The sequence below is a fragment of the Mesoplodon bidens genome (genome assembly GCF_964165515.1).
Source record: "Mesoplodon bidens genome assembly, chromosome: 4".
Lineage (NCBI taxonomy): Eukaryota > Metazoa > Chordata > Mammalia > Artiodactyla > Ziphiidae > Mesoplodon > Mesoplodon bidens.
The window spans coordinates 43,540,391-43,684,569 of NC_138160.1; the positions used below are offsets into that span (position 1 = coordinate 43,540,391).

General features: G+C 39.6%; 4 protein-coding genes across 6 annotated transcripts; 3 read left to right on the plus strand and 1 right to left on the minus strand.

The window, feature by feature from the left end:
• Positions 1-17,240: 17,240 nt before the first annotated feature.
• Positions 17,241-26,599, plus strand: LOC308615991 (granzyme A; the record flags this gene model as incomplete). The annotated part of the gene is made up of 5 exons (XM_081231950.1): positions 17,241-17,301; positions 19,024-19,171; positions 20,966-21,107; positions 24,817-25,089; positions 26,401-26,599. 5 exons carry the CDS (start codon positions 17,241-17,243, stop codon positions 26,551-26,553), a joined length of 777 nt encoding a protein of 258 aa, XP_081088076.1. The 3' UTR covers positions 26,554-26,599.
• Positions 26,600-36,606: 10,007 nt separating this feature from the next.
• On the plus strand, positions 36,607-44,294 carry LOC308616550 (granzyme A-like). Its single transcript, XM_081232862.1, has 5 exons — positions 36,607-36,740; positions 39,331-39,469; positions 40,916-41,057; positions 41,305-41,574; positions 43,417-44,294. Exons 1-5 carry the CDS (start codon positions 36,671-36,673, stop codon positions 43,576-43,578), a joined length of 783 nt encoding a protein of 260 aa, XP_081088988.1. The 5' UTR covers positions 36,607-36,670; the 3' UTR covers positions 43,579-44,294.
• Positions 44,295-48,539: 4,245 nt separating this feature from the next.
• CDC20B (cell division cycle 20B) lies at positions 48,540-109,997 on the minus strand (the record flags this gene model as incomplete). The annotated part of the gene is made up of 12 exons (XM_081232395.1): positions 48,540-48,640; positions 54,319-54,436; positions 54,943-55,068; positions 63,412-63,637; positions 65,881-65,975; positions 67,057-67,253; positions 70,976-71,092; positions 77,710-77,803; positions 80,581-80,711; positions 84,920-85,139; positions 109,590-109,652; positions 109,935-109,997. The coding sequence occupies 12 exons, from the start codon at positions 109,995-109,997 to the stop codon at positions 48,540-48,542; spliced, it is 1,551 nt and encodes a 516-aa protein (XP_081088521.1).
• Positions 98,395-103,106, plus strand: GPX8 (glutathione peroxidase 8 (putative)). 3 transcript variants are annotated; one of them, XM_081232396.1, is made up of 3 exons: positions 98,395-98,619; positions 99,216-99,477; positions 102,497-103,106. In XM_081232396.1, the coding sequence occupies exons 1-3, from the start codon at positions 98,416-98,418 to the stop codon at positions 102,658-102,660; spliced, it is 630 nt and encodes a 209-aa protein (XP_081088522.1). In that variant the 5' UTR covers positions 98,395-98,415; the 3' UTR covers positions 102,661-103,106. The 3 variants fall into 3 exon arrangements, with proteins under 3 accessions (XP_081088522.1, XP_081088523.1, XP_081088524.1); XM_081232397.1 differs by having other exon boundaries at positions 98,395-98,466; XM_081232398.1 differs by lacking the exon at positions 99,216-99,477.
• Positions 109,998-144,179: the final 34,182 nt, after the last annotated feature.

Below are 144,179 nucleotides of genomic sequence, written 5' to 3' on the forward strand. Positions count from 1 at the left end.
ACTTCTGGGTATATACCCAAAACAATTGAAAGCAGGGACTCAAACAGATATTTATACACCCATGTTCACAACAGCCCAAGTGTCCATCAATGGATGAATAGGGAAACAAAATGTGGTATATACATATATAAAGGAATATTATCCAGCCTTATAAAGGAAGGAAATTCTGACACAAGCTACACCATGGATAAACCTTGAAAACATTATGTGAAGTGAAATAAGCAAGTCACAAAAGAATAAATTCTGTGTGGTTCAACTTATATGGGGAACCTAGAGTAGTCACACTCATAGAGACAGAAAGTAGACCAGTGGTTCCCAGAGACCGGGGGAGGGAGGAATGGGGAGTTACTATTTAATGGGTACAGGGTTTCAGTCTGGGAAGATGGAGAAAGTTCTGAAGATGGATGTTACTGAAGTTTGCAGAACAATGTGAATATACTTAATACCACTGAACTGAACACTTAAAAATGGTTATAATGGTAAATGTTATTTTATGTATATTTTACCACAATTTTTTTAAATCCTGCAAAATTTTTTAATTTTTTTTAAAATAAAAAAGTGAACTACTATTCTATGCAGCAATATGGATGAATTTTTCAAATATGTTCATTAATTTTCTCAACATCTTCCAAGCTGTATATACTTAGTTTCTGGAAATTAACATCTAGAGCCTGTGAAAATATTTTAGCAAAAGCCACTCCAGGGCCCTCTGATGTTTTTCCCATCCTTATTCTAAATGTGTACACACCAAAGGTCTTCCTCATGCCAGAATAAAGGCAGTGCTAGATCCAAAAAATGGAATGTTTTCACTTCAGCTCTTTCTCCAAGATACAGTTCACTTACAGTTGTGTGTTTCTAGGGTTTGTGCAAAGGAGCCAACTCACGAAACCAGGAGCTTTCAATACTCAAGAAGAGTTGGCAGAGGGAACTACCAGCGGTGTCTGTGTAGAGAGCTGATTGGCCCGCCCCCTTTAGAATGGTTGTCAGAATCTGCTTAGGAAGCCATCAAGGAAGGCAGTTTTCAAGTTAGTCTTTCGGCAGGCTTCTCTCCTCGGCAGGATCCTAAAGACTCCAGGATGGAGGTAGCTTTTGTCCCTAACTCCTTTCTCTTTAGCACTAATTGAGGCAAGATTTGGGCCTGATACTGTCTTCCATATGATAGCTTGTTCTCAAAGGTGTAGGGGGTGGATGAGACAAAAGCCTCCAAATCGCTTTAAGTAACCTCATGCTCCCACCAAACTGAATTGCTTGCTGGGCCCCAAACACTTTCCCACATCCCTGCATGTGTGCACGAGCCTCCCTTCAGAGGAAAGAGACACTTCTGCCCTCTCTCCCCAACCTCTGTACATCCAAATCCAATCCTCTCCTCCACGATCCCTTGCCCAATGGCTAATTAGAGGTAATTTCTTCCTCTTCCAGAATTCCATAATGCTTTAGCAGTTCTCAGGTTTTTGCATTTGGCATTTTCTACCTTGTATTTTAGATATTGATATTTCTATCTTATCTCCCTTACTAGACTCTAACTTCCTTTAAGACAAGGTCCCTATCTGACTTACCTCAGTACCCATTCCACACAGAATGTTACTTCAGCATGTTTCCCATAATAGGAAGTCAGTGAATATCTCACAAATGAATGAGTAAACCAATGGATGAATGCAAGCATGAAATCCTACAAGAAAAGCCCAACACATCTGGGAAAAGCTGTGCCACTAACCATTTGTTTTTCAAATACCCATGTTTCTGGCCATGCCCTGCCCCTCCACACCTCTGCAAGAAATACAGGCTATAATGGGAAGACATGTCATCATCTTCAAACCTCTGTCTCTACCCCTTGAGCCTCTGAAGCACCAGACAAACAATAATTCCCATGGCCCTCTCTGCACACCCCCATCCCCATGCCTTACAGTCACTTCAAATCAGAGAGCCCAGATTCCTCCATTTAAGGAGCCTGAGTATAGACCACACTTTTCCAACTCTTCCCTGGAGCCCTATAGTTCCGAGGAGGAGACTGGGATGGCAAGGCCTTGGGACCCACACACATACACATTTACTCACATTGTGCTTCAGCAAGAGCAGCTCTGGTTTTCATCTATATTATATTTTAGTTTTCCACAGAAGAGTTCATGGAGAATAGAAGCTTCCCTGCTAAAAAAATAAGATATCTGAAAAACACTGGTGTAGCCCATGTACTTGGACTATGATCTCTAGGAGGGCAAAAGGTCAGAATTGTACCATTCATTACCCCCTCATACCTGGCACAGTGCCATAAAATTAATTAGTAAGCATCTTGGTGGCACCAGGCAAGAAGTGCCAATAACCCGAGTCCTGGTCCCAGCTCTAGTATGAACCAGTTGGGTAAGCCCCTTCTCTGAGCTTCAGTTTCCTCATTTTCAAAACAAGGGGAGGGCACAAAGAGAGGACACTCAAACTTACAGGAAAGGCACAGGATATGCAGGACACTAAGTAACAGAGACTGCAGGATCCCCGACATATCCCAAAGAAATTTCAACCTTGGCTTTAAGGGCTGAGGCCTGAGTCGCTGCAGTGCCTCACCCACTGGCAGCCCGGCGATGCCGGCTCCTAGTTAAAAGGGCCGATGCCGTGGGGTCAGGTGGCCCAATTTATGCGCAAGTGCGGGCTCCGGCTCGGCAGCCTGACTCCAAAGTGCCACGCGCAGGCACGGCGGCGGCTCGAGGCTGCACGTTAGAAAAAATATATTTCTTTTTATATTAAGACATTGAGTTGTACTTTGAAGTGTTTGAGAAAAGAAGAATTTACCTGTACTTTTATATACATCTATTTTTATTTCATTATTAAAATTTTCAACTGTTTTAGCCAGCTTAGGCTAAGTCATGCTGCAGTAACAAATGATCTCAAACCTTGTTGATGACACAATAAAAGTTTATTTCTTGCTCAAAAACAAAACAAAACAAAAACCAAGGGATTTGTCCAGAAGATTCTAGAACACCACTGTCCAATAGAACTTTCTAAGAGGATGGAATGTTCTATACCTGTGCTACCCAATATGGTAACCACCAACCATATGTGAATAGTGAACATCTAAAATGTGGCTATTGAGACCAAGAAACTGGATTTTAAACTTTAATCAATTTAATTTAAATTTAAACAGCTATATGTGGTAATGGTTGCCATATTGGACAGCACAGCTCTAGAACATGATCTCCAAGAGCTCTTTCAGCTCTGACATTCTAGAACTCTCTAAATAACCCTGCCTCCACCTCACTACTCCCACCACCAGGCATTGTGATTACAAATCCCTCCCACTACCAAACACACACACACACACACACACACACACACACACACACACACACACACACACACACGACATTGGATTCAAAGGACTAAAGCTAGCTGTCTTCCTCAAAATGAACAGTAGGTGTCTCCCTTACCCTGAAACATCCACTGCTGCAATTACCTCAGAAGCTTTGGTGATTAAAGCAGCCATAAGACGTAGGGATCTTAGTGAGAGGTAGATGGGCAAACTGGCCAGAGCACCATAAGACAGAAGGAGAAAGGAAAACCAGATTGGAGGGACTCCATGATTCTTCTCCAACCGTGTGGCTGACAGGGTCTTGGTGCTCCAGCCGGCTGTCAGGCCTGAGCTCCTGAGGCGGGGAGAGCCGAGTTAAGGACATTGGACCACCAGAGACCTCCTGACCCCACGTAATATCAATCAGCAAGAGTTCTCCCAGAGATCTCCATTTCAACGCTAAGACCCAGCTCCACACAATGACCAGCAAGCTCCAGTGCTGGACACCCCATGCCAAACAACTAGCAAGACAGGAACACAACCCCACGCATTAGCAGAGAGGCTGCCTGAAATCATAATAAGTTCACAGACACCCCAGAACACACCACAAGACGCAGTCCTGCCCACCAGAAAGACAAGATCCAGCCTCATCCACCAAGACACAGGCACCAGTCCCCTCCACCAGGAAGCCGACACAACCCACTGAACCAAGCTTACTCACTGGGGGAGGACACCAAAAACAATGGGTAGCTGCAGGTTTGTAGCCTGGGGGCTGCAGGTTATGAACCTGCAGCCTGTGAAAAGGAGGCCCCAAACACGGGAAGTTAAGCAAAATTAGAAGACAGAGAAATATGCAGCAGATGAAAGAGCAAGGTAAAAACCCACCAGACCAAATAAATGAAGAGGAAATAGGCAGTCTGCCTGAAAAAGAATTCAGAGGAATGATAGTAAAGATGATCCAAAATCTTGGAAACAGAATGAAGAAAATACAAGAAACATTTAACAAAGACCTAGAAGAACTAAAATGCAAACAAACAATGATGAACAACACAATAAATGAAATTTAAAATTCTCTGGAAGGAATCAATAGCAGAATAACTGAGGCAGAAGAACAGATAAGTGACCTGGAAGATAAAATAGTGGAAATAACTACCACACAGCAGAATAAAGAAAAAAGAATGAAAAGAATTGAGGACAGTCTCAGAGACCTCTGTGACAACATTAAATGCACCAACATTCAAATTTTAGGGGTCCCAGAAGAAGAAGAGAAAAAGAAACGGGCTGAGAAAATATTTGAAGAGATTATAGTTGAAAACTTCCCTAATATGGGAAAGGAAATAGTCAATCAAGTCCAGGAAGCGCAGAGAGTCCCATACAGAATAAATCCAAGGAGAAACATGCCAAGACACATATTAATCAAACTATCAAAAATTAAATACAAAGAAAAAATATAAAAAGCAGCAAGGAAAAGCAACAAATAACATACAATGGAATCCCCATAAGGTTAACAGCTGATCTTTCAGCAGAAACTCTGCTAGCCAGAAGGGAGTGGCAGGACATACTTAAAGTGATGAAAGGGAGAAACCTACAACCAAGATTACTCTACCCAGTAAGGATCTCATTCAGATATGACGGAGAAATTAAAACTTTTACAGACAAGCAAAAGCTAAGAGAATTCAGCACCACAAAACCAGCTCAACAACAAATGCTAAAGGAACTTCTCTAGGCAGGAAAAAAAGAAGGAAAAGACCTACAATAATAAACCCAAAACAATTAAGAAAATGGAAATAGGAACATACATATCAATAATTACCTTAAATGTAAATGGATTAAATACTCCAACTAAAAGACATAGACTGGCTGAATGCATACAAAAACAAGACCCGTATATATGCTGTCTACAAGAGACCCACTTCAGACCTATGGACACATACAGACTGAAAGTGAGGAGACAGAAAAAGATATTCCATGCAAATGGAAATCAAAAGAAAGCTGGAGTAGCAATTCTCACATCAGACAAAACAGACCTTAAGATAAAGACTATTACAAGACACAAAGAAGGACACTACATAATGATCAAGGGATCAATCCAAGAAGAAGATATAACAATTGTAAATATTTATGCACCCAACATAGGAGCACCACAATACATAAGGCAAATGCTAACCATTTAAGCAATAAAAGGGGAAATCAAGAGAAGAACAATCATAGTAGGGTACTTTAACACCCCATTTTCACCAATAGACAGATCATCCAAAATGAAAATAAATAAGGAAACACAAGCTTTAAATGATACATTTAACACGATGGACTTAATTGATATTTATAGGACATTCCATCCAAAAACAACAGAATACACTTTCTTCTCAAGTGCTCATGGAACATTCTCCAGGATAGATCATATCTTGGGTCATAAATCAAGCCTTGATAAATTTAAGAAAATTGAAATTGTATCAAGTATCTTTTCTGACCATAACACTATAAGACTAGATATCAATTACAGGAAAAAAATCTGTAAAAAATACAAACACATGGAGGCTAAGCAATACACTACTAAATAACCAAGAGATCACTGAAGAAATCATAGAGGAAATCAAAAAATACCTAGAAACAAATGACAATGAAAACACAATGAACCAAAACCTATGGGATGCAGCAAAAGCAGTTCTAAGAGGGAAGTTTATAGCAACACAATCCTACCTCAAGAAACAAGAAACATCTCAAATAAACAACCTAACCTTACATTAAAGCAATTAAAGAAAGAGGAACAAAAAATACCCAAAGTTAGCAGAAGGAAAGGAATCATAAAGATCAGATCAGAAATAAATGAAAAAGGAATGAAGGAAACAGTAGCAAAGATCAATAAAATAGAAGCTTGTGTTTTGAGAAGATAAACAAAACTGATAAACCATTAGACAGACTCATCAATAATAAAAGGGAGAAGACTCAAATCAACAGAATTAGAAATGAAAAAGGAGAAGTAACAACTGACACAGCAGAAAGACAAAGGATCATGAAAGACGAAAGACGAAAAGACAACCCTCAGAATGGGAGAAAATATTTGCAAATGAAGCAACTGACAAAGGATTAATCTCCAAAATTTACAAGCAGCTCATGCAGCTCAATATCAAAATAACACACAACCCAATCCAAAAACGGGCAGAAGACCTAAATAGACATTTCTCCATAGAAGATATACAGATTGCCAACAAACACATGAAAGGATGATCAACATCACTAATCATTAGACAAATGCAAATCAAAACTACAATGAGGTATCACCTCACACCAGTCAGAATGGCCATCATCAAAAAATCTACAAACAATAAATGCTGGAGAGGGTGTGGAGAAAAGGGAACCCTCTTGCACTGTTGGTGGGAATGTAAATTGATACAGCCACTGTGCAGAACAATATGGAGGTTCCTTAGAAAACTAAAAATAGAACTACCATACGATCCAGCAATCCCACTACTGGGCATATACCTTGAGAAAACCATAATTCAAAAAGAGTCATGTACCACAATGTTCATTGCAGCTCTATTTACAATAGCCAGGACATGGAAGCAACCTAAGTGTCCATCGACAGATGAATGGATAAAGAAGATATGGCACATATATACAATGGAATATTACTCAGCCATAAAAAGAAATGAAATTGAGCTATTTGTACTGAGGTGGGTGGACCTAGAGTCTGTCATACAGAGTGAAATATGTCAGAAAGAGAAAAACAAATACCGTATGCTAACACATATATATGGAATCTAAAAAAAAAAAAGAAAAAATTGTTCTGAAGAACCTAGGGGCAAGACAGGAGTAAAGACGCAGATGTAGAGAATGGATTTGAGGACATGTGGGAAGTGTAAGCTGAGACGAAGTGAGAGAGTGGCACGGACATATATACACTACCAAATGTAAAATAGGTAGCTAGTGGGAAGCAGCTGCATAGCACAGGGAGATCAGCTCAGTGATTTTTGACCACCTAGAGGGGTGGGATAGGGAGGGTGGGAGGGAGATGCAAGAGGCAGGGGGTATGGAGATATATGTATATGTATAGCTGATTAACTTTGTTATACAGCAGCAACTAACACAACAATGTAAAGCAATTATCCTGCAATAAAGATGTTAAAAAATAAATAAATAAAACAGCTGTTTTCCTCCCCAGTGTGTTGTCACTCAGCTATAACTAGGCCCAGGAATCAAGTCGCTCTATGGAAACTCTCCTATATGCCAAACTGTTGGGGAGTTACCCCAAGAAGCAGAAAGTCAGGCTACTCACTGGCCCCCGGGCAGCTGTCCAGCCATTCACCACCAGAGGTTCTCCCTGCTCCCCGGAGCCCCAAGGTCCCCTCCACACTTCCTCATAGATTCCCACACTTTGTGGAAAATGGTGACAAAGGAATTGTAGATTGGTATGTATTTGTCCAAGATGACATTCTGCAAACAAATTTTGCAAGTCATTCACCTAGTCTCTGAGGCAGTGCCAGGACTTCATGTCTAACTATCCTCCCATGAAAGAGACAGAAACTGTAGCTGCCAAGTAAATAAATGGATTAGAGTGGGGGCAATCCACAGGGCACTGAGAGAGTCAGGGCAAAGATCCAGATTTTCTGCAGCTTTCCACCCTTTGTAAACCCAGGCTGACTTGGGTTGACCAGCTCCCTCATTTTAAGGAGATAGTTTCAGACATCACTGTTACACAGACATTGCTATTGCACAGTGATTAACAGAATGGGCTCTGGAGACAGCCTGGATTTGCATTCTAGGTGCACAGTGAGTGAGCTGTGTTACTTAACCTCCCTACTCATCAGTTTCCCCATGTATAAAGTGTATAGTTGAGAAAACTGCAAGAGATAATCACAGTGGCTGTCTTCTACTTGTATGTTAGTTATTATTAAAGAAGATAAGTTCTTTCTTGTAGCTCAACTATATGATAACTGCTGTTCCATCTTACTCTTTAAAAATGTTGCCACCAAATTAGAGATGAAGCTGGCCTTCCTTCTGGGGAGAGCATCTGGCCTGAAGAGAGTCTGTGACTAAATCCTCCAGGAGTCACTGCAGTCTGGGGTGGATCTGCAGAGCCTGGAGCCTCCCCTTCCACCCATGTTCTTCGTACGGTTTGAGAAAAGTGGAAGACTGGGGGAGTCACCTTGCTCCAGGTCAGCTGGACAAGTCCTGCCAGTACATAGGCAGGAAATTTAGCTCATACATGAGTGGTCTTCTGGAGGACACAGGCTAGCAAAGGGGCCAAAAGCTCCTCTCATTTGGAGGTTTCAAAAACAGTAAGATCCTTCACAAAAGGGATATAGATGGACAAAAGGCACAGTATTAGGAACAGAACCTTAGATGGGCAAGTGTCTTATCAAGTCTCTGATCCAATGACTCACCAAACTTTAAGGGCATTGGTCAGTTTTTGGGTCAGGCAGTACTGGGCTCAAATTCTGATTTATCAGCTATTAGTGGTGCAACTTTGGTCAAGTTATTTACCCTCCTGAACTTCAGTTTCCTCACCTGTAGATTAAGAATAAACAATCCCTCTTTCACAACAACAAACGGTGCCACTCTGGAGATATTCCTATTTAACATCTTAGTAAAACTACCTCTTTCATTATTTTCTCAGCTTAGTTGAAATTCTTCATTTCAACTAAACACATCTTAATGAAGCCTTTGTTTTCATAACTGGTCAGCTTACAGCACACACATACATATACACACACTTTCACTCCACACCATCCCCCTACACCTCACTCCACATCCCACTGCCCCAGGGCACCCTGGGACCCCAATCCCATCCCTTTCCAGATGTCAATTAAGAAGATGTGGCACATATATACAATGGAATATTACTCAGCCATAAAAAGAAATGAAACTGAGCTATTTGTAATGAGGTGGATAGACCTAGAGTCTGTCATACAGAGTGAAGTAAGTCAGAAAGAGAAAAACAAATACTGTATGCTAACACATATATATGGAATCTTAAAAAAATGTCATGAAGAACTTAGGGGTAAAACAGGAATAGAGACAGAGACCTACTGGGGGTGGGCTTGGGGATATGGGGGGCGCTGTGACGGGGCAGGGGAGAGGCATGGACGTGTATACACTGCCGGGTGTGGGGTGGATGGATGGTGGGGGGTGGCCGCGTGGTGTGGGGGGATCGGCTCGGTGCTTTGTGGCCGCCTGGAGGGGTGGGATGGGGAGGGTGGGAGGGAGGGAGACGCAGGAGGGAGGGGATGTGGGAACAGATGTATATGTATGACTGATTCACTTTGTTGTAAAGCAGAGACTAATAAAAAAAAATTGCACAACTCCAGAAAAAAAAAAGAAAAAAAAAGAAGATAAAGAGATCTCATTCTCCATTTACCCTCAAACACCTTCTTGAGAGATAATTTAATCTGATCTAATACAGTGGTCTGGTGGACAAAGCAAAAACAATAACTCAAATTACTTAGTGCCCACAGAAGCGCCCCAATAACTAGCTCTATTCTCCTCCAACATCAATGTGGTTTTCATCCTCTGAACATTTACTCTAGTAGGATGGGGTGTGTCTAACTCAAACAGCTAGGAAGCTACCACTCCCTGCCCAATAGCTGTGCTTTCAAGTTGCGGTTCAGTTTCTGGCCACAAAACTGTGTCTATATTGCTCTCTATGAAGCTATAAAAAGTCAAATATACTATACAACTCTTCAAATTCACCCAGACCAAAAATAAAAGATCAGCTATCTCACAGACTATCAATAAAAAACTCAAAAAATCCAAATAAAAACAGAATAAACATTTAAAATATACTAAAAAGGAGTTTAAAGTTTTTTACATTATGACTCATAATTAGCCAAATTCTTCTGGACGGATGATACGGGATATTTGGTAAACTGGCCAAGTTCAACAATACCTCTCCCTATGAATGGCAAGAATATACTAAAAGGTCACTCTTCTGTCAAATGTACAAATAATACAGAAAGCACAGGAAAGCCAGCATGGACTTTATTTTGTAATGTCCAAAAGTATAAAGAATAATATACATGAATCCCTATATATCTATCACCCAGTCCCCATCACCAGTTAATTATCAAATTTTGCCAATTCAAAGACTTTTGAGAGGGAGATTTTTTTTTTTAAAGATTAGATTTTTTTTTCTTTTTTTTTTGGCTATGTTGGGTCTTCATTGCTGCACTCGGGTTTTCTCTAGTTGCGGCGAGCAGAGTCTACTCTTCATTGCGGTGCACGGGCATCTCACTGCAGTGGTTTCTCTTGTTGCAGAGCACGTCTCTAGGCACGCTAGCTCCAGTAGTTGTGGCTCAACGGGCTCTAGAGCTCAGGCTCAGTAGTTGTGGTGCACGGGTTTAGTTGCTCCACAGCAGGTGGGATCTTCCCGGACCAGGGTTCAAACCCAGGTCCCATGCATTGGCAGGCAGATTCTTAATGAAAGGTAGATTTATACCATCATCTAAAGTATGTGTTTTCACAAAAAATAAAACAGGCACCTGGTTGTTTTAAGGGAGAGGAAAGACTGGATTAAATTTCGGAGAAACAAGAGGAAGGCGCTACCTATGCTCTGGCCGAGAGTAAACTGTAGAAGTGTGTTGCCTTGAACTAAAGTCCTTGGTCTCTAGGTGCTGAGAGAGGCTGGGGAGGAGGGATTATAAAGTTCTAACCCCCTATGTTCCTGGGAAACAAGTCTCAGGCAGCTACAGCCCAGTCAGTCTCTGACTCACTGGCAGCAGAATTTCTTCCTTCTGACTCCATCCATTCCCCACCCCAGTCACAATAAAGAACAAATCAGCCTTGCCCTCTGGGCTGCAACTGGCCAGGAATGTGAACTGCAGGTGATTCCAGGTTAGTCCAGGAGGTGCACCAACATTGCTGAGTGCCGTTTATGTGCCAGGTAACACTTTACACCAGCATTTCTCCACGCTGAATACTGCTTTATAATCACCTGGGAAACTTTGGGAGAAATGCCTGGGATCACCCCAGACTAAGTATCTCAGAGCGAGAACCATTACTTTACAGCAGTCCTTTCAACAGCCCAATAAGCTAGGTACCATTGTGCTCAGAAAGGATGTGGATATTAAATGACAGGGCCAGGATTTAGAGGCAGGGCTCTCTCATTTCCAAAATCCTGCTCTTCTCACTGACCACAGCACCGGACATTGGTATTTCTAAGTCTCTATTTAGGCCATAAGATCCATTCAGACAGTAACTACCAGATCTAGCTCGTGGTAGGTACTTTATATGTATCTTAAATTGAATGAATAAGTGAATGGATATTTCAGGGTTAAGTGGGTCCACATAGTCCAGATCAGTGAAACAAAGAATCAGATTGCAAATGTAGGCTCAGACCAACAAAGAAAAGTGCAAAGACTTTCATGCCTTCACCAGGGTTAAGTCTTATCCTATTAATTACCTCTTCCAAGTATTTCTTCTGCCGCTTTGCCTCTCTTCTTATTTGGATTCCAATTTCATGACTGTTAGTTTGATATTGTCCCACAGGTCTTGCATGGCCTGCTCTGGGTTAATTTGTTTCTTTTTTTCATTTTTCTCTTTGTGCTTCAGTTTAGACAATTTTGATTGACTTATCTTTAAGTTCCCTATTTTCTCAGCTGAGTAAAGTCTCCTAATGAGCCCATCAAAGTGATTAGTCTTTCATCATATTTTTCATTTCCAGCATTTCTATTTGGTCCCTTCTTAGTTTCCATCTCTCTGCTGAGAGCCTTCCTATGGTCATACAGTTGTCCATTTTTTCCACTAGGGACTTTAACATAATAATTATAATTATTTCAATTCTCTTTCTGATAATGCTAACCTCCAAGTCATATCTGAGTCTGATTCTGTTGATTGCTTTGTCTCTTGACTGTGTGCTATTTTCTTTGCTTCTTTGTGGGTCTCATAATTTGCAGTGTTTACTAACACTGAGGTAAACAGGTTCATGTCTGGATATGTGAATAACTTCTTTTTCTAGGCCTCTACTGTGAGGAATTGAGTCAATCTAGTGAAGAGTTGATCTGGGTTTGCATTTATTGTTGCTACATGTACCCTAAGGACACCTCAGGCTAGAAATGCCTCTGGCATTACCTCGTACTTCTGGCTGGGTTTGGGTTTCCAGAGAGCATTTCTCAATGTTCTGTTCCACTTCAGCCTTAGGCTTTGCCTATGTCCCTAAACCTCAAAGATATTTTCTCCTCACATTTTTGCCTCCACCTAGTAGTAGACTATTGTTATTTGTTACTCAGTTCTCGCTATCCTTGGGGTGGGAAGTGGGGAGACATTTTCTGTTGTCCATATTCAGGCCCAGTCCTAGGCAGGCATTGTGTACCTTAGTCTCAGGTGTGGGACCATCTCAGTGATCCTATCTCTGCCCTAGTGACAGAGGCTCTTTTCCTGCCTCTCCCTCAGAAACAGAGGGTTGGTTTTTTTCTCTTCCCTTCTTCTAGCTACAATGTGTCTTCACCTCGACCCTGAGGGTGAGAGTATTTGCTGCCCTTTCCTCAGAAACTTAGGGCTTTTGCTCTGTGAAGAAGGTAGGGGTAAAGCATCCTGGCAGAGCTTTGTGCCCTGCGTGCAGAGGTGGCTGCTCTTGTCCCCTGCACCAAAGGGGAGGCTCATTCCAGTCACTGCCTTGCCCCCAGCTTTCTCCTGGTGAGGTCCATGGAGAAAAGCCTGCCAGCTAGCGTCAATTCTCCTTATGTCTGTAGCTACCAGGGGCACTATATTTTTATGCTAAGCCACACTCAGCCCTGAGGGATTCATTTTAAAACTTATCTGAACTCTTCCGATCAGCTTCTATGACGTCCAGCACCTCTTCTGATCATGCCTTTCTCCAGGTACGTAGGTCCTCCCTGGAGGTACATGTCTTCCCTTAGGTTTCAGCCTATTTGTTTGACCCGCAGCCTCAAGTCTGAGAAGTTAAAGAAAAATTATGATTTTTTAGATTATCCAGATTTTTCTTTGTTATAAATGTGGAATTAGCACTCTTTCCAACTTTCTACATCCTAAACAGAAACCAGAAGTCTGCAGCTAGAGTGCTGCAAGGATCAACTACTTGTATATTGAAAGTCCCAAGAATTAAGACATAAGTAGGAGTAGAGAAAGTAACAGGAAGCTAGGATCTAAAGTTGTCAAATAAAGGGATTCCTCAAAAAGCTTAACATAGTTTATCATATGACCGAGCAGTTCTATTCCTAGGTATATAACCAAAAAGCAGGGATTCAAACAGATATTTTTATGCCAATGTTCATTGCAGCATTATGCACAATAGCCAAAAGATGGAGACAACCCAAAAGTCAATCAGCCAATGAATGGGTAAACAAAATGTGGCATATAAGTACAATGAAATATTATTGAGCCATAGCAAGGAATGAAATTCTGATACTTGCTACAACTGAAATAACCTTGAAGACATTAGGCTAAGTGAAATAACACAAGCAAAAGGACAAATATTATAAGACTTCACTTACATGAAATATTGAGAGTAGACAATTTCATAGAGACAGATAGTAGATTAGAAGCTGCTGGAGGCTGGAAGGAGAGGGAAATGGGGAGTTATTGCTTAATGATTACAAAGTTTCTGTTTAAGATGGCTAAAAAGTTTTGAAAATAGACAGTGGTAATAGGTGCATAACATTGTGAATATAATTAATGCCACTGAATTGTATAGTTTAAATGGTTAAATGGCAAATTTTATGATATATATATATATATAAAACCACAATTTTAAAAATTAATAGCTACATATCAAGAACCATTGAATTGTACATTTTAAATGGGTGAATTGCATGATATATAAATTATATCTCAATAAAGTGGTTTAAAAAAATGAAACAAAGGGGACTGTCCCAGTGGTCGCAGTAGATGCAGCAATAGTGAGGTGGTGAGTGATCTAGTGGGGTGAGATGAGACGCAAAGCTGGGGGTTGGAGAATGGGGGAGGAAAATAGTTTGTCGCTTCACTACCTAGAAAACTCACCACATAGAAACCTCTGACCCTAGACCACATCTAAATGACCCAACTATAACCAGAAAGATTTGGTGGGAACCTCATAAAGGTCTCTTCTCACTCTAAGAGTTCACTCAAAGTTCACTCTAAGTCCAAAGCTCAGAAAATCAAAAAAGTTACAATTACCTCTTTCCCACCTGCCCTACTTCAGGGAAATCCCATTCCCACACGTGTCCATCTTCACTGGGAGGCAGGGGACAGGACTGCCCAGATCCCACATCACAGGGTAGGAGAAGCAAAAAAGCCCACTGCCCCTCCACTCTTGCCACTTACCACCACCAATGGAGTCCCCAGTGTTTCAGTTCAGTGAGTCATTCAACTCCAAATCCTACTTTGTGGGTCTAATTTACAAGGTCACTCCCAACTCCTAGTGCCACTCCCAACTGTCAGCCTGAGCTCCCGGAGGGGAGAAGTTATGTTCTACCACTGTCCTAGAGATCAAAATACTTGAGAAGGGGGCAGCAGGTGGTGTGAAGGGAGAAAAGAGGAGTATTGAGGAGAAGCACAATACAAAGGTGCATGGCTGAACAGGAAACCTCCTGGCGTCAGGCACAACTAATTACTCAGACTATCTTCCAAGAACTCTAAGAATTAGTGCTTCAAAGAATAGCTTATTTATCAACTAGATTCCATCTCCTACTAATCAATAGATTTCCCCAAAAGGCTTGAATTCCCCTACATTTCTGCATCATACCCTAGATCTCAGCAGCAGCAGTGGAGTCCAGTGGTGGGAGGCAAAAGCTGTATCATGCAGGCATGAGGCAAGGTGCTGTCAGGTGGTGCTCAAGATGGTACAAGGCCATGCAGAATTGATCTCCACAGAGTAGGTGGAGAAGAACGAGTGGCCAAGGTCCATGGATTTTTAAAATATTTATTTATTTATCTATTTATTTATTTATTTGGCTGCACCAGGTCTTAGTTGTGTCACTCAGGATCTTCAGTTGCGGCATGCAGGATCTTTAGTTGCAGCATGCATGAGGGATCTAGTTCCCTGACCAGGGATCAAACCTGGGCCCCCTGCATTGGGAGCATGGAGTCTTAGCCACTGGACCACCAGGGAAGTCCCAAGGTCCATGGATTACATGAGGCCAAGGGGGTCTGTGGTGACACACAAGAGGTGTCTGATACAGCAATATTTTTGTGATCACTTTCCATGCTATTTAATGGTTGCACAGAATGGTTGTACAAATTAATCATAATTTACTTACTATGATATGCAGAATAATGTTCCCACCCACCCAAAGCTGCCCACATCTTAATCTCTAGAGTCTATGAATCTTAGTTTACTTGGCAAAGAGGAAATGAGGTTGTAGATGAAACTAATGTTGCTAATCAGCTCACATTAAAATAGGGAGATTATCAGAGTGAGCCCAATGTAATCACAGGAGTCCTTAAATGTGGAAGTAGTAGGCAGAAGGAAAGTCAGTGTCAGAATGAGAAAGACTCCACCAGCCATTGATGTCTTTGAAGTTGGAAGGGGGCCAAAAGCCAAGGAATGCTGGCAGCCTTTAGAAGCTGGAAAAGGCAAGGAAATGGATTTTCCCTTAGAACCTCCAGAAAGGAATGCAGCCCTGCTAATACCTTGGTTTTAGCCCAGGGAGACCCACATCAGACTTCTGACCTACAGAACTGTAAAATAATAAATTTGTATTGTTCCAAGCCACTAAGTTTGCAGTAATTTGTTACAGCAGCAATGGGAAACTAATATGCTTACCTAATTCCTTACTTGCGGGCATTTAGATTATTTTCAACTTTTTCTCATTAGGAACAATAATGCAATGGAACTCCTTATTGCTAAATTTCACAATTTTTAAAATTATGAATCATAAACATGACTTGAGTCAACAAAGATCATGCAAAATTTAACAACCCTTTCATATGTATTGCCTTCTAAAAAGATAGCAGCAGTTTGAAATACCATCAACACATGAGAATTTCCAACAACAGAGAGTATTTTTTGTGTTTTTTAATTTTTAGTAATTTGACAGGCAAAAATGTACCTAAATGTTTTAAATTGCATTTTTATTACAGATAACTTGTGCTATGTGATTATGCATTCCTCCATAGGTTAGGAATATAGGAGCCATTTTTATTTCTTCTTTTGTAAATTACTTGTTCAAATTCTCTGATCATTTTTCTTTTCAGGTGTTCATCTTTTCTTATTGCTTTATAAAAATATCCATTTGTGTCACATAGATTGAAAATGTTTGCAATTTGGCTTTGTGTTTGCTGTGTTAAGGTGCAGAAACTTCAATTTTTCATCATTGAATCTACCAATCTTTTACAAATTCTGCCTTTGATGTCATATCTCAAAGTCTCTTTCTCATTTCTACATGTGTGTGAATATCTGTATCTTCATTTAGTGCTTTTATAGTTGAATGGTGTGCTTTAAGAATCTAACTTCAGTTTTCCCTTGATGATTACCCAGCAATCTCAACAATGAATGCATCAAATATCTGTCCTTTCCCCCACTAGAATAGGTTTAAAGATGTTATTTCAAAATAATTTCTTATATAGACTTGAATTCTCAGATTTTTAAAATAAACTCATATTTGAAAGCGAAAAAGTTGCCAAAGAAGAGCAATTTTCTATTTAGTGTTCTTAATTTAAAATAGTCCCCATGGCTGATTTGCTTTGTTGTGCAACAGAAACTAACATGTTATTGTGAGGCAATTATGCTCCAATAAAGATGTATTAAAATAATAATAATAATAATAATAAATAAAAATAAAAGAGTCCCCATGACTTCACATTTACCCTTTAAGGTAGGAAAGGTCTAACCCTGAAGGAAATGTGAAACAAATAAGTAACCACACCATCTCTAAAATAAAGCTATGTTTTCCAGTAATAAAATACCAAACTCTTTAGCCACATAGCAGAGAAAGATAAAAAGAAAAAACCCACATCCTTTGTGTTTCATTATATATTACTAAGTCAGTACCTGAAACCAAATAGTCTCCATATGTGAGTAACAGAAGCCATGAAAATTCCTTTCCTTTTCTCTTTTCCCACTGGCATGTGTCTCCTTCTAATTCCTGGAGGTAAGACATATTTCCATATGCTTTTTAGTTTTGCTTATAAGAAAATCGAATTTTATATTGCTTTAATTTTTGTTTAATATTATGTAAAAGGGAAAAAGAAATCACAACTTAATTTCCAATAATTTTTCATGTTACCTTTTTTCTTTGCTATCTAAATGGTATATTGGCTTTTTAAGATGAAAACATACTCTATTGTGCCTACAGCAAAAATATGAAAGCATTAACTATATCTGGAGGTTATCATAAATTCAGGCCAGATCTACAGAGCTCAACCTTCAAGTGAAAAACCAACAAAGCCATTAAATTGGTGATGGATAGATGACATTAACTGGAGGGCTCGGTCATACAGATACAACTGAGTAGTCATAGCTCTCAGATAAATCTTAAAACTTTGGTTTTCAGAAGGTATTTGTGAGTGCCTATTTCCAGCAGTGGGGGTGGTGAAGAAAGCAATAACATCAATGTAAAATAATCTAATGAACTGTGTGTGTGTGTGTGTGTGCACGCGCCAACACTGCATAAAACTTACAATGAAGTATAGCAGTATTCTATGTGGTTTACTTATACTCTTCTTAAGTATCATTGTTATCAGCGCATTTTATATATGATGAAACCAAGGCACAGAGAGGTTAAGTCCATTTACTAAAGTCATCAACTAGTAAGTAGTAGGGCTGGGATTTGAACCCAGAGTTCACGTTCTTAACCACACACTATGATATCTTATAGCTCAATGATACCTTCAGAGCTGGGATTCTTAATGTGGTATCCATGAGCTCCTTCAAGGCCATGGATGGGCATCAAGAAGTCTGTGACTCTCCCAAAACTGTATGCAAATATTTACATGCATCTGTGTGTCGGTTCTATATCAGATTCTCAAATGGCTCTATATTTCAAAACTAACAAAGGTACAGAGCCACTACTTTAGGCAAACGGTACCTCACAGTGGAAAGAGTATGATTTTTCATGATGCGGAACTGTATTAGAAGACTGCTTTGCTATTTATTAGTTGTGTGAACTTGGGCGAGGTAACTGCCCTGTCTAAACTTCATGTTCCTTATCTCTACATGGGAATAATAACACCCACCTTGCATTGTAGCAAACATCAGAACCAGTGTCTGAAACTAACCAGTGCCTGGTAAATCATAGATGCTTTCATTATTATTGCTACTATAGTTGTTGATTTTTTTTCTTTGAATTTAATATAACTTACTAAACCATCATTCCAAATAATAATCTCACCATGGAACACTGTGAGATTTTTAAGGTCAATAACACAGTGTCCAACCAAAGACTGAGACAATGCAGCCTGTAATGGGAAGTGAACAGATTAATAATGGCAGAAACAGGAGAATGGGGTTTCTCCCCAATCTGCTCTTACTGTGTGATGTTAAGTCTTCAATCTTTTTGCTTTTTGAGCTTTAAGAAAAGAGACTCTATTGCCTGACATTTTCTACCTCCCAGGGATAGGAAGGAGACAGACATTATGTTAAAGGTGTTTTGCATTCTTGAGGAAGAGAAGATCGTTTAAGTTCAAGATGCTATTATACAGAGCTGCCATGGAAAATTTTAAAAACTCTGTGCCACCTGGACTGATTTGATCTTCTCTCCCTGACACAGAGTGCACATCTATGTACTCGATCTGGATCTATTCATTATATCAGAGCTTTTCAGAGGGAAGCACGACTTGGTAAGATAGGATTTCACTCTGGATCACTCTTTTAGTTTTTCCAGTATCCTGTGAGGGAATTATAGGAGGAAAAGAAGTGCCACCTCACACAAGACGCTACATGGCTCTAATCAAAGGGCTGAAAGTCTGTGCAGGGGCTTTGATCAAAGAAAACTGGGTGTTGACAGCTGCTCACTGTAACCTGTAAGTAATTCTGAGCTCCTCTCATTCTCAGGCAGTTTGGGGGGTGGGGTGGGGGGGACAGGGGCTGTGAAAATGAAGTCCAAAACCAAAATTAGGTAGGGATGGAGAAGAAAGTATGCAAGCACATTCACTGATATGTACTATTATTATGTTTATCTCTATAAGCAAAGGCCAGATCCTATAGAATAAAATTGAAATGCATGACCATTTTCTCATATTATTTAAAAATTTTTTTCACTATAAATACCAATCTTATCAACATTTTGAAAAACAAAATGGTGAGAAATAGCACTCATAATCTTATCAACTTTACACAATCATTGTTAATATTTTGCTATATTTTGTTGCAGGCTTTTTCCTTAAGTATATTTTACACAGTTGAGCAAATTAAGTGTTCTCTATGATTACAAGTGATTTACTTACTGTTATAATTAGTTTTGTCCCATGGTGCTACATATTAGATTGAACCATAGAAATTACTGATATTTAACTGTTTGACTTTACAAAATAACCATTTCCTATGGTTCAAACTAATGTTTTTCCTAATTGTGATTTGAAAGTCAAAATAACGTTTATCACAAGGATATGCTGCTGTTTTCTTTATCAGTACCTGTTGTTGGTACCTACTATTTCCCTGCTCACTTTTGCATAAGTTGCATGAATAAAAGAAGAGACTTAAAAACTAGCTTCCCACAAAGAAGATCAAAAGAGATCTGCATTATGTTGTTGTATCAAATGAGAATTTATCAAGTAGGAAATTCAGCACAATGTACACTGTGAAGATCACCACTGGCACTCTTGATTCACAGACCCACTTGGTGCAAAGTCTGTTGGGCAAATCAAGAAATGCTTGTGCCCACCTCTCCCAGATTAGCTATCATTAGGTTCACCAACTAGACTTGGCGGCTAGCAGTTTATTTGCTCCTATGTGTGTGTGTGTGTGTGTGTGTGTTTAGATTCAGCTTTAAAATTTCACTATAAAATCGATTCATTTCTTCAGTCTTACCTATTAAAAGCCTGACTCTTTTCCATCTTTGTCATCTTTGAAGACTTAAGCAAGGTACACTGTCTCCCTGAAACACAGAAAAGCAAACCCACTACCTCTGCTCTCACTCTTAGGTTTAGTCTCTGGTTTTTGGGTTGAGTCTCTTCCATTAGGTGTTGATTCCACAAATCCAAGGCAGATGGAGAATCTGGCAGCTCCTCTTCCTGTGGCAGTCCTCTTTGGTCAGCACCCAAGCATAGCTTGCCAATCTATGTGACACAAACCATAGGCCTTGCCAACCAATGCTCTTGCCTCTGCCAGAAGACCTGGGATTTCTCTCCTGTTGCTTCTTCTTTGAAAAGATGTGAAGCTGAAGCACCTAAGATAACACATGTCTTGGGAGTTTTAGGTAAAAATAACTAAAACAGGGCTTCCCTGGTGGCGCAGTGGTTGAGAATCCGCCTGCTGATGCAGGGGACACGGGTTCGTGCCCTGGTCCGGGAAGATCCCACATGCCACGGAGCGGCTGGGCCCGTGAGCCATGGCCGCTGAGCCTGCACGTCCGGAGCCTGTGCTCCACAACGGGAGAGGCCACAACAGTGAGAGGCCCGCGTACCGCAAAAAAATAAAAAATAAAAATAACTAAAACACCAAAAGAAAAAAACCTCATAAATTCCCCCCTGCCTTGCTGTGCTTGTTTATAAATAGGAAACCATCTGAAATAACTGGTCAGATTTAATACATTAAGTTCATGCTTAATTTCATCTATTCTCTCACATAAATGATACATCGTCCTTGTTTTTTTCCAGGAAAGGCAATCCTCGAGTTATTCTTGGGGCCCACTCTACCTCCCATAAAGAGAAATATGACCAAGTATTTTCCATTAAAAAGGCAATTCCCCATCCATGCTTCAATCCACAGACATTTGAAGGGGATCTTCAACTCCTTCAGGTAAATATGGGTTTTTTTTTTCAATAACTATTTTGAAATTGCAAAATTTTGAAATTTGGTCAGTTTAACCTGAAACTAGTTTTTACACACTGACCTCATAGCCAGTGGTTGGCTAATGCCAGGATGTAGGGGTAAGAACTACAGCTGGGACCCAGCGCAATTGTCCAGATGTTCACCCTCTTGGAATTCAGTTCAATTTAACAGATATTGACAGAAGTCCTACTGTGGTAAGACCTGTCCATCCAAAGTGGTAATGCCACCAGCAACTCAACTGCAGACAAACCAAGTTGCATTTATTGATTCTTGCTCAGCAAGGGAGACTGTACACCCTAAGGAACCATAGGGTGGCTCAGTAAGAGAGTGTTAGATGGGGCTTATCCTAGGATCTGTCAGATGAGGGGGAGGGTTCTAGGAAGTAGGAGTTTGCTCTGAACTGACTGTTGTCAGGAAGTGGGGTAATTCTATAACTGAGTATCTCAGTGAAGCTTACTTATCTAGGAGGCTAAATCTGTGATTGATAAGAAGCAGCAATCACTCATTTTAGCCGATAGGGGGCGTTTGATCGTTTTTGTAGTGGGCACAATGACCTTGCTTTTGCCTGTACTCAAACGTGACTGCAGAGCGGCCTGGGTTTTGCTCCCTTCTTGAGGCTCACCCTGTCTGATATTGGTGCTCTATGACAAGTGTTCGTGATCAACAGGAAGAATCGTGGCCCAGCTGTGAGTGCCAGTAAGCTTTTCCCTTCCTCAGGAGATAAATAGGTTCTGTTCTCAAAGTGTTCACAGTCTAGTGGGAGAGACAGACAAATATATCAACAGCTCTGATCTGGTGGTATGTGACTCATCAGTGATGGAGATGACTAAGAAGGGGACTCTACGGGAGCACATGGTGTGTCCAGGCGGTCAGGGAAGCTTTCTTAGAGAAGGTGCAGGAGTTAGGAGGAAAGAAGGAGGAAAGGGCCTTTCAGGCAGGAAGAGCTGTGTGTATAAGAGGAGTCTTTCTGGAAAATGCATTTGGAAGAAGAAGGGAAGAAAGGGAAGTTATCATGAGATTTGAGAAAGAGGGGACTCAGATATTGTGGACCATGGGAAGAAGTTTGAACTTTATGGGGAAGGAAATGCGAAAGTGTGTTAAGCTGGGCAGTGACGTGATCAGACTTGTTTCTAGAAGGATTATCTGGCTGCTGTGCAGAAAGTATAATAGAAAAGGCAGAACTGGAAGGCAGAGTGTGAGCTGAGGTTCACACTTGTCCAAAGGGGCTTGATGAGGAACTTCCCTAGCAGGAGTCAAGAGGATGCTCAGGGGATCCATACACTCTCATCAGTAGGAGTAAAGAGAGGGTCCTAGAGTGCCATGTGTTTCTGGCAAACTCCCCACATTCCCTGCTCCCCAATACTTATCAGTGACCCCCGTACTATCTGCCTTGAGACTCTCAGGCTGGGCCTCCCTCTCAGGTCACCCCTCCTCACCCATACTCTAATTCCCTCCAGTCCCCCTCCCTGGGCAGGGAAAGGCAATTCCCTCCCGTGCCCAGTAGAGGGCACTCCTTGGCCTACGTCCCTCCTGCGGTTTTTCTCCACAGCACGCACTTCTTTTTTTTTTTTTTTAACATCTTTATTGGAGTATAATTGCTTTACAATGGTGTGTTAGTTTCTGCTTTATAACAAAGTGAATCAGTTATACATATACATATGTGCCCATATCTCTTCCCTCTTGCATCTCCCTCCCTCCCACCCTCCCTATCCCACCCCCCTAGGTGGTCACAAAGCACCGAGCTGATCTCCCTGTGCTATGCGGCTGCTTCCCACTAGCTATCTACCTTACGTTTGGTAGTGTATATATGTCCATGCCTCTCTCTAGCTTTGTCACAGCTTACCCATCCCTCTCCCCATATCCTCAAGTCCATTCTCTAGTAGGTCTGTGTCTTTATTCCTGTCTTACCCCTAGGTTCTTCATGACATTTTTTTTTCTTAGATTCCATATATATGTGTTAGCATACGGTATTTGTCTTTCTCTTTCTGACTTATTTCACTCTGTATGACAGACTCTAGGTCCATCCACCTCACTACAAATAACTCAATTTCATTTCTTTTTATGGCTGAGTAATATTCCATTGTATATATGTGCCACACCTTCTTTATCCATTCATCCGATGATGGACAGCACGCACTTCTGATGTACCTTCGTTTGTTTGTCTGCTCCCCTCGCTGGGATGTAAGCTTCAAAGAACAGATACTTTTTGTCTTTTTATTTGTATGCCCTGTACCAGGTAGTATAGTTCCTAGTACATAGTAGGCCCTCCATAAATATTTCCTGAATAATTTTGGATAAGGGATGGAATTAAGCCAGACAGTGGCAAAGGTCATCAAGAGAAGAGGTTCTGCGCTCAGGTTTCAAGAAAGTGGTAGCTGTTGTCAAGTCCCCTTCAGGAACTAAAAATCTTACCTTTACAATAGTGTGGGGTGAGTAGGGGGTGTGAGGGGATCTTGGTCTTGAAGCAAAGTCAGGAAACTTCCTCTCACCTCTGACACTGTGGCCAGTGGGCTGATGTTGCTAGAGAACTCGTGAAGAGGGCATCAGGACCTCCCTGCGGTCAACCTTCCACGGTTAAAACCTACCGATGTGCTCATCACTGCTGTGTGTGCCTGACCCCAGGAGAGCTACTTACAAACATATGCATCCCGACTCCAATTCTGATCCATTCATTCAGACCTGAAGTCCTTTCTGGGGGTTCTCCTGTCTCCTTGTCCATCCAACCAGATAAAAAGCATGAAGGCTGTGAGAAAGCATGAGTAGGAGAGGAGAGACGTTGCATGTAGGCATTTGAAGTCATGCTCTATGGAGAGATTTTAGACTATGGCCATCTCACTTTCTAAACGCTAGCAGGGTAAGGGTTGGGCACACCAACTCAGAGTGGGCACTGAGGAAGTGGGGACTGTCTAATGTCAGGAAGTGGGGCCTGAAAGCCATGCAACGATAGGAATGTGACAGTAACCTTTGCTGCTGTGCTCCTATGTTTTCAGAAGGTCTGTAATACCAGGACTCCCTACAGCTTGAGGCAAGAAGAAAAGAAAGAAGCAGAATTACCTTCCTCTACCCTCTACTCAACCTTGATCACACTCCCTGCTCTCCTTGCCTTGACTTTTCAGAAAGAGAGAAAGCAAGGTGGTGAGCCAAGAAGAGAGCTTAGCGAATCAAAGAAAAGGGCAGAGTGTGGGTGAGCCCCCAAAGGCAGTTAGGCTGGTTAGCGCTTGCTCAGAAGCGGGGAAGCCACATTTCCACATGGAAAATGAGGACACTGGCCCCTTTCCCACCCCGCCCCACTGCACCTGGAGCACTGGCTTCCTTCCATTGGTCTTAGTACCAGTCAGTTCACAAACCTAAGACCACCTGAATAAAATAATGATTGCACTCTCCAATACAGCTTTTCAACCACAGAACTGTCAGCCAACACCAACATAATTTCATCACTGACAGGTCAACTGGACTGCAGTTCATCTAGACTAGCCTAGCAAAACATGCATGAAAAGGTGTGCTGTGACTTTTAAAAAATCAGTAACTGATGGTCAGTTAGGTTGGAACAGGACTTTGGCCATGTCCTTCGTAAGAACATGCTAAATAAGCAAGATGTCTATTTCAGTCAGAGCTGTTTTCTGGGTTTGGTTACTGTTATCCTTCCCTAAAACTGCATCTCCTGTCTCTTTTCTAGCTGGATGGTAAAGCAACTATGACCAAAGCTGTAGGAATACTTCAGCTACCAAAAACAGGAGACGATGTCAAACCCCACACCAAGTGTCACGTGGCAGGATGGGGAAGAAACAAAAAAGCTGTGTGCAAAATTTCACGTGTCTTGAGAGAAGCCAACATTACTGTGATAGATAGGAAAATATGCAATGATGCCCAGCACTATAATTTTAATCCAGTTATTGATCTCAGTATGATCTGTGCTGGTGGTAGAAAAGGTGAAGATGATTCATGTGAAGTAAGTAAATTAAAACTTTTAACCGTTTGGGGGCTATAGGAAATCAGGTTAAATAGAGTGCCTAGGAACAAGAGGGCAGACTATCATTATTACTTTTTATGTGTGAGGCCTGCAAGAACGTCAGCTTGACACTGAGCTGGTGTGTGCTCCTTTGTCTCAAGGGAAACATTCCGCCCAGGGAAACTTCTCTCATTCCTAACAATCAGGATTCCATTTAACCACCGCTTGTGGATGTTGTTCAGCCCTCTCAAAACTGATCACATCGGGCTTCCCTGGTGGCGCAGTGGTTGAGAGTCTGCCTGCCGATACAGGGGACACGGGTTCGTGCCCCGGTCTGGGAAGATCCCACATGCCGCAGAGTGGCTGGGCCCGTGAGCCATGGCCGCTGAGCCTGCGCATCCAGAGCCTGTGCTCCTCAGCGGGAGAGGCCACAAGAGAGGCCCACGTACCCTTCCCCACCCCAAAAAAGAAAAACAGATCACATCAGCTGGCATTTATCAGATGGCAGGAACTATATCAAGTTCTATACTCTATGCCACTTGATCCTCAAATAGCCCCATGGGATAGACACTATTATTACCAACTCTATTTTACAGATAGGGAAATTAAGGCTTAGAAAGTTACTTCCCCAAGTTAGATAACTTGGCTCTCAGTGGGGTGGACCTGGATTTAGACTGGGGCCATCTGATTCCCAACTCCTGCGTTGTTCTGCCTTTCCATGTGCTTGACTACGGTTTGGTCCTATTTGGAACTCATGATCCGGAAGTGGTTTGCAAGGTCAGAGAGAACATGAAATGAGGGCTGATGAAAACTGGAAAAGATCCCTAAAACTTGTTTGAACTATCACAAGTACTCCTTGGTCTGAGACGGCTTAACCCGTGTCCACCTTCAGAGCAGGGAGTGACTCAGATCCCATCTCATGCCTTCAGGCAGCCCCTACATTCATTTTTTTCCCCTAACATCTACTGACCAAGAAAAGGGGATACAGGTCAAGTGAAGGAGACAATTATTTTTCACAATTATTTTAAAGGCTTCCTTTGTTATTCTTTCTTTGTTTTACTGATGAAAATGGGTTTGTACATCTTCTCCAGAATTGCCTTTTTCAAAATGAAAATGATCGGAAAATATAAACAAATCTGTGTTAATTGATGCTGAGGGCAGACAATTAATAAAAAGAGATATAAAATTAGCCTTTAAAAAGGAAAGAGAGAAACAATGTGTGAGCGAATGAGTGAATAAATGAATGACTAAAAAGGTAAGTAAATATCTTTGGAAACATTCCTGTTTAAAACATATGACTTTCTTTTCCAGGGGGATTCTGGAAGTCCTCTGATATGTGATAATGTTTTCAGAGGTGTCACTTCCTTTGGGAAGTGTGGTAACCCCCAGAAGCCTGGCGTCTACATTCTCCTTACCAGACAATACCTCAACTGGATAAAGAAAACCATTGCAGGAGCCATATAACATTTCTTCTTCAAAGTAGAAAATTGAGGTAACCAAGTAAAGGGGGTTTTAACTTGACCTATCTGAAGAAACACCTCACAACCCTCTTAACCTTGTGTATGACAGCCTGTCTGAAATAAAATCAGCAATGAAAGAGATAACCTCCTGCCTTCACTCTTCCATGATTAGTGAAGACTGATTCATCACATGTTCTCTATCCATGGCAAGAGATTTCCCTTGAGAAAAAGTTCCCCAGTTCAGTGATTCTCTGTTTTATTCAGAATTTGAGGACTGTCACTTTTGTGTTCATCCTTAAAAGGAAGTCAATCTCAGGGAAATTTAGAATATTCGTCTTTCTTCCAAATGAAACTCCAAAATATTTGTGGCCTTAGGAATTTAGAGCCTGATATTCTATTCCATGTTGGAATAAGGACAGAGATAAAGAGGGATTTTTCACTTCTTATTCTATGCTTCTGTGTAGTTTAACTTTTTACAAAAATTCTAATTATAAATACAGTGGGAAAGATGCAATGTGTGTTTTAGATAGTTGGAAAATTTGGAATTTGAGGTTAGAGATAGTTCAGAGCAGTTGCATCATTTATTAATTACAAGTAGACTAAAATTTCATAGACCAATAGGCCACAGTCCAGCCAGTATCTTGATATGTATTTTGCCTTAGCTAATCAATTTATACATGCAAGCACTAAGCTTCATTCTATGTTATTCTCTTTTGGGGGGAGTATAATTGCTTTACAATGTTGTGTTAGTTTCTGCTGTACAACAAAGTGAATCAGCTGTATGTATACATATATCCCCTCCTTCTTGAGCCTCCCTCCCCCCACCCACATCCCACCCCTCTCGGTCATCACAGAGTGCCAAGCTGAGCCCCCTGTGCAATGCGGCTGCTTCCCACTAGCTATCTATTTTACACATGGCAGTGTATATCTGTCCATGCCACTCTCTCAATTCGTCCCAGCCTCCCCATCCCCACTATGTCCACATGTCCATTCTCTACGTCTGCATCTAGTTCTATGTTATTCTTAATAGATTGTGATATGTAATAAGGAAAGTGGCTTTTTATCACCTACCATTTGTATCTCATCTTTTTGTTGTGTTTTTCTCCAAAGAGTTGATTTATAATAAACTCATTCCCTAATAATCCTGGGTGATTTATCCAATTTAATTCCTCAAACATTTCCTGAGGGCCCACCATGTACCAGACATTACGTCCAGATTTATAAATACTAAGACATGACCACTGCCCTCAAAATATTTGAAGTCTAGTAGAAAACAGGACATAAATAAGAGGACATCTGCTTCAGGTTCTGAAGAACACATAACAGAGTAAGGCTCTCTACTGTGTTGGGAAGGTGATGGGGGAAAAGATAAATAATATTTCACTCCCAGACCTCACAATTAGCCCTCAGAGCCTTCCTGCTGAGATCTTCCCTGTTTTTAGACAGACCAATAAAAATTTCAGATTCCTGACTAGAATGCCGCAGACATCACAACAGCCTGGTGGAAAGAATCACTGGTCCACAAGTCAGACACCAATTCCATCACTGGACAGTATAAGACCTTGAGCAGGGAATTAGTCTGCGCCTCCATTTTCACATCTGTAAACAGTAACATAAAAGGACCTAATGGGAGGTGCCCCCCAAAATCTGAAGTTGAGTGGTCCCATCCTCCTAGCTCACACCTCCTAGGATGGCTGTCATCAAAAAACAGACAATAACAAGTGTTGCCGAGGATGTAGAGAAACCGTCATACAACACTGATGGGAATGTGAAACGGCACAGACACTGTGGAAAAGTTTGGCTGTTCCTCAAAAGGTTAGACATAGTGTTAACATATGACCCAGCAATCCCACTCCTGGGCACATGCAAAAATCCATGTCCTCACAAAAGCTTGTATATGAATGTTTATAGCAACATCGTTCATAATAACCAAAAAATAGAAACAACCCAAAGTCTAAAACTAATGAACAGATAAACAAAATGTGGTATGTCTATACAATGGAATATTATTCAGCCATAAAAGGAAATGAAGAACTGATACATGGTATCATGTATGAACATGGCTGAACACAGCTAAAGCTTGAAAACACTATTCTAAGTGAAAGAAGTCAGATAGAAAAGGCCACATGTATGATTCCATTTATAGGAAACGTCCAGAATAAGCAAATGTATTGACAGAAAGTAAATGGGTATTTGCCAAGGAGTAGAAGGAAGTGGGGGATGGGGAGTGGCTGCTAATGGTTGTGGGGTTTCCTTTTTTGGAGTGGTGAAAATCTTTGGGAATTAGATTATGGTTATGGGTGCACAACCCTGTGCATACACTAAAAACCATTGAATTGTACACTTTAAAATGGCCAGGTTTATACTATGTGAATTATATCTCAATTTTTTTAAAAAAAGAGCTGTCTGTCTTCTAAGAATGAAACTAGAAGCAGCAACTTTCAACGGGTGCACAGGGGTTAACCAAGCGTCCCACCCAAAGGGAGGAGTTGTCAAGAACCCACTAAATAGACTTGAGAAGAACAAATCATACAGTATCTCCAAAGGGCATCCTAGAGATTGAGAAATAGCTGAAGAAAGCTATTCTGTAATCTAACCCTCCTGTTATCACCAGTATGTCTAAGGAAAAGAGACAGGAGGGACAGACCGCTTTCTGAAAAAGGAGAGATAACGAAGAGTCATTTGTCAGTGCTCATTGTTGCAGAAATACGGTATGCTGATTCTGGAGGCCTGATGTCAGCTCCTTTGAGAGAGACAGCACTAGATCAGCAAGGCGAAAGTCTTACTGGAAGGAAATGTGATTTCAGATTCGGGGTAGGAGTTAGGGGAGTTTTAAAATCCTATCTAACCAAGCAAGCTTCTGCCTTCAAGCTGATGTGTCTTGCGAGGAGAGAAGAGGTGCCTAGAGCAAGTGAAAAATGCCACTATGTCGCACAATAGTGTGCTAAATCTGCTCTCCATTTTAAACATTACTCTCCTCCAAGTTTGGGTACGTGGGTTAGGCCTCCAGAGCTTCAGCCGAGAGCAAACTGCAACATGGATTTTCAGGAGTGCCTCTCACCAACTCAAAGACATCAGCTCCAGCAATTCTGCATCCCTCCCCCGCCCACCACCTCATCCCCCATTTTTTCTATTCCCATAAGCACATAAACATGCTTCTACCCTCCCCAGCTTAAAAAAAGAAAACAAAACTCCTTCTCCAGGCATTTCCCCCATTTCTCTGTTTTGCTCTATGTCAAAACTCCTCAAATGAGATGTCTATACTCCAATTTCTCTCCTTCCATTCTCTCTGAAACTGCAGTATGGCTTTTGCTCCACACTCTACAGAAACGGCTCGTCAAGGGCTTCATTTTGTTAAACCCAATGGTCAGTTTTCAGTCCCCTTTTACTTGCCTTGCCAGCAGTATTTGACACAGTGGAGCTCCTCCTCCTCTTTGAAGCCCTCTCTTCACTTGGTTTCCAGCACGCCGTCCTCTCCTGGCCCTCCTCCTACTTCACAGGTCCCTCCTTCTCAGCCCCCATTGCTGGACCTCCTCTTCTCTTCTACCTCTTCATGCTGGGGTGACCCGCAGCTAAATCCCAGGACTTTTCTTCTCCATCCTCACTCCCTCTCCCACGGCATTTAGGCTCTATGACTCTGGAGACGGTGCGCCATCTACACGCTGATAATTCCCAATCTGTCTTGAGCACAGACATCTCCCTAACTCCAGGCTGCTAGAGCCAGCCGCCTTACTCTAAAGCTCCACTTGGGTGTCTAGCAGACATCTGAAGCGCAACCTGTCTGGAGCAGACCTCATATCTTCCCTTCCAAACCTGCGTCAACTCTAGACTTCCCCGTTATTTCATGGCAGCTCCATCTTCCATCCTCCCCGTTGCTCAGACCAAAAATTCTGGAGTCTTTTTGACTCCTCTTTTTCTTTCACTGCACATCCATTCTGCAAGGGAATATTACCTGCCCTACCTTCAAAATATATCCAGAATCAGACTATATCTTATGACCTCTGCTGCTGCCTGCTGGGTCCAGCCCACCATCCTCTCCGTCCTAAATCACTGCAATCAGCTCCTAACCTCCCCGCTTCCTCCCTTGCCCCCATTCAGTCTGCTCCCTGCACGGCAGCCAAAGTGATCCTGTTCAGACACTTCAGCTCATGTCTGTCCCCTGCTCAAAGCCCAACAATGGTTCCTGTTTCTCTTGGGGTCAAGGTCCCATGAGGCCCTCACAGTTTTGTCTCCAGCATTCCCCTGACTTCATTTCCTTCTGTGCTCCCCTCGCTCTCTTCTCTCGAGCCATGCTGGCCTTCCTGCTCTTCCTCATACTCACCAGGAACCAACTTAGGGCTTTTCCCCTATTCCTGGAAAGTTCCCCCCGATATCTTCATGGCTAGCACCCTACCATCCTCCAAATTTTTGCTAAAGTGTCACCTTCTCAACACACCTTCCTAAATTTCCCTGCTTAAAATCGCATTGCACACACATCCAATTCATGCTCCCTCCCCCTTACCCTGACCTTTATATAGTTGACCCTTGAACAACAGCAGGAGTTAGGGGCACTGACCCTCTGGACAGCCGAAAATCCATGTATAACTTTATAGTTGGCCCTCCATATCCACGGTTCTGAATCTGCGCATTGAACCAACCTAGGATCAAGTAGCACCGTAGTGTTTATTTAGTGGGAAAAAAAATCTACGTATAAGTGGACGCTCAAAATTTAAACCCATGTTGTTCAAAGTACAGTGCCTGGCAGGCACACCCAGCAACCTCCACTCACTAAAACCCAGCATGCATAAAGCCCATGCTGAAAAAACCCCAAGTGATCAAAACAGTGGTTTCAGAAACCCACACCCTGGCCTCGTATATTCACTGACTGTTAAGCTTAGGAGGGCCCCAAAGAGCACTTAGTCCAACTCTCTCCCTCACTATGTAGAGAAGGATGCTGAAGCCTGAAGCAGTTCAGAAGCCTTACTTATAAGAAAATACTCTCTGAAATGTCCGTTTTCCTGCTCCTTCCCTCTCCAAGTCTAAATTATCTCTTCTTTAAAATATGTAGAAATAGACATTTCTGTGTATCCAGTGAGACAATTCCAAATATTAAATGCTTGTTACCTACAAGGCACTCAGCCCTGAGCAATCTCCCCCACTGAGAACACTGAGACAACTTGTGCAAAAAGAACTGTACTTTCTCTAAGCAGAAACCCAGCTACAGAAGTGATTCGTCTGCAGCCCTGACTGGCAGAGGAAGAAGAGCAGTGAACCTGGGACAGAGGTCCTGATCGCCACTCTGCCTCTGACGCACCCCAGGACTCGGAAGAAACCATTCAAGCTCTCTGGGCCTTGGTTTCCTCAACCTGTCATGAGCAGAGTGGACAAGAACATCACCCTGTTCCAAAAGTGTGTAAATAAAATGTCCTCTAACAGAGGCCTTTTCACAGACATTGAGAGCAGATCTGAACTTCCCACGGTGTACAAGGCCCTGCTCGAGCTGGAGTCTCTGCCTCACTCACTCCACTCTGACTGTGCCAATATTCTTCTCTCAGTTCCACACACACACACACACACACACACACACACACACGCACCAGGCTTTGTGACCACCCACCTGCCCTCACACATACATTCTCACATACGTCCCCATCCCCACAGGCACTCACATTCACACTTGCACACACACACACTCCCCACAAACTAGGTTTTCTCAGGTTGGCACCCTTTCATCTGGCAGGTCTGGGCTTTAACGTCAGCTGCTCATCTTCCCTGAGACAGACCGTCCCTTAGTATTCTCCATTTCGGCACCCAATGTTTTACCTTTATGTTACATACAACAATTTAAAATCATTTCACATGTTTATAAATTTCTTCCTTAGTAGACTCTATGCTCCATAATGGCAAAGATTAAATCTGTTTTATTCACCTTTGCTTCTTTCTGTTTTATTCACCTTTGCTTCTTATCCCCAGCATTTAGCACTGTGTCTGGCACCTGAGAGGCATTCAATAAATATTTATGTAATGTATCAATCAATATGATTCCAGGCCTTTCCCTCAATAGCTGATTCACTCCTCTATGACCATGGAAAGAGGACAGCAAATTCAAATACAAATCCATGTAACAGCATGCAATACTCTCTTGAAAAATATCGATTCATTGAGTTATGTAGATTTTCCAAATGTTGACACATTCATTGCACAGTATTTTTTAAAATACATTTGTTAATATCACTACCATCTCATTGGGAAAGTCCTTAAGTGTTTGGAAGATGTCAAGCTCGTGATAGCAGACACGAGTGTTCCCAAAATTCTAATTTTCACTTGAAAGCTCTAATTTTATCATTAGCAACACATTGCCAATTGTTTTCTCTAAAGTGACAGGCTCACTTCATTCATGTTTGAGAAAATGTCTGTCAAATACCCAAGTCTGAATAATCATTTTTCGTCTGTTAGCATTCTTTCAAATAAAAATAGTATTCCATCAAAGAGATAGATAAGTTCACAACTCAACCAATTGCACCAGTGCTTTTCCCCAAAGCAACCATTGTACTTTAATGTGTAGCCAACGTGCTTCATGCATATTTTGCACAGTTCCCACATCACAGAGAATATTAGAGACATTTACTACAGGGTAAAGATGTGTTAAATTTTTTTTAAATTTTCTTGTTTCTACTGTCTCGTCAAAGACATTCTTTTTTTTAAAATTTTTATTGCAGTATGGTAGCTTTACAATGTTGTGTTAGCCTCCACTGCACAACAAAATGAATCAGCCATACACATGCAGATATCCCCTCCCTTTTGGACTTCCCCCCCATTTAGGTTACCACAGTGCATTAGGTAGCCTTCCCTATGCTATACAGTATGTTCCCATCAGTTGTCAAAGAAATTCTTAGTTGAAACTGGTTTTCTCTTCTGAGAGTGTCTGACAATGAAGAATACAGTGACGACTAGTACAGTTTGGTGCTACTGCACTGATTTGTGCTAAGGCACCAGCAGTTTTATCCGTCCTTCCCTTTGTGACATCAGTGAAAATGTCAACACAGATGAAAAAGCAACACCTTAGTATTATTATGAAAATAATTTTAATCTCGCAGACCCCTGAAAAGGTTTCAGGAACCCCTAGGGGCTCACCAACCACATTTTGAGAACTACTGGCTTCCAATATTGCAATGGCTCATTCACAGCTGGAATAAATTAAAATTTTTCCCAAGAATGTAAATAAACAGCCTTAATACACAATTTTTAGAATTTATACTTTATAGTCAAAACATCTTGAAAAAGATTGTTAGAATGAACAAAGTTAGTGGGAAAGTTAGTGGACACAAAACTTTCAATTTCAAAACTTTCTACAAAGCCTCAGTAATCAAGATAGTGTGACACTGGCATAAGGACATATGCCAATACGGTACTGACATAAGGACAGATAATGTTATAAATTGAGAGTCCAGAAATAAACTCTAACGTTTATGGCAACCTGATTTTTGAAAAAGAGATCAAGACAATTCCTTGGGAAAGAATATTCTTTTTAAGAAATAATTCTGGGACAAATGAATATCCACATGCAAGAGAATGAAGTTGGACCCCTACCTCAAACCACACACAAAAATTAATTTGAACCAGACAAAATTTTAATTAAAAAGGCAACCTAAATGTAAGAACTAAAACTGTAATACTCTTAGAAGAAAATCTAAGAATAAATCTCTGTGATCTTGGATTAGTCAGTGGTTTTTCAGATGTGAAACTAAAGGCACAAGTGATAAAAGAGATGGATAAGTTGGACTTCATCAAAATTTAAAACTTTGGTGCTTCCAAAAGACACCATCAAGAGAAATAAAAGACAACCCACAGACTGGGAGAAAATATTGGGAAATCATTTATTTTATAAGGGACTCATATCCAGAACATATAAAGAACACTTACAACTCAATAATAAAAAGACAAATAAGTCAGTCAAAAAACAAGCAACATTTTTGAATAGCCATTTCTCCAAATAAGATATACAAATAGCTAGGAAGCACATGAAAAGAAACTCAACATTAGTCATTAGTCATTATAGAAATGCAAATCAAAACCACAATAAGAAACTGCTTCACACCCACTAGAATAGCAATTATAAAAAATAATACTAATAGCAAACACTGGCAATAATTTAGAAACCTGGAACCTTCATTGTTGATGGGAATGTAAAATGATGCAGCCACTTTGGAAAATAGTTTAGAAGTTCCTCAAGATGTTAAACATAGCTACAATATGACCCAGTAATCCTGCTCCTAGGTTTATGCCCACACCCCAAATGAAAACGTGTGTCCGCCCAAAAATTCGTACATAAATGTTCATAGCAGCTTTATTCATAATAGGTAAAAAGTAGAAACAACCTAAATGTATATTACCTGCTGAAATGGTAAATAAAATGTGATATTTCCATATGATGGAATATTATTTGGCAATAAAAAGGAATAAAATGCTAATACATGCTACAATATGGATGAACCTCAAAAGCATTATGCTAAGTGAAAGAAGTCAGTCACAAAAGACCACATATTATACGATTCCATTTATATGAAATGTCCAAAATAGGCAAGTCTAAGGAGACAGAAAGTAGATTAGAGGTTGTCTAGGGCAGGAGAGTGGGGGAAGGAGGGTAATGCAGAGTGACTGCTAATGATTATGAGGCTTCTTCAGGGAATGATAAAAATGTACTAGAATCAGATTATGGTGATGGTTACAGAACTCTAGAAATACACTAAAAGCCATTGAATTATACACTTCAAACGAGTGAACTTGATGGTATGTAAATTATATCTCGGAAATCTGTTAAAAGTCAACATGAGTCTAGGAAAGGTAACCATAGTCTCATAAAAAGAAACAGAATTATCAATGTTTCCTTTAGGAAATTTTCAGTAGCTGTAGTCAATTAAAATTTGATTTTTTTATAAGTCTGCACTAAAATTATTCACCAAAAACAGAAGCAGGGTATCCCACTGCTTTACTGAAAATGATTCATCTTTGATGCCCTAGTAATATCTGGGAAAAGGAAACACAGGTGTCTCAGTAGGGCTTTCTTCCAAGGTCATGTGATTTCTGAAAGTGCAACTTCTGAGTCTGAGGTCATCGGGGTGTTAATTCTGGGGATGGCTGGTTAACACCAAACACCCTGATCGAACATATGACCATATACATGTCATATAATAAAGACCACATCCTCAGCTCAGAAAAAGAGCTAAAGACATTTCTAATAGAAAGCATACTGAATACTGTTCCTTCAGGGACTGAGGATGATCCTTCTTAGAGTGAGATATTTTCCTTACTGGAATAAAGTAGCCATGTCTGACTCCCATTTTCCTTTCTTAGCTAAATCCAGAAAGAAGGAAGGAAGGAAGAAAGGAAGGATAGGAGGGAGAGACAGGAAGGGAGGAAGGAAGGAGCAACTCAGAGATACTTCCATATGTCTAAAGTTGTACAATCAAATGATCAGGGGAAGCACAATCAGGGCGCTGGAAAGAGCCAACCCTCCCTACCCCACCAGCCTCTGTCCCCACCTGCCAAACTCCAGACAGGGGCACAATAAGTTACCCTCCACAAAGTGGGGAAGGAAAATCCAGGCAGGAGCTTATGAATAAATAAGCTTCCATCCTATATCTCCACGTGCCCTTGGCTGATTAATCCTTACAAAATCCAAGGAGATGACTAGAAAGACACTTCGTTGGTGACCAACTTTTAGGTGACCAATTTTAACTCTCTGATTTAAGTCTTTAAAGAGCTTTCATTTGTGGATAGAAAAGCTAAGTTTGCTTCTGATGAAAACTAGAATCCTCGAAATCTCAGCTGAAACATTTGGAGTCTCTTCTTGTATACTATGTTCTGATGGCAACGAGGGCCCATTGTCCCCACCCGCTCTGTAGAATTACAACCCTCTCCCCTCAGCAATCCTAGCCAAGGAAAGCATGCCTGCAGATGAGTGATTACTCACTGTTCTCACTTGTGGTTTGTTGGGTTTTTTTTCCTAATACTCAACTTTGAAATTGGAAAGAAAGAAAAGAAAGGAAACCACATCCTTTGTGCTCTCGATATATAAATAAGAGCCAGTCAAGAACTGAAAACAGATTTTCACATTGATTGACGTGGGGACACCAGCCACAATGAGGAAGTCCTCTACCTTTCTGGCAGCCACTCTCTCAATGGTCATTTTTCTCCTTCTAATTCCTGAAGGTAAGACTGATTCTTGTCATTTCCATTATAGCAATTAAGCAAAATGGAGCAGACTCTTTGGCAGTATTAGCTAAGTGTTACTAAGAGGAGATTTTTTTCTCACAAGCCTTAACATTCTTTCTTGGATTCTACAGATATCTTTATTTTAGAAAGAAAAACATCCTACAATTCCTTTACAAAAGATAATAGAACCACCAGTGCTGCCAACTAGTGGCTTGAAAACTGCCAAAAAGGACACTGTAAAAACAAGTAAACAAACGAACAAAAAGTTCTTAAGTTAGGAAAACAAATAGGACCTTTCAGGGAAGGAATAGTGATGTCTCAGCCTTTCTTGCTGAAGAAAATGCATAGATAGCTTTAATGACAAAATGGACTATATGTCAATAATAAATAAATAAATAAACAATTTTTTTTAAACCTGACCTAGACACACCCCAAGAATCAGGAATGATTCGAATATTTATCATTATTTCTCTAGGTTAGTGTGTCCTTGGGAATACATTAGGACATTGGGAGCATCCCCGCATTGACTCTTTGGAAGTGCTATAGTATTTTGTATGAAGCTTATTCTTTGATGTACTAAGTAGTAACCAACTTGCCTGGTTTTGTGTGAGTTGCACATGCATCAGTTTGAAATGCTGTAGAAGTCATGGGATTATCACTAGAAGGGTAATAGCCCCTGGGTAGCTCTAGGTGTTTCTTAAAAACTTTCTGGGCAGTGAAAACCACTCTGGGGCTAGGCTGAACTGTGCTGACAAGTGTGGAGCAGCCATGGGTTTTCCGCACATTCTGGCAGCTTTTGGAGATGGAAGCGCTGGGCAGGGGCTGATGCAACAACCTATCTTACCAAAAATTCCCAAGGAAGTTCTCTGGTTTATCTTGCACCTAAAAGTTTTAGAAATAATAAGGTTGCAGGGCATTAGGAACAAAAGGGTGGGCAAAGTACAATAAGTATGGCATAGCACAACTATGTTCAGGCATGTTAAATCCTCCACAACAGTGAAAACAGAGCAGATTTTAAAAATCCAGTCTTATCTTTTCTTCAAAGGAAACAACAAAAGCAACTTACTCTTTGTTTCCTGTGGTCAGAGAGAGCAATGTGGGTCCCTAAAAGGAACAGCCACAGCAAAGCAAGACTTGATGCTCTGGACGGGAGGTCTCAATCCTTCTACACGTTAGAATCCTCTGGAGGGTTTGAAACAAAGCTGATATCCCAGCCCCAGTGATTTTAATTTATTGTGATTCTGGGTGGGAACCAAGAATTGCTAGTTTTAAAAGCTTCTCACCTGCTCTAAATATTATTCCCGAATCCTAGGTTGTGGGATATGGGGACTTTTTCTGAGGTGGTATATGTGCTTACCAAACACAAGACTCTGCAGAACGAAGTATTATACTGAGTTTATGATTTCTGCAGCCCAGACGGTCCAAAGATGCATCTTTGAAATCCATCTATTTGTGATACACCCCAGGAAAATTGAGATGTAGGTGAAGTTCTCTGGGTTTCTCTAAGTTCCTTATCCTTTTACTTCTAGAGTCTAGGACTTCCCCTGCCCAACTCCCTTCTGGAAACGAGAGCCCTTCTGGACACCCACTTCCCCTTCCCCCACTCTCATCATTTACACCTCATTGTAAATCTGGCAATGAGTTAGCTTTAATAATGGAGTAACAGGCACTGTGCCCTATTGAAGGAAACCTGAGTCCCAGCCAATGGTCAGGAGAAATGTTTGGGCAGAATCCAAGAACATCTGGTGTAGGAAGCTGAGAGTATATCACACGGGCACAAGATCCTCTCAACCAACAAGTATGGTTTGCTTCGTGCTTTGGTCTCACTGTTCGGTAATAGTGAATCTCTACTCTTGTTCTATCACCGAAGAAATTTGACTAAGGCAGAATTCTCTCCCTATAGCATCTTCTCTCCTCTCTTCATTGGAAAAGGGCTTAGATTAAACCATGTGGTTCAGTCTGGAGATTGAAGGGGAGCTTCAGGTGCAAAAGATATTATTCTCTCAATTTATGAATGAGAAGAGTGCAAATTTCAATAAGCAAAAGTCTCACAATGACCAAAGAACTCAAGGGTAGGGTCACAGCTAAAAGGTACTAATATCAGTCTGTAAGCTGTGGGGTTTTGCAAGGGCTTGGGGCGAAAAGGGTGGTTTTCAAGCTTCTAAAAGCCACTCTGCTTCCCCAAATTAATACTTAGCCAGAAAGGGAGAGGTGTGGGAGAGCACTCAAGGTTGTCATCATCACCAGCGGCTCCTGTGCACCTGTTACTGGTATAAACCCATGCACAGTTGTCTGCCTTTGCAAGCCCTGAGGCCTGAGGTCAGCAGTTGTGACAGATTTCCAGCCTGATAATCCCTGGAACGGCCAACGGCATGGTTTCTGTGGATGAAAGAGCAGGACCTTCTCAGAAAGTCCAACAGGAATGGGATTTACATTCAGATATCTGAAATCCACATGAAGATGGGGAGGATGCTCTCATCTCCCCTCCTGTCTAAGTGGGAAATGCATGTCTAGTCTTAGAAACATGGCTTTAGGTAGAACTCTTTGGAGGGGTCACTGATATGACTTGTCTTTTTCTTTTTAACAGATCTCTGTGTAAAAATTATTGGAGGAAATCAAGTGACTCCTCATTCGAGACCCTACATGGTGCTACTTCAAGGGAAAAGTATCTGTGCCGGGGCTTTGATTGCAAAAGACTGGGTATTGACTGCAGCTCACTGTAACCTGTAAGTGCTTGGGTTTAAAAAACATTTTGGAGATATTCTAACTTGGGGGAATATTAATGAAGAGAGTGAATACCACTAAAGCCACAAGATCTTTACATCACTTACATCTTTGACAACTTGCTTTACCCCAAAAGGGAGTTGAGCCCAGACTCAGCCCCAAAGAATCAGACCAGTGAGGAAGCAGCATCCAGAGCTCTTTCGGAAGATCTCCCCTAGAGCCACCCGGCTCAGGTGCTGCAAGTCTTTGCTTCTGATCTTGACTTCATCATGGTGCAGAACGGTGAAAATTTCAGTGTCCCCTCAGGGGCCTGAGCACCACTGTCAAGTAGAGAAAGCTTCTTTTGAATGCCTTCCTGTTTTTCTTATGAACTTCTCAGGCCCTCAGCCATCTCTTAACCACCGTCAACCACTGCCTTCAAACCTCTTCCACGGCTGGTCTTTTCTCCGCTCCCTAAATCAAGCCTCTAAACCTGGGCTGTCTATTATGATAGCCACTATCATGTTGGCTATGTAAATTACCTATGGCTATATATATTTACATTTACATTAATTAAAGTTAAATCAAATTACAAATTTAGGTCCTCGGTCTCACTGGCCACATTTCGAGTCCTCAGTAGCCTACACGGGGCTCCATATTGGACAGTGCAGATTTATAGAACATTTCATCATCAAAGTATAGTCTACTGAAAGCACTGTTCTAATGTCTTAAGTGAGACTAATATCAGCTGTGTAATGGAAAAACAGCAATGTGAATATATGGTTGGTGTAGTTTATACACTAAGCTGTGAGTGGTAATGACCTTCATCATTAATGCATCAGAGAGTCTGTTGATTTTATTAACCAAAATGAACCTTTAGCATGGAGTAATAAAAGGAAAGAATGCTGGGACCCTCCTGCAGACCACCATCCCCTCAAACACACACTCAATGCCATGCAAATAGGGTCTTCCACTAAGCAATCTATCTCTGAAAGTTTTCTCATTTAAGTCTGCTGTTCTCTTACAAAGATTTCTTCAGTGCATCAGTCTACAACTGTCGAGTGTCTTTTGCTTTTGTCTCTAGACTACTGAGACCTCTGCTTTCCAGTCATCTGCAACCTGATTCTCTAGTACAACTAAGGGAAGGTTGAGGGGACAGCAGCAAACCCCCAACGGAAATCCCAAGACTTGGCTTAGCTGCCATGGAATTCTCTTATCCTTAGTTTTTCAATGAAACTAGTTTAGCTTGTTATAAATAAGCTGCAGGTGATCATGATGATCATGATAATGATAAATTCATAAACAATTCACTTTTTATTCTTCAAAGTACACATTTTTTCTGAGCCACAAGCAAGTATTTCCACAGCAAGCATATTTACAAATGGGACAATGAAACTGATCAGCACATAATATGCTCAGCTTCTGATTTAAAGAGTAAACCAAATTAACGGTGTTGTGTCTGTTTTCAGGAACAGAAGATCCCAGATCGTTCTTGGGGCTCACTCAATAACCAAGAAAGAGCCTGAAAAACAGATCATGTTCGTTAAGAAAGAGTTTCCCTATCCATGCTATGACCAGGACACGCATGAGGGTGATCTTAAACTTCTAAAGGTACGGACCTTTGATTATACTTTTGATTGACTTAACAGTCATAGAAGCTCCTACAGTCTGGCCACCTATATGGAAACCTTTCTCAGTGCCCCAATAACTACAGACTGTAGCTGCGTAAGGGGGTGGGGGGGTCCCTGAGGGTTGGGCTAGAATTTAAATAAAAATGTGAAATTTTTTAAAATTCATTTTTATTGGATGAAATTCTTAATTATCTCATTCTGTTCACTTTTTGCTTGTCTTCCAACAGCTGAACAAAAAAGCAATAATTAATAAACACGTGGCTATTCTTCCTCTCCCTAAATTGGGGGATGATGTGAAACCAGAAACTATGTGTCGAGTTGCAGGGTGGGGTATGTTTCACAATAATTCACCTCAGTCTGATATTTTGAGAGAGGTCAATGTCACCGTCATAGACAGAAAAATCTGCAACGATCAAAGGCACTATAATTATAACCCTGTGATTGGACTGAATATGATTTGTGCCGGAAGCCTCCAAGGTGGAAGAGACTCTTGCAGTGTAAGTAAAATAAGATCCCAAACTCTAGCTGTTGGGTTAAGTCATGCAGATGTAGAGAACGTGAAGTCACTCTTTGCCTTGTCATGACATTGGATTCTACAGCGTCCTAGTGCTTTTAAAAAGAAGTTTGATAAAGCTCCAGTAAAATTAATTTATGTTCTCAGCTCAGGTGAGTTGTTCATCATAAACCATGCTAGTGCCTGTGTTGAACTACTACATCTTCTTGATTTTATATCAAAAACCACTAAGAAGCTATTTTTTCTCATTTTTCATATTAACATATATAGATCTAAGCTGAAAATATATATAACACTGAGGAGAGCTGAAGTCAGGGTTCTTCTAGGGCCTTCAGTACGTTTTCCCCATCTGAGCACCCCCCAAAAATTCCTCTGCCATTTAACCAGGTAAGTCTGAAATGCCTGCATTCCCAAGACAGACTGAAGATCTCCGGGGTAAACCCCATAGCTTCCTAGCACTGAGCTCAGACCCCGGAAACAACTTCCAAGCATGATCCATTCCAAAGTACACACAAGCCTCCCTACCATATACCCTGAGAAGGGCTGGGACTGGGCCCTGCTTAAAGATAGGAGTAGAAGAAACCTTGACATAGATTTAAGCTCTGAGCACTGGTTTGTCACTTCTCACTTCACTGGGATGGAGCTGAGCCCTCAGAGCCTTGCATTTGCAGAACTCTGTGTACAAGCCTCAATAGCCCTTCATCCGGCACCACCCATCCTCCCTAAAGCCGGAAACAGCCAATCTGGTCTCTAGACCTTAAATACATTTAAATACGCTGATTCTAAAGTTCCTTGAGAGAATACAAGGTCACATATTGGGTGGCTCAGGCACAAGAATAAAGCATGATTTACAACTAACTGCAGCCTCCCTCCTAGTGGAACCAGGCAGTTCCAAAGTGTTATCACTGACTTCCGGGAGCATCCATCTAGCATCAGATGCTCAAAGGAGACTCGGGAGGAAAAGCAAAGAATAATGTAAATTCCACGAGAGCCGTACTTTTTGTCTATTTTGTTCACTGATTTAATCCTAGTGTCTAGAAGACTACATGGCACATGGTAGATGCTCCATAAATGTTGACTAAATGAACGATGTTTGCTAGAGAAGAATGGTGTTTGTGGGAGTTTGAAGGAATTGACCTCCAAGGTCTAATTTTAATGTTCATTGATACTATATAGGGTGATAGACTGGCAGATTAATAACACAAGTTTTAAAATGTAATTTTCTGTTCAATGATTACTGTATGGATGAGTTGAATTTTATTTTGAGTCTTTCACATTCCATACGCTCTTTAGAGATACTGTTGTATAACTTATTTCAATAAATGTTTCTTTCTCATTAAAAAAACAATGGAGACTTGAGGTAGCAATTTCTGTCTATTTGAGAAGGGGAAGGACAATGTTGCTTCGGTTTCGTTCCTTTGGGAAGACAATTATCTGCTGGGGGAACTAGAAAACATGGCTTTTATTGGCCTCAGTGGCCAATCTGCATTTGACTATTTTATCCCTTGAGTTATTAAACATTTTGAAAAAATGACAAACAGGAGAGTTTCTAAAGCAGAGAATTTTTCTCAAAGTTAGTGGATTACACAAACAATAACACAAGTTTCATTTCAATTTTCACTGCTTCATAAACAAATCGAGAAAACCAATTTAAACATATTATTGAATATTCCCAAACATTTTGGGTTTTTAAGCACTAATTGTCAAGTAAGTCAAGGTTGGTCTTAACTTCACCTTAAGTGCTCCACATTAAATGGAATTTCTTCCATTCTGCTAGTGGTCATATTTGATGCTGGTCTTCATCATTCCTCTTGTTTTCCCCCAGGGAGATTCTGGAAGCCCTTTGATATGTGAAGGCATTTTCAGAGGCATCACTTCCTTTGGCCTTCCTGGGAAATGCGGAGACCCTCGAGGACCTGGTATCTACACTCTTCTCTCAAAGAAACACCTCAGCTGGATAGCTAACACTATGAAACATGCAGTTTAGATAACCGTATTTCATTTCATTTGCTGTTACTTCTTTTTTAAAAATTTTTATTAGAGTATAGTTGATTTACAATGATGTATTAGTTTCAGGTATACAGCAAAGTGAATCAGTTATTCATATACATATATTCACTCCTTTTTTTTAAGATTCTTTTCCCATATAGGCCATTACAGAGTATTGAGTAGAGTTCCCTGTACTATACAGCAGATTCTTATTAGTTATCTGTTTTATATATAGTAGTGTGTGTACGTCAGTCCCAATCTCCCAATTTATCCCTCCCGCCCCTTATCCCCTGGTAACCATAAATTTGTTTTCTACATCCATGACTCTACTTCTGTTTTGTAAATAGGTTCATTTGTACCCTTTTTTTTTAAGATTCCACATATAAGCGATATCATATGATATTTGTCTTTCTGTGTCTGACTTACTTCACTCAGTACAACAATCTCTAGGTCCATCCATGTTGCTGCAAATAGCATTATTTTGTTCCTTTTTATGGCTGAGTAATATTCCATTCTATATATGTACCACATCTTCTTTATCCATTCCTCTGTTGATGGACATTTAGGTTGCTTCCATGTCCTGGCTATTGTAAGCAGTGCTGCAATGAACATTGAGGTGCATGTATCTTTCTGATTTATGGTTTTCTCCGGGTATATGCCCACTGTTGTCATGTCTTAATTTTATCATAAATAAAATCAATTTGTATCACTGTACTTGTTGCTCTCCTATAACTTTAGCAGGCAAATCTCCACCAACAAAGTGAACCAGGGTAATATAGAGACCTTGTGAATAATGCAAAGGAGAGATCAGGGACCAGTGTCACCTGTGTCATCCATGTGACAAGTGACATGAAAACTTGGCTTGAATTATTCACTTCACTGATTCAGTGGGGCCCAGCAGGAAGGACACTAAGGTCAGTCTGTCTAGTAACAAGTACAGTGAAGGGCTCAGCAATTCTGCAAGAAACAGAAACAGCCAGTCTGGAGCATTTGGATTAAAAGGAAATGTTTGCCCTTCAAAGGCCATTGTTCCACATCAACACCTGCTATTCAGATTTATAAGTAAGAACCTGAGTCGATGGGAGAAGTAGAAACAGAAAATGCTTTACAGTATTTTCCAAAGGCAGGTGAGAAACAGAAATTAAAATTCTAGGGGATATTAATGAGGCACTTAGCTAGCCAAAAAAAGGGTACAAGGAAAGTCAGCCTCCTTTCTCAGTAGTTTGAATTTAAGCCTTGGATTATTTAGGTGATTTCTTGGTTCCCCTTGTCCTTGAGTCTGGGTAGGTCTAATCAACATGGTGGTTACAGTGACTGCCATCTCATACTAGGGAGTGAGTGTTGAACTGTGGCCTGAAATTTTCCTTTGGGAAAAAACTCAAGATATTTATTCAGCGTATTGAACTTAGTGGATAGTCATCAGCCCAGTAGCCACTTCAAGATGAGATTATGTGAACAGATTCCTTTGATTTTCATCAGTTCCTTTTGGAATATAAATCTTATATTTGTGTGCATGTATACATACATAAACATATACATACACACACACACACAGTATATCCGAACTAAGAACATACAGCAACACTGAGAGCAGCTTCTTAAAAAAATGAGGAAAATAGCCTGAAGACTGACCAAAATACTGGTTCTTTGGTTTTCAACCATGGCTGCCCATTAGACTTACCAGGCTCTTTAAAATGACCAATGCTCAGGTCTCACCCTTAGAAATTTTTATTTAATTTGATGAGAACCAAGACAAAGTATTCTTTTTATAAGCTCCCCAATGATTTTAATATGCAGCTGGGGATGAGAACCCCTATATTAGAAAGTGAAGTCTCATGCTGATATCTAAAAGAGATGCTCTAAGAGGATATTTTAGATGTCTGCTATAATCCCTAATTAGGATTTTAATAGCAATAAGAGGATGGATGGAGTATTCCCTACTGGCAACGTTTATTACAGATTTTGAAGTCCACTTAAAAAGAGTTGTATGAAACCCTTGTTCATTGCTGGTAGAAGTGTAAATTGGTAGAGCTTCTTAGGAAAAGTGGCAGTGTCTATTAAAACTGAATGAACACATATGCTATGTCTTAACAATTCTACTCCTGGGTATATACCAAACAGAAATGAGGGCTTTTTTTCCACCAAATACGTGTTTGAGGATGTCCGTAGCCACTTTATTCTTTTTTGTGTGTGTGTGTGTGATACTCAGGCCTCTCACTGTTGTGGCCTCTCCCGCTGCAGAGCACAGGCTCTGGACGCGCAGGCTCAGCGGCCATGGCTCACAGTCACAATCGCTCCGCGGCACATGGGATCCTCCCGGACCAGGGCACGAACCTGTGTCCCCTGCATCAGCAGGCGGACTCTCAACCACTGCGCCACCAGGGAAGCCTGCAGCTTTATTCTTAAAAGTCAAAATTGAAAATAACTCAAATATCCATTCATAATAAAATGGATAAACAATTGTTGTATATACAATGGAATATTACACAGCAGTGAAAAACTACATGCCTGTGTCATGCATGAATGCAACAATATGAATTACTCTTACAAATATAAGGTTGAGTAAAAGAAACCAGACCAAAAAAAAAAGAAAGAAAGAATATTTATGGTATGATTACATTTATCTGAAGGTTGGCATAAGGCAAAACTAATTCATGGTGACCAAGGTCAGAATAATGGAGGGGCATTGACTGAGTGGACACAAAGTAGTCTTTGGGGGTGAAAGAAATGTTCACGTCTTGATCTGGATGATTTATTCATATGATCTTGATCTTATTCATAAATTAAACACTCACTGAGCTGTACACTTAAGATTTATGTGCTTTATATGACTTATTAGTCAATAAAATTTTTATATTACAGAATTTTTGTAGCAGAGGCTTCTGTTTTGTGTATTATCTGTAAGTTCATTTTTTTCTTTACTGAAACCATATTCCAGACTTCCACCAAAACTAACAGTAGTAAAAGATATATTGCTATTTTTCTTAAATGAGTTAACACACCAGTATTAATTGAGAGAAGTGATCTTTGGTCATGTCATAGTGCCGTGAGATTGTTAAGATAGAAGTAACCACATCAGAATGGTGGGGGACACTGGAAGTGGCCTCACCATTTTGCTCCTTTCCCTGTTAAACTTTTTCTTATAGTTTATACCTGGCTAAATGAGAAGAAGATCAAATGAAACCAATTATCTTAAAGAAGAAGAGTGTGTATTGCAGGAATGTAGCATATTTGCAGCTTTTGGTGACCTAAAATTTTATAAGGTAAAAATTACAAGCACTACCAAGCAGATTTTCTGAGTTTAAAAACAGGGAAAAGAACAGAATGTATGGCAACTTGTCAGGAGAGTCCTAACACCCCTTGTATTTACTATTCCACTTTTCAATTATCAAGGCTTTTATTTGGTTTTTTTTTTTTTTTGAGGAGGGGTATTAAGGGAGTGTGTATGTATTGGTAAAAACCATTTATGACAAAGCAAATAAATTAATCAACGTATGTTAGCTGACACATGCAAAACATTCCAAAGGACACTAAAAAATATAACATTCTGACACTAAAAAGCACGTCATCTTGTTTGAGCCTCATGACAACACCATGGAGAAGGCAAGGCCAATATCCCTCAACTCCTCAATCGAATTGTCCGGAAGAAATAAGCATGTTAAAACTTAAATAAACAAAGATTCACATAGTAATAAAAGATTTTTTTAAAACAACTAGAATAGTTATATTAACACAAAGTAGGTGATACAGACTGATGCCAAGAGTTAAAGCCAGGTAACATCATTTCAAAACACTTCCTGGAGAGGTCAGGACTCATGTGAAGGTGCAAAGCTAAAGAAGAGAGAAGCAGGAATTCCAGGCTAGAAAGAAGAGGTGTAACAAAAGCATAAGGCAGGAAATCACAAGACTTAGTCCAGGGTTAACACAGGAGGGAGTGAGGATTAATGTTAAAAATATAGAACAGTGGCCTGATCAAGCTTGAAGAAGCCTTAGCAGTTATCAAATCCAAATTCCTATTCTTGCAAATGTTATGACATACCCAAGGTCACCCAGTAAGTTTATGGCAGAGCCATAACTGGTACAGGTCCCCACCTTCATGTTCTGGGCTCAGGACTCCGAGATGGAGGCCTAGGGGGTTAGGTAATGGGAGTCATTGAGAGTTTATGAGTAGGGGACGGGAGGACCAGCACGATGATTTTAGAAATGTAACCTAGCAGTAACGTGGAGACCCATGAAGAATAAAGACAGGAAGCCAGTTAGCAGGCAATTAACACAAACTGGTCATCAGGTATGCAGGACATTACTAGGGTAAGACAAAAAACAGAGAACAAGGGGTAAACTGAATAAACAGGAGGCTCCCTGAGTAATGGGAGGACCAGGATAAGGATGACACCATGATAAGAGAAAAGGGAGTCCCACAGAAGTCCTCTTTTTGAGAAGAAATAATATGCATGCTTAACCTAGAATAGCACTTTAATCAATGTTTTTCAAGTGAATAAGTTGTGTTTTTAATGTATTGAGTTTGAGCTAAAGACAAAAACATATCTCAGAAAAGAAATATCCAGAGACAGACAGAAGTATGAGGCTGGAGCTTGGGAGAAAAGTCGAGTGACAAAGAAGTGTTTAAAAATCTTTGCTGTAGATATTCTTGTGATTATAGCAGTGAAAATGCACCTCTAACGAGGAAAAGACAGAGAGAGAAGAAGAAGAAGAGGGGAGGAGGAGGAGGAGGAAATCAGAGAGAGAAGCATAGAGTCAAAGACAGTGTCTGGGAAATGCAATGGAATGAAGCAGGGCAAATAAAGTAACCTGAGAAGGACGGTCAGGAGAACAGGCATTCACCTCAGGAAAAGCACGTCATCTTGTCTGAGCCTCTTGACAACACCATGGAGAAGGCAAGGCCAACATCATTATTCTCACATAGAAACGAGGAAGCTGAAGCTGAGAGGGGCTGGGTGACTAGCAGCAATTCCATACACAGGCTGTGCCATCAGCTGCGGCAGAAAAAACCTGGGTCTGGTCTGGACTCAAAGCCAGGTGCAGCACTCTGCCTCGGTGGCCTGTGGGAAGAAGGACAGACTGCTCATGTTCCACGTGTCAAGGGCTGTTGCTGAGGACTGGGAAGCAACCTAAGCTGGGGCCAGTTATCCCATACAGGATAAAGGGCTCCTCCAAACCCCTGCCTCGTTCAGAGCTGGCGCTCCCACTGTACATTTGCCATGGAAAACACCAGTCAGGGAGGACTCTGGGTAACACCTTAAAGTGGCTAAGGTTTTGCTTTACTGTTGCCCTTCAGGGCTCTTCCTCCTTGTTTTGGTTCCCTAAGGCTGCTGTAATAAATTACCACAAACTGCACGGCTAAAGACAACGGAAATTTATACTCTCACAGACCAGAAGTCCAAAATCAAGGATTTGGCAAGCAGGGGAGATTCTGTTTCCTGCCTCTTCTAGTTTCTGGCAGTTGTTGATCATCCCCAAATTGTAGCCACATCACTCTAATCGCTGCTTCTGTGGGCACATCATCTCTGATTCTGTGGTCACACCATCTCTGATTCTGTATGTCTGTTCTCCTATGTGTGCCTCTTATAAGGACACTTGCCATTACATTTAGGGCCCATCTGGATAATCCAGAATGATCTCATCTCAAAATCTTCAACTTAATTACATCTGCAAAGACCCTTTCACCAAATAAAGTCACACTCACAGGTTTCTGGGATTTCACGTGGATAGCTTTGAGGGGACCAGTTTTTAGCTCACCACACCCCTCATGCCTTATACCATTATTAGTTCTATCTTCCCTAACCCACCAATACCCAGGAATTATCATGGCTGTGCTCCTACCACACACTCCATCCCACTTCTTATCCTTCCCTGAAAGTCATCCTTTTGGGATCTTGGTTTCAAGAAACGAATCAAATAAACTGATGCAGCTTAATGGAAAAGGACCCAAAAATCTGTCTCACAAAACATACATGAGTCTTTCATATGGAATTCTGAAGACAATACCCTCTTTCTATTATCTATCTGATCATTTCTCAAAGAACACTCTGTGGAACAATAGTTTTATACGAGGTTGATAGGTATTAAAAATGAAAAGAGTCTTTAATGTTCACATTAATTTGGAAGCTCCAAGTTAAGAAAATTATACAAGATTCCTTATTTCAAAACTGCTATATGGGGCCTCCCTGGTGGCGCAGTGGTTGAGAGTCCGCCTGCCGATGCAGGGGATACGGGTTCGTGCCCCGGTCTGGGAGGATCCCATATGCCGCGGAGCGGCTGGGCCCGTGAGCCATGGCCGCTGGGCCTGCGCGTCCGGAGCCTGTGCTCCGCAACGGGAGAGGCCACAACAGTGAGAGGCCCGCATACCGCAAAAAAAAAAAAAAAAAAAAAACTGCTATATGCATTAGAAATATTTGGTAGAAGAGGCTATAATAGGCAGCATTTCTGAAACTTATTTCACCAGAATCCTTTTGACTTGAACATCTCAAGCTACTAGGGTTCCTTGGAAAATACTTTGCAAAACCTATCCTAATCCAACAGTAACTTTCACGATCAAAAACTTTAGGCCAAAATCCACAAAGCTGACTCCATGAAAGAAAGCTGGGACTGGGAAAATGAGAGGAAAAAAGAGGTTGGATATGTTTTTGAGTGGGTAGGTATTTGGGGGCACAACTAAAATCAAATGAGGTGGGTGGCCACCCCCTCATAGGAGGAGTACTGCTTACAACTCAATTGAGAGCTGGAATTTCAGAAATAATCTTGTTCTCTGACACAAGATTCTCAACAGCAAGGAGTGCAGATACACTATTCCACTCCCAAAGGAGACATTTCTTAGATACTTGGGGCTTTTTCCATCTAAACACATAACTCCCAATGCTCTCCTTCATGCATACACACACGCACACGCACATACACATACACACGTGCACAGACACACCACCAAGGAGACATGGGATTGGCCCTAGGCATGTTGGTGCATTAAAAATGTTTAAATTTATAGATATAATGCCATCTTCTTATTTTACAGATGAAGAAAAAAATTAAGAATATCGAACAATTTGTTCAAGGTCACACAGCTGATTAATGGCAGAGCCAGAACTAGAATCCAATTCAATGCTTTAACTGTTTACCACACTCCAAATCCAACGCAAAGAAGAATCTCTTTTTCTAATGAAGGCCAGTATCCATTAGTTTTTAAAAATTAAAAATTTTTTAATTTGAGCCATATAAATGAAAAGCAACTTAATTTAGTTAGGAAAATATAGATCATTATACCAATGCTTTAAAATTAAACCTAAAAAAGAAAAATCTATTCAATAAATATAATCAGTGATAAATATTCTTTCATCCTTTATTATGGTGTGTTAAGATGAAGAGGAAGGAAGAAGAGAAAGTGGAAAAAGGAATAACAGGGAAAAAATCCCAAATGTTTTATAGAGCAGGCTTTGAAAAATATCTTGACTTAAAAAGTGGATAGCTGCTTCTAGAACTTGTTAGGAATATGGCATTTGGATGGAAACAAAAACATTCTTGAAATACATTTTTCACATTAGTGACAATCTTAGTTTACTAGATAGTGGGAAATGCCACCTTATCTCAGATGAAAGTCCTCTTTTAGGATTTACATCCCCACATGCCAAGAGTACTGTCACTGAAAGCATTCAAAGTTTGGTTTTCTTTATGCAGCTACATCCATAAATGAAACCACATACTGACATATGTGCAATGGACTGATGAAACCCAGTCAAAGGCCAGATCTTACTTATAGACTAGAAAGTTACCTACCACTGTTTCAAACCTTGGAAATTACAACTCTCGGGGGGTGGATAGGAGGGGGAATTATAAGGTATCTTTCTTCTGTAGTCAGGTGGGTGAGACCTCTTTAACTAAAATTTTCCCCCAGAGAATTATGGCTGTGGGTAACAGGGTGAGACTTACTAAGGGCATGACCACAATCTAGAACAGCATTTTTCCAGCTTTATGACCACAACTCATTGTCAAAACTACATTTTATGCAGTGACCCCATACATAGACAATGCAAATGTACTGATAACTATGACAAAAGTTATTCACAAAATAATACCTACTTTTCCATTTTTCCATTCTATACCATTCTATTTCTTTTTTTTTTTCAGTGCTGATCTTGACCCACAATGGAAACATTGACAGACAGTAAAAACGCATAGAAGCTGAAGACCTCAGCAGCCCCATGCCATGTGGCAGTGCCCCCTGAAGCATGTTCACCGAGCAAGAACCTCAAGATTCTCCCATACAAAGATTTCCCAGATGAATTTGGGAAACCGAGAATGCTGTAACTCCTCTTGGAGATTCCCAATACACATAATGTATCAAAGGCTTTGAGACATTCTTAGGAAAGAAAAACTGTTCTTGTTTAACCCAGAATTTCCAAATTTATCTGACCACATGATGTGTGTTTGTAAAACAATCTTCCTGCTAAACACTTTAGGGAAATCTTGTACACAGCAGAAACTACTGAGTTAGAGATGAAAATTAGTGTCTAAAAGTTCAAAATTAACTGCATCTTCTCCAGCCAAAAGCATTTTAAAGGAAGGAGAAAAGGTTAAATGTACCTTTGGAGAGCTATCTAATATCAATGAAAAAAATTCACAAGTCATTAAAACTAGAAAAGTATAACTTATTAAGGACAGAGAAACAAAAACACACTAAGTACATTCCTTATTCTAAGCATCAGCAAATGCTTCAAGTATCTATCAGTACTCCCACCTAGCTGCCTGAAGGACCTATCTAGCTGCTGGAATTATAATTTTGTAAAGAACTGGGTTTTGAGGCTTGATTTTAAGTGTTTCTCTAAACTAAAAAGGTCTGGTGAATTGTGATAAAATATTTGCAAAGGACCAGCTCATGCTTCTCCTACATTCGTGCTGGTACTGAAGTGGCTCTGTCAAGAGCTGCCTGTATTTTTTTTTTAACGTTTTTATTGGAGTATAATTGCTTTACAATGACATGTTAGTTTCTGCTTTATAACAAAGTGAATCAGCTATACATACACATGTATCCCCATATCTCTTCCCTCTTGCATCTCCCTCCCTCCCACACTCCCTATCCCACCCCTCTAGGTGGTCACAAAGCACCGAGCTGATCTCCCTGTGCTATGCGGCTGTTTCCCACTAGCTAACAATTTTACATTTGGTAGTGTTTTTATGTCCATGCCATTCTCTCACTTTTTCCCAGCTTACCCTTCCCCCTCCCCGTGTCCTCAAGTCCATTCTCTAGTAGGTCTGCGTCTTTATTCCTGACCTGCCCCTAGATTCTTCATAACCATCTTTTTTTTTTAAAGATTCCATATATATGTGTTAGCATACGGTATTTGTTTTACTCTTTCTGACTTACTTCACTCTGTATGACAGTCTCTAGGTCCATCCACCTCATTACAAATAACTCAGTTTCATTTCTTTTTATGGCTGAGTAATACTCCATTGTATATATGTGCCACATCTTCTTTATCCATTCAACTGTCAATGGACACTTAAGTTGCTTCCATGTCCTGGCTATTGTAAATAGAGCTGCAATGAACATTGTGGTACATAATTCTTTTTGGATTATGGTTTTCTCAGGGTATATGTCCAGTAGTGGGATTGCTGGGTTGTATGGTAGTTCTATTTTTAGTTTTTTAAGGAACCTACATACTGTTCTCCATAGTGGCTGTACCATGCCTGTATTTTTATTCACCAAGTCACACAGTATAACAGCTGAAGGATATATAGTCATTTTGAGGCTAACCTGAGCTCCAGCCAGCCTGACCAGCAGAATCAGGAAGTCTTTCTGTTAAGGGTATTTTGTTGTGGCCAATAACATTCTCAGACTCTCCAAAGAGAGTCATGGTATTATCACTACCTAATATTGTATATATTTGGTTTTTGTCTGTCTGCTCCCACAAAAGTGTGAGCTCCATGAGGGCAAGGATATTGTCTGTCTGTTTCACCTGTGTATTCCCAGTGCCACAAAAAGTGCCTGGCACATAGTAGATGCTAAATAAGTAAATGTTGAATAAATAACTTTCAGGGATGACCAGAAGACAAGTTGAGAGGCAAGAGGAAGAAGATAGAATATGTAATCAGAGGTCTACAAGAGACTGGACGCCAGTGCTCTTCCTTCATCAGCCAACACTTCTGTCTCCCTATTTCCCTCAGCCCCCTTTAACATTTCAGACTGCACTAAAGAGCACTTAAGGCTCTTGAGGACAAGGCCCGGCTCTTGTTCTCCATCATGGGGTCTTGTTCTCAAGAAGTAACCAGTAAACATTTACAGAACTACACCGAGAAAGAACAGCAGTCTGCCTTGAAAGGGCAGAGGCTCCCCAGAGTCTCACAGTCTGGAGTGGTCTCCCCACATAGAACAATGTCTCACCCTTTTCATACTTCCTTACCTCCCACACATTTCAGCTCTGCTGGTTCTTCTGCAAAATAGGGTAAGATGAGTTATAATGCTAACTCCAGAGTTCGGAAACACATTTTGAAAACTGTCCACAATCATCACTGCATACACGAATGCAAGAAGACATGATAGTTATAAGTGACGCACAGTCAAATTCAGAAACACGCACACCAGAGGTGTGGTGGGTGTAGGGCTTTTTCCTCTGATAAAATATATACTTCAAAGAACCAGATGGAGAAAATCTTCCATTCATAGATTTTTCCACCAGTAGCAGCTCACTTTGCAATAGATACGTGGAATTTTACTTACCTATTTACTTACCAAAAAACCCACTTGACCTGGCCAGAGCAGGACAGGACCACACAGTCACATCATTCTTAGGAGACCCTTGGCCAGTTGCGATCTCCTTTGTCTTAGGTAGCCAGATTAGGGAACAAATCTGTAATAATGACCCCCAAAATATAGAATTATGGCATTTTCTGATTCATTGAATGCATTTTAAACTGATTCTAGTCAGTATGCTCTGTCCACATCTATCCTCCAGTCCATACATGGGGTTAGGGTATTAGAGGAATTATGTTAGTTCTAGGAAAGTTTATCCCAAGGCAACAAAAGACTAAATACACAAATAGGCTTAGGCACAATGAACCTATGAATTGAAGTGGACTATGATCATTGTCCAGGAATAGTCAGACTACTCTCAAGTTTCTCAGTCAAAGCAGTGCTGAGAAAGAAGGGAAATGAAAAAAAAAAGGATACACAAGTTAAATTAACTTTCAACTGACAGATGAAGAAGGTTTTACAAAAAGAAACTCTTAAGAACTGAAATTCCTGTAGACTTAGCAGGTAAAGAGAGGTGTGTTTGGGTCCTATGCTCTATCATAAGTTATTTTCACAAGATTCTAGAAGATCAGAATGAAGGTAAACTCCCTGAAAGACGTTTACCTGTGAGTTTGTGCTTGGGGTCTGGATGCTCTGCCCAGTATTTATGTCCAGGATATGTAAGTGTCCATCCTTCATTCCTCCTCCAACAGCGAGGATTTCAGACTGCCAGGGACACCAATCCATGGCCTTTAAAGTTCCAAATAATCACACAGGCAGGTCAGCTTTGGAGAAGGTGAACTCATGAATGAGCTGCACGCATATAAGCAGAAGTTCCAGAGCTCTGTCCCCGTGGCAGATCTCCAGGACCTCTGATCCAAAGGCAAGAGCTACTTTACTCTCCAGAGATTACTTCTCAGGGAATAGAAATCACATATTGGTGCCTTTTTCAAATTTAGATAACAATTGCAAATATTTTAAACATAGAAAAACCACACAATAATATGTTTGAAAAGCTTCATTCAACACATCCTCTGGGGCAAAAATGTGCTGCTGGAAGAGTTGACATGTGCCCCTAGCATCTGGTTATAAATTACAGTCTTCCTCTGGTTTGTCTACCTGCGTCCTTAGGTTCTAGGTCAGAGAGGGACTAGAAAAGAATGGAGAGCTATACATGCTTGCTCACAACACAAGAAAATCTCATGTATTTCAAATCTTAGTACATTTTAGAAAATAAAATTGCCTTTTCTTTAGTTATAAATTGTTATTGTTAATTCTGAGAAACAGAATTTAATATTATAAATTTATATTGATAACTAAAATGATTAGTAACAGTAACTTTAAAAAACATTTTAACAAATATTTCAGTTATATTTACCTGTATATCCTTATCAATCATCCTGGCAACTATTCTCATTTTTACATATTACCTTCTATATGTAAAAGTATTTTATAAAGTACTAAGCATGATGTATTGATGTATATACTATTTTATTTTTCTGTTGTTTTCACGTATTATACGGCTTTCCAAGTTTAACGTATTTTTCATAGTTATCATTTTTAGTAATCCCACAATATTCCATCATGTTATTATACTCTAATTAACGTTTGTTCTAATGCTGGACTCAGGTTGATTTTTTATCTTATTTTGGTTTGGTCTGCATTGGCTTGGGTTGAGTTTTTTGGAAAGAAGTGGATTTGGGGGTACTGTGTTTTTGTTGTTTGTTTTTATAAAGAATACTTTAATAGGATTCAAGATGGTGGAGTAGAAGGATGTGCACTCACTCCCTCTTGCGAGAGCACTGGAATCACAACTAACTGATGAACAATCATTGATAGGAAGACACTGGAACTCACCAAAAATATACCCCACATCCAAAGACAAAGAAGAAACCACAATGAGATGGTACAAGGGGCACAATCACAGTAAAATCAAATCCCATAGCTGCTGGGGGGGCGGTGACTCACAAACTGCAGAACACCTATACCACAGAAGTCAACCCACTGGAGTGAAGGTTCTGAGCCCCACGCCAGGCTTCTGAACCTGCGAGTCTGGCAACGGGAGGAGGAATTCCTGGAGAATCAGACTTTGAAGGCTAGTGGGATTTGATTGCAGGACTTTGACAGGACTGGGGACACAGAGACTCCACTCTTGGAGGGCACACACTAAGTAGTGTACACATCAGGACCCAGCGGAAGGAGCAGGGACCCCATAGGAGATTGAACCAGACCTACCTACGAGTGTTAGAGGTTCTCTTGTAGAGGCAGGGGGTGGCTGTGGCTCACCATGGGGACAGGGACACTGGCAGCAGTTCTGGGAAGTACTCCTTGGCATGAGCCCTCCCAGAGTCTGCCATTAGCCCCACCAAAGAGCCAGGTAGGCTCCAGTGTTGGGTTGCCTCAGGCCAAACAACCATCAGGGAGGGAACCCAGCCCCACCCATCAGCAGACAAGCGGATTAAAGTTTTACTGAGCTCTGCCCACCAGAGCAACACCCAGCTCTACCCACCACCAGTCCCTCCCATCAGGAAGCTTGCACAAGCCACTTAGATAGGCTCATCCACCAGAAGGCAGACAGCAGAAGCAAGAAAAACTACAATTATGCAGCTCGTGGAACAAAACCACATTCACAGAAAGACAGCCAAAATGAAAAGGCAGAGGATTATGTACCAGATGAAGGAACAAGATAAAACCCCAGAAAAACAACTAAATGAAGTGGAGATAGGCAACCAGAAAAAAATTTTCAGAATAATGATAGTGAAGATGATCCAGGACCTCGGAAAAAGAATGGAGGCAAAGATCGAGAAGATTCAAGAAATGTTTAACAAAGACCCAGAAGAATTAAAGAACACCTATAAGAATTAAAGAACAAACAAACAGAGATGAACAATACAATAACTGAAATGAAAAATACACTACAATGAATCAATAGCAGAATAACTGAGACAGAAGAACCTATAAGTGACCTGGAAGACAGAATGGTGGTATTCACTGCTGTGGAACAGAATACAGAGAAAAGAATGAAAAGAAATGAAGACAGCCTAAGAGATCTCTGGGACAACATTAAATGCAACAACATTCGCATTATAGGGGTCACAGAAAGAGAAGAGAGAGAGAAAGACCCAAGAAAATATTTGAAGAGATTATAGTCGAAAATTCCCTAACATGGGAAAGGAAATAGCCACCCAAGTCCAGGAAGCACAGAGAGTCCCGTACAGGATAAATCCAAGGAGAAACATGCTGAGACACATAGTAATCAAACTGGCAAAACTTAAAGACAAAGAAAAATTATTGAAAGCAGCAAGGGAAAAATGACAAATAATATACAAGGGAACTCCCATAAGGTTAACAGCTGATTTCTCAGTAGAAACTCTACAAGTCAGAAGGGAGTGGCACATGGCATGATACATTTAAAGTGTTGAAAGTGAATAACCTACAACCAAGATTACTCTACCCATCAAGGAACTCATTCATATTCGACAGAGAAATCAAAAGCTTTACGAACAAGCAGAAGCTAAGAGAATTCAGCACCACCAAACCAGCTCTACAACAAATGCTAAAGGAACTTCTCTAAGTGGGAAACACAAGAGAAGAAAAGGACCTACAAAAACAAACACATAACAATTAAGAAAATGGTAATAGGAACATACATATCAATAATTACCTTAAACGTGAATGGATTAAATGCTCCAACCAAAAGGTACAGGCTTGCTGAATGGGTACAAAAACAACACCCATATATATGCTGTCTACAAGAGACCCACTTCAGACCTAGGGTCACATACAGACTGAAAGTGAGGGGATGGAAGAAGATATTCCATGCAAATGGAAATCAAAAGAAAGCTGGAGTAGCAATACTCATATCAAATAAAATAGACGTTAAAATAAAGAATGTTACAAGAGAAAAGGAAGGACACTACATAATGATGAAGGGATCAATCCAAGAAGAAAATATAACAATTATAGATATATATGCACCCAACATAGGAGCACCTCAATACATAAGGCAATTGCTAACATCTATAAAAGAGGAAATCGACAGTAACACAATAACAGTGGGGGACTTTAACACCTCACTTACACCAATGGACAGATCACCCAGACAGAAAATTAATAAGGAAACACAAGCTTTAAATGACACAATAGACCAGATAGATTTAATTCATATTTATAGGATGTTCCATCCAAAAAGAGCAGATTACACTTTCTTCTCAAGTGCACACAGAACATTCTCCAGGATAGATCACATCTTGAGTCACAAATTAAGCCTCAGTAAATTTAAGAAAATTGAAATCATATCAAGCATCTTTTCCAACCACAATGCTATGAGACTAGAAATCAATTCAGGGAAAAAAACGTAAAAAACACAAACATATGAAAGCTAAACTATACATTACTAAATAAGCAAAAGATCACTGAAGAACAAAGAGAAAATCAAAAAATACCTAGAGACAAATTACAATGAAAATACGACAATCCAAAACCTATGGGATGCAGCAAAAACTGTTATAAGAGAGAAGTTTATAGCAATACAAGTACACCTCAAGAAACAAGAAAAATCTCAAATAAACAATCTAACCTTACACCTAAAGGAACTAGAGTAAGAAGAACAAACAAAACCCAAAGTTAGTAGAAGGAAAGAAATCATAAAGATCAGAGCAGAAATAAATGAAATAGAAACAAAGAAAACAATAGCAAAGATCAATAAAACTAAAAGATGGTTCTTTGAGAAGATAAACAAAATTCATAAACCTTTAGCCAGACTCATCAAGAAAAAGAGGGAGAGGACTCAAATCACAAAAATTAGAAATGAAAAAGGAGAAGTTACAATGGACACCGCAGAATACAAAGCATCATAAGAGACTACTACAAGCAACACTATGCCAATAAAATGGACAACCTGGAAGAAATGGACAAATTCCCAGAAAGGTATAGCCTTCCAAGACTGAACCAGGAAGAAACAGAAAATATAAACAGACCAATCACAAGTAATGAAATTGAAACTGTGATTAAAAACCTTCCAACAAACAAAAGTCCAGGACCAGATGGCTTCACAGGTGAATTCTATTAAACATTTAGAGAAGAACTAACACCCATCCTTTGCAAACTCTTCCAAAAAATTGCAGAGGAAGGAACACTCCCAAACTCATTCTATGAGGCCACCATCACCCTGATACCAAAACCAGACAAAAATACTACAAAAAATGAAAATTACAGACCAATATCACTGATGAGTATAGATTCAAAAATCCTCAATAAAATACTAGCAAACAGAATCCAACAACACATTAAAAGGATCATACACCATGATCAAGTGGGATTTATCCCAGGGATGCAAGGATTCTTCAATATATGCAAATCAATCAATGTGGTACACCATATTAACAAACCAAAGAATAAAAACCATATGCTCATCTCAACAGATGCATAAAAAGCTTTTGACAAAATTCAACACCCATTTATGATAAAAACTCTCCAGAAACTGGGCACAGAGGGAACCTACCTCAACATAATAAAGGCCATATATGACAAACCCACAGCAAACATCATTCTCAATGGTGAAAAACTGAAAGCATTTCCTCTAAGATCAGGAACAAGACAAGGTCATCCACTCTTGCCACTATTATTCAGCATAGTTTTGGAAGTCCTAGCCACGGCAATCAGAGAAGAAAAAGAAATAAAAGGAATACAAATCAGAAAAGAAGAAGTAAATCTGTCACTGTTTGCAGATGACATGATACTATACATAGAGAATCCAAAAGATGCTACCAGAAAACGACTAGAGCTAATCAATTAATTTGGTAAAGTAGCAGGATACAAAATTAATGCACAGAAATCTCTGGCATTCCTATACACTAATGATGAAATATCTGAAAGAGAAATTAAGGAAACACTCCCATTTACCATTGCAACAAAAAGAAGAAAATAACTAGGAATAAACCTACCTAAGGAGACAAAAGACCTGTAGGCAGAAAATTATAAGACACTGATGAAAGAAATTAAAGATGATACAAACAGATGGAGAGATATACCATGCTCCTGGATTGGAAGAATCAATATTGTGAAAATGACTATACTACCCAAACCAATCTACAGATTCAATGCAATCCCTATGAAATTACCAGTGGCATTTTTTACAGAACTAGAACCAAAAAATCTTAAAATTTGTATGGAAAAAAAAAATTTGTATGGAGGCACAAAAGACCCCGAAAGCAGTCTTGAGGGAAAAAAACGGAGCTGGAGATATCAGACTCCCTCATTTCAGACTATACTACAAAGCTACAGTAATCAAGACAATATGGTACTGGCACAAAAACAGATATATAGATAAATGGAACAGGATAGAAAGCCCAGAGATAAACCCACGCACCTATGGTCAACTAAGCTATGACAAAGTTGGCAAGGATACACAATGGAGAAAAGACAGCCTCTTCAATAAGTGGTGCTGGGAAAACTGGACAGCTACATGTAAAGGAATGAAATTAGAACACTCCCTAACCCCATACACAAAAATAAACTCAAAATGGATTAGAGGCCTAAATGTAAGACTGGACACTATAAAACATAGGAAGAACACTCTTTGATATAAATTACAGAAAGATCTTTTTTGATCCATGCCCTAGAGTAATGGAAATAAAAACAAAAATAAACACATGGGACCTAATGAAACTTAAAAGCTTTTGAAAAGCAAAGGAAACTACAAACAAGATGAAAAGACAGCCCTCAATATTTAAAAAACAAACAACCAAAATGGGCAGAAGACCTAAATAGACATTTTTCCAAAGAAGACATACAGATGGGCAAGAAGCACATGAAAAGCTGCTCAACATCACTAATCATTAGAGAAATGCACATCAAAACTACAATGAGGTATCACCTCACACCAGTCAGAATAGCCATCATCAGAAAATCTACAGACAACAAATGCTGGACAGGGTGTGGAGGAAAGGGAACTCTCTTGCACTGTTGGTGGGAATGTAAATTGATACAGTCACTATGGAGAACAGTATGGACGTTCCTTAAAAAACTAAAAAAAGAACTACCATACGACCCAGCAATCCCACTACTGGGCATATACCCAGAGAAAACCATAATTCTAAAAGACACATGAACTCCAATGGTCATTGCAGCACTATTACAATAGCCAGGTCATGGAAGCAACCTAAATGCCCATCGACAGATGAATGGATAAAGAAGATGTGGTACATATATAGAATGGAATATTACTCAGCCATAAAAAGGAACGAAACTGGGTCATTTGTAGAGACGTGGATGGATCTAGAGACTGTCATACAGAGTGAAGTAAGTCAGAAAGAGAAAAACAAATATCATATATTAACACATATATGTGGAACCTAGAAAAATGGTACAGATGAACCAGTTTGCAGGGCAGAAATAGAGACACAGATGTAGAGAACAAACGTATGGACACCAAGGGGGGAAAGTGGGGGGTGGTGGTGGTGGTGTGATGAATTGGGAGATTGGGATTGACATGTATACACTGATGTGTATAAAATTGATAACTAATAAGAAACTTCTGTATAAAAAATAAATAAAATTTAAAAATTAAGAAAAAGAATACTATAATAAATACATTCTGGCATATGTCTTTTGTTTCTGATATATTATTTTTTTAGGTAAATTCCAAGTTTCAGAAGTGCTGATATAGGTTTCCAAATAGTTGTAACTTTTTATAACACCAGCATCAAATGAGTACATTAATCTCATCCTGAGTTTAAGCTTAATTGGAGTTAAAAATTAATCTCCCATCCCACATACCCTTTACCAACATCCTCCATCAATATGTAGAATCTCATTCTCCTCCCTTTGAATCTGGGAGGGCTTGTGACTGGCTTACAAACAATAGAATGCACCAACAGTGTCACTGCGTGACTTGTGGAATTAGTTATAAAAGGTGATGACGCTTTCACCTTGTTCTCTGAAGCACTGGCCCTGTTGCCCTGAGCCACAAAGTCCAACTCTCTTAAGACTGCCATGTTGTGAGGAAGCCCAAACTGACCCAATGTGGAGAAGCTCTGAGACCACATGAAGAGGGAAAGATGACTAGCCAGCCAACAGCTGTGCCAGCTCCCAGCACTTTTAGCTTCAGTCACTGTCTGACTACAACCCCATGAGAGACCCTGAGCCAGAACTGCTGAGAAGAGCCCTTCCCAAAGTCTGACCCCCAGAAACCATAAAAGATAATAAAATAATCGTTGTGTTAAGCCACTAGGATTTAGGGTAATTTGTTACATAGCAATAGATAACCAGAATAAATACCATAAATAGAAAACTTAAACAATGAAATATGGTTGTAGTTCATACAAGAAAGGCAATGAAGAACTCTAATCAGTCAACCTACCTTCAAAGTAAAGACCTTGACCTTGTATTATGAATAAATGTACAATTTAATTTTCAGTTGAAATAAAATATTTGCAATATATACGTATCATATCTTATGGTTACCTACCTTAGTATTCTTTTTTAAATAACCATTCAGCTACACCACTGACGGGGCTGGATAAGAGGGCTTTTTCAGTAAACACAAAATTTTGCATACAATTTGAAGAGGCTGAGAAATTCTCCTGAGCCCATGGACCCCAGTTTCATCATAGAATATTTTTATGTTTTTTAGAGAGCATCTTTATGTTTATTAGCAATCATTTTCTTCAATACCCTATTTCCAATTAGCTTTTACTATAAACAAGCTGTTTTGGCAAAACTAGAATCTCCATCATGAGAGAAATCACACAGACGTCAACCTCTGAGTCTGCTGCTGCTCCTGCTATACTAGTTGGCTAGTCGGTGGTGAGTGTGGAAGTATTTACACTAGTGACTGTTCTTATGATTCCCCAGGTAGTAGCTGCCACAAGGCTTGGCTTGCCCAGGTTTCCAGAAACTCTTAGTTCAATTCAATGTATTTCTGATAAGACATCTAAGAATGTAAGCAGCTCTTTCCAGGAAGCAGCTCTCTGCAGATCTTTTGTCTTGTCACTTCAGCAAAACTATATTTTAACTAACTTTACACCAGATGCCCCATGCTTAACTAACCTCCAGCCCAAGCACACCTTTCAAAACTGTTGGATTTATTACCTTGACTGCTGTAGGTTGGGGTATGACGTTTAGCGGGTGACCCTGTGCATTCACACCTGGATCATGGGGCCATATAGTCAGCAGTCCGTCACTACAGCCACTGGAAAGCAGCCTGCCACCCGGCGACCACTTCAGGGCACACACAGCTTGCTTGTGGTGAAGAGTTCCAACATGGTGCTGGGCTACCCGAACATCGTGATGATAAACACGGCCCAGTCTCGACCCACTGCCCAGAGGTAAAGGGGCAGGTTTAGGACAGAAAACTTGAGCCCTAATGCTGCATAAGCATAACATGAAAGAAAGTATTGTTCAAACCCCTGAAAGACCCCTTAGGACAGATTCAAAACACAGACATTTCTTGAGTTAATAAGGATGGAGTATTCTGCCTGGGTGATTCTTCCCACAAGTGAAATAGATTTGCCTGGCAGAGTTTCAAAACTGGATATTTAAAAGATATCTTTTGATAGAAAACTCTAATGGCTTTAACATGATGCTTTAAAGTTAATGGCTTTAACTTTAATGGCTTTAATGCAGGCATGGAAAAAATAAATTTAGAAGATTATCATATTTTCCCAGATAGTAGTTTATGTACTGAACCCAGGAAATGTTACTTTTCTGGAATTCAGAATATTTCATATTATCTCAACGAAATGGCATATGTGTATGATATATGTGTTAGACATAAAAATGTATTATTTCCTTTTTCTATTAATCTACAGATCTACTATTAGTTTGCTCATGCTACTGATATCTAAAAAGAATATAAAACTATCTGAATGTCCCAGCAAAGTGCAATATGATTAAAAATCACTGGATAATGTCTCCACTCTCAGTGATTTGGATCCAAATGATGATAAAGGTCCTATCACACAAAGATAATGAACTCTTTCTGGACTAGTTTTCTCCAAGGAGAAAGTAAATAACTGCCTACAATTATTTCTGAGTTTCTCAAAGTGCAGTATCAGATTTTTAAAAACTACTTAGGCATAGCCCTGATAGCATTTTGATGAACAGTATGGACTCTGTGGTCAGACCACCTGGTTAGAAGCCTGACTCTTCCCCTTATGTTAACCATGTGACCTCAGGCTGGTGTCTCAGTTTACTCCTCAGAAAAAGAGGGTGGGGGGATATAAACCACTTTATAATGTCATTGCAGGGATTAAAACGCAATTACACTCCTAAAGAGTTAGCACATTGCCTGGCACAGTGTATTCTAAAATGTTAGCTGCTATGATTATAAGAAAGTATTTGTTCATGTTCCTCATGGATAATGAAACTAAACTTAAGCAATGTAAATAGATTGTAAAAGGAACTCGAGTATAGAATTGACCTGACTACAACAACTTCACAGGGTAAATATTTAGGCCAATATAAGGGCAATTTGCTTAAGTAGTTTTAAGTCTGGCATATAATCACAAGGTATTAAAATCTCAAATTTACATCTGTGCTACTTAAAGGAATTGTAAAAGGCTTCAAATTTTATTTAAATTTAAATCTACTTTAAGAAATACAGTATGAAGATGAATGACTATTATTAAATACGTATTTAGACCAATTATGTAGGCTCACAGGGACAAGTCGCTTAACTTTCCTGGTCAAAAAGAAGCAGTTAGGGCTTCCCTGGTGGTGCAATGGTTGAGAGTCCGCCTGCCAATGCAGGGGACACGGGTTCGTGCCCCAGTCCGGGAAGATCCCACATGCCGCGGAGCGGCTGGGCCCGTGAGCCATGGCCGCTGAGCCTGCGCATCCGGAGCCTGTGCTCCGCAATGGGAGAGGCCACAACAGTGAGAGGGCCCATGTACCGCAAAAAAAAAAAAAAAGAAGCAGTTAGATGACTAAATCAGTAGTTCTCAAAAGTGATAAAGTGTCAGCATCACTTGGGAAATTAGAAATGCATATTATCAGAACACCCCAGACCTACTGAATCAGAAATTCCCAGAATGAGAGCAACAATCTGGGTTTTGAGGAGCCCTCCAGGGATTCTGACAAACTGTCAAGTCTGAGAATCACTGAACTGGTTAATCTATGAGGTTCCTTCCAGCTCTAACCTCTGTGGGTCTGTGAATTGGAAATGTGCCCCCAGAAAGCTTAACATATTCCAAATTAGTGATACTGGTATCAATAAATACCCATTTCAACAAAATAACTCTCTAGTAGGTATTACTTGGTACAGAGAAACTTTTCGCTTAAACAGAGTTTTACATTTTATCTGAACAATCTAATGAATCCTGAACATCACATCTCAGTATGAGTACATGCTTTAGGCACAGAGCCACCATGGTACACGTGGCCACTGGACCGCTTATAGCACCAGGTCTGAATACCTGACAGGTAGGATCATAACTGTTACTAATAATTTCTGCTTTGTGTTACTTTGGTTTTGGTTTTAAATATTGTAGTTCTGTTCACTCAGCACCCATAGTCAATTGGTGATGAAAATATAATTGGTTCCAGTAAGACACTGCTCACCTGCTAAGGATGTAGTTATTCCAGCTTAGAGCCCCAACTACTGACAAATGACCAAGCATATTTCTCAGTCGCTTTTTAGTGACCACATCCCATAACTGAAAAAAAATGAACAAGCACGGTTATGTAGCATTTTCACAACCCACGGTCTTCTCAAAGGCCTGATAGCCAACTAGTGTTGATATAGCCAATCCTTATGCTAAGTGAAAGTTCAGCACCTCTAACCCTAGTCAGCAGTTTTCAATGCTGTCTGCATATTAGGATCATTGAGGGAGCAGGCTATGGGTGCTAGCCATTCTGATTTAATGGTGGGAGTAAGAGCCTCGGGATATGGCATTTATTTTAAAGTTCTCCAGGTGAAGTCAATGGGCTGCAAAGGGTTGAGAATCACTATGACACTTCTAGTTCCTTCAAACTGTGGGAATTCCAAACCTGGAAATTCACCTATAGTTATCAACAAATAAAATTTGAGTGCCTAGACACTTTGTAAAGTCAAGAATTCTATTTACTGCTAAGAGACTCCTTTTCTGCCAGCTATAAATGATATTCTGACTCATATTAGGAATGAGAACTTTGGCATAAGAAGACATCATGACATAACCCTCATAGTATCCAGTGTCATTACAGAGATGAGAAAACAGTAGAGCCATCTGTGGCCCTCCAACATCATTGAACACCTGAGCAATATTGTTTACACTATTGCTAATAAACAACAATAACAATAATGGTACATGAGAAATTAGATTGATGGAAACTTGGTAAGCTCCCATTTCAGAGAGACTATTAGAAAAAAAATTCACTCATTTTAAGTAACTCTACTCCTGATCATGGCTTAAGGTGAGAAAGGAAGACTGGAAGGTTGTTTTCTTCCCTCCAAAGTCCTAAAACTGGGGATCTCATAAGTCCAACTTTAGTCCGAGAGAAAGAACGGGGTGGGGGGGGGGAGGAAATGTGACAGAAAGAAAGCTTGTGTGAAAAAACTAAGCAGAGTATCCCTACATCCTCATTAAACACCATTCAGAAAAGACCCAAAATGGTATATCCTCTTACTCCCCATAGCTTCAAGTACCACATCTACTATAGTTTCTTTATTTTATAATAAGCTGTTCTTAAAAGTCAATCTTAGTTATCTAGCAACTATACAGAACACATTATGAGAAAGAAAAAGCTGTCCAGTACTTGCACTTCTCCCTCGCTGGTGCCAACTGCCAGGCAGGTTCCCTCTTTTGTCCAGGACACAGAAGATATATAGTTACAAGTGACACTTAAGTCTATATTTTCAATCCTATTGTGATTATCCCCATTCCAGATGTATACAGAAGATCCAAGGGCTATAGCAACAAGATTTTGCAAATTCCAGTCTAGGATATTCAGATCTATAAGAAAAGCATTTCAAATTAGGGTGATTACACAGCCAAATAAAAATACTTTCAAATAACTTTATTTATAGGTAGAGGAGAAAGATTGATAACTTCCCTATGGTCAGCTGGAAAACAGAATCATGGATGCAAGCAGACCATGAGAAGTTCAAAAATGAAAGCTGGAATAGAATCTTGTATCAAGATACAGTGTAATAAGCAATAACACTTACCATTTATGCTCTTATATACTTATTTAGAGGCATTTAGAAAACATGGCAGTTTCATCTACCATTATAAATATAAACGGATTTCATCTAACAGATCATTAAAATTTAAAAGCATGTAATTCTTATGGAGACATCGTCGGACCTAGAATATACATATGGGAGATGACACCATCATTGCTAATCAAAAGGCAACCCAATTAGAGTATATCTAGAAGAGGTGATCTCTGGCATATTTATATCTAGAAGTTCTTAGTAGTATTCTCTATCTTACTCTATAAAAATCATATGACTGCTCAGAGAAACCATATTTGTATGATCACATACTAAACTGTACCCTATCTTATTTCTTATAAGACAGAAACTCCTATCCTGATTGACACATATCAGTACAAAACTCTGAAGCACACCAGTTTCACTAGAGCAGTCTAATCCCCTATAACTCATCCTTCCCACTGATGCAAACTACAAACTCTGAACAAAATTCAAAAAACAAATACCTGAGAACTCTGGAAAATAAGCAAAAGCAGGTAAACCAAGTAAGGGAGTGAAAACTTGGAAAAGCAACCTGCCCAGGGGTGAGTTTTCCATTTTTTTCTTCACATGGCTTTACCCTGAGGGTGGGTCCTGATCATGGAGTAACACCAGCAGCTCAAACTCTGATAGAAAGCCCACCATGTTGCTAGTCAAAGAAACCAGAGAAAGGAGCCTGAAGTGGCCAAAATGTGAGGAGAAAACCTGGGAGGGATGGGAGGGGAGCCACAGAAAGGCATCCTCTAATTGTGAGTGTATAAACCCACACACATCTCAGCCTAACCCCAAATCGTGTAAGTGCAGGGAAAACTCAAATTATCCAATCTAAAGAACATGGAGGAAATGTAAAATCATTAGCTAGTGGGAAGCAGTCACATAGCACAGGGAGATCAGCTTAGTGCTTTGTGACCAGCTAGAAGGGTGGGATAGGGAGGGTGGGAGGGAGGGAGACACAAGAGGGAAAAGATATGGGGATATATGTATATGTATAGCTGATTCACTTTGTTATAAAGCATAAACTAACACACCATTGTAAAGCAGCTATACTCCAATAAAAACATTAAAAAATAAATTAAATAAATAAAATAAAGAACATGGAGGGAAAAAAATTTTAAAGAAATGGACAGAACCTCAGGGATTTTGGGGATAATATCTACAGATCTAACATATGTGTAATTGGAGTCAGGTCTTGGAAGCAAGAGAGCAAGGTTTCAAATGAGTTCTCACCAGAAACCATAGAGGCCAGAAGTCAGTGGAACATCTTTAAAGTGCTGAAAAAATACATCTGACAACCTGGAATTCTACATCAAGCAAAAATATCATGATAAGGGTAAACGAAGTCTTTACCAACAGACCTGATCTGCAAGAAACACTAACAGAAGCTTTTGACTGAAAGGAAATTATATAAGAGGGAAATTTGGATCTTCAGGAATGAAGGAGAATGTTGTAATTGGTAAATATTTGGGTAAATATAAAGGACAATTTTTTCTCTCTTAAAATATTTAAAACACAAATACATATGCCTTTTTAAAGTAAAACTTAACGGTGGTGGAGTTTTCAATGCATGCAGATTTAAAAAATAGACAACTGAAGTAACTCTCCCAAAAAAGTTGGGGGCTGGGGAGACACATGTGACTGCAAGATTTTTACATATTGTGTGAAATATGCAACAGTAATTCTAAGTAGACTGAGAAAGTTTAGATTGCACTCTCAACCACTGCGCCACCAGGGAAGCTCTGTTTGCTTTTTTATTTAATATGAGTGTTGTGCTTTTTAAACATCTCTTGAAATGAATTCTTCAATTTTCATTAGTCATGGAAATAAATTCTCTTAGAGAAGAAGATATAGGAGGAGAATGGTAGGAGAACTGTTCCCTTTAATGATTTTGCTTTTTCCTGCTCATTCCTCTCTGTGAATGCTCCCCAGAAGCAGACCTCTTCCCTCTGCTCCTTTCTCTCTCACCAGGAGAGCTCACCAGGGCTCTCAGCTTCAATCATACTCATCTGACCTACACTCTAGCCTTTCCCCTCTTTCAACTACAAATCTCATTTCTAATAACCTGCCAGAAACTCTTGTATATCTCACTGTCTCCTCAAGTGTAATATTGCAAGAATAATCTTCCCTCCTCACACGACTTCTCTTGCTAACTTGTCTTCTCAGTGACACCATCCTTCCCCTGCTTCAAAACGTGGAATAATCTTAAACTTGTCCCTCTTCCCATATAGTTTTCCTCATGGAGAGAAAACAGTCCCTTACTTTTTGGTAGCTCTCCTGCTAAATGCACTCTGCATACTCTGCCATGAATTTTCCTTTGATATTTCTCCTAGTTGAGAATTCCCACAACAAATCTAAAAATCTACATCAGGGTTTGAAATATATCCATAATCTGCATCCACCTCCTATTCACCAGTCCCCAGTGTATCCTCTTCATTGCCATTAATTACCATGAATTACCAACATCCTGCCTTTGTTCATGCTGCTCACACCACTGAAGATGCTCTACCTTCTCTCTTCCACTCCTCCAAGTCCTACCCATCTTTTAAGATCCATCTCAAGTTTGAATGTCTCCACAAAGCCTTTCTGAACAAATCCAAAGATCAGCAAACTACTTATAGTCCTTATAACTCCTTAAACCCCACAATTTAGTATTTATACTCTACACTGGCATGTTGGTTGCAGGTCAATGTAGGTTAGTCCCATCTTCCCAACTAGATCACAAGCTAGTGACATAAGAAGAAGCTGGAGACAAAGAGCCAATGTGGTTGTTTGATAAGATTTATCCATGTTTAAAATATAAGCAAAAAGAGTGGATATATGTATATGTATAACAGATTCACTTTGCTGTACACCTGAAACTAACACAACATTGTAAATCAACTATGCTCCAATAAAAGTTTTTTAAATAAAAAATAAAAGTTGTGAGTGTAAATAAATAAATAAATAAATAAAATATAAGAATAAGAATAGGCCACGATTTATACACTTCATTCTTCTTTTTAACATCTTTATTGGAGTATAATTGCTTTACAATGGCGTGTTAGTTTCTGCTTTATAACAAAGTGAATCAGTTATACATATACATATATTCCCATATCTCTTCCCTCTTGCATCTCCCTCCCTCCCACCCTCCCTATCCCACCCCTCTAGGTGGTCACAAACCACCTAGCTGATCTCCCTGTACTATGCGGCTACTTCCCAGTAGCTATCTATTTTATGTTTAGTAGTATACACTTCATTCTAATACAGTAAAACGTAATGTGTAGTTCTTGTGCCTCACCAAGACCAACAATACCCATTCCTGAACATGAAAATTCCACAATGAAAAAACCACTATATTAACCATATTTGGATGGTACACCATTTAAGCATGAGGCACAAGGCCATCTGGTTCTTCCAGAATAAAATTTCAAGTTTATGCCAGAGCACAGAATACATTTCGTCATTTCAACTTTTCAATTCTTGATCTAAGCAATAACTTACAATAGTCATTTCGAAGAGCGGTAAGATGAATCTTCACCTCTGGTTGGAGTATGGAATAGTTTATATCACTGAACCTTTGAAAGTGGAAGTATTCATCTCTGACTCCATCACTGCAGCCTACAAGAAATGAACAGTTCTACACTATAATCCTGAAAACCAAATCTTTATCCTTGCAGGTATTAAGAGATAAGGGGGTGAAAAACAAAGTGGTCATCATGATAAAATTGAATTATAAGTTGCAGGGGGAGGAAAGGAAGAAAAAGACTTCAGTATTAATTTAAACAATTTTTTAAAAAATATTCAATGACATTTTCTAATAAAAAGCACATGAATACCAGGCCTAAATGTAATGACAGATTTTGTGGGGAGCACACAGAGACACTACATCATGCTTTGAATATTTATTCTGTCACTTAAGATTTTAAAACCAAAGTAATGTTCACATATCCATGTATCTATAACATCAACAATTATCTAATAGACCTAAGCCCTACTCTGAGTCTTTGTCAATAAGACTGTTGAGTCATTGACTTTGGCTCTTTCTCTCACTGTTTCTGTACCAGAGCACACAGAGTTACTTTTGGCTAGTGTTACCCATGACTATCTGAATTCAAGGTTATATATTGTGCTCAATTTTACTTCTCATCAAATGACCCCACTAAGACTAAACCACAAGCCACTGTCTTTTCATCTTTCCAACCACTTGGCTTGTAATCAAACTGAGAATGACGTGATGAACAGGAAATGAGCCCACCCAGGTAACTTGTGGTCCTACAACCACATGGCTTCTAATAAAAGAATGAGAGCTTCACAATGCTATACCAAGAAGCCAGAGTGTTACTCATAGTTGCAACGTTAACTATGAAAACCTGCAGTTGTGGGCAGAACTACAAGGTTACTAGAAATACATACTCAAGCACTACTGATAAAGGTTCAAAAAAAAATCAAGTACAAACTTCCAGTTACAAAATAAATGTCATGAGAATTTAATGTACAGCATGTATGGCATCTTTGAAAGTTGCTTAAAAAGTAGATCTTAAAAGTTCTCAACACAAGAAAAAAATTCTGTAAATATATCTGGTGACAGTTGTAAACTAAACTTATTGTGGTGATCATTTTGCAATATATACAAATATATCATTACATTGCACACCTGAAGATAACATAATGTTCTATATTAAAAAAAAGCAATACCCAAAGAATCAACAAAAAACTCCTGGAACTAATGAGTGATTATAGAAAGATATAAGATTAATATACAAAAGTCAACTGCTTTCTTATATACTAGCAATAAGCAACTGGAATTTAAAATTAAAAGCACAATACCATTTATATAAGTACCTCAAAAATGAAAAACTTAGGTATAAATCTAACAAAATATGTACAAGATCTATATGAGGAAAACTACAAAACTCTAATCAAAGAAAAGCTAAATAAATGAAGACATATTCCAAGTACGTGGATAAAAAGACTCGGTATTATTAACATGTTAGCTCTTTCCACCTTGATTTATAGATTCAGTGCTATACCAGTTTAACTCCCAACAAGTTATTTTGTGGACACTGACAAGCTGATTTTAAAGCGTATATGGAGAAAAGTCAACACAATATTGAAGGAGAAGAACCAAGCTGAAGGACCTACACTATCTGACTTTAAGACTCACTAAAAAGCTACAGTAATCAAGACAGTGTAGTATTGGCAAAAGAACAAATAGATCAATGGAACAGAATAGAGAGCCCAGAAATAGAGCCCCACAAATACAGTCAACGAATCTTTGACAAAGGAGCAAAGGCAATACAGTGGAGAAAAGTTAGTTTTTTCAACAAATGGTGTTGGAACAACTGGACGTCCACACGCAATCTGGGGAAAAAAATAATCAAATCACTTTGCTGTATATCTGAAACTAACACAATGTTGTAAATCAACTATACTTCAATTTAAAAAAATGTATCTAAACACAGACCTTATACCCTTCTCAAAAATTAACTCACAATGGATTGCGGACCTAAAAGTAAAACACAAAGCTATAAAACTCCTAGAAAATAACACAGGAGAAAATCTAGATGTCAACTTGGTTTTGGCAGTGACTTTTTTTTTTTTTTTTTTTTTTTTGGCCACACCACACAGCTTACAGGATCTTTGTTCCCCGACCAGGGATTGAACCCGGGCCCATGGCAGTGAAAGCACCGAGTCCTAATTCACTAGACTGCCAGGGAATTCCCTGGCAGTGACTTTTTAAATACAACACCAAAAGCATGATCCATGAAAGAAATCACTGATATGCTGGACTTCATTAAAATTAGAAACTTCTGCTCTGCAAAAGACATGTCTAAAGAATGAGAAGATAAACCACAGACTGAGAAAAAATATTTGCAAAAGACATATGTGATAAAGGACTGTTATCCAAAACATACAAAGAAACTCTTAAACCTCAACAATAAGAAAACAAAAAACTCAATTTAAAAATGGGCAAAAGATCTGGACACCTCACCAAAGAAGATGGCAAATAAGCATAAGAAAATATGTTCAACATCATATTTCATTAGAGAATTGCAAGTTAAAACAATAATGAGACACCACTGCACATCTGTTAGAATGGCCAAAATCCAAAACACTGACAAACACCAAATTCTGGCAAGGATGTGGAACAACAGGGGCTTTCATTCATTGCTGGTGGGAATGCAAAATGGTACAGCCACTTTGGAAGACAGTTTGGAGGTTTCATATGAAACTAAATATGCTCTTATCATACAATCCAGAAAACGCACTCCTTGGTATTTACCCAAGTGAGTAGAAAGCTTATGTCCACAGAGAAACCTTCACACAGATGTTTATAGCAGCTTTATTCGTAATTGCCAAAACTTGGAAGCAATCAAGATGTCTTTGAATAGGTGAATGGATAAATAAACTGTGGTACATCCAGACAATAGAATATCATTTAGCGCTAAAAAGAAATGAGCTATGAAGCCATGAGAAGACATGGAGGACACTTAAACGCATATTACTAAATGAAAGAAGCCAATCTGAAAAGGCTACACACTGTATCGTTCCAACTAAATGACATTCTAGGAAAGGCAAAACTATGGATACAGTGAAAAGTTTGCCAGGGTTAGAGGAGGAGGGAGAGATGAATACGTGAAGTACAAAGGATTTTTAGAACAGTGAAACTACTCTACATGCTGTTATAACAGTGGCTACGTGTCATTACACATTTGTCAAAATCCATAGAATATACAACACCAAGAGTGAACCCTAATGTAAACTATGGACTTTGGGCAATAACAGAGTGTCAATGTACGTTCATTGATGATAACAAATGTACTATTCTAGTGTGGGATGTTGGTAGCAGGGGAAGTTGTGCATGTGTTGGGGCAGGGATATAGGAGAACTCTCTGTATTTTCTGTTCAATTTTGCTGTGAACTCAAAACTTCTCTAAAAAATAGGATGGATGGATGGATAGATTGTAGACAGATAGATAAATACATAGATACATAGAGATAGATAGATCTCCTAGGATAACAAGATAATACAGGTACATTCTTTCTGCCTTTATAGAATATACAATTTCTATTCTACATCAAATCTTCAGCATGTTACAGAAACACAAACTTGTTGCTGATCAGGTCAGAAGAAATGGGAGAGCTAAGGTAAGACGTGTCCCCAGATATTTTATTTTGCTTTTAAGAAATTATAACTCTAAGAATAAAGAAGTAAAGGATAAGTTTCACTCATTCATCCAACTGTACATTCCCAAATCTCCCAAAAGAATGTTCAGCAGGCCTTAAACTTGTTGTGCCTATTTTTATGCATCTAACTCTGTTTTTATCCCTTTTATACTCCTGGGAAACAGAGGCATGAAAAATACACATGCACAAAGTTATCTTATCCCAGAGGGAAATTTAACAGGCAAGTTTCCTTGGCATTTATGAGTTGAACCACTAGTTCTCTTAAGTTTCTCTCACAGAGCTAGGCTCCTAATCAATTATTTTCCAACCATGATAACAATCTCATGAATGACACAAAGACTTCCAAGATGGAAAGAGGAAGTAGGAAGGAGAACACGTAGGGTGCAGGGTAAATTTGACTTCGGGAGCACTAAATGCAGCATGGAAGGAGGACCTTCTAGAAACTGCCACAGTAGCAATATCTCCCCACTGTATGGCTGCAGAGTCACCCTGATGCACACATGACATCACCACCCAAAGATTTCTACCAGCTTTGGCCCCAATAGGTATACTTACAAGTCACAGGAGGAGCCTACTGTGAGGCTTCAGAGTCTTAGCAAATATGGGTGAGGTATGAAGAAACACTTTATATGCACAGCACCTGGATAAAATTTGTCCCAGTGATCCACTTGCCTAAGAGTAGTTACCTGGCTTATGTGGAATCTGTTTCACACTTTAAATCCCCTTAAAAGAATTAAGAACAGAGACCTTCATAGAACATTCCTTTCAATTAGACTCTGCTTCCAACAGCCCACCCCTTCAAATCTTCCTCAGTGCTGCCACCAAAGTCATCTATCTAAAGCAGAGCAACAGACTTGCAAGTCAAGTCAGAAGAATGGCCACATAAGTGTATTTCCTCTGCCTCCTATTTTCAACCTCACTAGAATGACAGCAAATGACTTTTTTAAGGTGTGAAGATATAAGAACAAAGAGTATGGGAGTGAAATAGCAGTAAGAAGACATTACAGTAATTTTCTGCAAAATTAATAAAGGTTTGATAACTGACCAGTAGGAACATAAGAAATGACCCTCAAGTGCCTATAGAGGGGGCATGGTGAAGAGAAGCAAGCTGATTTGCCTTGCAGAAACCCCACAAGGGGTCAGGGCTCAGAGGCACAGGGAAGGTTTAGAATGAGATGAGTTTGGTTATAAGACTGTCAAGTTCACACACACACACACACACACACACACACAAACACCCTGTACATACACACAAGTGCACATGTCAAAAGAAACCAGATGTTTACTCCCTGAATAAACCAAAAAATGACAACCTCAACTCAAGAGCACTAGCAAAAACAGATAGAGTGAAAATTGTCATAGTGAATTTGGCAGGTCACAGTTCTTTACCTTAGTACTATTTCCAGAACGCCACACATTTCAGGAAGCTTCACTGAAGCTTTCTTCACTTTGAAAGAGGGAAACCAAAACTACTGTGGGAGGAGCTAAGCAAAGAAAGACAATTCAGGAAGAACAGCAATCCTTCCAAAACTGTATGTGAATTTTTTTCAGAGAAATAAGAGAAAATAGTATATACATGAAGCATGAACAGGATGCTGGAAAGAGAGAAAGAGAGAAGGAAGGAAGGAAGGAAGGGAGTGAGTGAGGGAGGGAGGGGTATAGGGGAGAGAGAGAGTGAAAGAGAGAGAAAGAGAGGCCTGACAGTGTCTAAGAAACTTTAAAATTAAAACTAGGATAGCCAAAATAAAAAATTTAATCGCAAGGCTAGTGGACAGAATATGGTAACCACCTACAAAGTAGAAGAAAAAGTGAGATGAAAAATAGAATAGAAGAAAATAAGAGAACTAATCCAGAAGGACCAACAATTATGGTCAACATTTCAGAAAGAAAGAAAAAAGAAACAAAGGTGAAGAAATTACTAAAAAATATTTCAAGAAACTTTCCAAGAATTAAAAGACATAGGTCTCCAAGACTGAAAAGATCCACCGGTGGGCTTGTCAGTTATAAAGAGGTTTTTTTTTTTATTCTACATGAAGATTTATCATCATGAAATTTTAAAACACTAATGATAAGAAATTTTTCTATGTGCATTCAGAGAGAAAAAGCAGGTGGCATACAAAGGACAGGAAGTCACAACATCATATAACTTCTCAGCAGCAACAGTGGATGCTAGAAAACAATAAAGCAATACATTTTTTCACAAAATTCTGAGTGAAACTAGAATCTGTAGCCAGCCAAACTATGAATCAAGTGTAAAAGTAGAGTAAGCACACTTTCAGACCAGCAAACCCAGAAAGAGCACAACATGGCTGCCAGGAAATAGCGGATCTAACATCAGAGAAGAGAAGTCCCAGAATCACAAATGTGGGACTGGCCAAGAGAGCAGCGTGTTCAGCAGGCTCTGGGTAGGAGGCCACCAAGGAAAACAAGAACTGATGTGGGTGGGTATGTGGAAAATGTTATTGATGGCTGTGGAACAAAACATGGGAGCATTTAAGGAAAACATTCATAATTTCACAGGTATCTAATAAGTGAAAATATAAAGCAACTTTTTAAGTCTAGGAAAAAAAGGTTATACTAGAAAAGAGGCATAGTTATAGTACACTATTTGGCTTGACAGGAAATAATAGTTTTATAGTAATATGATGTAAACGTTAAATACTAATTTTACTCTTTAAAAGTGTAATATAAATAGACTGAGGGAGGTGAATGAAACAGGAGGAGAGCTAAGTTCTTACTATGCTAGAAATTTGTGATAAAGTCTAAAATTGTAAAAAAAAAGCCGTTTACACTTATTATTTAGAACATAAATGTAAATAGCACGGGGCATAGCTGGAAAAGCTAAGGGTGGTTGCCTCTGGGAAATGGGAAGTGTTGGTAAGGATGGTTAAGACAGAGGATCACGAGAATTATCTACATTTTACAATTATGTTGAGTTTGTTCTAATAAATATAAAAATAAAATATTTTAAGATAAGGAAGAAATGAAGGAGGCAGGGAGAGAGGAGGGTAGGAAAGAAGGACAAACAGAAAATCTTTGGCCCATACCTTTCCAAATGCATTGGGATTGCTCGCACAGCTGCATTTTCCCATTAACCTGCTGAGCCACTTTCTGGGTCGATAATAGCTGGTTTAAGCATTTCTGAAAACAGACACAAAGAGATTACTTATTCAGAAACATATGTGTACATCTCAGATGTGTTTCATGGTATAGAATTAAAACTGCTAATTCACTACGAAGTTCAAAGGCTACACATTACCGAAACCAAAACTAGAATAATTGTCATTATTTATTAGCTAACCACTGTGTAATAAACACAGTGCTGAACGTTTTACTGCTATATTATTTCTTATCTCCCCAACAACTCCAGAGGGAGGGTATCACTCAGCTACAATAAAATCCTCTTTTATTCTTCTGTCCTAAAAATCCTTTTAGCCCACAAACCAACCATATGCCAGTGACATCACCAAAGCCTGCAAGAACTGATATGTCATATTTATAGTACTCTCTGAAATTAAAAGACCTCCTCAAAACAATAAAGTTGAGTATTAGTAAGAATGCTTTCCTCAAGAAAGATTTATTTCAAGGGGTGCCTCTCAGCATTCAACCCAGAGATGGTCTCTCAGTCTGTTACTGAGATTTTCTCTGGACTTCAATTTTCCTCATCTGTAATATGTTGGGATTAAACTTATTATCTTAAAGGTCCTTTTCCACTAACACCTTTACCCATGAGAACTGGGAATATCAAGTCAGAGAGAGCTTAAGTAAATTGCCTAAATTTCCATGAGCACAAAAATCTGATTGCTATCTCTCTGGGCCAGTATATAAAGAGCACTCCTGATGTTCTTACTTCCAACTTCAATCAAAAACAGATGGGCAAATTAGTAAAAAGGGAAAAAAGTACTTATTCTAGAAATATAATAGTAAATAGTTAAAACAGAGAAGATTCTCTTTTATCTCTTTCACAACAATACATTTAATCACTGGATCACCATAATTCAGAGAGAAGTCTCTCTGCTGAGCATCATTTTGATATTTTGGTGTTCTTCCCAGATATTGTGTCACATAATAGGCATTGCCAGTCAATGAATCATGGATTTTTAGGTATTCAAAGTAGAACAATTAATTATAAAGCAGGGTTTCACAACTTCAGAACTATTGGCAGGTAATGCATTATTGTGGTCTACTAGATACCTAACCCTGGTTGTGATCATCAAAAATGTCTTCAGACTTTGTCAGATGTGCCCTGGGGAGCAAAGTAGCCCCCATTTGAGAAACAGTGGTTTAAAAATAACATTCCTACAATGACCTGCTGGCCAGTAGCTCAATGTAACTCTTCACAGATTCATTTCTTCAGAATCCCATAGTTACCTCAAAGCTGACCAAGGCATTGCCCAGATAGTGTGCTTCTGCTCGATATACCCAGGGATACTCTTCCCTAGGTGAGATCCACTTATTATTGGGTTGGCCAAGAAGTTCATTCGGGTTTTCCTGTACGATTTTATGGAAAAACCCAAACGAAATTTTTGGCCAACCCAATACTTTAATGAGCAACTTGGCATACAGCCAACTGGATATGAGAATTCTGAAGTCTCTAGAGTTATGCAGGTCTCACTGCGGAAACACCCTCCAGATGATCTCTGAGGACCACATGAAGACACACGTTTACTGTCAAGATAAAAGACCTCACTTTATATCTGCACCATTCTTGCTGATGTTTGACTTCCCATTAGTCATGACAACAAATACTCTACATAAAGTAGTAAAAAGACTTCCATTATTCCCTGCCCAGATTCTTCAGTGATGCTGGGATGATGTTCTGGCTGGATAACAATTGCTATAACAATAGTAACTTGCCAACACCACTATGACCCCACAGACAGAGTCACCAACTTTGCTGCCACGAGTTACCAGACAGCACAAGGGGAAGGAAAAGGGGAGTCATGATGGCCAGGGCAGTAAAAACTCCAAACAGCACTAGAGGGTGGAAAGGACAGTGGTGTTAATAGCCAGGCCTGGGCATGAGCTCAACAGCACCCATAGTTACCTCAATAGAACCCCTTGGCCATCCACCCACCCCAAACCCTTACCCAACAATAAGCACCCAGCAAAAGACCTGCTCTAATAACATTTGTTTCCAACTGCATATGAGTTCAAATAATTAAATTTTACATTCACAATATTTTATTGTTCCTCCAGCAAGATATATATGCCAAACACAGGAAGCACACACTCAATGAGTAACTTTGCCTAAATTGAGAATTTATGACATTCCTAGTTCAAAGTTTTCTAAATGAAACATTGATTCCTTCAGAGGCTCTTCATGGGATTTGATAAACCTAAAAACATGCTACTGATATTTAATGTACACCAAGGATTTAGGGCAGACTCCTATGATCTTAAAACCATAATAAATAAGATACTTAAAAGAATTAAATTAACTTAGTAGAGAAACTAAAAAACAACAACAGAGACATAAGAGAAATATTTAAAAGACCATCTTATAGACGAAGAGTCAAACTGATCCTGAGAGACCCCAAAGGGCAGACCAAGTCACCACATTCTTTCCAAATAGTTGGGAAATGATTGTACAAGGGAACTTTTGGCTGAGAGGAAACATACCATAGTACGTATAATTTTATTCTATTTTTAGTCTTTACCATTTTGATGGTTAGTCTCATTTTCACTTTTTTAACTGATGCTAATTAAACACTTTTTTTGTGTATTTGCCAGGTATTCTATTTCTTTTTGGAAATGCCTCTTTTCATGTCCTACACAGACTCATTTTTTTCTATTAGGAACCCATCATTTTCTTATTGATTTGTCATAGCAGCTAAGCCAGCTCTTACCTCACATTTAGGACTCAGTTGTCTGAGCTTCTCAAGATGTGAGATCTTCAGTTTTCTCTCTTTACCTACCTGGTCTTTTGAGGCAACAGTTTTCCTCTTGCCTCCATCCAGTGCATGAGGTGTCTTGCAAAAATGGAGATCAGAGCTATTTGTTTCAAAACTTCCTTTGTCCAGGGTCTTCAGTGGCTCTTTGTAGGGTCCTGCCAGAAAAACATTTAGCTTTGAATTTGGTTTTTAAAACAATATAATCTTTTAAACCTTTGGTTGGAGGTCAGCCTTTGGCATGTACCATAGAACAGAATGTGAAGATACAGGCCCTGGTCTCTGCAAAATCCTGGGTGGAGTGGGGTGGAGAGGGCGGCACAGGGCCTATTCAGAGCACTGGGTTCATAAGTGAACACTGGGTAAGAAAGTGCCTCAATGTCTTCCAAAACCAGGAGGAAATGCTAAGATTAAAGACCTGACCCCAACAGCAGCAGCAGCAGAAATGCGTTATGTCTGCCTGGAAAGGACACATTTGCAGATTTGAAGAATGGATACAAACAGTTCAATAGTTTAAAATGATGGAGCGAAGGGTACGTGGTTTGCCCAGGCTGTGATCATCCTGCCAGGAAATCACTATGGGCTGCTTGCCTTCCAATCATTGACATTCACTACACGATCAGAAGCAAATCACTTTGCCTCTCCCTCTTCCTATTGCACAAAGATGTAAAGCTAGTTTGAGATGACTTTAGTAAAATACTTCCTAAGTTACAGTCATGGAAGAGTCAATGTTATTTGCATTGTTATTGTCCATTTCTATTCTCTTCTCAAGACTGAGAAAGCCCTTTACCATACTTAACTGCACTGAAAACTTTGACAAGTCATCTTCTAAAGCTAAATATCTGCTATATCACTTGTTCATCAGCGGAACCGAGGGACCACTAGATTAAGTATCTTGGCCTTTTGCGATATGACAATCCCTTCTTCGTTTGGACAAATGTGTGCTAGATAAACTGTCACTAATGTTCCTAGAGCCCAACACCTCAATTTCTGGGCTATCCAAAGTCTAAGAGGAAGGAGGAATCCAAAATCTAATTCCAAGGAGGAAAGAGGGATGAAAACATGAAATGTTCTGCAAAGTTTTGTTTTTTTTAAAGGCATTTCTTTTTTATTTTAATGTATTTTATTTATTTATTTATTTATGGCTGTGCTGGGTCTTCCTTGCTGTGCGCAGGCTTTCTCTAGTTGCGGCAAGGAGGGCGGTGGGGTTACTCTTCGTTGTGGTGCACGGACTTCTTATTGCAGTGGCTTCCCTTGTTGTGGAGCATGGGCTCTAGGCACGCGAGCTTCAGTAGTTGCAGCACACAGGCTCAGTACTTGTGGCTTGCGGGCTCAGTAGTTGTGGAGCACAGGCTTAGTTGCCCCGCGGCATGTGGGATCTTCCCGGACCAGGGATTGAACCCGTGTCCCCTGCATTGGCAGGCAGATTCTCAACCACTGTGCCACCAGGGAAGCCCCTTCTGCAACGTTTTAGATCTTACTCTTTGTCTTACAAAATTATGCATCCTTGTTTTGTCCTATTTGTAGACAAGTAAAGAGGAGGAGACGCCGGCTCTCTGAACCTCAAATGAGAAAGAAAACATTACAGTTGGATGCTAGTACTGACAATCAGCCCAGTTATCAACAAAGAGGTCAGGTCCACCAGCCTAAGGAATCCGGGACCTCTCAGGTTTTGTCCACAGAGCATGACTGCAAATGAACCTCTCTGCAAACATCCCTTTTAGGATGGGAGGGTTTTCAGTGTTCACCCTTCTGGAACAAAAAGAAAGAAACCCCACCAGCAAAACACTGAGAAACCAATGTTCCCGATTAATATGCAGTATTAACTTAATAGAAAATGAAATATACTTTCTTGTAAAATTATTTTGACTGATAATCTCTCTTAGAATTCTGAATTTCTCATGCCATGCTTTATTTGAAAATAATTAATTCATTAAGGAACTATGAAGGAAAAGGGAGCCCTTAATTTCAGCCAGAAATTCCCCTGATACAATTAGCATTAAAATCACCCCTCAATTAAAACATCTTTCAGAAGATAGCCATAAGAATGACCTTTCTTACAACCCTTTATCTCCTACTGTTTCAATCAGCTATCTTCTGTGTTGATACTTACTATTACAGGAAAATTTCATTGGCTTAAAAATGATTTGAGGTCTTTCTCACCTCTGAGATGGCCCACACTCTGTCTGTGGAGTGTGTTTCTCTCTAAATAGATCCACTTCTTACCTAACAAAAAAAAAATGATTTGAGCTCCCTTTCCATCTGCAGGACTATGGTGCTTCACTGTGTCTAATGTCATTGAGAAAAGAGTGGCAGTAAGTTACCATTTGTCTTAAACATACTGATAAGACAATGAATTACATTGCCTAGGATTTTAAAAAGGAAGAACAGAAATTAAATCCCTAAGTGTCAAGTTTTGCTTCTGAAGGATGGGAATAAAAAAGGTTGTGCTCCTATTGGTGGGAATGTAAGTTCATGCAGTCACTATGGAAAACGGTGTGGAGGTTCCTCAGAAAAGTAAAAATAGAACCATCAGCAATGATCCAGCAATTCCACTCCTGGGTATTTATCCAAAGGAAATGAAAATAGGATCTTGAAGAGATATCCACAGTAGCCAAGATATGGAAACAACCTAAGTGTTCATCAACAGATGGACAAAGAAGATGGGGTACATAAACATACAATGAAATATTATTCAGCCATGAGAAAGAAGGAAATCCTGCCATTTTCAACAACATGGATAGACCTTGAAGGCATTATGCTAAGTGAAATAAGTCAGGCAGAGAAAGACAAATACTGTATGATCTCACTTATACCTGGAGTCTAAAAAAGCCGTACTCAGAGAAAGAGAGAGTAGAATGGTGGTTGCCAGGGGCTAGGGGGTGGGGAAAATGGGGAGGTGTCAGTCAAAGGGCACAAATTTCCCATTAGAAAATGAATAAACTCTGGGGATCTAATGTATAACATGATGATTATTGTTAACAATACTGTATTATATACTTGAAAACTGCTAAGAGAATAGATCTTAAATGTTCTCACCACAAAAAAATGGTAATTATGTGACGTGATGGCAATGTTAACTAACTCTATTGTGGTGATCATTTTGCAATACATAAGTGCACTGTGTCATCATGTCATACACCTTAAACCCACACAGTATTATATGTCAATTATTTCTCAACTGGGACTTCCCTGGTGGTCCAGTGGGTAAGACTCCACACTTCCAATGCAGGGGGCCCGGGTTTGATCCCTGGTCCGGGAACTAGATCCTGCATGCATGCCACAACTAAGAGTCCACATGCCACAACCCATGCCACAACAAAGACCCAGCACAGCCAAAATAAATAAATCTCAATAAAGCTGGGAAAAATTTTTTTTTTTTTTTTTGCGGTACGCGGGCCTCTCACTGCTGTGGCCTCTCCCGTTGCGGAGCACAGGCTCCGGACGCGCAGGCTCAGCGGCCATGGCTCACGGGCCCAGCCGCTCCGCAGCATGTGGGATCTTCCCAGATCGGGGCACGAACCCACGTCCCCTGCATCGGCAGGCGGACTCTCAACCACTGCGCCACCAGGGAAGCCCTGGGAAAAAATTTTTTAAAGTTGTGCTAATATGAGACATATTTTAGAAGGAGAGCTTGTGTTTCAAAGCTTTGACAGGTTAATCCTGGATCCCTGCCCACCAGATCACAGCTTTGGTGCCCATTCCCCATCTCTGTCCCAGGCAGGCATTAGACTGTCCCACTCTCATCTTTCCTTCTCTTTGCTTCCCTCTTCCATCTTTCCCTCTCTTCTTGTTTCCCTCCACTCCCCTCATCTCTTCTCTTTCTTCTTCTTATTCCTCCTCCTCTCTCCCTCTCTCTCTGTCTCCTCTCTACTCTCCATCTCTGTCCTCTTCCTTTTCTTTCTCTTCCACTCATCCTCTCCTGTTTTCATCTTTTTCTTCTCCTATGTCATACCTAATTATTTCATTATTAATACATTATTAATATTTTTCCTGACTGTTGTAGACAAGGAATCTTACCAGAGTCATCAAAAACTCTATACTTTACGAAACATAAGAGAAACATAGTTGTGTGTATACATATGTATGTATACATATGTTTATACAAACTTAAAATCTTTACAAAAGCAATAATCTACCAATGTAAATCTCAGAGACACATTTAAAATACAACATACTTTCTTCTGGTTTTGTTTCAGGCCTCCCCTTCCCCCTGCCCCTGGAAATTTCTTATTCAAAGGGAGAACAAGAGAAAAGCAGTTGACTAAATGTGACATCAGATATTTCTGTAAGACAAAGATTCTCTCAGGAATACATCTTTTTTTTAAGATTTCAAAACTGGCCTGTGGCATTTTTATTACCTCACCTGGAATCAAGGTCTCTTTCTCAGGGGTTATCTTCAGCACAGTTTCTGGGAGGTCAGCTGTTGAATGCTCTTCCTCAAAGGAATGGGCTGCCACATCCCTGGTTTGGCTTTGCCGCCATCTTGTGGTAATTGGGCTACTGGCAACAGGAACTTCAGCCGATAGCCTCTTCGCAAAGCTGCTCTTGAAGTTAGAGTATGTTGGATTAACTGCATCAAATACCTATTTAACAACAAAAAGATACATGATTTATAGTAGCCTCAATGATACAAAAGTTAAAATTCCTTAAAAGAGAATTATAAACAACTCACCTAGTACATTTTATATATGTATGTGTATATATATATCTGTATATATATATATATATATATGTGTGTATATATATATATATATACATATACATATATATATATATATCACACTTAGAGCCTCTGCTCAAGGGTCTGAAGACATACCAAAGCAGTTTCAGGAGTAATTATGTTTATGTTTATTACTATTACATACAAATATAAAATATGAAGTTGAATAATACTATATACTGATCATATAAGATGTTAATATAAAATCATAAAATTTCATAAAAGCATAAAATATCATAAAGTCTGGAAATAAATAGCAATTTTCTAGTCCAATCCCATTTTGAAGATGGGAAAACTGAGGCTTAACTTGCTCAACTTCTGTCCATCCCCTCTGAGAAACACCAAGAATTTGGTATTTACAGATCCTTTAGTGGTGAGCCATGACATGTAGCTATGTGAAATTAAAATGCAAATGACAAACTGAAAATGAATTACTTTTTAACAAAATGACAGGCATGTTAGGTTAATATCTTTGTATAAAGGACTCTTACAGAAATTTAGACAAGTTTATCATCCCAAGAGAAAAGTGAGCATGAGACATAATAAGATAATAAAAGAGATATATAAATGCCCCAAATACATTCAAGCTCATTAATAATCAAAAATGTAAATTTAAAATAATAATGAGATGTTAGCAATGAATTTTTAAATGACAATTCCCAATGTTGAAGGTTCTAGAAACAAACACTGGCATACAGTGCTGGTGAAATGCCAATTAGTATCTGGAAAGGACAATTTGGCAATGTGTGTCAAAAGCCCTCAAATATGTGCCTAACCTGTACTGACCCAGCAATGTCACCTCTAAGAATTTAAGGAAGAAATCAAAGATTCCAGCATCTATTGATTGTTTACCACGTACAAACCCATATGTTAATGGCTTTATGCACATTCATACTTAATCCTCTGAAACACTTGGTGAAGCAGGTCTGTTATTTATTCCCATTTTACCAATGAAGAAACTGAGATTTAGAAGTTAAGTGAATTGCCTAAGACCACACTAGGAGTAAATGGAGATGCTATACCCTAAACTCATCTGTCTGACTCCACAGTCCATGCTTTCAACTGAGAACGTGAGGGTGGGTACTGCAGTATATATGTAAGGGCAAAAAGATGAGAGGGACTCAGTGTTTACCAGTGAAGAATTGACTAGGTAAACTATGTAGCATCCATAAAAGGGAATACTCTGCAGCCATTAGAAATTAGGGAAATGAAATCAAAACCACAATGAAGCACCACTTCATACCCACTAAGATGGCTATAGTCAATCAGTCGACCTATCTATAACAACTATTGGTGAGGATGTGGAGAAATTAGAACCTCTCTACATTGCTTATGAGAATGCAAAATGGTGCAGCTGCTGTGGGAAAAGTTTGGCAGTTCCTCAAAAATTTAAACCTCGAATTACCATATGACCAGCAATTCAACTCTTAGGTATATACCCCAAAGAAATGAAAACAGGTACTCAACTACAGGTACACAGATGTTCACAGCAGCATTATTTATAATAGCCAGAGGTGGAAATGGATAAACAAATTGAGGGTGGAATGTATGTGTGCAATGGAGTATATATATGCCTGTATAACAATAGGTATATGAATATTACTCAGCTATAAAAAGGAATGTAGTACTAATAAAATGCTATAATGTGGATAAACCTTGAAAATATTATGAAAAGTGAAAGAAGCAGACACAAAAAAGTCACATATTGTATGATTCCATGTATATGAAATATCCAGAATAAGTAACTCCATAGAGACAGAAGACAGATCAGTAGTTTCCATGGATTGGGGGAAGGAGGAAATGGGGAGAAACTGCCTAATGGGTACGGAGTCTTTTTTTTTGAGTCTTCTTTTGGGATGATGAAAATATTTTGGAATGAGACAGAGGTGGTGGTTGTACAACACTGTGAATGTACTAAAGGCCATTGAATTTTTTGCTTGAAAATGTTTAATTTTATGTTTAATTTCATGTTTTTTAATTTTTATGATTTCACCTCAATTTTAAAATCTTTAAAAATAGGATTAAATTCAATAAAACACAAAAATGCTTATACTATACTACCAAGTGAAAAATGGACACCATAAAAGAGTATTCCAATATGGTCCTACTTCCTATCTATAAATGAAAGATAGGAAGGAAATATGCCAGAACATTAAGGCAGTGAATATTGGTTTTGTTTGGGTTTTTTAGTAAGTGTGTGTAAGGTGATCACTCGGTCGCCTGCAGCCACTCCAGCTGGTGGGTGGAGATCTCTCCCCTACTGCTGCTCTGTTTTCCTCCAGAAACTGCACCATAAAGGGCACCTTCCCCAGAAAAAGAGAAGTCAGGAGCCCGAAGCCTTTGCTGTTGTGAACAGTGTTGTTTGGGGTCAATTTTCTTGCCTTTCGATTGTTCTACCCTTGTTCTTGTTTTTGAGTAGGAACAGGAAAAGCTGAAAAGCAGGAAAGATCGAGCCCTGGAAACGTAAATCTGGCGTCTCATCCTCAGAAGCCCAGACAAGGGAGCAGCAGGGAAGGAGCTAGCAGAAGCGGGCCTGGAGGGAGAAATGTGGCCCATTCAGACTTTCATCTCCTACTTTTTGGTTTCTCTCAGACAAGAAAACCACAGATCCAGCTCAAAGACTGGAGAGACTCAGCCCCAGTCAGAAGGAGACTGGGCGGTGGGAATCTCTCTCTGATCGGAATGCTCGTGTTTCAGCAAGAAAGATAGTCAGAGGGGTACGTTGTCCCATGTTTTAACAGAAGTTATAAATTGAGAATTTTCCTATCAATTTCCCTACTTTTCAAAGTTTTCAAGTGATTCAAAAATTTTAAAACGCGTGGGATTAAGTAAAGCATGTCTGTGGGCCCCATTCAGGCTGTGGGCTAGGCTACGTCTGCAACCTCTGCAAACACCAGCGAAGCAGCCCTCACCCTTCTAGGCAGCAAGAAAGGGAACAGCCACCATATTTGAAGATATAGTTAACTTGCAACAAACATGATACTCTTGATCAAGGTTTTCCTGGAGTCCCAGATTTAAACATACATTTAAAAACAAAATAATCCTGAGTTTAAAAGAGGGAAAATAAAGAATAATTTGATATGTCAGCTAAGAAAAATGATTAAGAAATTTCACACTGAACTGACAACGAGCCATGTTTCTCTGGCTTGTCCACTGTCACTCTCTCCATACGGTTTCCCCACCTGGGATGCTCTTCAGCAGTTCTCTAGCCCACCCTCATGGCTGGGGTCAGCCACCAACTCCTTCAGGAAAGTGTCTCTGACATTCCTTTCCTCCCCATTCTAAACTGGGTTGGGCAGCCTGTGGTGGGCTATATAATTGTGATGGTTAATATTATGCATCAACTTGATTGAGGTAAGAGATGCCCAGATAGCTCGTAAAATGTAATTTCTGGATGTGTCTGTGAGGGTGTTTCTGGAAGCATTTGATTCAGTAGACTGAGTAAAGAGATCCACCTTCACAAATATGGGTGGGCATCATCCAAACCACCAGGGTCCCAAATGGAACAAAAAGGCAAAGGAAGGGCAAATTCTCTCCCTTTGTGAACTGAGACATCCATCTTTTCCTGGCCTCAGACATCAGAGCTCCTGGTCCACAGATCTTCAGACTCCTTAACTTACAACAGCAGTCCGCCAGTTCTCGGGCCTTTGGACTTGGACTGAATCATACCACCAGCTTTCCTGGTTCTCCGGCTTGCAAATGGCAGGGTTGTGTGATTTAGCTTCCATAACCTCATGAGCCTCTTATCTATATCTATATCTATATCTATGCCTATAACTATATCTCTGTCTATATCTATATATCCTATTCATTCTGTTTCTCTAGAGAATCCTAATACAATAATGGCCCTGTAAGATATCCATATCCTAATCCCTAGAACCTATGAATGTTACCTACTATGGCAAAGAGGTTTCACAGATGTGTTTAAGTTAAGGATCTTGAGATGGGGAGAACATCTTGGATTATCTGGGTAACCCCTAAATGAAATAACATGTCCTTCTAGAAGGAGGCAGAGGGAGATTTGACTACACACAGAGGAGGAGAAGGAAATGTGACCACAGAGACAGAGACTGGGGTAATGCACAACCAAGAAATGCTGGTTCACCAGAAACAGGAAAAGGCAAGGAATGGCTTCTCCCCTAAAGCCTCCCCTGCTGATTCCTTGCCTTATGCCAGGGAAACTGATTTTGGACCTCTAGCCTCCATAACTGTAAGAGAATAAATGTATGCTGTTTTAAGCCTCCAAATTTGTGGTAATTTGTTACATCAGTCATTGGAAACTAATACACAGCACTCCTGTGCTTCTATGGCTCACTATGTGTGCTTCCAATAGAGCCTGGTCACATTTTATTAATAATAACAGCATTTATCAAGCACTCAATAAGTGCCAAGCACTGAGATAAGTGTATTAGAGGGTTTTTATTTAAACTTCGTCACAACCCTATGAGATAGGTACAGTTATATCCCCCATTCTCCAGAGTCGGAAAGTGAAGGTTAATAGGCTTGAACAAGGATAACTTGAGAAAAGATATAGCGCTGATAAGTAGCGGATCCAGGATTCAGATCACTGCACACAATTGTACACAACATTGCCTTTATGAATGGCAGCCCCTGGAGCATGCAGTGCACAACCTCAAAACCAACCAGGGTAACCCAAGGTTTAAACTCACAAAGTGATTCAGTCCCCGTGCTTTTAGCACCTCTGCTCATGCTGTAGTCTTAATGTTTGTGTCCCTCCTCCCCCCACAAAAAAATCATGTTGAAATCCTAACCCTTAAAGGTAATGGTGTGAGTAGGTGGGGCCTTTGGGAAGTGATTAGGTCATGAGGGCAGAGCCCTAATGAATGGGATTAGTGTCCTTATAAAAAAGGCCGCACAGAGTTCTCAAGCCCCTTCTATCATGTGAGGGTACAATAAGAAGTCTGCAGCCCAGAAGACAGCCTTCAACCGACCATGCTGGGACCCTGACCTCAGACTTCTAGCCTCCAGAACTGTGAGAAATAAATTTCTGTTGTTTATAAGCTACCCAGTCTATGGTATTTTGTTACAGCAGCCCACAAAGACTAAGATGGCTTATATTCCACTTTTCTGATTATTTTTATGTCCTTCTACTATATTATCAATTCGTTAAGACCAGAGACTTTGTATTTTCTCTTACTATCCTCAGATTATAAGACATTTAGGGCATCTAGGAGCTCATGAATAAATGAATGAATCTCTTCCCTCAGAGGCAATGAATCCTAAAAAGCCACAAGGGATTTAGGAAAGAATCCAGAGGCAAGGAGATAAGCTATTTTCTTTCTTTCTTTTCCATTAAGAAGAATGATTTTCAAATTGGACAGGATATCATAAACATTTCTGCAGAAACTGGAAAGTGAGATAAATTAAGCAATAGATATTCATCTGGGCAATTTAAATAAGTTCAAGTCTCTGGGACCGGATAAATGAAAGCTCAGAACACTGACGACACTTCCAGAGTGGATACTGATTAGTGATCTATGATGACAAGTGAGAAAATGCCCTCCCCCCCCCCAAATTTAGATAGACAAGCGTTCTCCATGGTTTTCCAATAGGAAGAACAAGTAACTAGAAATAAGTAGCTTGTCACCAGTGGCCTGGATCACACGAGTCTTACTGGATCCATTTTGGCCTGAATGAATCTGCCTGTGATGTACAGAAGGGGTTTTGTCCCTGGCCTAATGCTGTTCAGTTTGTTATCAGTAGTTTGAATGGAAATTTATTTATCAAAATGCTTTTTCCTAAGGTGAGAAGAGAGTTAAAATATTAAAGGACAGAATAGGATTCAGAATAAAGTCTGGGACAAAGACCAAAATCAGCAAAATTCAATTCAATAAGAGTATGTGAAAATTTTTCCCATTTAGATTTTTTCACAGCACAGGCCTAACATGGGAAAGAACTGATAAGAAGTGAAAATGATGGGCAGTATTAGACAACCACATCCAGAATATGAGTCAACAGTATAATGCAATTACTTTTTTTTTAAGTAGTACAATTTTAGGCCTTGTTAAGAGAAAAACAGTGTCCAGAAGAAAAGCAAGCAAAATCTGATTATCTCTGCACCGGTCAAAACTCATCTGGAGAACCGTGGCCAGTCTCAGAACTGTTCTTTTGGAAGGAGATGGACAAGCCAGGATTCAAAACTTGATTTTATTTGGAGGAAAGAGACTGCAGTGATAGGAGGGCAGGGAACACACATTAAATAGCCACACATGAATGGAGTGAGGGCACCTGGGGTATCTAGTCCAGAGGAAAGGAGACCCAAAAGGAACTGTCCTCTTTAAAGAGAAGCAATTTATGACAAAAAAACAAAACTTATTTTGTGTTTCTCCCTATGACAAAACTAGGACCAATGCATGGGAAGAGGCAAGTCTGTATTCAACACAAAGAATGTTCAAAGAGTTAGAATGCAATTTTTCATAACATTTTGAATATATTATTCTCAGTCAGCCCCTCCACTAAGGACATATGGTCTGTAATGGCACAGATGAACATTTTTTAATAGTTATGTATTTTAACGTGCATTTTTTAATGTTTTAAATTTTTCAATGTTGATAGAAAATTTTCCCTTATAAAAATTAATTTGAGTAAAATAAATGATTCGATTTGGACAAAAAAGTTAAGTAACTAACAAATGGTATGCAGACAGGGCAAATCACTGAGGCAGTATGCAAATAACTACAGCTTAGGAAACACTGCTGTAGGTTGTGGTATTTCATCTTCAATGTTTTTAAACTTTTGTTCCAGGATCTATCTCCTGCTGAGGAAATGCCTGTCGCATAGTTTTAAATGACTCAAGTATTTATTAATAGAGAGGAAGAGGGAGATAAGGAAAATAAGACAAAGAAGGGAAAAGGGATGAATGACTTGATACTCCAAGCACATCAGTGTGCCTTGTTTACCTTTAGAGTTCACATCATATTGACACTAAATCGGGAGGAATTCAGGGCACCGGGGCCAAAAAATAAATAGAAAGGAACCTAGAGAGGTTAAAAATAAGGTCAGGAAGTAACAAAATGAAACAACTGGGAAAACAGAAACAAATATATATCTAGTGATAAATAATCTGACACACAAATATTCAGTGGGTGGGAAAAACCTAGACATTCCAAGGAAAGACATGCTGGTGATGCCAGGGTCTTTCTAGAACCTAATGGCAGAGACAAAAGTAACAGAGATGGTCCTTAGCTCTCAGGCGTATCCCCCCAACCGCTCTTCCTTAGTCTCTGAATGTCTGCCCTTCCCACCTGCCCCACCACCAGCAGCCCAACACAGCAGCATTCTGTCCACAGGACATTTTGAAATCAGGGTCTAAATATTATTTAAAATTGATCGTGAAGACCAAAATATTTACCGTCTCATTTTTTAACTTCCAATGCCCCCTCATCCTAGGGAGCAATACAACCCAAGCAAAAACAATCAAGGTCAGATATCCTTTATTCTGCATTGCCAACACCTGCCACTGGGGGCTCCAGAGTGTCTTTAGCATCTACCCCTTCCTTTCTATCTCCCTCCTCAAGGTTGCCTTCGTTAAGACACTACCATCTCTCAGCTTGACTTGTTGCTCTGCAGGCTCTGACCCCTTCCACATAACTTCAGTACACGTGGCCAAGGTTTTGGTTGTTGTTCTCCATTCCCTCCCCTCTTCAGACCCTTACAGTGATTTCTTATAAAACTAAATGTCGGGACTTCCCTGGCGGTCCAGTGGTTAAGACTTCACCTTCCAGTGCAGGGGTGCAGGTTCCATCCCTGGTGGGGGAACTAAGATCCCACATGCCTTGCAAACAAAAAAAACAAAACATAAAACAGAAGCAGTATTGTAACAAATGCAATAAAGACTTTTAAAAAACAATGTACCACATTAAAAAAAAATCTTTAAAAAAAAATCTAAATATCTAGTGATGAATAAAACCCCTTCACCAGAGTACTACAGCAATCTCACATATCACATTTTCTTCTAAGTAAACATATTTTGTTTATTACAGAGAAATAGTTTAATGTCATTAAATAATTTTGGTTATGAAGTTGGAAGTCCTAAACTCTAGTCTTGGTTGTCCCACTTACTAGTTCTGTGATCCTGGGTGAGTTATTAACTTCTTCATATTTCAAAGAATTGTTACATAATGTCTGTAAAGAGCTTTATACTACACTTGATGCCCTGTAATATAAATATATGCATATTTATATATTAAATATTTAAAATAGCTTTCTACAAACATGTTATTTATTTAGAATCATGGGTAGTACAAAGCTCTTACCAACATGTCATTTCTTTAGCACTTGGTTATTTGCTGCCCTTGCTTCATGTGTGTTTTATCTCCAAACTTGATTTCATACTTGTGTGAGGCTGCTTCCATCACTTACACTTTATTGTATCTTCTGCAGTGCCTTAGTTGGTTGACTGAGTCCACTGCTTTATCCCATTTTTGACCCAGTAGCTTCCCTTAACCTTGACCTTCAACCTCATCAATGTCTTCCCCGCCTTTAGGAAGCCTTCCTAGAGCTTCTGAAAGAGAACTGGTGGGTTTTCTAACATATGATCCCCTAAGCAGAGAAATTTGCAATGTGGATTTATTTATAATCTGAGGATGGTCTTAGTATAGACAGAACATGTAAGCAATGATGACGATCCCCAGAAAGCTGAAAGATATGAAATCAAATATATACAGAGAAAGACTCCAGCAAGGTCCAAAATCTATCTGTGGTCATTACTGTCTAGGGTGGGTGTTCTCCAAACTACTCTCTTAAATGTTTGGTTAATGGGCCTGTATGGATAGTTAGATATCATAGATATATATATACACATATGTTTATATTTATATCTCATGCTCCTAAGCCTTAAGAATTATAAAATTAACAAACTGGCTCTGATCTGATTTTGTCCTTGACAAGAGACTTACTTAAGCTTTCCAAGTAGTTTTCATATAGAGTGAATTTTCTGGTCAAACGAACAGGAAACATCAGGTCTGCACAATTGTTTTATTTCTGGTTGTAAAAACTGGCATGCTGGCTTATACAGCAATCTCTTGTAAATTCATACAGCATAATACTGGCCTTCTCAAGTCCTTTCAGCTCTGGATCACTCAATGGGAGATTCTTAGAAAACAATGGACTAGAAGCTAACGTAATGAGTTTATCAAAATAATATTACCCTATGGAGTCCTGCCTGGGAGATGGTCAGTCAGCATCCCTTCCAGAGTTATCCCTCTGTCTCCTCCCTCAAAGCACAGTTATAATGGAATGAGTTTACATGGTTCAAATTACAACAGGTTCTATGAATTAACTTTTAAAGCTATTTGCTTAAACAGCCTGCGGAGTTAAAGTAGCTAGTGTAGACACAGAGACATGAAACACATCTACTGTGGAAGATAAAGGGAAACCAAAGAAGCTTATTGCTCTGCAAACCAGAAAAAAATTGAGGTCCAAAGTTTCTCAGACTTAAATGTGCATTTGAGTCATGAGGGGATCTTGTAAAAATGCAGATTTTGATTCAAAAAAGGCTGGGATGGGGCCTGGAAGGCTGTGTTTCTAACAAGCACCCAGGTGATGGCAGTGCTGCAGACAAGGACCTGACCTGGAGGAGCAAGGGCAGAGAATTTAAGCTACATAGCAGTGTTCGGAGGTAATATAAACACAGGCACTTTGACTCTTTCAATAACTCAGCTAGAGAGCTCCAAAGTAAAGTTATCACAGTTAAGAAGTGATATAATACATTTTGTATTAGTATTTGTATTTCTAGTTTTTACTAGAAATTATATTTACAAGAGAATAGTTTTCTTTTGTATCCATTCTTACCAGGTCCGAAGAGTGGGAGTGAAATAGTTTATGTGCTCTGACAGGTTTATGTGCTTAAGCTGTGGGCTTTGTTCAGCTACCTCCAAACACATACCCCAGGAGCAGGGACCAGAGCAGGGCTGACAGCCTCCTTAGCGTGTCCTCTAAAGCTCCAAATACCTAACGATGATGGGAAAGGACTCTCACAGCTTCTCAAATCATTCTGTGCACTTTTCTAGCACTTTCTGGAAACTTACCACAACACCAACAGTCAGGCCCTAGTGGAACAAAGTATCTTCATTCAAAACCTGCTATGTGTCCTAGAACAAAAAATTTCACAATTCGTATGGAAACACAAAAGACCCCGAATAGCCAAAGCAATCTGGAGAAAGAAAAACGGAGCTGGAGGAATCAGGCTCCTGGACTTCAGACTATATACTACAAAGCTACAGTAATCAAGACAGTATGGTACTGGCACAAAAACAGAAATATAGATCAATGGAACAGGATAGAAAGCCCAGAGATAAACTCACACACATATGGTCACCTTATTTTTCATAAAGGAAGCAAGAATATACAATGGAGAACAGACAGCCTCTTCAATAAGTGGTGCTGGGAAAACTGGACAGCTACATGTAAAAGAATGAAATTAGAACACTCCCTAACACCATACACAAAAATAAACTCAAAATGGATTAAAGACCTAAATGTAAGGCCAGACACTATCAAACTCTTAGAGGAAAACATAGGCAGAACATTCCATGACATAAATCACAGCAAGATCATTTTTTACCCACCTCCTAGAGAAATGCAAATAAAAATAAGCAAATGGGACCTAATGAAACTTAAAAGCTTTTGCACAGCAAAGGAAACCATAAACAAGACAAAAAGACAACCCTCAGAATGGGAGAAAATATTTGCAAATGAAGCAACTGACAAAGGATTAATCTCCAGAATATACAAGCAGCTCCTGCAGCTCAGTATCAAAAAAACAAGCCAATCCAAAAATGGGCAGAAGACCTAAATAGACATTTCTCCAGAAAAGATATACAGATCATCAACAAACACATGAAAAGATGCTCAACATCACTAATCATTAGAGAACTGCAAATCAAAACTACAGTGAGGAGCTTCCCTGGTGGCGCAGTGGTTGAGAGGCCGCCTGCCGATGCAGGGGACACAGGCTTGTGCCCCGGTCCAGGAAGATCCCACATGCCGTGGAGCTGCTGGGCCTGTGAGCCATGGCCGCTGAGCCTGCACGTCTGGAGGCTGTGCTCTGCAATGGGAGAGGCCACAACAATGAGAGGCCTGCATATCGAAAAAAAAAAAAAAAAAAACTACAATGAGGTATCACCTCACACCAGTCAGAATGGCCATCATCAAAAAATCTACAAACAATAAATGCTTAAGAGGGTGTGGAGAAAAGGGAACCCTCTTGCACTGTTGGTGGGAATGTAAATTGATACAGCCACTGTGGAGAACAGTATGGAGGTTCCTTTAAAAACTAAAAATAGAACTACCATACGACCCAGCAACCCCTCTACTGAGCATATACCCTGAGAAAACCATAATTCAAAAAGAGTCATGTACCACAATGTTCATTGCAGCTCTATTTACAATAGCCAGGACATGGAAGCAACCTAAGTGCCCATTGACAGATGAATGGATAAAGAAGATGTGGCACATATATGCAATGGAATATTACTCAGCCATAAAAAGAAATGAAACTGAGTTATTTGTAGTGAGGTTGGTGGACCTAGAGTCTGTCATACAGAGTGAAGTAAGTCAGAAAGAGAAAAACAAGTACCGTATGCTAACATATATATATGGAATCTAAAAAAAACACAAATGGTTATGAAGAACCTAGAGGCAGGTCGGGAATAAAGACACAGACCTACTAGAGAATGGACTTGAGGACACGGGGAGGGGGAAGGGTATGCTGGGAAAAGTGAGAGAGTGGCATGGACATATAAACACTACCAAATGTAAAATCGTTAGCTAGTGGGAAGCAGCCTCATAGCACAGGGAGATCAGCTTGGTGTTTTGTGACCACCTAGAGGGGTGGGATGGGGGGGTGGCAGGGAGATGCAAGAGGGAGGAGATATAGAGATATATGTAAATGTATAGCTGATTCACTTTGTTATAAAGCAGAAACTAATGCGTCATTGTAAAGCAATTATACTCCAATAAAGATGTTAAAAAAAAAAAAGAAACTGGCTGTGTGCCCTAAACAGGGCATTTTCTAAGGTGGCTAAAGGAACCATGGATTTCAGGATATGCAGCCCTCAATTCCCTTTCCATATCTGCCCCTAAAGTTTTCAACAAAGTTAGGCCTCCTGTAGAAAGTGACAGCCACAGAAAAAGATGAAGATAATAAGCAACTAGATGATGCACCCAAGTAGGATGGGGGATGGAGTGTTTTTGCCTTTAGTGTAGAAATATCTTATTTATTAAAGTCCTGCTTTATTATACAGTTCAGTATTTTTCTATCTACAGTTTGCAGCCCATTGGTGAACCTTGAAATCATTTTCATGGTTCAGAACCAGGCTGTTTTAAAAATGCAATAGACCAGGGTGCAACGCAGTTCAAAAGGGAAGTATCATTTAATGAAACTTCTCAGTTACACCTGTCTATGTACTGAGCTATATTGTAAAGTGAATTTCTTACTATGCATCATAATCAAAAATTTGAAAAATACTGAACTATAGCTTGCTTTATGATAGAGGAAAGTTTTTTTTAGAGCCATCATAGTTTTTAATCTATTTATTTTTACTATATTCACCTGGCATTGCCTTAGCTAGATGAGGTCATAGCGAGTAGCCTTTTCAGAAATTTCACTGCCCTTTCCACTATAAATTCCTTGAACTCATATAGCATGCTTAAGCCATATGCATTATATATACACATATAAATTAAATTCCTATAGATCATGTGTCATACTAATAGACCAATTTAATTGACACTCTGAACTATTCCTGGGTATTATACATCCAATTCCCTACATCCAGTCAATTGCTGGGAGCACCTCACAGCTTTCAAGTTACAAGGGCACCATCTTCTGGTGAAATATTTTCTTTGTTGGGTCGATATTAAAGAGCTACCAAAAATGTCCTGATTTTTCAAGCAAAAATTGCAACTGACATCATATATACATTGATATTCTTTTGAGCTTTTTACTTCATTCAGGAGTTTCACTCCATTCTCAATCTGAGAAAGGTCTTTCTATTCCTCAGCAGTGAGAGGAGCTAGTATGTCCTTCCTGACTTTCCGTTACCCTAGGCTGGTTTCAAGTTTCAGCTCCTCCTTGAATTCCAGCCTGCTGAGACTTCCCTCTAGAATCATCCAAAATGGAGCCTCTCACAGCCTACCCTCTGAGATGTTCAGGGCCCAAAGCAAAGGTATTTGCAGTTTTGCTGTCTATGGTTCTATGTACAGTAATGTTATTTCTTCTACAACTAAAATTCCTAAAACCTAAAATCAACAGCTTTTATACATTTGAAGTGAAAGATGCAAATGGAAGAACGGTTTCTCTGGAAAAGTTTAAAGGCAAAGTAAGTTGCATCTTCTGATTTTTATTTCTGTTGTTTGTCTGTGTTCTCTGCTTATTCTCTTAATAGTCCATTTTTCACTGTTAAACGGTCATATTATAATTTAGTCTTCAAAGTAATGTTATTAGTATATCACTTTAGCCATCAGAGTTCTCAGTTTATATACTTCTAATTGATAACTGATTATGTTAACTGTTTGCTTTAAGTGCTGGATTAATACTTTAAGTTGCTTAGGAAATTCTTAGAGTTAGTAATGTGAATATGGAGTATTCCATATAATGCGAATATGAAAGTATTAATTCCATAATCTAACAACATTAAAAAGCACTCTATCAATAATCATATTTTATCTTTTATTTAAAAAAATACTTTAGTTGAGTACATAGGACTTTTTCAATGGTCGTGATTTTTCAGAGTTTTAACTCATGCATCCGCGTTATGATTTTCAGCAGAATTGGGTATATCTAAAAATATGAGATAACCATCTATCAAAGGTTGTATTCCTCCAAAATGGTTTAGGATTTTAACTACTTGCAAATATTTTTTTTAATCTTTTATTTGCTTCACTTTCCGGTTGGATTTTTTTCTTTTTCCGGGAGGTTGCACTAGTTGTAAACGTGGCTAGTGACTGCCAACTCACAGACAGAAATTACTTAGCACTGCAGGAACTGCACAAAGAGTTTGGACCATTCCACTTCAGCGTCTTGGCTTTTCCATGCAATCAGTTTGGAGAATCGGAGCCCCGCCCAAGCAAGGAAGTAGTATCTTTTGCAAGAAATAACTTCGGAGTAACATTCCCCATCTTCCACAAGATTAAGATTCTAGGACCTGAAGCAGAACCTGCATTTAGATTTCTTGTTGGTAAATATCTACCTTGCCTCACCAATTTAATGTTTTTAATTGCTTTTCATTTTTAAAACAAATATACAAGGACAATACATTCATTTGAAATGTTTTAGTGGGAAAGTTTTATAAAACTATCAAAGAGCTAGATTCTCATCCTTTGTGACTTTCTAGAAGTTATGCTTCCCTGAAATCAATGTTTTAACTTCTTGGATGGCAAAATAAATCTACTCCAATGTATTTTATTTTTATGATCATTTTCCTGAAGAATTTACTTTAAGTGTGGTCATGGCTATTTTCACGAAATATTTCAATTCTCATTTAACTAGCATGTGGGCAAATATCCCTCCCCAATATTAAAGCTATACATCCCACATCAATATTGCTGAGCATTATTAGTTGAACTTATCTTTGTGGTTAATTTCATGTTGCCTTACTTATCTAAGATATTATCCTCAAGGGTGAATAATATCTGTTTGCCAGGTGGTTTTTGGTAAAATTCAAAACAATATATCTTGATTTTTTGGGGAGGAGGGTAGTGTTAGGCTATCTCTGTAATTAAGCTAGCTACAGAAACCTATTTAAAGATTTTCCAGCGTAAACGTGGTGCAGTATAGTGACTAAAAGCTAAACTTTGGCCCCAGTCTGTGTTGAAACCCCTGCTCTTTTACTTTTGCTCGGTGACATCAGGCACATAATTTCTCTGTGCCTGTTTCCTCATTTGTAAATTGATGTTATCAATAGTATCTACCCCCTAAGATTGCCTGGAGGATTAAGTGTGTTAATAATAAAAGTAAAGTACTTATTCACATACAGCTTACACTGTGGCAGACACTATTCTAAAGGACACTCAGCTAATGTCCTCTCATCTAACTTATATAGATGACAGCCTCAGTCATTTTCACTGTGGGTAATTTGAGTTTTGCTAAAACCATGACCTTAGCCAGGCAATCAAGCTTCCAATCAAACAAACCAGCTAATGATGTTCTATAATATTTCTTTTAAGTATGAAATCAGAATCATCCAAAAACATTATATTCAGTTTCTAGGGAAAGTCAATATAATGCCTAACTCCATGAATAGTAACTAGAGTGAGGTCTTCATTCCTTTTATTTCCAGGGTGCACAGGGGAAAAAAAGCCAGAGCATGTGCCCTGTAATCACCTCTCAATTACAGCAGCCAAATACTTGGGCACAATAGCTCCTAGGTTCTTCCCCTTTGTCACTAAAAAAGCTTCTGAAACTCCACTTACCCTGTGTAATCAAAAAGGTAACAGTGATTTAAGGTTTCACTAAAGTTAGATGAAGCTCCAGAGACAAAGATTATGAGTTGACGGCCAAATGAAAATTAGATCTTTGAAAACTGGCCACAATGGACAGTACCTGATCATGCACTCACAAACAAGATGGCTCTGTACAGGTGTACAGGTTGTTCACTAAACAGGAGTAAGGAGGCAAACGGGGGCTGAAACACAGACGAGTGCAAGGTATGTACCGAGGGACTGTCCCCACCTGGAAGGATATCTTTTTCTAATTCACACGAAGATGTTACACTGACTAGAGAGAGCCCTGCCCTGATGGACATTATCTTTAAAAACACATTTTCCATCATAGAAAATGGCTATTTTTCAAAGCGATTTTAAGAAGGCTTTAGTTAATAAGATGATGTTCATACCAAGTCACTGATGTTTGAGCTAATCAGCAACACTATTAATAATGAAATAACCAGTGTAAATGCTTGGCACAGTACACAAAATAAAACACGTATAAGTAAATATTAGGCTACTTTTCATTCATTATTTTTAACCTGTGCTCCCGCATTTGTTCTTTCCCCAGCATAAAGCAAAGTAGCCCTGAATTTTAAAAACTCTAGGCAGTGTGTTCCTTCTACCTACCTCATCAGCGACGTTTTTGAAAGGATAGTTAACATTTGTTTTCTCCACTTCCCTGTCTCTGCTTCCTTCTTAGATCACTGTGTTTGGCCTCTCACTCCATAACTCTCCTGAGCCTGGTGGGTCTCGCTGCCTGTGACTTCTACTCTGGCCCCTTCTCTTCCTCCCTTGCAGGTTCCTCTTTTCCTCCACCCTTAACTCTACTGATCCTCAGGATTCTGCCACATCCACATGGGCTCTCCTTAACCTGGGTGAGCTCTTGCTCTTAAGCTACAAAGCCTCCTCTGATTGGGTGTCCCACATAACCTGAATCTCCTTGTGTACAAAAATGAATTTGTCATCTTCCTCCTAAAATCTGTTTGCTTTGCAATGTCCCCTATTTTAACAGCACAAGCTCTGCAAATAGGAAGGTCTAGATATCAATCCAGGCTCTACCACTCACTAGCATGTGACTGTGAGTCCAGGCCTCCATTTTTCTCATCTGCAAAATGGGGATAATAATAATATCCAATGTTTACAGGGTTGCTGTAAAGATTAAAGGAGAGGATCCATTTAAAGCACTGAGCATACATTACTAGGCACATAATAATTATAGTTTTTCTCATGTTAGTCAATAATAATGCACACAAATCCTGTATGATATAATAGAAAAAAACTTCTACATCTCTTACCTAAATTAAGATGTATCAAAGGATATCTACAATTATTTAGAATTCCTTACTATATAATATGCAACAATATTAAAAACATATATATTTACTACAAAAAGTAATCCATACATTCCTATTACCAAAGACATTTAGAACATCACTTTATCTTAAAAAAAATGTTAAGAAACTGAAAGTTTTCAGCTAGTGACAGGGTAAATTTTTTGTGGTGGAGATCAACAAATCTAAAATAAACTAATTTATTTCATTTCTTGATTCTAGGTCAGTAGAATCATCAGTGAAGTCACCAAGTATATAGAAATCTGGTTACACAAACTTTGAGTTGTTTTGTTTGGGTGTTTTGCTTTTTGTTTAGTTTGGTTTTTGAAATGATGACAATCCTAGAACTTGATTCTAAAGTTGTAATTTATGCAGATACTAACAAAAATGAAAATCTTGACAAAGAATTTACTCATGAAAATATATTCTGATATTTTAGATTCGTCAAACAAGGAACCAAGATGGAATTTCTGGAAGTATCTGGTCAACCCTGAAGGTCAAGTTGTGAAATCTTGGAGGCCAGAGGAACCCATTGAAATCATCAGGCCTGAGATAGCAGCTCTGATTAGACAAATGATCATAAAAAAGAAAGAGGATCTATGAAAATGCCATTGAATCATTCTAAGGCAATAGTCAGAATACAGAAATGTCTCCATGAGGGTTTGATCCCATTTTAAATACTCTGACAATTAAATGTGGCACTGAAGGATGACTTTCCTTTTATGTTATCTTGTCAGTGACTGGTAGTGAATGTCCCCACAACAGAGATGTTACCTAAAGCAAAAATGAAGAGTAGACAAAGACTCTAAATGAAATATATTAAATACTTCATCTGACCACACTAAATAATTCAGAATACAGTCACCAATGTGCTTCAATATCCTATTGTCTGACTTGACATTTTCTAGTATCATTCTTGATGGAAATGCCAACACACTAGACCACTGTTTGAATTCAAGACACTGTGTGACATTTCCAGAGTAACTAATTATAAATGATTATTTTTATGTAATAAAAAGCAAAATAAACATTGAAAATGTTGAAATATAGATTCTAATTCTTATGTATTTTTATCTGTTTCAGGTACAGGATTTTGGGGTTTTGGGGGTTATTTTTTTAAGTACAGGTTCATGGTATGTTTTACTACACCTGGCCAAATAGTCACTTATAAATGATATTATCACAACATTTGAAAAAGCCTTCCTCTTTCTCAATATTTATTATTTTCTAGAAGCAACTCAAATTCCATAATTAGAATATTAACACTTGAGTCAGTCTGTATTTTTGAGTGAAAATCCCAAGTGTAAGAAAAAAGCCATGAGTATATGATCATTCAGCTTGATTCCCCTTCAGGTTAATTTTGATAAATTCCTTACAGGTTAATTCCTTACAGGTTTTGGTTAATTCTTTACAGGTTAATTCCTTATAGGTTCCTTACAGGTTAATTTTGGTTGCTAATCTAGTCAGACTAGATTAGCCATTTGGAAAGAATTCAATGCTGCATCATTCTCATGGCTGTAGTAAGAAGAATCAACTGCAAACAGTCAAAACTCTTAACAAAGAAAAGGGAGTGATTCCAACTACATGAGTCTTAGAAACATCAGCAATCACTGAGCCTTTTGATAGAGTTACAACATACCTTTTCTACCAAAGTCCTGATCTTTATGTTTTGTCAGCCTTCTAATTATTGGAAAAAAGCAACCTGCCAAGTTGGTGAAGGTTAATTATTGCCCCATGAAATATATATTCATTTCATAAAGGAATTAAACAGGAATACTGGAGCCAAAAAACAATGTGAAAAAACAGTCATGTAGAATTTGGCTAAGAAGGAAGACCCAATCTAAATAACTGTGAATTGGCTCTCCAATTCTGACCTGATGAGTGAAAGTGAAGTGTTTTTTTATGGTGAAATCAGTAGTGCCACCTCAGTAAATAATTCTGCAAAAGTGTTTAAAGTTCTTAAAAAAATCAAATGTATTTCCCAGAATACCTTCTACTTCAACATATATGTCCAACCTACAGCTCTGAATGTATTTAGTAAGCTGATGGGGGCGGAGGTGTGGTTCCCCTCAGGTCAAGAGGATGTGCAGAGGCACCTCAAGAATAGCAGTCAAGGGGCTTCCCAGGGGCTTCCCTGGTGGCGCAGTGATTGAGATTCCGCCTGCCGATGCAGGGGACACGGGTTCGTGCCCCGGTCCGGGAAGATCCCACATGCCGCGGAGCAGCTGGGCCCGTGAGCCGTGGCCTCTGAGCCCACGCGTCCAGAGCCTGTGCTCCACAACGGGAGAGGCCACAACAGTGAGAGGCCCGTGTACCACAAAACAAAACAAAACAAACAAACAAAAAAAGAATAGCAGTCAATATGGTTAAAATAGTATGTTTTATATTATGTGACTTTTACCACAATAAAAAAGACATAAAAAAAAAAAAGAACGGTGGTCACTGTGTGAGCAAAGCCTGCTTCTACCTCTCACCAGCGGCAGGGCCTTGGGCCAAGCTCGACTACTTTTCAGTTTCCTCACCTATAAATTGGGGGTGGGGTCAAAGTGAACAAAAAGCCCCTTCCAAGTTCCCAAGGTCTTTCAAGTGATCAGGAATCAGTACTAACCTGGATTGTTGTTGAAGAAATGGAAGCCACCTCAGTAGTCTATCTGTCTTTTGCAAGCTTGCCCCCAAAAAGCCTGTTAGCAATTTGAATTCTGGGCCTCTAAGCAAAATGTTATTTAGGATAATCCTTCCAAGTGTTGCTTCTGGAACACTCTTGCTGTTTACTCCCACTTACGACTTCCAGGAGTTCATATCAGTGCTCCAGGACGGCTGGGGTGTTTATGTGCTCACAATCAGGGTGTGAGCAGAAGTGTATCTGCCAGCACCACAGAGGTTACGTAGACACCCCACTGCCAGACAGAGGGTAATGAGCTGGGGGACGACCAGGACTGTCCCAGAGAATGCAGCTGAGATGTCCATCCTGCCCCAAATCACTAGTTCTCTCCAAAGCCATAAAAAGTGGGTTTTTCACTTAGATATCTCCAAACTTGGTTGCCTTATTCAACCTATAATCTCTACTAGGTTAGGCTTGATTCTCTCCTCTTGCCCCTCTGAGTATGCAGGGAAGGCAGGTAGGTATTTGAAAGTGTGTCATACAGGTGTCCATTCAGGGTTCTGTAACAGGCTATGTGTGATAAAAGGGAGGAGAGCCATTTGCTGATGTGTTGCCACCCAGACCTCAAATGTCTCATATGAATACCATCAGGCAAACACACAGAGGAAAAAAAAAATGCATTTTTCTTGAACTGAGCACAATACCTTCTCTATCTCAGCATCAAAAAGTCTGGGACATAAACTGCTATGAGCTGCCTGAACTGAGAAGTATAACAAAAATAGTAGGCATCCCATAAAAGAGTATTCAGCAGTTGTCCTCCTGACAAAGGAAAGGGACAAAATCAAATGCTTTTAACTGTGGTTAATAATTCATTGACAAAGTTTGTTTTTGTTTGTTTTATTTGGGAAGTGGAGAGGAGTACTTCCTACTAACTCCTGATCATCATCTTATGGCAGATGTAAAAATACAGAGTGTTGGAGAGTGGAATAAATATGAATTTGCCTAAAATATTCCCTAAAAATTGTACTTCATTTTTGAAATTGCGTACTAATTATAGCATACCTATAGTATGTATATATGTACATATACATAATTCTTAATAACTCTAGTATGTATAGCATATATATAGTGATGACTGGTAAATGTTTAACAACCAAATCTCTGGAGGAGGAGTCCCAGTTTGCAGCATTTGCAATGTCTATGGTGTGAATACTCCCACATGGTCAATTTTAATCTACTAACGGTTTGATAACTGGCTTGTAAAATTTCTGAAAATTTAACAATCAATTCTCACAGACCAGGACAAGCTGGCTCCAGCACAACAAAATTTTTAAAACCAGACTTATGGTAATAAGGATCTCCACAGAGAAAAATCTAAAGCAAAAACATATCACATATACTCTTTATTTTTATTACAAATATATTATTTTGACAGGTTATATATAAATGTGGATGTATATGCAGTTATACTGAATTATGAAAAGCTGCTAACATTATAACTGTATAATCACACTATAATCTAACGACGTAACTGAATTGCCTGCAGGTAATTTCAAGTAGGAAAACACTCCAGTAAAAAATAAGAAAAAAAAAAATATATATATATAGAGAGAGAGAGAGAGACAAAGTCTAAGAAAGAAAACAAAAACTAGTTCTCTACATTTATTTTCTTTAAACATACTAACTGTTTCAAGACTTCCCGATATGAGCAGGAAGGTCTTGGGTGATCCCTGTACAAAATCATGTGTATTCCTGCTAACGTGTTCCTTTGAAAGAAAAATGTCATGTTTGGGCACAGCTAATATGGGGACACTCTGTATTTATCCCTCAGCTTGACTTCATCTTCCCCAGGGAATAATAAAATCCTAATAACTGTTACACCAAGAAACTAACACATCACGCTTCTTCCCACTCTTCTTGTTCCCTCCTCCCTCTGAACGGTTACGGCCACACCTTGCCGAGGGAAGCATTCTCTTTTGGGGGCAGAGGCTGGTGGGGGAGAGCCATTAAAGAGCACTGAGAAACTCAGACATTTTCCAGAAGGTGTGATGGGAAGCAATTACATCCCCCGCACCAGTGAACAGCAGTGGCTGCCCCCAGAGAAGATACTTCCAACCAGCTTTGCCTCCCTCCTCCTCTTTTTTTCAACCCACTTCCGTCTTCTCTTCCTCTGACATCCCAAGTGTGGATCCCTCTCTTTCCTCCTCACTCTTAGGAAAACGTTTTCTTTTTGAATTTAAACATTCAATCGCCCCCTTACCCACTGATCTCCTTGTTTATCTTTACTACACTCGATTCTTTCTTTCCTTTCTCATCATCTCAATAATAGGAACTGAACTATGTATTCTGTTTATTGAGTATAAATGTTGGCATTTTATGTCTTGCTCTTTAAAAAAAATTTTTTAAAGTAAAACACAAAGGACAAGCCTTCTAAATTTAGTAGGTTTTATTTTTATCAACAGATCAGTGATTTTCTACAGAAAATAACATGTTGAAATTTAACCTTAAAAAAAACAAGATGAAAACAATATTTACATTAAAGGAATACTTAAGCACAAAGATGCTGAAAATGGAATGATACTAGACAACAAAAAGAGGATGAGGTTTGAAAGTAGCAAAATGCATAAGAATCAAATTATAGGTATCTCTTTAACCCATGGTTCTAGAAATGTTTACATTTAAATAAGGTAGGAATTTAATTTTACCCATAACTTATAGTCCAATGCAGTAGAGAATGTGATACATTTCTCACTTCTCATTTAGGGTGTTAATAATTGACCAGACCACCAAAGTCAGCTCCATGAACTTACTGCAAATGTTTATACAACCACAGTGTGTCTGGGACCCAGCACACACCTGACACGGCTCCATGAGTCAAAATGGCCTCCAAGGGAATGAGAAAATATTTTAAATTATATTGTGCGGTCAGTTCTCCCCCTTCACAAACTAAATATCTTGCTCTCTTCCAAACACTGTATGAGTCTGTGATTTTAAAGAAAATGAAGACTCAAGGCAAATCTTCCAAACAATTCAGCCTCATCCCCTAACCCCCCAAATCCCCAATTCTCTTGATATTCAAGTGAAAATGTTTTAGTTGACTGACTCATCTGGAAAGTTACTTCAATTCTCCCTTTAGCTGTACACACACATGGTAATTGAGACCTACTGTAATGTCAAATTAAGAAACTAATCATCCAGAAAGAATTCTAAAGACTTAGTTGAAAATTTGAGGAAACATTTTAGGTTTTCCATTCCAAATTGTCATTATATTCTAAATTTTATATTTAAAATCAATATATAATTTCACAAATACTTTAATACTGTCTACAAGTATTAGAGACTCCAGAATATTACCTGAAATTTTTAAAATAATTAATTGGAGTAGTTTCTTCAGCATTATAAAGCTGTTTGTTGTATTATAACTGAAAAGTAGTAATAAGCATTATGGTAAAGAGTGACCCGGTTCATGGCAAAAAGTACACATACACACAAATATACCCACATATTACTTACAGATTTAATTATACTCTGATGTTCATTGTACATGCAATAAGATAGCAGTTGCAAGTTAGCTGGGGCCATTCACATATTCAACCAGCTAACAAGACACTGCCAACCCATCACACACAGGTAACCAGTGTACTTCGTTAACAAGAAGAATTTATCCAGAAGCAAGTGGCAGGGTAGTCGTGGCTGCTGAATTGACCCAAAGCAGCCAGCTAACAATACACTGCCTACCTGATTCAGGTCACCGCTGCTTTTCATGGCCCATAAAGTCACTGAGGCTAAATTTGTAACATGAAACAGTGGCAGAACTTTCATCTTAATAGTCACATTAAAGAAAACTTACAGGCAAAACCTGTTCCTCCAAAAATACTATAAGAAATAAAACCAATATTTTCTTTAATCTATTCAAAAACTTAAAAAGAAAACTTTCAAAATACTTCCACTTAGGTTTTACAAATTAAAGGCTCAGATACTGCTATACAAGTGAATTAACAAAGTTATACATAACTGTAGCTTTTCCCATTACTTCTATTTACTGACGAAAAGACCAGTTGTCTCTATCAGGTAGTCAAATATCTAGGAGCCATGGTGATACGAAAGGTAGGCAAGACAAATCTTCAGCTTTGTTTGGGAAAAATAAATATTAAAGTATTTAGGGAATTTTAGGAGTCAAATGTCGTTTGTTTTCTCTGGCTACAAAGGCTATTAGTCATTGCATTCTGAAAGTTATGTGTTCAATTTATTGTGTCACCAATTAAATACAGAAAAATTTAAAGAAGGTCTAGAAAAAAATCTATAAAACTAGTGATGCTTTTGAAACTAAAATCTATAAGTAAAGACTGAAGGAATGTATTTAGCCTAGAGAGGAGCAAGGTGAATCATGATAATGATTTACACTGATTACAAGAGAAATTAAAGGCCTTTGGGTTCGGACTTTCAAGGTGAAAAAGTACTACAAGGGATCAACTGTTAAATTACTAACCTAAGGGCCGTAGATTATGCCACTTCTGCTCTTGACCACAAGATAGCACCATTTCAGTTTCTTTGGGGGGCAAGCTTATGAACGCAACAGAGGGGAGTGCAACTAGCAACTGTTAAAATGAAATTATAACAGCCATCTAAAGATGCACTGCCTACTTGACACATCCAAGCTTCATCTTTTGCTGTAGAGGCAAAAACTAGAATGTAACATTCAGATTAAAATGATTACCATTATTTGTCAGTCAGAGATCTTCAGTTTCTTACAAAAATGTTTTAATATATACTCTTTAATATATAGACTGTAGTTAGTGATAGTATGAGGTTTTCTTAATTTTTCATATTTTCAGACCAATTCATACTTCCAGCAAATATCTTTAGCAAGAATTAGTTTGTTCGAGGTCATATTCAAGACAGAGAACTGGAGTAAGCCCTGGACACTCACCTTGGGAGAATCTTGACCTCTCTTCTGTTTCATGTCTCTGGCGAGCACCCGCATGACCTCCTCCTTTGAAAATACAGACAACATATATGAATAGAAACTGTTTAGGAAAATCATAATATTAGGCGTGGAATGTTTCTAGATCCTTACTTAGTCAAACTACATTCACTTTTTTTTTGAAAGAAAACAGGCACCCCCAGAATATAACTAAATTACACAACTCAAAATTAAAATCAGGATTTAGAGTTTTGAACTACCTCTTGGTCCTAAACAGGTATTATAAACGGTGCCTTCGACAAGAAGTCCCTTTAGGGAGTTGGGGCGAGGAAACAAAAGGGCGTTACTCACCCATAGGATCTCTTCTTCGGTCCGGACCCTCCTCCGGGCGGTGCGCTCAAGTTTCCACTCCATCTTTGGAGGAGTTTGCCCTACCTGGCTGGAGAGTAGCCTCTCCTCGACCGCTTTTGGTTTTGCCCCCCAGGTCTAAACCAGTCTTGACGCTTAATCATCAAACCTCTGGAGTCTTGTTCCCCAGGACGATCATATTTCACCCCTAACCTCCCATTTTTCTCCACTCCTCCCACTGCTCCCAGCGAGCTTTCCCCAGGGTACGGTTTAAAAAGCCGGCGGGGCGGCAGCCAGAGCGGGAATCCCCCTCTCCGGCTTCTCATTGGCCGGCGCTGCGGTGACGTCAGAGCCCGGGAGGGATTCCCCCTGCGCGCGCCTGGGTCCTCTCTCTCTTTCTCTCTCCCTCCCTCCCCGCCGGCGGCCGCGCCCCGCAGCCTCCAGCTCTTTGTCCGCGGAGGCGCGCACAGGAGCGCCAAGCTTTGCCGCGAGCAATGGCGGGCCTGCGCCGGGCCAGGAGCGGAGGGCTGGACAGCTGCAGGAGGCAAGGCGGTTGGCGGGTGAAGAAGCGGGTTCTGGGAATTCACGTTCTTTCCATTTTAGAAACAAAAATGTTCTGTAATAACGAGCCCTGCTCCCTTTTCCTCGGCCCCCACTTCTCATTCTCCAACCCCATCATCCTGCCTCTGCCTCTGAGGGATCGGAGGGGTGCATAACTCTCCGGCCTCCTCTCCTTTGACGCTAATCACCCTTTGCTTAAGCTACTGAGTCTAGGCTTGTTCCCTCAACGTGTCATCAGCTCTTCCTCCATCTTCAAACGGACAAGAAAACTTGGCAAGATTTCTATGCTAATGAGAAAGGGGGGGAATCATTGACATAGTTATTCAAGAAATTCTTCTTTGCTCTAACCATTTGGCAGTGGTCAGGTTCTCTCACTTCAGCTTCTGAGCTTTCTCCCCTAACAACGGTTAGTGAAAGTTGATGAAACGGCCAGTGACGGGGAGGACCTGATAGGGAGTGAAGACCCAGCAAGAAAGCTGAGCAGACTGGGGGCTGAGTGATAAAGGAGACGATGATACTGGGGGTTGAGGGAGGGGTTTGGAGGGAAATGACAAGGAGCCAGTTGGGCTGTGCACACCAGAGCTGCCAGGAGAGGAGAGCTGTGCCGTATGGCAGGGGTCGGGGAAACTGTCTGGGAAACCTCTGACAGTCTAGCAGCCTGCTTTTCCCCCCTCATTACCTCCTCCCTCCTCTTCCCCCCCTCCCCCACAACTGACATTGGATTGCTTTCCCTCTAATGCAACATGTGGGTTTGTGCATTTGGGGAGGGAGAAGGGTTAATAGATATCAGATAGTCAAAAGGGTCAGTGATTTTTAAAATCTAAACTCATTTCTCCTGCTTTCCTTCATACTGAAATAAAAATGGCATCAAGGCTAAGATCCAATCTTAGGCCAGTTTTCCATTTACAGTGATAAAGGGTTAGAGGAAATGCTGCACAGGGTAACTTAATCTTCAAATGAGATTTATCAAAATGCTTGCTAGTCAAATAACCTTCGGATTAAAAGATCTCTAAGTTTCACCCACAAGAATTCCACTTTCCTTGCAGTGCATTCAAAGGATACTCATTCCAACTTCCAGTAAATCCTTTCAGCAAACATTGAGGCTAAGTAAAGTGAAATATCGCTGGATGAGAGTCAGAAGTATTGTTGATTTAAAGGATTAGTTTTCAATACCAACTAAAAATAGCAATACATTGAAATAAAATTAAAAACTTCTAATCTTAGTTCTATTTAAAATACCATTTTATGTTCACCCTTTTATAAGAATGGGTACAAACATGGGCGTAATAAAAACCAATTCAATTAATGAGCTTGTAAATTCATGTAAATTGGGATTTCAGATCCCATGTTCCTTACAAGTACTAAAAATAGTGAATTATTCATTTAGAATTCAGTTATCTATAAGTAATACATTCAACAATTCTATTTTAGCCACTAATTCCATGGCATATCACACAGCCTCCAAATGCCTTTTCCCCCCAGTGTAAAGTAGAAAAATATTAGTCAAAATCTTCCTTTTAAAAGTTATGGTGCATTTAAATATTCAGATTGACATTTAACATCAGAATAATGTCAACAGAAAAATCACCATTTGGCAAACACCACATACTGCTCAGTCAGGAACCATGAATGCTAAAATTGGTGTGCATATGATGAGGATGTTTGCCTCCTATAATTAAATACAAAAAGAAAAATTACAGCTTTTCATTGGACAAACCTGGCAGACACCATCTTAACAAAGTAATCGATTAAGGTCACCATTAATGACCCATGGACATCATGTGCTTCTTGATATAATGTACTGGGAAGGGTTCAATATTACCTCTGTGATATTTTTGCCAAAAAAAATTATAACTTGAATAATGAAAATACTAAACAAACCCAAATTGAAGGACATCCACAAAATAATTGGCGTACTCTTCGAAAGGGTCAGTCATGAAGAAAGACTGAGAAACTGCCACAGATCAGAAGAAACTAAGTAGACATGACAACTGAATGCATTATGAGATCCTGGATTGAAACCTAGACCAGAAAAAAAAAAAAAAAGGACATTTGTTGAATAATTGTAGAAATGTGAACAATATCTGTAGATTAGTTGATAGAGTAATAGTAATGCTAATTTCCTGTATATAATCATTTATTATGGTTAAGTGTTAATATTTAGGGAAGCTGGGTGAAGGATACAATGGGATTCTTTGTACCATTTTTGTAACTTTTTCTAAGTCAAGTTAGTTCAAAATGAAAACTTAAAATAAAAAAATTAACATCATGTTTTCATACAAATAGAAAAACTATGGTACACCTGTTTAGGACAAAATAGATATATTCTATAAACATTTTATCTTAATTTGTATCAAATATGTTTTAGGAATAATGGCTAGTTCAAATGTTCAGGTGCCTGTGAGTAATTACCTGTTTTCAAAATGTTTCCTCTTTGAGAGTGGGTTTGGAAAGTCGATTTGTAATAATGAGAAAGGCTGTGAGGACTCCTCGGCAAAGGGCAAAGGCCACTTGGAAAGACTTCGAATAAGAAGGTGAGGGTTGGAGGCTTCCCTGGTGGCGCAGTGGTTGAGAGTCTGCCTGCTGATGCAGGGGACACCGGTTCGTGTCCCGGTCCGCAAAGATCCCGCATGTTGCGGAGCGGCTGGGCCCGTGAGGCCCGCGTACCGCAAAAAAAAAAAAAAAAAAAAAAGATGAGGGGGAAATAGGTAGAGTAGAGGCAGAGAGAAGGGCGAGTGGGAAGAAGATTTTCCTGATTCATCTCTTGCCAGTGCTGTCTGAGCAGGTCCCTACCTATGGGAAGCAAAAGGATAGCCAAGCTTCCCAAATGCAGATTTTTTTCAATTACATGATCACATTTTCATGCTAAATAATAATAATGTTAAATAGCTCAGAAATGTACAACGTACAAAGTAAGCTCCCTCCATCCGCTCTCCCAAGCTACTCCTTGCCCCAGAGCATCGTCAGACCTTTTCCAGTGCATTTACATACGTACACATAGATAATTTGGCGCTGTGAATCTTTCTACATAAATGGGATCTTACTATACTTATCGGTTTTGCAACTTGCTTTTTCTACTTCACTGGTTTCAACTGCTTTCCAGAAATGCAAACCGGAGAGCCCCTCATCCCCAACTCCAACGGTCGGTTGTCGCGTCCCTCGGGCCGCTGCTCCTCCCGCCGGGCTGGAGGCTGGTCCCGCGTCCCGGCCCGACCTCCCCCGGGCGCCCCACCTCCCCTGCGCCAGCCAGCCCGGCTCGCGCCCCCAGCTCCCGCGCGCCAGCCCAACCCTCCCCGCGCGCTCCTTACTGGATAAAAGGGACGGCTGGGGTTCGCTCCAACGGTCCCCGGGGCACGTGCCCTGCCAGGTGGTGGGTGGGAAAAGCGCCCGCTGATGGGGATGTATCCAGCTCCAGCCTGAGTGGGACAGGTGGGGACGCTGGATGAAGGGGGACTTCCCTCACTGCGGAGGAGGGAGGGGAAAGGAAGGGAAGGAGACCATCGTGTCCTGGACTAATAAACTCTCTGAGCGTGACTGGTCCCCAGAATGTATAGCTCAAAATAGCCCTGGGGAAGGAATCAGTGAATCCCTTATAATTCAGACTATCAGTAGGACAATAAAAACGTAACCTGAGAAGGTTTTAGCAACGTAAAAAAGCTTCAGTCAGAAGAGCAGTCAATAAACTACGTCACCTCTGGTTACATGACTTATTATTTTTCAATTATAAGTAGTTTGTGTATACGCATATTGTCCCGTTACTGAATGATTTCTAAGTAAAGAGTCTGTCCTTTAAAATGTCTTTCTCCAATACAAAATAATATATGGTGAGCCAAATAACTTATGATGTATTGCAGTAAAACTCTCACCACAGTCACCAGAAAGTTCAAGAACTGAGCAGAAGTTCAAGATATGAGAATGTCTGGGTAACTTTGTAAGTAATTCAATAATAACTAGAAAATAAAACTTTCTATTTTAGGTTGTTGTCCTGACACTTTCTAATTACCTTCTTACCTTATGAAGTACTTCTAAAGTTTTCAATAAGTAGATTTAGAAAGCATTAGAGATTAGGTTAATTGTACTAAATGTATATATTAATTTAGAGATAATTGCATATTGTAATATAATTTTTTCCCGTCCGAGAACATGGGATGACTTTTCTTTTGTGCAGATCTCATTTTGTCTCTCAATAAATGTGCCCTCACTTTGTTCAAAAAAATAAAATAAAATAAAATAAAATGTCTTCTCCATCCATACCCCAATTAATGAAGATGGGAAGTAAAGTCTGCCCAGCTGAAAGCACAAAAATCATATCACTTCACCTCCAACCACTTCAAGCATTTTCCCCTTCTCTTTTTCTCTGTGGTATAGCTCTTGCATAGGGTACTAAGTTACCTCCCCAAGATTTTAAGGAATGTAAGGAAACTATCAAACTGAAATGAGTACATATCTGTATAAAACAACTGATGAAGTCGGGCTTATGAACATGGTACCCTCCTCAAAACAGGGCTCATAAATGCTCTAGACCTGATAATCCTTTTTTCTAGATATCCTACCAGCACTTCAAATACAACATAATCCAAAACAGAATTGGGAATCATTCCCTATTCCCATTCTCCCCAAACCACCTATTCCTCTGCATGCACCTTGTTCCCAGGACCACTTATCTTCCTTGTACAGCAAAGTCAAAGCCAGGCTTAACTCTCTCTTTCCCATGTGCCCAAATCAAAGACAGTCGTTTTCACCTCTGTAGTATGGATTACATCTGTTCTCTTCTTGAATAATTACAAGAACCTAACTGATAATTCAACCTCCAGTCTATTCTCCTCTAGTCCATTCATTTAACATGTTTATTTGCACCCAGCAAGTGCCATGCACTAGGCAAAGTAGTGGAGATCCAGTGACAAAACTATAGAAGGCAATAAGCACTATCTTGCGCTGATCATATTTCTCCCCTGCTCTAAATCCGTGAAAGGATCTTTCTTACACATAGAATTAAGTTCTAAACTTTCTAGCTCATGTACAAGTCCTCTATTATTTTAACATCTCTCTACCTTTCTTGCATCATCTCTCACAATCCCACCAGCATCTCCGGCCCCCCACAATGTAGGTAATGCCCAGCACTCTCCTGCCTTCTGGCCGTTGCTAAGGCTGCCTCACCTTTGGGTTCTTTTTCCCTATCTTCTCCTGGCAATCTTACCCATGAAATTCCAGTTACCATTTCCATAAAGCCTTCTCAGATCTTCCTATTTGGAATTTTTTTCTCTTCCTTAAGTTCCCATAGCATATCTTTTGTACTGTTTGTCTACTTAGTTCCAGCTTTTGTGTGTGTGTGTGTGTGTGTGTGTGTGTGTGTTCTCCACTATGTTGTAACTCCAAGAATACAAGGATCTTGTCTTTTTCATATTTGTGTCCTCTTCAGAGAATGGCTAACTGTCTTGTATATAGTAAGCTTTGTACATCATTGTACAATACAATAAATGTTTGTTGAATTGATTTGTAGATGAGATTAGTACCTTTCCTAAATCATGGAACTAGGATTATAGAGTCACAAAAGAAAACCTTAATATGGCTATGCTTAAAATGTAATAAGCTCAATTTTAAGAAATTGTGAGTTAAAAGGTGTAGTGGAAAGCAAAGGTGCTTCAGTAAGGTAGACCTGGGTCTTCCTAGGTCTGCCACTTGCTAATTGTGTGACAGGTATTGAAAATGATATTTTGCCCCTTTAAGTCTCAGGTTCCTCATCTGCAAAATGTGATAATTATTTTCTACTGTACATATTTATGATGAAATTAAGATAACTCATAGAAAGCCCCCAAAATAATAATTTTTTCTTTTGAGATAAGGTAATGGTACTTAGATGTCTAACTTTAAAAAGTATTTGGATAAAAGACACAGACCTACTTGAGAATGACTTGAGGATATGGGGAGGGGGAAGGGTAAGCTGTGACAAAGCGAGAGAGAGGCATGGACATATATACACTACCAAACGTAAGGTAGATAGCTAGTGGGAAGCAGCCGCATAGCACAGGGAGATCAGCTCGGTGCTTTGTGACCCACTGGAGGGGAGGGATACGGAGGGTGGGCGGGAGGGAGACGCAAGAGGGAAGGGATATGGGAACAGATGTATATGTATAACTGATTCACTTTGTTATAAAGCAGAAACTAATACACCATTGTGAAGCAATTATACTCCAATAAAGTTGTAAAAAAAAAGTATTTGGATAATAAATATGTCTCTATAAAGCACTTGTCCAGAGAACACTATCCTTGGGCCCAGATCCTACACATAGTAGATGCTTGACACATAGTAGGTGGTCAATAAATTTGAGTGAATAAATTCTAAACTTCCAACCTCATTGTCTAAATAGAAATATGCTAAATCAAGAGCAATCCATATGGCTTCTCTAGTTTGATGATTATGTCACTAGAATACACATTTATTTACTTATTTGTTTGTTTTTTACTTTTTTTGGCTGCACTGGGTCTTCGCTGCTTCATGCGGACTTTCTCTAGGTGCAGCAGGAGAGGCCTACTCTTCGTTGCAGTGCATGTGCTTCTCATTGAGGTGGCTTCTCTTGTTAACGGAGCATGGGCTCCAGGGCACACGGGCTTCAGTAGTTGTGGCACGTGGCCTCAGTAGTTGTGGTGCTTGGGCTCTAGAGCACAGCCCCACTAGTTGTGGTGCATGGGCTTAGTTGCTCCATGGCATGTAGGATATTCCTGGACCAGGGATCGAACCCCTGTCCCCTGCATTGGCAGGCAGAGAGAATATACATTTAAATGTGCTCCAATTCTGTGCTCACCAAGCAAACTTCTGATTTAAGACTTAAGTGTAAGTCTGGGAAGAGGTTCCCCTGACAGGGAAGTGCCCCTACTCTAGACAGTTACACAGCTACAATTGGAAATGAATTGAATTATGGTTTATCCACCGGATTTGAGCTTGGTTAATGTAAATCAGTATCCCATAAGTGCTATGAATTGAGAATAGTTCTGGAGAAGTAGAATAGAACTGGAGTGGTGAAATGAACAGCAGACTTCTACTCCACGCCAGATACTCTTGCTCTGCCATTAACTTGCAGTGTGGTTTTGGCCAAGTTACTCCTCTCCCAAAAGTCAGATTACTTATAAAATGAGGAGCTCTAATATTCTTTCCACCTCTGTATCATACAGTTCACAAATTACCAACTGAAGTTGGTACTATCAACTTAGTAGTTCTCTGCCTTAAGTCACAGCTAGTCATCCTTTCACCATATCTGACCATGCAACACGAATGCCCACTGGAACAGTTCCCACTAACACAGAAGAAGTTAGTTTCCTCAAGTTTAGCATGAGAAGCAGAGTGTCATTAAGGAACAATTAGCCCTAAAGCCAGGGCTTCTTTTTACAAAGCCAGAAGGTAAAGAGTTGGAGAGGCAGTTCAGATAAATCCATGCAAAAAGTTCGCTAATTAAAAAATTCATACTTGTCCCTTCTTTCCTATTTTATGATTGCTTGCTCTTATACCTTCATTTTTCCAAGTTTTCTAGGAAGCATTAACACATTAAAGTTTGTATCTAAACTTAGATACAAACTTTGGGGTCTGGGATTTGATTAGATACAAACTTTGGGGTCTGGGATTTGATTTTATCCCATTGACAATCTAATAAGTTAGCCTATTACTGTTTCATGTATGCTGACAGAAGACACAAGACTCCTGGGTCAGAGACAAAGGATTTTATTGCTCACAACACAGCAAGCAACATGAGTACCATGTTTACATCAGTTCACCTTGCCCCCAAACCCCACAGGGATTGCATGAAGGACCCAAATAGGTGCCTTCCCCCACAGTCGGTTGTATTAGAGAGGACTGCATTAGATTGGGGAATCCACTGCTTTTGCAGTAAGCAGAAGAAAGCCTGCTCTTTGCCCCAGATGGAGAGGTTACCCCATCCCTCAAGATTGCCTGTTGCAAATCACTTCTGAGAAATGGTTTAGATAGAGTCACCAGACCTTGCAACCCATCCTTAGCATATTCAGCAAGACATTCAGGAACATGAGAGACCCATGCGGGAGTGTCTTCCAAGACAAATGTTAGGTTTTCTGCTCCTAATCAATTTTATTTTTATTTATTTATTTTTTCTAACCATTTTAAATTGATGTATCTTTAATTTACAATGTTGTGTTAGCATCAGGTGTATAGCAAAGTGATTCAGTTATACATATATATATATATTTTTCCAGATTCTTTTCCATTATAGGTTATTACAAGACATTGAATATAGTTCCCTGTGCTACAGAGCGGGTCCTTGTTGTTTATCTATTTTATATATAGTAGTGTGTATATGTTAGTCCCAAACTCCTAATTTATCTCCCCTACCCCACTATCCCTTCTGGTAACCATAAGTTTGTTTTCTATGACTGTGAATCTATTTCTGTTTTGTAAATAAGTTCATTTATATCATTTTTAGATTCCACATATAAGTGATATCATATATTTGTCTTTCTCTGTCTGACTTACTTGACTTAATATGATAATCTCTAGGTCCATCCATGGTGCTGCAAATGGCATTATTTCATTCTTTTTTATGGCTGAGTAATATTCCATTGTGTATATGTACCACATCTTCTTTATCCATTCATCTGTCAATGGGCACTCAGGTTGCTTCCATGTCTTGGCTATTGTAAATAGTTCTCCTATGAACATTGGGGCACATGTAGCTTTTTGAATTAGAGTTTTCTCCAGATATATACTCAGGAGTGGAATTGCAGAATCATATGATAACTCTAGTTTTAAGGTTTTTAAGGAACTTCCATACTGTTCCCCATAGTGGCTGCACCAATTTACATTCCCACCAACATTGCAGGAGGGTTCCTTTTTCTCCACATGCTCTCCAGCATTTATTATTTGTAGACTTTTTAATAATGGCCATTCTGACTGGTATGAGGTGATACCTCATTGTAGTTTTGATTTGCATTTCTCTAATAATTAGAGATGTTAAGCATCTTTTCATGTGCTTGTTGGTTTCTTTGGAGAAATGTCTATTTAGGTCTCCTGCCCATTTTTTGATTGGGTTGTTTGTTTTTTCGATATTAAGCTACATGAGCTATTTGTGTATTTTGGAAATTAATCCCTTGTTGGTAGCATTGTTTGCAAATATTTTCTCCCATTCCATAAGTTGTCTTTTCCTTTTGTTTATGGTTTCCTTTGCTGTGCAAAGCTTTTCAGTTTATTTAGGTCCCATTTGTTTATTTTTGGTTTTCTTTCCATTACTCTAGGAGGTGGATCCAAAAAATATTGCTGCAATTTATGTCAAAGAGTATTCTGCCTATGTAGTCCTCTAGGAGTTTTATAGTATCCAGTCTACATTTAGGTCTTCACAATTTTTTTTATTGCTTTATTGTCACATGTTTTATTTTGGGCATTATTCTTTTTTATTTTTACCTTTTGGCTCCCTTCACTCATTTCTCCTACCCCCAATTTTATTTTTATTGAATTTTATTATCTTTTTTAAACTCGGAGTGAGACAAAATATGTGCCTTCTTGTCCTTCTGTTCCTTTGTAGCATAGAGTTATGAAAACACCAGACTTTGGAGCCAGACTGCCTGGGTTTAGAATCCTAGCTTTTTCATTTATTGCTGTGTGAACTTGGCCAAGTCACCTAACACTCCCCTCCAGAGTCTCAGCTTCTTCATCTGAGAAGTAGAACAAATAATGGTAAGATGATATGGCTGACACTATTGCTTAAAATAGATTTTAGGATTGTTTCTGTATTTCTAAATTCTTAAAACTATTCTCCTCTGCTAGCTATATAGGTGGGAACTGACTATATCATGGTATATTGAATTAGACTTGCTATAATTAGGTATTTGGGTGTTGTTGTGGTAAAAGGAGAGGGATACTTAGAGAATATTCTCTGAAACCAAGGAGGAAACATCATCCCACCAATGTACTCACTGGGGGAATGGCTCTGTAACTGTGTAGAGTCCTACAAATAGCCTGTGTGTCTTGAGGCTTTACAGCACAAATCTGGACTATGGGCTGAAGCAAGTAAGTGTAAATGTCAAAGTTCATACAGGTGTACTTATAGCAACTCAGCTGCAGTTTTCTTCTATCTTGACTCAAATACCTTCACTCTTTTTTAGTGGACAATCCTATGAGTGTCGACAAATTCATAGAGTCCTGTAACCGCCCTCACAATCAAGATGTAGAACAGCCCCATCACTTCCAACAATTCCTCAGTGCCCCTTTTATAGTCATTTCCTCATCCCATCTTCAGCTTCTGGCAACCACGGGTCTATTTTCTCTTCCTATAGTTTTGTCTATTGCAGAATGTCACATAAATGGAATCATATGGTCTGTAGCCTTTTGAGTCTGGCTTCTTTCACTTAGCATAATGCATTTGTGATACACCCACCATGTTATTTGCATCAGTGGGTCATTCTTTCGTGTTGTTGAGTCCATTGTGTGGATTTAGCACAGTTTGTCTATTCATTCACCAGATGAAGAACATCTGGATTGATTTGGGTTGTTTCCAGTTTTTTGAGATTGGCTCTTACCTTTTACAAACTTTTCCTCAATTTCTTTTTCATTTGACCTTTACAGCAACATGTGAAGTAGATATTATTACTATTTCCCATGGGTCTCTCACATTCCTGCATGTCTTGTTGAATATGCTAAGGATGGGATGCAGGGTCTGGAATACTCTTTATCTAAACCATTTCTCAGAATTGATTTGCAACAAGCAATCTTGAGGGATGGGGTAACCTCTCCATCTGAGACAAAGAGCAAGCTTCCTTCGGCTTACTGTAAAATCAGTAGATTTCCCAACTTATGCATTCTTCTCTAATGCAACCTACTGTGGGGGAAGGCATCTATTTGGACCCTTTACATCATCCCTGTGGGATCTGAGGGCAAGGTGAATTGAGGTAAACACGATGCTGAGGAGACCTTCAAGATGGCGGAGGAGTAAGACGTGGAGATCACCTTCCTCCCCACAAATACATCAGAAATACATCTACATGTGGAACAACTCCTACAGAACACGTACTGAACGCTGGCAGAAGACCTCAGACTTCCCAAAAGGCAAGAAACTCCCCACGTACCTGGGTAGGGCAAAAGAAAAAAGAATAAACAGAGACAAAAGGATAGGGACGGGACCTGCACCAGTGGGAGGGAGCCGTGAAGGAGGAAAGGTTTCCTCACACTAGGAAGCCCCTTCGCGGGCGGAGACTGCGGGTGGCAGAGGTGGGGAGCTTCGGAGCCGCGGAGGAGAGCGCAGCCACAGGGGTGCAGAGGGCAAAGCGGAGAGATTCCCGCACAGAGGATCGGTGCCGACCGGCACTCACCAGCCTGAGAGGCTTGTCTGCTCACCTGCCGGGGCGGGCGGTGCTGGGAGCTGAGGCTCGGGCTTCAGTCGGAGCGCAGGGAGAGGACTGGGGTTGGCGGCGTGAACACAGCCTGAAGGGGCTAGTGTGCCACAGCTACCCGGGAGGGAGTCCGGGAAAAGTCTGGAGCTGCCGAAGAGGCAAGAGACATTTTCTTCCCTCTTTGTTTCCTGGTGCGCGAGGAGAGGGGATTAAGAGCGCTGCTTAAAGGAGCTCCAGAGACGGGCGCGAGCCGCGGCTATCAGCGTGGACCCCGGAGACGGGCATGAGACGCTAAGGCTGCTGCTGCCGCCACCAAGAAGCCTGTGTGCAAGCGCAGGTCACTCTCCACACCTCCCCTCCCGGGAGCCTATGCAGCCTGCCACTGCCAGGGTCCCGTGATCCAGGGACAACTTCCCCGGGAGAACGCATGGCGCGCCTCAGGCTGGTGCAACGTCACACCAACCTCTGCCGCCAAAGGCTCGCCCCGCATCTGTACCCCTCCCTCCCCACAGCCTGAGTGAGCCAGAGTCCCCGAATCAGCTGCTCCTTTAACCCCGTCCTGTCTGAGCGGGAACAGACGCCCTCAGGGGACCTACATGCAGAGGCGGGGCCACATCCAAAGCTGAACCCGGGGAGCTGTGCAAACAAAGAAGAGAAAGGGAAATCTCTCCCAGCAGCCTCAGGAGCAGCGGATTAAATCTCCACAATCAACTTGATGTACCCTGCATCTCTGGAATACCTGAATAGACAACGAATCATCCCAAAATTGAGGTGGTGTGGACTTTGAGGCAATACAATCCTACCTCAAGAAACAAGAAACATCTCAAATAAACAACCTAACCTTACACCTAAAGCAATTAGAGAAAGAAGAACAAAAAAAACCCAAAGTTAGCAGAAGGAAAGGAATCATAAAGATCAGATCAGAAATAAATGAAAAAGAAATGAAGGAAACAATAGCAAAGATCAATAAAACTAAAAGCTGGTTCTTTGAGAAGATAAACAAAATTGATAAACCATTACCCAGACTTATCAAGAAAAAAAGGGAGAAGACTCAAATCAATAGAATTAGAAATGAAAAAGGAGAAGTAACAACAGACACTGCAGAAATACAAAGGATCATAAGAGATTACTACAAGTAACTCTATGCCAATAAAATGGACAACCTGGAAGAAATGGACACATTCTTAGAAAAGCACAACATTCGGAGACAGAACCAGGAAGAAATGGAAAATATCAACAGACCAAACACAAGCACTGAACTTGAAACTGTGATTTAAAATCTTCCAACAAACAAAAGCCCAGCACCAGATGGCTTCACAGGCGAATTCGAGCAAACATTTAGAGAAGAGATAACACCTATCCTTCTTAAAGTTTTCCAAAATATAGCAGAGGGAGGAACACTCCCCAATTCATTCTATGAGGTCACCATCACCCTGATACCAAAACCAGACAAAGATGTCACAAAGAAAGAAAACTACAGGCCAATATCACTGATGAGCATAGATGCAAAAATCCTCAAAAAATAATAGCAAACAGAATCCAACAGCATATTAGAAGGATCATAAACCATGATCACGTGGGGTTTATCCCAGGAATGCAAGGATTCTTTAATATACACAAATCATTCAATGTGATAAACCATATTAACATATTGAAGGAGAAAAACCATATGACCATCTCCATAGATGCAGAAAAAGCTTTTGACAAAATTCAACACCCATTTATGCTAAAAAACCCTCCAGAAAGTAGGCATAGAGGGAACTTACCTCAACATAATAAAGGCCATATGTGACAAACCCACAGCCAACATCATTCTCAGTGGTGAAAAACTGAAATCATTTCCTCTAAGATCAGGAACAAGACAAAGTTGTCCACTCTCAACACTATAATTCAACATAGTTTTGGAAGTTTCAGCCTCAGCAATCAGAGAAGAAAAAGAAATAAATGGTATCCAAACTGGAAAAGAAGAAGTAAAATGGTCACTGTTTGCAGATGACATGATTCTATACATAGAGAATCCTAAAGATGCTGCCAGAAAACTACTAGAGCTAATCAATGAATTTAGTAAAGTAGCAGGATACAAAATTAATGCACAGAAATCTCTTGCATTCCTATACACTAATGATGAAAAATCTGAAAGAGAAATCAAGGAAACCCTCCCATTTACCACTGCAACAAAAACAATAAAATACCTAGGAATAAACCTACCTAAGGCGAAAAAAGACCTGTATGCAGAAAACTATAAGACACTTATGAAAGAAATTAAACATGATACAAACAGATGGAGAGATATACCATGTTCTTGGATTGGAAGAATCAACATTGTGAAAATGACTATACTATCCAAAGCAATCTACAGATTCCGTGCAATCACTATCAAACTACCACTGGCATTTTTCACAGAACTAGAACAAAAAATTTCACAATTTGTATGGAAACACAAAAGACCCCAAATATCCAAAGCAATCTTGAGAAAGAAAAACAGAGCTGCAGGAATCAGGCTCCCTGACGTCAGACTATACTACAAAGCTACAGTAATCAAGACAGTATGGTACTGGCACAAAAACAGAAAGATAGATCAATGGAACAGGATAGAAAGCCCAAAGATAAACTTATGCACATATGGTCACCTTATTTTTTTTTTTTTTTTTTTTTGTGGTACGCGGGCCTCTCCCGTTGTGGAGCATAGGCTCCGTACGCACAGCCTCAGAGGCCATGGCTTACAGGCCTAGCCACTCCGCAGCATGTGGGATCTTCCCAGACCAAGGCACAAACCCGTGTCCCCTGCATCAGCAGACAGACTCTCAACCACTGTGCCACCAGGGAAGCCCAGTCACCTTATTTTTTATAAAGGAGGCAAGAATATAAAATGGAGAACAGACAGCCTCTTCAATAAGTGGTGCTGGGAAAACTGGACAGCTACATGTAAAAGAATGAAATGAGAACACTCCATAATACCATACACAAAAATAAACTCAAAATGGATTAAAGACCTAATGTAAGGCCAGACACTATCAAACTCTTAGAGGAAAACACAGGCAGAACACTCTATGACATAAATCACAGCAAGATCCTTTTTGACACATATCCTAGAGAAATGGAAATAAAAACAAAAATAAACAAATGGGACCTAATGAAATTTAAAAGCTTTTGCCCAGCAAAGGAAACCATAAACAAGTCTAAAAGACAATGCTTAGAATGGGAGAAAGTGTTTGCAAATGAAGCAAGTGACAAAGGATTAATCTCCAAAATTTACAAGCAACTCATGCAGCTCAATATCAAAAAACAAACAACCCGGGTCTTCCCTGGTGGCGCAGTGGTTGAGAGTCCGCCTTCCAATGCAGGGGACACGGGTTCGTGCCCCGGTCCGGGAAGATCCCACGTGCCGCGGAGTGGCTAGGCCCGTGAGCCATGGCCACTGAGCCTGCACGTCCAGAGCCTGTGCTCCGCAACGGGAGAGGCCACAACAGTGAGAGGCCCGTGTACCGCAAAAAAAAAAAAAAAAAAAACAACCCAGTCCAAAAATTGGCAGAAGACCTAAATAGACATTTCTCCAAAGAAGATATACAGATTGCCAACAAACACATAAAAGGATGTTCAACATCACTAATCAGTAGAGAAATGCAAATCAAAACTATGAGGTATCACCTCACACCAGTCAGAATGGCCATCATCAAAACATCTACACACAGTGAATGCTGGAGAGACTGTGGAGAAAGGGGAACCCTCCTGCACTGTTGGTGGGAATGGAAATTGATACAGCCACTGTGGAGAACAGTATGCAGGTTCCTTTAAAAACTAAAAATAGAACTACCATACGATCCAGCAATCCCACTACTGGGCATATACCCTGAGAAAACCATAATTCAAAAAGAGTCATGTACCACAATGTTCATTGCAGCTCTATTTACAGTAACCAGGACATGGAAGCAACCTAAGTGTACATTGACAGATGAATGGATAATGAAGATGTAGCACATATATACAATGGAATATTACTTAGCCATAAAAAGAAACGAAATTGAGTTATTTGTAGTGAGGTGGATGGACCTAGAGTCTGTCATACAGAGTGAAGTAAGTCAGAAAGAGAAAAACAAATACCATATGCTAACACACATATATGGAATCTAAAAAAAAGAAAACAATTGGTTCTGAAGAACCTAGGGGCAGGTCAGGAATAAAGATGCAGACGTAGAGAATGTACTTGAGGACACGGGGAGTGGGAAGGGTAAGCTGGGACAAAGTGAGAGAGTGGCATGGACATATATACACTACCAAATGTAAAATAGATAGCTAGTAGGAAGCAACCGCAGAGCACAGGGAGATCAGCTCCATGCTTTGTGACCACCTTGATGGGCGGGATAGGGAAGGTGGGAGGGAGAAGCAAGAGGGAGGAGATATGGGAATATATGTATATGTATGGCTGATTCACTTTGTTATAAAGCAGAAACTAACACACTATTGTAGAGCAATTATACTACAATAAAGATGTTTTTTTTTTTTTTTTTTTTTTTTTTTTTTATTTTTATTTTTTTTCTTTTTGCGGTATGCGGGCCTCTCACTGTCGTGGCCTCTCCCGTTGCGGAGCACAGGCTCCGGACGCGCAGGCCCAGTGGCCATGGCTCACGGGCCCAGCCGCTCCGCGGCATATGGGATCCTCCCAGACCGGGGCACGAACCCGTATCCCCTGCATCCGCAGGCGGACTCTCAACCACTGCGCCACCAGGGAGGCCCCAATAAAGATGTTTTTTAAAATTTAAAAATTAAAAAAAATATGATGCTTATGCCCCCTTTTTTTTTTTTTTTTTGGCTGTGTTGCGTCTTTGTTGTTGCACTCAGGCTTCCTCTTGCTGGGGCAAGTGGGGGCTACTCTTCGTTGTGGTGCACTGGCTTCTCATTGTGGTGGCTTCTCTTGTTGCAAGCTTGGGTTCTAGGCATGCAGGCTTCAGTAGTTGTGGCTCTCATGTTCAGTAGTTGTGGCTCATGGGCTCTAGAGTGCAGGCTCAGTAGTTGTGGCGCACGTCTTAGTTACTCTGCAACATGTGGGATCTTCCCAGACCAGGGCTCAAACCCATGTCCCCTGCACTGACAGGCGGATTCTTTTGTGTGTGTGTGTGTGTGTGTGTGTGTGTGGTACATGGGCCTCTCACTGTTGTTGCCTCTCCCATTGCAGAGCACAGGCTCCGGGCGCGCAGGCTCAGCGGCCATGGCTCACGGGCCCAGCCACTCCGCGGCATGTGGGATCTTCCCAGACCGGGGCACAAACCCGTGTCCCCTGCATCGGCAGGCGGACTCTACCACTGCGCCACCAGGGAAGCCCCTGACAGGCGGATTCTTAACCACTGCACCACCAGGGAAGCCCCATGCTTATGCCTCCTGCTGTGGTGTAAGTAATGAAGTCCTTTGTTCTCATCTGAAAAAAAAATTATAACTATGTATGGTCACAGATGTTCACTAGCTTTATTGTGGTGATCATTTCCCAACATTACAAATATCGAATCAATATGTTTTAGACCTGAAACTAATATAATATTACATGTCAATTATACTTCAATAAAATTTTTTTTTTATTTTGTTTAAAAGTTCTTTGTCTCTGACACAGGAGTCTTGTGTCTTTTGCCAGCACCCATTCAATAGTAATAGGCTAATTTATTAGGCTGTAAACAGGATAAAATCAAATCAAAGACCCATGTCCTTAAGTGAGAAGTTTCATGAGAGACTAAAAGAGCAGAAAACTTAGTCTCATATAGCCATGGAATTTTTTATGCTTTCTCTTTTGGATCATTGTCATAGTTTGAGTTCAAGATATCTGCAGATGGCTAGAAATTTAGATGTCAGAGAAATTTAGTTAACCCCCAGGGTTAGTAAAATATTAACAAGATCAAAATTATTATTTCAATCTCTACAGAATTTATTTTTTTAATTCTGAAATTATTTGGATACCTTCATTAAAAGTCAGGTAACTCAATTGTGACAGATAAGAATTTTAAAAGCCCAATAAAATGCATTAAAAAATTCCATTCTAAATAGATGAAATTTGTTCCCTGGTTGAAGTTTTCAATGTAATTCCATTTAAGCCATCATACCCTCTTATTATCCTAATTGAAATAATGTGTTCAAAGGACCAAACTGGCCTTTATACTCTATATTTTGATTTAAATTTTTAATTTTATTCATTACATACATTTTAGTAAGAACGAAATAGGTCATATTCAACAAAATCATTTCTACCTGACTTGTTTTTGTTTTAAATTCTGTATTGTTCTACTTAGCAAATTAAGCAAATCTGCTTAGCAAACAATTTCCAAAGACTAAAGCTTGGTCTTTTAATCATTTTAATAATTTATGGAGTGTGGTGGTATGGAGTCTTTAAAAGAGGGAAGCATAGTCTTTGTTCAGTGATGGAAGACATTACTCTCTGAAATCCAGGCTCATCCATCTCCAGTGACATGTGAGAGCTTCACTAATTTGTTCTCACCTTGTCCCACTTCCAGTTTCTTTCACTATAACTTGACCTTTAGTCTGAAAAATTCTTGGTACTGAGAACCAGAAATACCAATAACTTTATTGATTAAATAAGAGGATTTCCTTCATGAGGATATTAGCCATTTTTCTTAATTTTTTCAGTTGCATTTTTTTTTTTTTTTCTTTTTGCAGTATGCGGGCCTCTCACTGTTGTGGCCTCTCCCGTTGCAGGGCACAGGCTCCGGATGCGCAGGCCCAGCGGCCATGGCTCACGGGCCCAGCCGCTCCGCGGCATATGGGATCCTCCCAGACCGGGGCACGAACCCGTATCCCCTGCATCGGCAGGCGGACTCTCAACCACTGCGCCACCAGGGAGGCCCGCATTTTTTTAATAGAAATTATTTTTTTAATGTAAGTTTACCTTTAAAATATTTATTCTGCACATGAGAAAAATCTCAGGTCTTTTTTCTTTTTTTTTGGCATGTGGGAATCTTACTTCCCGGACCAGGGATGGAGTGCAGAGGCTTAACCACTGGACTGCCAGGGAAGTCACCTCAGGTTTTTTTCTTTTACTTAAATCCACACATGGTACTTGGTTTTTAAAAATGTTCATTCAAATACTTAAGCCTATATGAAGCACAATATAATGTCTTTGTTCCCATGTAGGAATTATTAAAGCACTAAATAACATAAGTACTCTAAAAAGCCCTCTTCTTATCTGAAATCATGTGAGGTACTTGGGATCATTAACATCCCAAATTTTACCTTTGAAAAATTAAAGGCAGGATATTATAAATAGAGGGTCTGCCTATTTAAGGCTTCACTAGCCCATGGCTTATCATTTGTATTTTTTGGTTGTATAGATGTATAGTTTTCTTTTAAGGTACTGTTCAATCATCAAAAATACTCATAAGAGTTGAAAGAGTCAACATGTCTGTAAGAATTAATTCAGTAGTATCAAAATCTAAAATTACCTCTCCAGGCTGCAACAATGTGCCAAAATACTATTTCATCAAGCTAAATATAAAATCTACACTTATTCTTAAAAAAAAAGTCACAAACTAAAAAAACGAAAACAAAAACCATACTCTTCCAAGCAAAGGATGATTATGATGGAGAAAGAGAAGTAATGTTTAAAAACTACCACCATATAAGAAAGAATTGGGGGTTTTAGTTGACTACAATTTGGTATGAGTCAACAGGATGATGTCGATGTGGCTACCAAAAAAATGCAAGCTCTATTAATAGAAATGTAATGTCAGCACAAAAACAGAAATATAGATCAATGGAATAGGAAAAAAGTCCAGAAATAAACTCACACACCCATGGTCAACTAATCTACGACAAAGGAGGCAAGATATACATTGGAGAAAAGACAGTCTTTTCAATAAGTGGTACTGGGAAAACTGGATGGCTACATGTAAAAGAATGAAATTAGAACACTCTCTAACACCATACACAGAAATAAACTCAAAATGGATGAAAGACTAAATGTAAGGCCAGACACCATAAAACTCTTAGAGGAAAACATAGGCAGAACACTCTTCGACATAAATCACAGCAATATCTTTTTTGATCCACCTCCTAGAGTAATGAAAATAAAAACAAAAACAAATGGGACCTAATTAAACTTAAAAGTTTCTGCACAGCAAAGAAAACCATAAACAAAATGAAAAGACAACCCACAGAATGAGTTGAAATGGAGAAAATATTAGCAAATGAAGCAACTGACAAGGGATTAATCTCCAAAATATATAAACAGCTCATGCAGCTCTATGTCAAAAAAACCCAAACTGCCCAATCAAATAATGGGCAGAAGATCTAAATAGACATTTCTCCAAAGAAGACATACAGATGGCCAAAAAGTACATGAGAAGATGCTCAACATCACTAATTATCAGAGAAATGCAAATCAAAACCACAATGAGGTAACACCTCAAACCGGTCAGAATGGCCATCATCAAAAAATCTACAAACAATACATACTGGAGAGGGTGTGGAGAAAAGGGAACCCCCCTACTCTGTTGGTGGAAATGTAAACAGGTACAACCACTATGGAGAACAGTATGGAGGTTCCTTAAAAAACTAAAAATAGAGGTACTGTATGATCCAGCAATCCCACTCCTGGGCATATATCCAGAGAAAAACATAATTCTGAAAGATACATGCACCCCAATGTTCACTGCAGCACTGTTTACAATAGCCAGGACATGGAAGCAACCTAAATGTCCATCGACAGATGAATGGGTAAAGAAGATGTGGTACATATATACAATGGAATATAACTCAGCCATAAAAAGAATGAAATAATGCCATTTGCAGCAACATGGATGGACCTAGAGATTGTCATACTGAGTTAAGTAAGTTAGAGAAAGGCAAATTTCATATGATATCCCTTATACGTGGAATCTTAAAAAAAAAGGGTACAAGTGAACTTATTTGCAAAACAGAAGTAGAGTCACGGATGTAGTAAACAAACTTATGGTTACCAGGGGTAAAGGGGGGAGGGAAAATTTGGGAGATTGGGACTGACATATACACACTACTATATATAAAAAAGATAACTCATAAGAACCTATCATATAGTACAGGGAACTCTACTCAATACTCTATAATGGCCTATATGGGAAAAGAATCTAAAAAAAGATGGATATATGTATAACTGACTCACTTTGCTGTACACATGAAACTAACACAACATTGTAAATCAACTATACTTCAATAAAAATTTTTTTTAAAAATAGAAATGTAGTGTCCTCAGGAGAGAAATGTTACTCCTTCCTTTGTATGAGGCAGACCATATCTGCAGATATCACTTTTGAGTATCATACTTCACAATGGTTATCGATTGTCATAACCAGAGAAATCTCACAAGTATATTAAAGTATCTAAAAATCATGTCAGAAAAAATTCATAAACTAGAAGGTAAATCTGAGAAAAATAAATCCAAGTCTGCCTCCTGGGAAACCCAACCAGTGACACCATTTTCCTCATTCTCTCCTATGCAGTAGAGAAAATAGCCTTTCTCCTAAGGTTAATTTCTCTAGGAATTTTACCATCATCTCATCTCGGGATCCATACTGTAGTAGTATCTCCCCAGCCCTCCCTGTCCTACCTTGTTTGCAACCTTTCCCTTGGATTCATCCAGGAAGCACTGAAATGTGTATAAATCTCCAGCTATTGTTCTAGACTATCCTCCCCACAGCTAAGCTTCTCAAAAGATTTGTCTATACCCCACTCTCGGTTCCAAACTCTGGCTCACTCCTCAACCTACTCACTGTCACTTCCCCATTGCTACAGCCCATGAGCCTCACTTTTCATCTTACTTGATAAAAGTGAGCAATATTTGAGATTACTCATCATTCCCTCCTACTTGAAATTTTTTCCATTTTCAGCAACACTACACATTCTTGGTTTTCCTCCTTCTCAGTAGTTACTACTGGTTCATTCTTCTTACTAGGTTTTTGAAATGTTTAAGTTTTATCAGTGGCATGCTGATAATCGGCTGGGAGGCAGGGAGAGACCTAAAACTTGAAGTTTTTGCCAATTTCTGTGGTGTACATACTTCCACCATTGCCTATTTCAAGTTACCAACATGACATCATGCAGAGCAAATTGGCTCATGGAGCAGTACAGACCAGCTCCAGCCCACCACTAACACTGTACCTACCATCCATGGGTAATCTCAACCTTGTCCACAGTGTCAGTAACCCATACCTAATCCAGACCAATAGGTTTCACAGGCACTTCAAACTTCTAGCTGGTCTGAACTAATGACCTTCCCCCCAAATCTTGGCCTCCTCCAATATGCACCAACTTAGTAAATGTGCCATAATCCATCCAGTGATATAAACCAGCATTTTAGGGGTCATCCTTGACATCTCATTCCTTCTCCCTGTTCAATCCATCACAAGGTCCAGTCAATTTTACCTCCTAAATTTTGCTCAGATCTTCACAGCCATCATCTTAGTCCAAGATACCATAAATTCTTTTTTTTAATTGGAAAAAAAAGATGGTAAAAGTCACAAGAGTAAAGTAAATAGAAAAAAAGACTAAAAAAATTACAGTGAATTTAATTGGTCTTTCCCTAGTTGGATGTATTTCCATTGAAAACATACAGATAGTTTGGAATCTTAATCTGTAAATGATCCCTTTCAGTTGCCCTCTTAGAAAAAGCACACATAAGTTTTAAGAGGTCTTGATCTGCTAATATCAAGAAATGAACAGAGCAGCTTATGGATCATCTGCAACCTGACAAGTGAAACCTGGGACACAGAAGATGAGAGAAAACGGATAAAGATTTCCAAAGGAGGAGATAATGAAAGGTCTGGTATTTGAAGCCCTATGACCCAAGTCTGTGTATGAGGCTAGGACAGGAACCCACCACTCTTGAGATGTCTTCAGCTAAGCCTGTGAGCACCTTCCTTTAAGCAAGCTCTTACTAGAAAACTATAGAGATTCTGCTGTGATATCCTCCTGCCCTTCCTCCTCGACCTAGTTAGCTTCTGCCCTTATTCCAGAGCTCAGTTCAAACATTACTTCCTTTCTTGACTTTTCAGACCATATCCCAACCCCCAATTATTTGATGTCATAGAACCCTCTTCTTCTCCTGCTTAGGATTTATCATAATTCATCCCAACCCAAATGAAGTGGTAAACTATATGAGACTCAGCTACAGGAGATCTTGGACAAGTCATTTAACTTCTCTTGTCCAGGAGATCTTGGCCTCATTTTTCCCAACTATAAAACTGAAAGTTTGAATTAAAGCCCTACCTTTTCTACATAGCTCTGATTTCTGTGATTCCAAGTAAAGGTTATTCCATGAGGTTCTATAATGTAGATATTAAGAAAGTGGGCTGAGGAGTCACACTTGGTTCCAATACCCCCTCTTCTACTTACTAGCTGTGATATCTTGAGCAATTATTTAATCTCTCAATTCCAGGTGAAAACATGAGTGATCATGGAACCTTTTTTGAAGGTTTCTTATCAGCACTTAGTACAGGGCCAGGCACATGGTATGTGCTCAGTAAATCTATCATTGTTAGAGTGCTACTGCCCCTATATGTAGGCTCTAGAGCAGTGCTACCCAAAAGAAATGTAACACAAGCCACCTATATAATTTTAAACTTTCTAGTAGCCTCATTAAGAAAAGTAAAAATAAATAGGTGAAATCAATTTAAATAATTTATTTTATTTACCTAATATAAAGAAAACATAAATTCTACATGTAATCCATATAAAAATATTAATAAGATATTGTAAGATTTTTTTTTGTATTAATCCTTCAAAATCCTGTGCATATTCTACTCTTGTAGCACAGCTCAATCCATACTATCTGCATTTCAAGTGCTCAGTATCCATATGTAGCCAGTGGCTATCATATTGCACAATGCAGCCTTGGAGAGGTCTTGCAGCTCTTCCCCTTTTCCCCCAGGTTGTTTAATCTGAACTATTCCAGCTTCCTCAACCGATTATTCATCCACTGGGTACTATTTTAAATACTAAAAGTAATAGTTTAATTTCATGTTTCATTCAATATAATGGAAAATTCCCTTATGAGACTGATTAAAGAAACAAACTATCAAGGGAGACTGTTAAATCTCCTGTATATAACATTAAAATTGCATACTTTATATATTATGATGTAAGTATGATGCCTGAAAGAAAATAAATTAGAAACCATATGCATTCCCTTTCTAATCAATTTTTTAATGCCCCACATCAAAATTTTAAAACTTACAGACTGATCTTCTGCATTGAACACAGCCAGGCAGAAGAAATCAAAAATCAGAGTAGACATTCTCATGATAACCAATTAAACTAAAACAAACTTTGTCTTTATTATGCCTAATCTTCAGGTATTTGACGTAGCTCAATCCAATAAGGATGTATTTGCACTAAATTAAAACGAAACTTGTCTTTCCTGAAGGAGGCACTGTGAACAAGAAAAAGTAATTAATTCACTAAATTCTTCAGGAAATACAGGACTATCTTATTAGGTTAAAAAAAAGGCAACATAATATGCATCCTGGTGCCTTTGATTTCTTTTTTTTTTTAATGTAGGTATTTATTTTTGGCTGTGTTAGGTCTTCGTTACTGCGCGCGGGCTTTCTCTAGTTGCGGCGAGCTGGGGCTACTCTTTGTTGTGGTGCGTGGGCTTCTCACTGCGGTGGCTTCATGTTTTTGCGGAGCACGCGTTCTAGGCACGTAGGCTTCAGTAGTTGTGGCGCTCAGGCTCTACAGCACAAGCTCAGTAGTTGTGGTGGACGGGCTTAGTTGCTCCACAGCATGTGGGATCTTCCCGGACTGGGGCTCGAACCCGTGTGCCCTGAATTGGCAGGCGGATTCTCAACCACTGCGCCACCAAGGAAGTCCCTGCTTTGCATTTCTTAATTGCCATTTTCTTTTCACTCTGATTCCTCAAATTTATTATCTATTGTAGCTGCACCCATTAACTTTTTGAGTAAGTTTTTAGATTAAGACATTGTTTTCTTGAAAAAAACTATTAGCTAGAATTTATTGAATGCTATGTTCAGCCACTGTACTACAAACTTCAGCAGTGGACTAAAGAAAGCAGCTATTTTAAAAGGATATTTAACTCCCACAACTCCAAATTACTTGGTTTTGCTAGGGAATCGAAGCGTTTATAAACTTGTTTCTCTGCTTTTTTTTCCCCTGGGACAACATGTAAGGAGTCAAGGTATGATGTTTGCCTTTATTAACTGGAGACTTGACTAAATATGAGCCTTTTTTTTTTTTTTTTTTTTTTTTTTTTGCTGTACGCGGGCCTCTCACTGCTGTGGCCTCTCCCATTGCGGAGCACAGGCTCCAGACGCGCAGGCTTAGCGGCCATGGCCCACGTACCCAGCCGCTCCGTGGCATGTGGGATCCTCCCAGACCGGGGCACGAACCCGTGTCCCCCGCACCGGCAGACAGACTCTCAACCACTGCACCACCAGGGAAGCCTGAGCCTTTATTTTGTTACCTGCTCCAAACAAAAACGAAGATCTCATCAAGGACGTTTTCTGTTTCCTGTTAATAAACACCAACCAACTCACACCAGAATCAGACCTACTTTAGCAAGGTACAAGCCATCTAAATTATTTTGTCATCTAATGTAGGAAGTTGTGATTCAAACAACCTAAATGTTTACAGTTACAGCTCAAGAAGCTGGTAAAATTTACAACCACCCTCAAAGTTGGAGAGCATAATTTGACGACATGAATTGGCTGTATGCCATTCTTATTTTTTCTTGAGATTTCACAGCTTTATCTCCTAGATATTTAGTTTTTAAAATACCCAGAAAACTTGAATTGTATCACTATGGTGGAAAACTTGCCCCTCAGCTGCAGCACAAGAGGGTCAGATCATCACACTTAAATGAAACACTTTCAACTATGCTTATCCAATAAGTAAATATACCTGTGTAAATACAGAAGCATTTAGTTAACATTTCGTACAGTTCAAATTAGCAAGTGGGTCATAATTTCAACACAATTATGTTTACATTTCAGTAATATTATACACAAGGACCTGATTTACTAGAGTAAGGCAGCAAAGAAAAGCTTAAATTATTCTTCATGGGAATAAGAAACACACAGTAGCATCCTAGCAATATTTACAGAGTCACATGGCTGGCAATTCCTTCAGAAGCTTATGAAGATTAACATAGTGACTGTAAGCAGGACTAAACTCTGGTTGCTCTCTGTTTCTTTGAGATGTCATCATTATGTTCAAATCGTGTTCAATAGACAGCACACACTACAGGTTAAACAGAGAAATGAGATCATTTCTGCCCTCTGAAAGCTCTCAGACTAAAAGAGGAGACATGGACAATAATAATTCTAATATTGACAGACTGTGAGAGTGACATAGGAAAATACAAGGTGTTGTGGGATATTCTTTTTATATAAATAAATATATAGTCATCTGTAAGCTTCCTTTTCTTAAAGTTAAATAATTTCAAGTCCTATTTCTCAATGCTCTGTTTACTGTCTTCTTCTGAATCCTCCGCTTTCAATATTTATCTTAGATTACAGAACTCAAAACTGTACCACCATTATAAAGGCCTGAAAGGCTGAATTTTGGAAGAAATGCCTTACTTCCCTTAATTTCCTAGCATTTTGTTTGCTTTTGAGATAATTGTAGAAATGTGCATGATCCCATGCAGATTTGTTAAATATCCAGCCACAGGGTGTTGGTTAAATAAATTATTCCACATCTATATAATGAAGTGAAGTCATTAAAATATTTCAGAAATAAAAATCATAAAAGAATCATCACTACTACCACAATGTTCATTGCAGCTCTATTTACAATAGCCAGGACATGGACGCAGCCTAAGTGTCCATCGACAGATGAATGGATAAAGAAGATGTGGCACATATATACAGTGGAATATTACTTAGCCATAAAAAGAAACGAAATTGAGTTATTTGTAGTGAGGTGAATGGACCTAGAGATTGTCATACAGAGTGAAGTAAGTCAGAAAGAGAAAAACAAATACCGTATGCTAACACACATATATGGAATCTTAAAAAAAAAAAAAAAAAGGTACTGAAGAACCTAGGGGCAGAACGAGAATAAAGATGCAGACATAGAGAATGGACTTGAGGACATGGGGAGGGGGAAGGGTAAGCTGGGATGAAGTGAGAGAGTGGCATGGACGTATATACACTACCAAATGTAAAATAGATAGCTAGTGGGAAGCAGCCACATAGCACAGGGAGATTAGCTCAGTGCTTTGTGTCCACCTAGAGGGGTGGGATAGGGAGGGTGGGAGGGAGATGCAAGAGGGAGGAGAGGGCTTCCCTGGCGGCGCAGTGGTTGAGAATCTGCCTGCCAATGCAGGGGACACGGGTTCGAGCCCTGGTCTGGGAAGATCCCACATGCTGCGGAGCAACTGGGGCCGTGAGCCACAGCTACTGAGCCTGCGCGTCTGGAGCCTGTGCTCCGCAACAAGAGAGGCCGCGACAGTGAGAGGCCCGCGGGCCCCAGCTCGCCGCAACTAGAGAAAGCCCTCGCACAGAAATGAAGACCCAACACAGCCAAAATTAATTAATTAATTAATTAATTTTAAAAAAATAAAAAAATAAAAGAGGGAGGAGATATGGGAATATATGCATATGTATGGCTGATTCACTTTGTTATAAAGCAGAAACTAACACACCATTGTAGAGCAATTATACTCCAATAAAGATGTTAAAAAAATTAAAAATTAAATATTAAAAAATAAAATTAAAAACATAAAAGAATCATCACTACTGTTAGGTAGGAGAAAAAACAGGTGTACAATGGGATGATTCCTGTTCTTTTAAGTATATATTTGTATGTATATATGTAACAAAAATGTCTGAAGTCCCCATCAAAGTGGAGAAATATGGGTGTTTTACGTTAGTCTTTTCGCTTGCAGTCATTGATTTTATAACAAGAAAAAAAATAATAAAATACTTCAATTTGTAATAAAATTCTCAGAATTAAAACAGATTTTAAATCTTGGTTTATTAGCATGAGGCCTAACAAATCTAAAGAAAAGAAGTGTAAATTGGTTTTTATGAGAAAATTCTTATTTTTTTAGGACTTTTAAGCTACCTTTAGTATAGGCACAATATACATGCTAAATCATAATAAAAATCAGAACCCTACTGAGGAGCGTGCAGATCAGGCTGCCTCAGTAATGCTATGTAATGGCCAAAGAAAAAGATACTATTGTAGAGTTGCCTTTCCTTTGGATTCCACAAGCTTTCTTTGGTTTTTAAGATTTCTCTTTTAACATGGAAATTTTCTTGCCTGGGTCACATTATTCAGTGTTATTTATTGACATCTTAGCAGAAATTAGGTAAAAATAAGAATCAAATAGGGTTAAACAGGGATGAGACAGAGTGACAGACACCAGGAGAGTTTCGAGTGCCAAAAACAAGCTGCTCAAAATTTTACTGAGGCAGAAAGAATGTAAATGTCCCGAGTACTTGTGTTACCAAGTGAGAAAATGTATGTAGGGTACTTTAAAAATGTTAGAGCTCTCTACCAACAATAGCTAACATTTACTGAGCTTTGACATGAGCTCTGTAACTTGTTCCGGTTGTACCATTCGGTTTTGCATGAAACCTGGGTACTCCGTCGGTGAGTGAAGCAGCCCTGCCAGTATCTCCATTTTCCAGCTAGGAAACTGAGGCATGGAGAGGTTAAATAACATGCTAGATTCCACAGCTAGAAATGGTCAAGCCAGGATTAAAACCCAAGGGCTCTGTATGACAGACTCTAGGGCCCTTGGGTTTTAATTCTGGCTTGACCTTTTCTAGCTGTGGAATCTAGCATGTTATTTAACCTCTCCATGCCTCAGTTTCCTAGCTGGAAAATGGAGATATTGAGTGAAGTAAGTCAGAAAGAGAAAAACAAATACCGTATGCTAACACATATATACGGAATCTAAGAAAAAAAAATGGTCATGAAGAACCTAGGGGCAAGACGGGAATAAAGACACAGACCTACTAGAGAATGGACTTGAGGATATGGGGAGGGGGAAGGGTAAGCTGTGACAAAGTGAGAGAGTGGCATGGACATATATACACTACCAAATGTAAAATCGTTAGCTAGTGGGAAGCAGCTGCATAGCACAGGGAGATCAGCTCGGTGCTTTGTGTCCACCTAGAGGGGTGGGATAGGGAGGGTGGGAGGGAGATGCAAGAGGGAGGGGATATGGGGACATATGTATACGTATAGCTGATTCACTTTGTTATAAAGCAGAAACTAACACACCACTGTAAAGCAATTATACTCCAATAAGGATGTTAATTAAAAAAAAAAAAACCCAAGGGCTCCAGAACAGCCCTTAACCACTCAAAATTTTTGCTTAAATGTTAGTGTTAAGGTTTTCCTGCTACTTTCTTCAAAGACACTATTTTTAGTGTGTTTTAACAGCTGCAATTGCATAGCATAAAATTCACCGTTTTAAAGTGTACAATTCAATGATTCTTAGTATATTCACAGAATTGTGCAGCCATTACCACAATCAATTTTAGAATATTTTAATCACCTCTCCCCCAAAGAAATCCCTTACCCTCCAGCAGTCACTCTCCATTTCCCCCTCTCGCCATCCTTAGGCAACCACTAATCTATCTTCTGTCTCTATGGATTTGCCAATTCTGGAATTTCATATAAATAGAATCATTCAAAATGTGGTCTTTTTGACTGGCTTCTTATATTTAGCATACTGTTTTCAAAGCTTACCCACACATTGTATCATGTATCAGTACTTTATTCTTTTTATTGCTAAATAATATTCAATTGCATGGCCATACTATATTTTATTCATCCATCAGATGACAGACATTTGAGTTGTTTCCAACTTTTGACTATTATGAATAATTCTGGTATGAACATTCATGCAAAAGTTTCTGTGTGGACATGTTTTCATTTCTCTTAGGTAGATACCTAAGAGTGAATTTTTTGCGTTATATGGTTACTCTATGTTTAACTTTTAATGAACTGCCAAACTGTTTTCCAAAGTAGCTGCACCATTTTACATTTCCACCAGTAATATATGAGGACTCCAGTTTTTCCATAGCCTCACCAACACTTTTTATCTGTCTTTTTTTTTTTTAATCATAGCCTTCCAGTGAGTATAACATGGTATCTCATTGTGGTTTTGATATGCATTTCGCTGATGGCCATGTTTGGATTATTTCTAAAACTTAAAAAATCAAGCCTTCAACCAATAGTAACATGGGAAAGACTCTAACCAAGGAAAGGTCACACTTAGACAATAGGATCCTGGTTTCATTCATCTTGGAGACTTTCTCAGCACAAAGCACCATTCTTTACACAGCAGAGGTGTTCCATGACTGTTTGCTGAGTTGCACGCTCCATGTTCTTTTGTAAGTCAATTGCACTTCCCTACAGAATTAATTTTAAATGGTATTTAACTTCCAAAATTAATCCACAAAACCTTTTAAACCTATAAGGTAGCAGAACCACTGTATTAATAATACAAGTCTGAGTCCTGAGTCCTGAGTTTTAAACCTATAATGTAGCAGAACCACTGTATTAATAATACAAGTCCACGTACATAATAATATGTATGTGTACATATGTGTCTCTGAAAAATCTGTGTCAAAGAAAACTGAGGCTATCGGTATAAACTCATTTAACTTCTATCTCTTCTTACCTTTATTTCCTCCCAAACTTACCAGTATCCATCCAACTCGAAGAACATAAGTGATTTTTATATACTGTGCAAGGTTTTTTTCTTATTCATATGTCCATGTTTCCCCAATTCTCTAAATTATTATCTACAACTTCAGGATCTCCTTTATCGGTTCCTTCATTTCAACATATAAAATATGTCCTTCTCATTCTAAAAAAATCTTTTTTGCTAATTATTTTCTCTTTTCATCCAAACTCCTTGAGAGTAGCCTTTTCCCCAGTAGACTGTGAGCTCCTCAGGGAGAGGGGCTCTACATTCCTAGCCTTTCACCACATAGGAGATTTCAATGTACCCACCAAATAAATAAATGCATATGAGCTTGGTAGGAAGGAGGGGGAAAACAACCCAGCACAACAAATTTGCACTAACTCATGAATGCCAAACAGCCCCATATTTCTCCCAGAGAAAGTTAGAGAAGCTGTTTACTCATGATGGGGGGTGAAACTAGAGATAATTTCTCATTATTTTCTCTATTTTCTCATTACTTTCTCTATTTCCTACAACTGCATTAATGAACACATACTACTGTTATAATGGAAAAAAATCATATTTTTAAATGAGACTACTTATTAACCCAAATTAATCTTTAATCAGAGGAAAGTTGGACCATGTATCTAAGTGAAATGAGAAGATTCGGGGGAGGGAGATGTACTGGGGAGAGCAGGAGGCCTACCCTGGCTTGGCATCAGCTCTCCTGAATGAACCCTACTTTTTGTAGTTCTTTCCCCAACTCCATTTCTGAATCTGAAAATGTTTCCTAAAATGCCCACCTGCTTCTACACATAAAAGCATTTTACTAGCAGAAGATTCCCTGGACTATAATAATAACATGGAGATTTCCTATATTTTTATTTAAAAGCTAAAATTCGAATAAATAAATTAAAATCCATTACAAAATACCTTAGGTGTTTTCTTTGTATAGAGAGTAAGATGGATCAGTGAAGCAATTTTCAAAATTTTGCAAGTCAAAAATTGCTTTTTCTGAAAACATCCGGAAAATCAATTGCCTCAATTCTCAATTGGATATACAGGAATAACTTTAGTCTCTTCCACTTTACGTTTAAATTCTTCTGTATTGATAAATAAAAGTGGATTTTCAACAACCAGGCATCTGCACTTTCTTCATTTGTTGACCATATAAACTTCATTCTGCACAGTGTACTTGTCTTGACACAAAAGTAGCTTTAAATCCAAAATACAACTCAACTTCTCAGTTTTTTCCTTTGTCTTAAATCTTCATTTGTTTCTGTCAGTTGTTCTAGCACATAAAAATAAAATGTTCAACATTTACATTGGCAATAGTAAACACTCTTAAGATAAAACCAAGATAAACAAGAGTTTTCAAATGTCTTTCTATTTACTTAGTAATCATTAGTTTGATTCAAAGGAAAAAGGAAATGTTTTCTGCTCCCTAATAACCATAGAAGATTTAAGCCTATGAGGCACCAGGCTCTTTTTATCTTTTCAGATGAAGAAACAAACCCAAATGAGTTTACCCAAGTACATGATCTCCTAAATAATAATTTAAAAAAAGGATATTTTGAGCCTATGTTTGAGGTAATGTTTGAGTCTGGAAGATTTTTTTCTTTCTCTGTTAAAGCCAAGGCTATTTATAAAACCTCTTCTCAGGGCTTCCCTGGTGGCGCAGCGGTTGAGAGTCCGCCTGCCGATGCAGGGGACACAGGTTAGTGCCCTGGTCCGGGAAGATCCCACATGCCGCGGAGCAGCTGGGCCCATGAGCCATGGCCACTGAGCCTGCGCGTCCGGAGCCTGTGCCCCGCAACGGGAGAGGCCACAACAGTAAGAGGCCCGCGTACCCCAAAAAGATAAAAAATAAAAACCTCTTCTCATGCAGCAAGTGATAATATACTAGGAATCATTTCATAGACAGTATGCACAAGTATTAATAAGCCTTTCCATATTTAAGTTAAAGGAGCATCACCCTACTTAAATTTCCTACATCACATCAGTTTGTCTAATAAGAAATAAGAACATTTATGGGGCTTCCCTGGTGGTGCAGTGTTTAAGAATCCACCTGCCAATGCAGGGAACATGGGTTCCAGCCCTGGTCCGGAAAGATCCCACATGCCGCAGAGCAACTAAGTCTGTGCACCACAATGACTGAGCCTGCACTCTAGAGCCCGCAAGCCACAAATACTGAGCCTGCATGCTACAACTACTGAAGCCCGCGTGCCTGGAGCCTGTGCTCCACAACAAGAGAAGCCACCGCAATGAGAAGCTCTCGCACCACAACGAAGAGTAGCCCCCGCTTGACACAACTAGAGAAAGCCCGCACACAGCAACGAAGACCCAACGCAGTCAAAAATAAATAACTTAATTAATTAAAAAAAAAAACCTTCAAAAAAAAAAAAGAAATGAGAACATTTAAAGTCCATCCGGACTCCTTGGGAGCCAGGACAATGGAGCCTTCAACCAACTTTCACAGAAACCATTTTAAATACAGCTTATACAGTTGACCCTTGAACAACATGGGTTTGAACTGCACAGGTCTACTTATATGTGGATTCTTTTCAATCGTAAATACTACAGCATTAAAAGATCCACGATTGGTTGAATAAGATGCAGAACCGCAGATACAGAAGAACCACTGATAGGGAGGGCCTACGATAAGTTATAGGTGGATTTTCCACTTTGCAGAGGATTGGCACCCCTCACCCCTATGTTGTTCAAGGTCACCATGTAGAGGAGATGAACTTGTCCTCCTACATTACAAATGCAACCACAGCTTGGCACTTCCCATGGGAAGCAGCCCTTTATCTCCTCCTTGTATGCTCTGCCCATAAGCACTGAGAGATGAACATATTTCTAGACACCTTGTAACTGGGATTCCCTCCACTGTGTTGAGCATTGATCAATCAGAAAGATAAATATTCAGTATTACATGGACCAGATTCTGTTGCCACCGAATGGCCATCCCAGCCTCCACCTTCCTTGCTAACATACCTGATTTTATTCACCTCCTTCAGAGCAGCTTCATCCTTCAGGAGAAACCAAAGTTATCCCGAGTATGACGCTTTTTCAGTCAAAGGCAATCCTGGTATCGCCATTGCCGTTACCAATAAATGGTTTAGAAATGGATATGAGATAATGCCAGCCAGGGGGGTGTGAAGGGGCATGTGGGAAATACGTCTTTGCTCATGAAAGGAGACATGTGTAGTGGATGCTGGGTGCACCACCCAGACCCCCCTTCAGGACAGGAGCTCTCGCTCCTGCAACTTCCAAGAGGTCTATGGCCAAGGTTAAGCCCGCATCCAGTGACTGGTCCACATAGAGGCACATAGGTCCAGCCTCTTGCCTCAACTTGGGAAACTCAGGATTCAAGCAGCTCTAATGTGCCCTGTGGAGTCAGCTGAGGTCTCTGCTGCAGCTGCATCTTGGCTCAATTTTCTCTTGCTGGCCAGTCCTGTCTGTCATCCCTATCAGGTCCTGTTCCTGAGAGCAATCACCCATAACCTCCCTGAATGCAAATTTCCATCTCAGGAACTGCTCTAGGTCAACGTGGGAGAAGAAAGTTCCCTTTTCACTAGAAGATGTTGCTTTCTGCACACGGAACTACAGAGCTCTGAGGGGACCATGAAGGGAAACATCTTAAGAAGACAAGTCAACAACCTGAGGATGATGGAGCAAAAAGGTGGATGAGCGAGAAGGTA

What these genes read in the sequence shown, in the direction of transcription:
- GPX8 (XM_081232396.1), top strand. Translation starts at nt 98,416, where the DNA reads ATGGAGCCTCTCACAGCCTACCCTCTGAGATGTTCAGGGCCCAAAGCA. An exon ending in TGGAAAAGTTTAAAGGCAAA is followed by an intron (nt 98,620 to 99,215) that starts GTAAGTTGCATC and finishes TTTTTCCGGGAG; the next exon opens with GTTGCACTAGTTGTAAACGT. An exon ending in TGCATTTAGATTTCTTGTTG is followed by an intron (nt 99,478 to 102,496) that starts GTAAATATCTAC and finishes CTGATATTTTAG; the next exon opens with ATTCGTCAAACAAGGAACCA.
- LOC308616550 (XM_081232862.1), top strand. Translation starts at nt 36,671, where the DNA reads ATGAGGAAGTCCTCTACCTTTCTGGCAGCCACTCTCTCAATGGTCATT. An exon ending in TCTCCTTCTAATTCCTGAAG is followed by an intron (nt 36,741 to 39,330) that starts GTAAGACTGATT and finishes TCTTTTTAACAG; the next exon opens with ATCTCTGTGTAAAAATTATT. An exon ending in ACTGCAGCTCACTGTAACCT is followed by an intron (nt 39,470 to 40,915) that starts GTAAGTGCTTGG and finishes GTCTGTTTTCAG; the next exon opens with GAACAGAAGATCCCAGATCG.